The sequence below is a fragment of the Pinus tabuliformis genome, chromosome 8 (assembly GCF_031772625.1).
Source record: "Pinus tabuliformis cultivar Carrire ecotype Pingquan chromosome 8, CPIR1, whole genome shotgun sequence".
NCBI lineage: Eukaryota > Viridiplantae > Streptophyta > Pinopsida > Pinales > Pinaceae > Pinus > Pinus tabuliformis.
Genome location: NC_142294.1, coordinates 1,996,638,667 through 1,996,782,845, shown reverse-complemented (window position 1 = coordinate 1,996,782,845; position 144,179 = coordinate 1,996,638,667).

The following is a 144,179-nucleotide window of genomic DNA, read 5'->3' as shown; positions in this document are numbered from 1 at the left end:
GGTGGCCGGCCCGAGGGAGGGGCAGTAACAATCAGGGGGAGGGTTAGGGTACGAGGAGGAAGGTTTTTCGATGCTGCCAGTAACAGGGGGGGACCAAAGAGTGGAGGGACAGTGGTTAAGCTTCCTGACGGAGGACTGTGTGACTTGGTGAAACCGGCCGAGACAATGGGCAATGAAGGGAGTAAAAACGCCGGGAAATGGTACCAGGCGCCGAGGAATCTAGTCCAGGGTTAGGGTTCAAGCATCCGGAAACGAAACCGAGGGTTGTCGGAGAGTGAGGGGGGGTTGAAAAAACACAGGCCAGGTAGGAGGTACATCAGGGAGGACCACAGGATATGACCGCAACTGTTCCCCAAGAGAATACAAAGCGTAGTTTTTGGTGAGGCCAGAACTGTACATACCTTCTAATGTGGAGAAAGAGGAGCGCCAGATGGATACCCCCTCCAGCGGGTCTTCAGAGTAATCAACAGTTTCGAGGTCCTCCATGACGCCAGCTGCTTCTCGGAACGGCGGACACCTCAGATAATAGTAAAAACCGGAGAGATTGACAGTTATCAGGTAAAACGGACCGAGCTGGGCGGGTAAGTGAAACCGTCGCGGGTTGTTCACCGGGAGATGCGGCACATATACCCTTCATTCTCTCGAAAGGTCAACCAGCTCGAAAGCGATGGAGAGGCGATAGGCGGTAGAAGGTAAACGGCAGATGTGCTGAGCAGGTGAAACGGAGGTCCAACGCGGTCTCAGAAAACTGCAGAGGGTTTCTGAAACCCTAACCCAAATCCTCGCGAGCCTTCTCCCGTCCGGAATCCGCCATCCTCCTCGAGAAGACTCCGATCATCAGATCTATTATTTAGAAAGTGATTACATTTTATTTCTTCAGGCAGAGTCTGTAATCGGGCCAGGTAGCCTCTGGATTCATCCTTCTTTTGGAAGGTGAGATATCCGGTAAAAGCCCATACAGTCAATCTCTATATGAGAAATACTTTGTTCTCACGAATTTTAGATCAGAAGCGGTTGAGTTTTGAGCTGGTGGAATTCGAATTTGCAGCAGTGTTTTCTTGGTGTCAAAGTTGAAATGTCTTTCAACGGATTGTGATTGGAGTATGCTCTTGAGGGCAGCTCGATTTATATTGCATGGAAAGACAGGATGGAGGTGGTGTTAGATGACAATGGGCTGAAGGAGTTCATAGAGGCTGAGGTCCCAAAGCCTACTGATGTTGCTCACGTTGAGGCTTGGCAAAAGAAGACAGTAAAGTGTCGAAGGATTCTGTTGGAGGGCGTGAAGGATCACATTGTATCCAGCCTGCATGGAAAGGCTTCTCCATACTTGATGTGGAAAGCGTTGACAGATCTATTCCAAAGCAAGAGCGACCAGAGGAAGTTGGCGCTCAAGGATAAACTCAGAAACATTAAGTGTGAGAAAGGAGACAGTATGCCCAGGTATCTCACGAAATTCACCCAATGCTGGGATGAGCTGGGAAGTGTGGGGGTAACTGTTGATGATGAGGATTTGGTGAGCTTGGCTCTCCTTGGTCTTCCGAAGAGTTGGCATTCCTATCAGAACTCTGTCAATGGTCGGGAGAAATTGCTAGGATGGGAGAAACTTTGGTTGGATCTTGTGCAAGAGGAGATCAGGCAGAATACCAGGGACAAATCTTCATCAAAGGCATCTGATGAAGAAAGTTGCGCTTTGGCTGCCAAAGAAAAGAAGGGGAAGGAGAAGGTTTCTCTTTCCGAATCTAGTTCTTCCAATGATGGGAAGAAGGTTGACAAATCAAAAGTGCGATGCTTTCGTTGTCATGAGGTGGGCCATTATGCTGCAAATTGTCCACGGAGGAAATCCAAGAAGGGATCCGGGGAAGGATCTGAAGGTGAGGCACTTGCTTCACAGTTTGAGTTGGATTTCACACTATTCGAATGCATGGTTTCATCCATGGTGGGAAGTGGTTGGTTTCTTGACAGTGGAGCTTCTTTCCACATGACTGGTGACAAGAGTTTGTTCAGTACTTTGGAGGAGAATGATCTCCAGATACTCATAGAGATGGGTAATGATGAGAAGTATAGTGTCTCAGGTGTAGGCACAGTTTTTTTCAGAGGGAGCATGGAGCTCGCCTTACCTTGAACGATGTCAAGTATGTACCAGGACTGAAGAGAAACTTGGTGTCGATTGCAATGCTGGAAGACAGAGGCTGTGATGTAATCTTCAGTAAGGGAAATGTTTTCCTTAGACACATCATCACTAGACAGGTGAAGCAGATTGTTCACGGGTCAAGAACCTGTATGCTCTTGAGGTTCAAGATGCATGCAAAGCCTTGAGCAGTGAGGCAGCTGATGGAGACTTGGTGGTTGAGAGAGAGCGTATATTACCTCTCAACATGCAGAGCCAGAAGAAGTCTCAGATGACTGTGGAGGAGCCACGATTGGTGCAGCAGCTTCAGGAGGTTGTGGAGCAGCCACAACAAGGGAAGGTGAGAGGAGATCGAGTAGAGACATCTACTCATGCAAAGACCTCTAGTAGGGGGAAACTTCGATCCAGGTGGGCTGAGGGATCACATGCAGCCATACCTCCAGGTAGGAGGTGGGGCGATATAGAGTGATCATCCCAAGGAGGAGGGGCAGGATCTTTGAGGTACCCAACCTCTTGAATGAGACCTTGCTACGAGAGCCCCGATGTGGAGTAGCAGGAACTGACTGATTGGGTAGAGACAGATGTGGATGGAGCAGCAGAGAGAGTGAGAGTGTAGGGAATCCCAGGACAGCGCATAGCTAGCAGGCTGCAGCAATGCGAGAGGCACAAGTGTTTTGCATAGTGTTAGGTGGCACAGAGAAGTGTGCAATGGTGAGAGATGCATGCAGTAGCGCAAATGTCAAAGAGGGAGCACTTGTCAGCAACAGGTAGAGCTTCAACATCAGAGTATGTTCCTAGCCCAACAGAGTGGTCAGTTGGGAGTGTTTTTGTTCCAAGTGTTGTTGGAGCAAATGGACCAAGAAAATATGTTGCATGCAGAACATTCCAGAGTTGCAGGATAGGGGTTGCAGATAATCCATATCTTGTTGAGAGGGAGTGTTGAAAATGCAACAAGATGATGGAGCTTAGTGGAAAGGAGTCGCCTTCACTAAGTGGGCCCACAGGCTATTTTTGGCGCAAAGTCTATTTTTAGACATATGGATCATGGTCTATGAGTTGCAGGATGCTATTTGTGGATGATTGGTCATGTTGGTAAAAATAGATGGACTTCTATTTTTAGACATATGGACGGAGTCTATTTTTAGACTGCCAGGCTAAAAAATAGAACAGTCGAATATTATTAGCTCTTAATAATATTTGGACTATAAACATTATCTTATCCTCTTGGAGCACTTCAGTTCGAGCTACGGATGTGGCACATGCAACTGCCAGAAGGAAATACGCTTTTCTTATGGGTCAGTTGAGCTATTGCATGATGGACTTCAGTTACAACTCAAGTGATTGAGTTTGGTGGAGTTGATTGAGGAGTTGATGGAGTTGTGTTCAGTTTGACTTAGTTGAACTAGTTGTATTTAGTCTAACTGCAGAAATACTTTAGTGATGAGTGATGTGAATTAATTGTTAATTAGTTCACTAATTATTAACTCATAAATCAACTAAATAATACATCAGTTAACTCAGTGCATGGACAGTTCAGTGGAGACAAGTGTTAGAGGTGAGTGAAAGGGCAAGACAGTTGTTAGTTGTGACTATAGTTGTGCATGAGATTTGCACAATCAATGGATTGAGTATTGCCAATGAGGATTGCGTGGTTCAGCCAAGAAAAATACGAGTTTGGATCAGCCATTCTCATCCATTCTCATGCAGGATTATGCAGTGGAGGCAGGCAAGCAGCGGAGGAGATTTGAACCTATGATTGCTTCAGATCTGAGCTAGTTTGTGTGTAATAGATGGATATAGTACTGACTGCTTGCGAGGAGTATTGTACTATGTATTGTTACATGTTCTCAATCAATATAATATACAGATAGTTGCGGGTTTTCAGCTGTATGCTTTCCCCATGATATACTGTGTTGATATGTGTGATTGATGCTTCAATGTGTGCATGCGATTGTTTCTGAACACTGCAAATTGATGATCAATAATAGAGGAGGTTATGTATTATGCATGCATTCGACAAATAGTGTATAATCAGGATAATCTCTCTGAATAAGTGTTATATTATTCAAAATTTCTACATCAAGATCCTTGATGATGGTGCTTCTCACCATTTTTGGGCAAGTTTGGAAGAATTTTTGTCATTTGCAAAATTTGAAATTTTACACACAGAAAATTTGCCTCAACGCGCAGTGCCACTGGCACTGCGCTTTTCCTAGGGGCACCCAATGCACAAATGGTTTGCATTTTTGGATTCAGAGCGATGCGTACATACACCTTATGGATTTGCTAAGTTTTTGGGGCAGAACTGGTCCACCAAAAGGTCTAAAAACACCCTAAAAATGACATTTCTGCCAATTTTTTGACACACGGAAGCAAACTTGGGAGAATCACGTTTTGAGGGGTCAAATGAGCTTCAAATTCTGATATTCCAGGTGTTTTGGAAAGTAGACTTGAATACCTTTCCAATGAGTTATCATGAGCTCAATTTGGATGCCAGGAAGGCCTCCAAAAGGGTCCTGAAAGTGGCGCTGCGCGTTGGGCCAGTGGTGCTACACGTTGGGCAAATTTTGCACAGGATGCCTATTTTTCCATTTTTTTACTGTGTTCGTGGATTTTCTCCCATGGAGGATGTTTTACTGATGTAAATGATGATTTGGCTTGTAAATATGATACATAATTAGTAGTAGAGGGTAGATTCATTGCATTAAAAGTCAATTTGAGCTCAAATGAATCAGTTTTTCACTTTTAGAGGCAAGTTGTTAAGATGCCTATATTCCTGCTTCTTGTTCAGTGTTGGTTAGATTAGCTCCTCATCTTAGGGATTCAAACCGTAAGAATGGGAGGAGGTTGAAATAATGCCTATATCTTCTTCTTCTTTCTCATTGTAAAGGGTTGGACTGAGCTAGATGCTCAAACCTTGATTGTACATCATTTTGTAGCAGTTTAGCAGGAGATTAATAAGAATTGCAGCTATTTTTATGGGATCCATATGGTACGGAGTTTTAGTACAGTTTCTTCTCTTGTGATCATATCTTAGTATGTTTGTATTTCTTTAATCATTTCATTGCTTCTAAGTGAATGCTTTCAAGTTGATAGGCAGAATTCATTACATCACTGCTCTGCTTTGGGAAAATATTCACCATTTCATGTTTTCTACAGTTTGGGAAGGATCCATGGTAAATCACATGCTCTTCCTAGCCTCTCACCAGTCTTAAACACCTCACCCATCAAGCCCTAGAGTGTTAAAACTTATGCCTACCTTGCCCCATTAAACACCCTGCAATTTTGACCTAATTCCCTAGACCTAAACTGTCCAGCTCCTCCTGATCCAACAAAACCCCTTCAAAATCCAATCAAAACTTCGTGCTACTATACCTAGCCTAAAATCCTTTTCTTGATCCAATCATCTTGGCTGAGATCCTTATGGAGAGAGCCCTCTCCCAGCCTAGTAGGGCTAGCTACTTGGCTAAGCGTGGTTTGTGGTTACCCTGGCATTGCCTTCCTTCAGCCTGAGGTTCAATCCAGGTGATAACAGTGAGTACATTTATTGTTTTCTTTGTTGAATTACTTGTTTAAGCACAAATCTATTTTGTCTGTTATTTGTCCTAGTAATCCATGTTACCCAACTCTCGCCTTGAAAATCACTCTTCTTTTGGCCATTGGCTACTATAACCAGTAAAAATTTATGCAATTGTCACTGATTTACTCCACTCTTGAACTAACTTTGAGAACTAAATTAAATAAACACTTGCATTTTTTAAGTAGTGACCACTCGAACATGATTAATCTTGCCACATGGGCCCCCTCTTACATGCAAGGCATGTGTTATTCAATACATGTTTTCCCTCACAATAGGGATCTCATGCACATTTTATCTTTCCTCATCTTGTCATTTGCCTTTGAATTGGCCCAAGACAAGAAGATGAATGACTTATGTTATTACATGTATTCTCTACTTTCCTTCTCATGCGATGGTCCACATGAAGAACGATAAGCTCTAAAATTGTCATGACAATCATGGCTACTCGACTAAAAGTTGTAACAAATATAGGCCCTTAGAGGTGATATTAATGATTGTAGCAGTTGAGAATAATGGGGAATATTGTATTATTAGAGATAGTTTGTTTTTTGGTTGTACGTATGTCCTAAATTAGGATTAGTTCGTATTTTCTAGGAGTCAGTTCTAATCTCCCTAAAATGATGTAAACTTATATATTTCTTATTTTTATGATTAATTGAATAGAGCGTTATCTGCTTGGGCAGTCTCCAGGTGCAACTTTCTCACCTATGATCTACTAGATTCAAATTATAAGTTTCAGCTCCAAGTTTTAAACATGGCATCAGAGCCTTGGTGGCTGGAGTGCCTTAGTGACCGAATTGAGCACCTTAGTGGAAAAATTAAGAGCCTTAGTGGCAGCTATGGAGCCTTAGTGGCAGCAGTGGAGCCTTACTGGCACAGTGGATCCTTGGTGGCTGGAGAGCCTTAGTGGCAGTAGTGGAGCCTTAGTGGCTGATTAATTTTGAGAGCCCTGGTGGTTGGGTGTGTCGTGAGCCTTGGTGGTTGAAGTGTGGAGCCTTACTGGCTGATTAATTCAAGAGCCCTAGTGGTTGGGCATGTCATGAGCCTTGGTGACTGAAGCGTGGAGCCTTGGTGGTTGGAGAGAGGCGTTTTTTCCTCTCGTGCTGAATTGGAGCAGTGCATAATTTTGCCTATTTTCTGCACTAGCTAAAGAAGGGAGCAACATGGAATTTGAGGTCTAAAATCACGCTGATCGAACATAACTCAAAGGGACTTCCATCAGCACAGGCAGAAAGTGCAAATACGACACCCTAAACCCATGTTGGTGTAGTTGTGGGCTGATTGCATGGATCGTGTGGATCGATCATTGTGGATGAGCTCAGATCTGGGTCTCTGTAGATCGTAGATGTCGACATCGTGCAGATTGTTTGGGAGATCATTGTTGATATCCTGTTGAGGATGTATCAGAAGCTGAGTCTTGGAGATCACCTCAGATATTTCCCCCTTTGAAGCGTACCTGAATGAGAGAAATAAGCTCGATAGTTTGAACTACACAAATTGGAAATTCAAATTGCAAACACTACTTGAGGGGAATGGTGCATGGGCAATTGTAAATGGGGATGAAGCAAAGTTGACTATAGTTGGAGGTGGAACATCTGCACCAATTCAAGATTGGGAGAAGAGGGAGAACAAAGAAAATGTGTTGTTGAAATTGTCAGTGAAATACTGCATCATCCCTCACATCAGAGAGTGCAAATCTGCAAATGATATTTGGGTGACTCTCAGGGATCTGTATGAGATAAAGAATACAAATCATTTATTGTTCCTGAAGAGTAAGATTCTCTCCATCAGAATGGAGGAGAATGAATCAGTTGCTGCATTCATCTCTCAGATCAAAGAGCTGAGAGATAAGTTGGGCGATATAGGAGAGAAAGTGTCCAACATGGATCTTGTCACGATTACCTTAAATGGTATGACTGATGATTATCAGATGTTCATTACAGGGCTGATAGCGAGGGAGAAAGCCCCCACTTTCGAAGAATTGATAGGCATATTGATGCAGGAAGAAGAGAGGTGGATGAATCTGAAGCCTCAAAATGAAGATCTTTCATTAATGGTAAATAAAAAGCATTTTTTAGAGGGAAATCGGGAGCATGACAGAAAGGCAGTGGCACACCCCAGAGAAAGCCATTTCAAGTTATGTCTTCGACCATAATTGACTCAGGAATCAAGTGTTTTTACTGTGGTATATTTGGTCACATTGCTAAACATTGTTATAAAAATAAGTTTGATGAATCTAGAAAAATACATATGAGGCATACAGGGCACTTTGCTGACGCAGATCAAAATCATGACCTCAAATTGTTCATGTCTAATTTTGCTCTTTCGACTGAGATTGATGAGGTGGAAACTTGGTTTGTGGATCCTGGAGAATTCACTCACATGACAGCTAATAAGCATTGGTTTGAAAGTTTTAAAGATACCAACAGTGGTGCTAATATCTACCTTGGTGATCACAGAGCCTACTAGATTAAAGGGTATGGAGGCATTCATGTGATATTTCCTGATGGCAATATCAGGCGCATCCAGAATGTGATGTATGTACCATGCATTAAAAATAATTTGATCTCTATCTCAATGATTGCAAATTAGAACCTAAAGGTAGAGTTTTTTAAAACCTATTGTGTCATAAAGGATTTGCTCGATAAACATAAACTAATTGCATCTAGAATACGAGTTGGGGCCCTGTACAAGTTGAATGTTACAAGCGTGCCACACCAAGCTTTGACTTCAACAATGATGATAGAAGAGAACCTTTGGCATCAAATATTTAGACACATCAATCTTCATGACTTATTGCTGCTACAAAAACAAACTATGGTTAATGGACTCCCTGTTTTAAAAAACGCACATGTTGAATGTCAAGGATGCACAGGGATGAATTTCCCTCAAGTTTAATTAGAAGAAAGAGAGATATCCTCGAACTTGTGCACACTGATATATGTGTACCGATGCAAACATGATCATTAGGAGCAACATATTATTTTCTATTATTTGTTGATGATTGCACAAGATATACCTAGGTATATTTTATCAAAAATAAAAGTCATACTTTTGAATATTTTAAAGAATTTATAAGTATCGTTGAAAAACACATAGAGAAGGTCATCAAAATTCTCCGCTTAGATCAAGGATGAGAATACAATCTTGGTAACTTCATTAAATATTGCAGGGACCATGGAATAATTTAGCAGTTTGCAGTACCCCACACTCCACAATAGAACGGGGTTGTAGAGAGAAAGAAAAAAACTTTGGTGGAGTGCGCACATAGCATGTTGAAAGGTAAGAACCTATCTAATGGTTTTTGGGTAGAATTTATTAATACTGTAGTTTATTTAAAGAATAGGAGTCCAACGAAGAGCCTTGATCTTAGGACTCCATTTGGGCCTTTATATGGTTTTAAGCCTGCAACTAATCATTTAAGGGGATTTGGTTCGAAAGATTTTGCACATATTCCTAAGGAGGATAGGAAGAAATTGGATGCTAAGGCCATAAAATGCATATATGTAGGGTATTGTTCTAAGTTTAAAGAATACAAACTGTTTAATCCATCTACTCGCAAGGTGTTTGTGAGTAGAGATGTTATATTCCATAAACAAGTTGATAAAGGGAACAGAGACAAAGGCTATGAGGAGTGGCACATGCCTTTGCTGATTGAAGACAACAATAAGGAAATTAAAGACAGCCATGTGTAGCAACAGCAGACAAAAGAAGAATCAAGTGATGTAGGTATGGTCAGCAATCTGAGTCCACTAAGGAGTGAGAAAGAGAGATTTGATGCAAGTTCGCTACCAAGGAGATCAAGTAGGCATACTCAATTACCAGCAAGGTACAGAGACTATGCTCTTATGACCAGTATTTTAAATGTTGTTGAGCTCTTAAATTATAATGAATCAATTTAGTATGATGTACGGAGGGTAGCCATGAAAGAAGAATATGATTCAATAATTAAAAATAAAAATATGAGATTTAGTTGAACTGTCGAAAGGGAAAGAGACTATAGGCTGTAAATGGTTATATAAACCTAAGTTCAAAGCAGATGGTAGTGTAGACAAATATAAAGCTAGGTTGGTAGCTAAAGGTTACTCACAAAAAGAAGGGATTGATTATGAGGAGACCTTTGCTCCTGTAGCTAAGTTAAACACTATTAGAATGTTAATAGCTTTAGCTACAAAGCATCATTGGAGTCTACACCAGCTAGATGTGAAATCTTCTTTTCTAAATGGAGAATTGAAAGAAGAGGTATATTTAAAACAACCTGAAGGGTTTATCAAACAAGGGCAGGAACATTTAGTCTGCAAATTAAAGAAGGCATTATATGGATTGAAACAGGCACTCAGGTCATTGTATAAAAAAATTGACTTCTCTTTCCTGCAACATAGTTATAAGAAGAGCAAAAACAACCCAAATTTGTATCTCGTGTTTGATGTAAAGGGGAAGATTGTCTTGATTTCTTTATATGTAGATGATCTAATTATCATTGGAAATGCTGATGAATTAATTAAAGAAATCAAAGTGCAGATGTCGTAAGTTTTTTAAATGAAAGACCTCAGAGAATTACATTATTGTTTGGGTTTGGAAGTTTGGAGGGACTCTGTGGAGACATTTCTAACTCAAGGAAAGTATGTCAAAGGATTATTGAAAAAATCAGAGTGGAACAATGCAAAGTTGCCTTAGTGCCTTTACAACAGAATCTTAAACTTCAAAATTATGATGATTCTAAAGAGGTGGATGCCACATTGTATAGACAGCTAGTTGGGAGTCTGATTATCTTAATACAACTAGACCTAACTTAGCATTCTCAGTTAGTGTGTTAAGTCAATTCATGTCAAAACCTCTTGACAACCACTAGGTGGCAGCAAAAGGTATTAAGTACACTGATTCTTTTGATGTTAATTTGGCATCCTTTTTAGATTCAGGCTGGGCAGGAATTATTAGGAAACCAGCTCACAAAAAGATAGAAAAGATAGATCAACGCCTTAGAATTCAGCCTCTTCAAGGGGAAACCTCCTTTACATTACACAAATGAACAATTCTTGGATGATACAAATGACTAAACCTCCCTTCTATATATAGGAGTCTAAGGGGTCACAATGTAATCACGCTGACAAAACAGTAATAACATAAGGGCACAAAAATAACAATAGTGGGTTTCTATGGGGCATACTAATAATAATATGGGGACAATAGGGGCACAATAATAACAATAAGGGATACAATGGCAATAGTAATGGGGGGATCACTAGTATTATAGGGGCCTAACATGCCCCTATCCTTCCAAAAAGCGTTGTCCTCAACGCTTGAGTAGTTCTGGATGCTTCTGTATAAAATTATCATCCTCCCATGTGGAATCTTCAGTGGATAAGTTCTTCCACTTGATGAGATACTCTGAAATTGATCAATTTCGTAGCCGTTGAGTTCTTGTTTCTATGACTGCTTCGGTTCCAATATGATTTTTCCTTCCTCGTCAAGTTTTGGCAATATTGTTTGAACTGGGAGCTTGTCACCTATAACCTTCTTTAAACATGAAACATGGAAAACTGGGTGCACTCGGGAAGCTGCAGGAAGCTCCAATTTGTATGCCATAGTACCAATATTTTGCAACACCTTGTACGGACCATAATACTTTGGTGATAATTTATTATCCTTCTTAGTTTGCTTGAGGGACATTTGTTTATATGGTCGTAGTCGTAGGAATACCTAGTCAACTACATCAAAACTTCTTTCACTGTGATGTTGATCTGCCTGTTGTTTCATTCTATTCTGCACCAACATGAGGTTATCCTTTAAGAGTTGCAGAACTTGTTGTTGATGCTTGATGTGATGTTCCACTGCTTGAACCTTAGAATTTTCTCTTAAATATGATGTGATGGATGGTGGATGATATCCATAAAGTTCCATAAATGGGGTCATTTTTGCTGCAGTATGGAAGGAAGTGTTATACCACCATTCAGCCAGAGGCAACCATTTGACCCATTGTGTCTGTTTATCAGACACAAAGCAACGAAGATATCATTCCAAACATTTGTTTACTATCTCAGTTTGCCCATCAAATTAAGGAGGATAAGATGAGCTATGAGCTAACTAAGTACTGAGACAAGAAAATAATTCTGTCCAAAAATTTCCAGTGAAAATGGGATGTCTGTCACTTACAATAATATTTGGGTTTCCATGTAGCTTTTGAATTGTTTCCATAAATGCAGTGGAAATGGTATTGGTTTTAAATGGATGTGATAATGCACAAAAGTGTGCATACTTGGTAAGTCTGCCAACTACCACCATGATGACACTCTTTCCTTCGGACTTGGGTAAACCTATGATAAAATCCGTTGAAACCTCCTCCCAACATTGGCTTGGAATGGATAAAGGTTGTAATAGACCTGGGGTCTTAATTGTTTCGACTTTATTTTGTTGGCAAACCAAACATTCTGCCACAAACGTTTAAATATCCGATTTAAGTCCATCCCAAAAAAATCCTTCTTAATCCTGTGGTAAGTTTTTAAAAATCCTGAGTGCCCTCCTAAGGGAGAAGTGTGCAATTCCATAAGAATCTTTTGTTTGAGTTGGGAATTCTTACATAGGTATAAGTGATCTTTGTACCTCATGTAAGAATTCCTCTAGCGAACATAATTGTGCAATTATGCCTCATTTTTCTTTCTTTAAAAGCTTTGTCATTCCATTAGAGCTGATTATCTTTCCCGGTTTCCCTGTGATACCCCTTAATTCAACTTCCTTTCCTTCTGAAGAGAATTTCATGAAAAGTTCTTGAAAATTAAAAGCTATTGTACCCAAGGATTGTAGCCATTGGACTTCTAGTACAACATCAGCACCACCCATTGGAATGGAAATCATTAGGCTATTCAATACATATTCTCCCATGGATAGCTTGATATTATGGCACTTTCCTGAGCAATTTATGGTTCCTCCACTTGCAACCATCACTTGACACTCTGGTGCTAGATATAGGAAGCAATTCAATTCCTTGGCTATCTTACAATGAATAAAATTATGGGTACTTCCTGAATCAATCAACACTATTACATTTTTCTTCTTAATATGCCCTTCTATATTGATAGTTTGAGGAGTGGTAATTCCAGCTTACAAGATATGGTCGGATTCATTTCTTATTTTTCTAAGGTTTATTCCTAGTGTATATCCTCTTCTTTTGATGTTTCTTGTTCCCTTTCTTCCTCCTCTTCACAATCTATGTAAAATAATTTATTCTCGGCACACTTATGACCTTTAGTGTATTTGCTATCACAACTGTAACAAAGCCCTTTTGCTCTTTTTTCTTCCAATTGTTGTGGTGTCAACCTTGTGGGTTGTGGATGGCTAGGGGCAGCAACACTTCCATCTTTGTGATTGTGAATGTAGGCTTCTTTGTTGCCATAAGTTTGCTTTCCATTTTTTTAGCCAACTTGAATGCCTTTTCCAATGAATTTGGTTCCCAAAGGTGAACCTCGTGTTGGATGTTATCTTTTAAAGTTCCTATGAACACATCAATCCTATGCTCCTCTGGAATATCTTTTACTCTTATATTCAATTTTTGGAAGTACTCAATGTGCTCCATCATTGAACCCTTTTGTTTCAGATTTATCAATTGGCTAAAAAAAGTGTTGCTTTTTGTATCTTCATAATGTGCTATCATTTCATCCATAAAAGTAGCCCAAGTGACAATTTGTTTACAAGAGCAAAGCCATCGATACCATACAAACTGCTTTGATTCTAAATATAAAGTTTGAATGTGTACCTTTTGTGTGTTTTGCACATTATGGAGATCAAAATATTGTTCCATCTGTAGTATCCATGTTCCGGGATCCTTGCCATCAAACTTCCTCATATCGATCTTTGGAACATTGTGGTTCTTCGATCCAACATTAGAGTCTATGAAATCATGATTAACATTTATTTTGTTCTCATTATGAGTTTCCTTTACTACCCTTTCGCCATTAGTAAGCATTTCTTGTAGAAACTTTGTCAAATATGTCTTTAAATCTTCCATGCCTTTCTTTAAATCATCCATCTTAGCTTCCACATCGTCCATCTTAGCTTCCATGCCATCCATCTTAGCATCCACATCATTCATCTTAGCTTCTACGCTTTTCTTTAAACCATCCATCTTAGCTTCCACTCCATACATATTAGCTTCTATGTCTTTCTTTAAACCATCCATCTTAGCTTGTGTTACTTTTTGTGCGAGTGAAATTTGTTGCACTTGGTCTCGTAATTTTGATATATCATGTTGCATTTCTTCCTCTTCTTCATGAGTTATGCTAGAGATTTCAGGTTGCTTACTAGGTGTTTCCATTTTCTTTCTTCGGGGCATCAATTACCGATAATAATGCTTCACTATGCCCTTTGAATTCCTTCAAACTAATCTTTCAAACCAAGCTTATGCAAAAATTTAAAAAAAAAACTACACACATTTTTTCACTTTGTAGGAGCTCGATATTAAATCTGATGTATCTCTGTAATTTTGGATCTCCAAGCTTTGAAATTTATTCATGTAGTAACTGTTATGAAACCAGCTCAAGAAAAGATAGAAAAGATAGATCAACGCCTTAGAATTCAGCCTCTTCGAGGGGGCAACCTCCTTTACATTACTTAAATGAACAATTCTTGGATGATTCAAATGACAAAACCTCCTTTCTATATATAGGAGTCTAAGGAGTCACAATATAATCTAGCCAACCTAACAATAATAATATAAAGCCACAAAAATAACAATAGAGGGATTCTATGGGGCACAATAATAACAATATGGGGGCAATAGGGCACAACAATATTAATAAGGGGTATAACTGCAATAGTAATGGAGTAATCACTAGTATTATAGGGACCCAACAGTAACCCTCTCAGTAATATTGCTAACCCGCAAGTCTTATCAAGATTGGATTCTCCAAAGAAGAGTTATGCCACATCTCCCACGATGACCTGAGTATAGACTAGTTCAGTAGAGCGAACTTGTACGACGTGTCGCGGGTCACTGTTTCAACCTTAGGTTCTGAAAATGATACCCAACAAACAACAGTCCGTCCTTTTTCTTTAACTTCTAATGAAAATTCAATTTGATGCTCAGAGCAAATGTTATGATGATTTTCCCAAGGTCACATGTTTGGAATGTAATTCGTGGGTCTGCAAAAACCCTAACTTCCTCAAATTATATCTCCTCAAATATAGAGAGAGAAGATCTGAAATTCAACTCCAAGGTTCAGCAAGACTTCACCTCAAATGGGTTTTTTTTAAGCTTCTAAAACGTTGCAGAAAAAAAGTTATTGTGAAAATTCCATGATGACCTGTTTGGAGCAGCGAATCTCTAGAATCCAAAGCTCTGATACTAAATGTTATGAAACCAGCTCACAAAAAGATAGAAAAGATAGATCAACGCCTTAGAAATGAGCCTCTTCGAGGGGGCAACCTCCTTTACATTACACAAATGAACAATTCGTAGATGATTCAAATGACAAAACCTCATTTCTATATATAGGAGTCTAAGGGGTCACAATATAACCAAAGCCGACCTAACAATAATAATGTAAAGGCACAAAAATAATAATAGTGGGATTCTATGAGGCACAATAATAACAATATGGGGACAATAGGGGCACAACAATAACAACAAGGGATACAGCGACAATAATAATGGGGAAATCACTAGTATTATAGGAACCTAACAACATATTAAGACATAGAGGAAATAATTGAATTAGTTTTCAGGTCTTCTTACTCCAATAACTATGTTGAAATATGGCAACAAGAATATTCCAATTTAATTTGCCCTTGAATTAAATTGTGAATTAAAATCGAATTTAGTCTTAACGGCTACTTGGAAATAATTAATTAATTTATTTTTAAATTAATTAGTTGGATAAATTCAAGTTAGAATTCTTTCTAAAGTCATGCAAGAGTTATCCCTTAAATTAAGGAGATAAGATTGAGTTATATTTGAGTTGTAATTAGTTAACTCAGTTTACTGAGTTAAGTCCAGTTAAATTAGTTCCAAACTATTTGAGGAACTAATAGTGAGTTAATAGTTAGTTGATGCATTAATGAACTCAACTAGTGCTACTCCAGTTAATTGAAGATTCCCTCATCAAAAACTCATGCATGTCTATTCTGAAAAAGACCCAGTTGAGATTAATGTTCAAGGACAGTGTACTATTAGTTGCATGTGTTTTCTCATGGAGAAAACTCATGCATGCAGTCAAGTATTCATCCTTGAGGATTGCCCAATTTTGAAGGCTGGTTTTTCCACTTGGTAATAGAAAATTCATCCACAATGAACAGCGCAAGGAAATAGGAGCTTAGAGGGCAGAGAGTAAGGCTGGAGAGAAGCCAAAATTCCCTGTGAGCATTTGTGAGGATTGTACTGAGAGTTGGCTAGCTGTGAGAGCTAAGGCTTTGTATAATTCCTATGTATTTGCACCATGTATGATAATAGAATAGTGTGGAGTTTTATCTGAGAATTTCCCCAAATCATTTTCATGTGTATTATGTCATTGATTCTTCTTCTTCTGGTTATATTGTTCAGCTCGATCTTTAAGCTTCCGCAAATTGATAGTAGAAGTAGGTTATAGTATTCTGCTTTGATTTATATTGCATTATCGGGTTAACCTATCACAGATTTTCTACATGGTATCAGAGCAGTGAACAGTATACTAAGAAAAGAATTCGAAGTTTTAAGTTCGAGGTTGCAGGTGCAAATCGAATTCATATCATACTTCAAGGTTGGCCAATGGCGTTCTATGGCTTGAGACTCGAGTATGCCTTGGAAGGTAGCTTGAATTACATAACATGGAAAGATAGAATGGACATTGTATTAGAAGACAATGGCTTGAAGGAATTCATTGATCAAGAAATCCCAAAGCTAGCTTCAACTAATGCACAAAAGTTGGCTGAGTGGAAGAAGTGTGTGGCGAAGGCGAGACGGGTCATCCTTGAGGGAGTTTGAGACCATATTGTCTCGAGTCTCCATGGGAAGGATACCCCATTTTCAGTGTGGAATACATTGAAGGACCTCTACCAGAACAATAGCGACTAGAGGAAATTGGTGCTCATGGATAAGCTTCGAAGAATTAAGATGGAGAAGGGCCATACTATTTCCACATATCTGAACAAGCTCACCACCTACAGAGATGAGCTTGGCAGTGTGGGAATAACCACTGCCAATGATGATATGGTGAGCCTCGCTCTCCTTGGCCTTCCAAAGAGTTGGAATAGCTACCAGGACACTGTGAATGGAAGGGAGAAACTACCGGATTGGGAATGACTGTGGTCAAATCTTATGCAGGAGGAGCACATGAGATGGTTCTTCATCCAAGAATGATGATGAAGAAAATATGGTCATAGTAAGTAAGGCAAGGAAAGGGAAGGGGAAGGCTTCCCATTTCAAATCGAATTCTTCTCATGGAGGGAAGAAGGGTGACATGTCTAAAGTAAGATGCTTTAATTGTCACAAGATGGGACATTATGCGACTAATTACCCATCGAAGAAGTCCAAAAAGAGATCCTCGGAAGGATCGGAAGGTAAGGAATTAGCCTCTCAATTCGAAATGGATTTTACCCTCATTGCATGCATGGTGTCATCGATGATGGGTTGTGTCTCGTATCTTGACAGTGGAGCCTCATTCCACATGACCGATGATAAAAATTTATTCAATGCCTTGGAGGAGAAAGACCTCAAGATGCGCATAAAGATGGGTGACGACAGAAAGTATAGTGTTTCAGGAATGTGCATGGTTACTTCTTAGAGGGAGCATGGAGCTCCTCTCACCTTGACAGATGTGATGTATGTGCCTGGACTAAAGAAGAACTTGGTATCGGTCACGATGTTGAAGGACAAAGGCTACGATGTTGTCTTCAGTAAAGGAAAGGCATTCCTAAGACATATAGCCACGGGTCAGACCAAGAGGATAGGGATTCGGGTGAAGAATCTATATAAACTAGAGGTAGATGATTGTGCAACATAGAGTACAAAAGAAGAATTGGTGCAAAACTAAGACATTGGCGAGTTGTGGCACAGGTGGTTGGGCCATTTGCACCATTGGGCTTTGAAGATAATGCAGCAGATATCTACAGGACTTCCCAAAGGTAAACTTGAGCAAGTTGACACATACAAAAGTTGTACCTTGGGAAAGTACACCAAGTCTTCCTTTCATGATTGAGACAGTCGAGCAGAGGCTATCTTAGAGCAAGTTCATACTGATTTGTGTGGACCATTCTCGATGGCATCCACAGCGAAGCAAAGCCATTATGTGATTTTCATTGATGACTATTCTCGTAAATGCTGGATTTATTTCATGCAAAAGAAGGACCAAACTTTCACAAAGTTTTGTGATTTCAAAGCTTTGGTTGAGAAAGAGTCAGGGAAGAAGATCAAGGCCTTGAGAAGCAACAACGGTGGAGAATATGTCTCTCAAGAGTTTAAGGACTTTAAGTATGGGGGTTTACGTGGTGCATTATATTAGATATCATTTTGAGATTCAACTGCATTAAGTAAGTCATTGACGTATGACCATTTCCATGAGAGGTAGTCGTAACTGACTAATTTCTCATGATTTTTGAATAGTCCACTTAGCATTCATTGCATCGAGTGATGCTCATAGGGGTGAAGAAGTGGGATTGAAACTAGCGAAATGAATCACATAGCGTCAATCATCACTTCCGGGACTTGCACCTGGTAACCAGGACTTCCCGGGAGGTCACCCATCCCAGATCGCCTCTGGCTCAAGCGTGCTTAACTGTGGAGTTTTCCCCACAATCAAGCCCACTTAGCTTGCTACCCCATTTGCAAAACCTTAGCAAGTATTGTGCCTCATGAACCATTCAAGTAAAGATCCCTTCACTCTTTTTGAATCTAAGTATGGGGGGTTATGCAATGCATTATATTATATATCATTTTCGGATTCAATTGCGTTAAGTAAGTCATTCACGTATCACCATTTCCATGAGAGGTAGTCGTAACTGACTAATTTCTTATGATTTTTGAATAGTTCACTTAGCACTCATTGCATCAGGTGATGCTCACAGGGGTGTAGAAGTGGGATTGAAACTAGTGAAATGAATCACATAGCATCAATCATCACTTTCGGGGCTTGCACCCGGTAACCAAGACTTCCAGGGAGGTCACCCATCCAAGATTGCCTCTGGCTCAAGCGCGCTTAACTGTGGAGTTTTCCCCACAATCAAGCCCACTTAGCTTGCAACCCCATTTGCAAAACCTTAGCAAGTATTGTGCCTCGTGAACCATTCAAATAGAGATCCCTTCACTCTTTTTGAGTTTAAGTATGGGGGTTTAAGGACTTCTATGCAGCAGAAGGAATTAAACAAGAGTTGATGACACCTCGTAATCCACAGCAGAATGGGGTGGCCGAGAGGAAGAATAGAACTATTGTAGGGGCAGCACGGACAATGCTGCATGACCAAGGCCTACCACTTCACTTGTGGGGTGAGGCATGCAACACAACGGTCTATTTGTAGAATAGAAGCCTGCATCGCATACTTGGGATGAAGACACCAGAGGAAGCTTTCTTCGGTAAGAGACCAAATGTGGGTCACTTCAGGATTTTTGGCTCATCGATATATTGCTATGTGACAAAGGATGCACGGAAGAAGCTTGAGCCGACAACAGAGTTGGGGATATTTGTGAGGTACGCTGATACACCTCAAAACTATCGGGTGTACTTGCCTACCAGCCAAAGGACAGTGGTTCGTAGAGATCTCAAGTTTGATGAGCAGAAGGCCATGCGAGTTTCCCTTGAGAGGGAGCTCCAACAACAGGCTGTGGAGGAATTGTTGGTTCCTAAGGTGGAGGAGACTCAGACTAATGTGGAGCACCCGCATGTAGAGGTTCCAAGAGTGGAGACATCCACTCAAGCAGATTCTTCCAGAGATGAATGGAAGCACACAGGGGAAGCTGACAGATTGTTGGAGGATGCGAGAGAGAATGTGGGAGCACCATCTTCTCAGCACAAACAGAGGAGGTCACCTGAGAGGTACACTAGATACATGGCCCTTGCTTGGGAATGTGTTGGGACCGAGCCATCTTCCTTTGAGGAAGCAGTGCAGTAGCCGATTTGGGTTGATGTTATGGTGGAGGAGTATAACTCCATAGTTTGTAACAGTGTTTGGGACGTGGTTCCGAGACCAGAGAACAAGTCAGTTGTGAGTTCCCGTTAGCTTTACAAGGTAAAGCAAGCTATTGATGGTAGTGTGGAGAAGCATAAGGTAGGATGTGTTGCCCGTGGCTTTTCACAGGTCGATGGGGAGTTGTTTGTGTCTCAGGGCAACTATGCCAACAAAATACTCAAGAAATTCCACATGGAGAAATGCAAGCCCATGCAAACTCCTCTAGCAGGTAATTGGAGGAAGGAGGTTTCTACTTCAAGAGAAGTGGTAGAGGCTACTGTGTACGGGCATCTTGTGGGTTCACTAATGTACTTAATGAACACACGACCAGATTTGTGCTATGCAGTGAACTAGCTGAGTCAAGCGATGGTTCAGCCTACCAAGATGTTTTGGAAGGCAGCAAAGCATGTATTGAGATACCTCAGAGGCACATCTTAGTATGGATTATGGTACAGATGGACAAAGGGAGTGAAGCTACAGGGCTTCACTGATGCAGATTGGGCAAGGAGTCCATCAGATCGGAAGAGCACATCGGGAGGGATTTTCAACCTTGGGTCAGCGGCAGTTTCTTGGTACAGCAGGAAACAGAGGTCGGTTGCACTCAGCTCCGCAGAGGTAGAATACTTGGCTGCAAGTCAAGCAGCATGTGAAGCCATTTGGATGCGGAAAATTCTAGTTGGTTTGTTTGATCAGAGGATGGATCCAACTGTGATCTATTGTGATAATCAGAGTTGTATCAAACTCTCTGAGAATCCAGTATTTCATGATAGGTCCATGCACATCGACATCTGGTATCATCATCTCAGAGACTATGTAGCAAGAAGGATCATGTTGCTACAATATACTTCGACAGAGGAGAAAGATGTTGACATTCTGACAAAGGCATTGTCAAAGTGTAAATTCGAGTTCCATACAAACATGATCAGGGTGGCAGATAATCCCTTTCTTGTTGAGAGGTAGTGTTGAAATATGGCAACAAGAATATTCCAATTTAATTTGTCCTTGAATTAAATTGTTAATTAAAATCGAATTTAGTCTTAACAGCTACTTGGAAATAATTTATTTATTTATTTTTAAATTAATTAGTTGGAGAAATTCAAGTTAGAAGTCTTTCTGAAGTCATGTAAGAGTTATCCCTTAAATTAAGGAGATAAGATTGAGTTATATTTGAGTTGTAATTATTTAACTTAGTTTACTGAGTTAAGTCCAATTAAATTAGTTCCAAACTATTTGAGGAACTAATAATGAGTTAACAGTCAGTTGATGCATTAATGCACTCAACTAGTGCTACTCCAGTTAACTAAAGATTCCGTCATCAGAAACTCATGCATGTCTATTCTGAGAAAGACGCAGTTGAGATTAATGTTCAAGCACGGTGTACTATGAGTTGCATGTGTTTTCTCATGGATAAACTCATGCATGCAATCAAGGATTCATCCTTGAGGATTGCGCAATTTTGAAGGCTGGTTTTTCCACTTGGTAATAGAAAAATCATTCACAAGGAACAACGCAAGGAAATAGGAGCTTAGAGGGTAGAGAGTAAGTCTGGAGAGAAGCCAAGATTGTCTGTGAACATCTGTGAGGATTGTACTGAGAGCTGGCTAGCTATGAGAGCTAAGGCTTTATATAATTCCTATGTATTTCCACCATGTATGATAATACAATAGTGTGGGGTTTATCTGAGACTTTCCCCAAAGTATTTTTATGTGTATTGTGCCATTGATTCTTCTTCTTCTGGTTATATTGTTCAGCTCAATCTTTAAGCTTCCGCAAATTGATAGTAGAAGTAGGTTATAGTATTCTGCTTTGATTTATATTGCATTATCAGGTTAACCTATCGCGAATTTTCAACAAACTACTCAAACTAACCCAATCTTTAACCCCAAGCATTTTGTGTCTAACAGATTCTAGATTTTGTTACAATATCATGGCTTCTCAATACTACATGGCCAAAAAATCATAACTCACTTCATATAGAACTGGTTCATATGATTTTTTTTTAATTGACCAATTTAGTTAAAAAGACAAGGAAATTTAACTATTTTGGATATAAATATTCAAAAACATTATGTGGAGGTTAAATCCCTACCATCCACTTAATAATTATTGATAATTAATTGAAAAAAAATTGTTATGGAGATTCTAGGTTTTGTTACAATACCATGGTTTATCAATACCACATGCCCAAAAAATCATAACTCAAAAAACATGTTCATGTGTGTGTTTTTTAGTTAATCAATTTAGTTAAAAAGCCAAAAATGATAGAACTACCAGGAGATAAATCTAAATCTTTGATTTGAGTCAAATACACAAATCAAAATTTAGATTTATCTCCAAAATAGTTATTCTTTTTAACACTTTTAATTAAATTGAATTAAAAAAACACTCTCATAAAAACAATGTCATATGAAATGAGCTATAATTTTTTAGATATATAATATTCATAATATTCTAATAATATTATTATAAAAGTATTTACAAATTAAAAAATTCTTGTTTACCAACCATTTAATTTATACACCTATACTAGATAAAACAAAAAAACCAACAAAATCAAATCATTTTAATCTATAAAACACATTATTTCCAAAAACAACATTAAAACCCATCAAACAAAGTATTTCCGAAGAAATCCATAAGCTTCGATATATGATCAGTGGTATATGATTCAAAATTCAAAATATTTCCAAAAACAACATTAAAACCTATAAATAGCAACCAAAATACAAAAAAACCAACCTTCAATATATGATCAGTAGTATATGATTCAAAATTCAAATAGCAATCACAAACCTTATGCCATGGTCGGTTCTAAACTTCTAGGTGAGGACGCCACTCTAGGTCTTCCATCAGTGCTTTACTTTTCCCTGCTGTGTAAACTGCTGTTAGCAACTTCCTTTCCTGTAAATCTAAATCTTGTGCCCATTTCATGCAGTTGTACACCAATGCGCCCCCCACTTTCTGTATGCAGGCACCAATAACGTCTGCTAATGCCCTCTGTAACTCATCTATTAATTCAATAAAATCACCGGATCTAAAATCTATGCTCTTGCATAATTTGTATAAGGCATTCCCTGCAGCTGCCTTCTTCCAATCCAGAGAGTCTTGTCCATGCCTGATCACCTGAGCCTTTTTTTCACTTTCTTTGGCGAGATTATTGATTGCTGCAGCTGCCTGTTCCATAGTTATGTTAGCCAGAAACCTTTTGTCAGGAGCATTGATCTTTTCACTTCGTTCCAGCAATGTTTTGAATAGACTATCTGCTGCTTTACTCAGCAAGTTATCTGTTTCAGGATCAGCCTCCTCAACCAAATCCATCAGGTCACATGCCTCACTGTACGCTTTCATAGAATCTTTCCCACATTGAGGAGACAGCCGAACTATTATATTAATTAATGACACCGCAGTTAGCTTCCAAGACCGTTTGCTGGCGTATGTAAAATGCTTTTCCAGATCCAAGGCAGGGCCCGGATCTCGTTTACACAAGAAGTTCAAACCTGTTTGATGTTGCTGTGTCCCGAGATCCAAACAACTTAGACCCACACATCCTGGCGACATATATTCTCTCAGAAACTTGACGAGGGTATTACAGTTTTTGCCATCCATGTGTCCTTCATGCCTAAGTTCCTCCGCTTGCTTGATTGACTTTCTATTCGTTGCAAACACGCTCACAGGAGTCTCCCAGAGAATATGCACATTCTCCAAAATTGTTTCCATCGCTGAATCATTTTCCTCCATTTCTTTTTCACGCTTTAATGACAGCTTTGACCATAACGTGCGTGTAAGCTTATTGTAAAACATAATCTCGGACAAGAACCAACATACTTTACAGAGGAACACCACAAGAAACTGCAGCCAAAACACACATTGCAGCAATATTCCTGGTAAACATATTTCCATTCCCTCAGTGACAATCATTTGACTTACTCTCTCATCAACATTCCGCTTCTCTGATTTTTCGCGGGCAGTTTCTTGCAGCTCAAGAATATGCCTCGTCCAAAAGTCTTCTACAAAGAAAAAGCTGCACCAGGTCTCCTCTTTCTGCCTTCGCCATCTTCCATAGTAAGCTACAGAGGTAAGCGATCTACAACTGATGATTGCCCATCCTATTATGCAGAAAACTACTTCCAAGATTGTTGTGGGGAACTTGAAAAAACTGGTAGCACCAGATACTCTTATGATTGGGCCTTGGACAAGCCATCCAATGATTGAGCTTGAAATGCAAATTGTGATTATCGTTGCAGCCGATGTCGCTAAAACTGATCTGGCTATGATATATTCAGGATAACATGCGCGGGCGACGATCCACGATTTCAGTACTTGATCTTCTACTGTCTCCCATGAGTAGTCTGTCCCATTTGATTGCCATGAAAGAAATTTGGGAATTTTTTGACGGATGATATCCCTGATGCTTTTATTGGCAATAACAGCAGAACTGAGAAGAACAAACAGCCATACTAGCGATACCGATATTATCACACTAGATACAATGAACGAACCCTCGGTGACCTCATTAGCATGTAGCCAGAAATTGTGTATTGAGTGCAATTGTAACCCATGACCAGCTAAGCGTCGATGTACGCTGAACATCTCAGACGAAATGTGGAGGAAGATACTCAATATCAAGGCGGCTAAATTACCCCATGAATTCTCCGATCCAGGACGAGCCATTCCGGGCAGCAGATAGGCTACTAAGACGCACAACATTACTCTACTAGTATGTATCGTGAACAAGTAATTCTTAACAACCTCACCTTTCAAATGCTCTTGATTATCCAGCATTTGTTTGAGTAAAACACTCTGTCCATTGAGCAAATTCAAAACTTGTATGGTGAGCGCTGTGAGGACAAGAGCATCTGCAGGAATCCAATATAAACCCTTCTTTAGTGCTTTAAGAGTGTCCAGACCAATAAGAGTAATGAATACAATCGTTCCCACTAGAAGCCACACTAACACTGCATATTCGTTTAGCTTGTCGTATCCATTTGTAGTGGCTACCGTGGCGTTCTCCGCGCACGGAACCGCCATGGTTTAGAACAAAACACAAGAATCGCTGAGACAACGATGAAAAAGCTGAGATCAATAACTTTAATACATCATATTCATGACTTCCTCTCATGAATTCATTCCTGCCCTTTACAGAGTATTCTGATACATCTCAGGTTTTGTTCACATGAGAGAAGCGCTAAACACTACCACATTTTCTGATGCTTGAAAACGGTTGGAGGAAACAAAATGACAAGTGGCCAGGTAGGTGGGGTATTAAGTGGTAGAATTTTCTTAACTTTAAGTAGGAAGTTAAAAAATGGGTGCTTGAAAAATTTAGGATTACTATATGGGAAAAGCAGATTGGTGGAAAAAAAAATTCTATATGTAAGATTTGATTTCAATCCAACATGGTCTCATGATGAGAAGATATATGTGGGTGCCAAAATTATGATTTCATGATAACAAGATATATGTGGGTGCCAAAATCAAGGGAAACTCAATATCATAGTTGAGGACCAGGTCTCATCATCTCAGATGTGAAACAGGGAGATGGACAACTCCAAAAAAGAATAGGAAGAAAGAATCTGCATCTTTTGTAGGAAAGGAGAGGTTGAAACAGAATGGCACTACATCATAGATTGTCCCGCTTATAAAGATATTCATAATCAATTTAATAGCATTCTGAAAATGGATTATTTGAACCAGTAGTTCTAGAAAGAGGAACTTATCAAAACTGAAAACTTTTTGATCAAGATTCATGACAATAGAATAAACTTAAAAAAAAATTGAAGTTATAATGTGTTGGAATCCTAGTTCAGTTACACCTCTTGGTCTCATCCATCTGAAATCCTGCCACGTAACCAGATATTCCTCCACATACTTTCTATATTTCTTATATTTCTCCCCCATTCTTGCTCCCTCCCTTTATCTGTTGTCTGACACCTGCTAACACGCAGTCATATTGTACTTGAACGTGGTCCAAGGGTGAAACTCGTTTCACATTTGTTTTTTTTTTAATTTAAAAAAACAACAACTCTCTCACGCTGTTACATGTCATCTTACCTATCTAATTTAAGTTAAACAGATAAAATTAAAAAAATAATAACTGTCTAAGGCTCTTACATGTCATCTTACCTATCTAATTTAAGTTGAAAAGATAACATTCAAAGGCTAGACTGCATTCATGAGAGCAACTCCCGTAGATTCGTATTTTTTTCTCCTCCTCTGGTTGTTGAATGAGATAAACCTCCGCTATAAACAATAATAATGATAAGGAATGTAGGCCAAAGCTTCGCGAGAAACAATAGTTTGGATGGTCAATGTGAAGTAGCTAGCAGCTACAAAATGTGTTCACTGTTCTTAATTATACAAAGAGCTGGGTAAACAAAATAATGATAAGAAATGTTACTACGTTATTTGATATGCCAAACTTGCCAAACCTTCACAACAAACAATCGTTTGGGTTTGTTTGGGCTGTCAATGTGAAGTAGCTAAGTAGCTGCTACAAAATGTGTTCAGGCTGGATTCTTTATTTGATATTTTCGACGAAATAAGAAGAAGCCCTTTTCAACTGCAATAATGGATTTTGGTAATAGGTCATGCTAAGTGTCCAGAAGCTAAAATCAAAATGGCAGAGCCTTGACCATCCAAAAAACACCTGGTTTACCAGAATGAAGGTCAGTAACAGCAATCCGAGTCCTAAGCCTTTCACCCTTTGGATAGATCCAAATGTATCTAGGGGATTGCTTTGATATGGAAGAATCACACGCTAGAAGAGTGGGAGAGCACTGTTCTGGATTGCAAACTTTTCAGCAATTTTCCCATATTGAGATCCAATTACTAACAACTACTATAATTTATGAAGGAGAGTTTAGAAACTTCCACGCAAATTTGAAAACAGATCGAACAACTACTATAATTTATGAAGGAGAGTTTATATACTTCCACGTAAATTTGAAAAAAATTCTAAATATGGTTAGGTGGAACATCAAATTCCAGGCCTGGTCACCAATAATTTCCTTTGGGTGTGCCAACCTCTGCCTGAAAAACAAAACCAAAAAAAATAAAAAGACCATTCATTTGATATGCTCAAGCAATCTTGGAATTTGATGTGTTTTAGATTTATTTCAAATTTAAGGTTTAAAGTTAACCTACATACATTTAAGTTAAGAGTGATAAATTTTAATGGTTGGGTCAATAGCGTTGATTTGGATAAACCAATCCCCTCTTCAACCAACTAAAGTATTGTTTTTTTTTCAAACGAATTTTTTTTGGGTCTATATTATGTGCTAGTGTATATATTCAATGAGTCATAAGTACATCTTGTCATAAGTACATAAGTACATTTTGTGATAAGTACATCTTGTTTTTTTCATAGGAAATTTTTTTTGGCTTATATTATGTGCTAGTGCATATATTCAACAAGTGATAAGTATATCTACTTTTCATATTCCATATATTTTATGAGGTGACCAAGAAAAATGATATATACATATTTTTCCATATTCAAAAAGAGTGCTATCTACATTGTCAAACTCTCATAATTGAGATAGTGGCATTCTCTTTAAATAAGATATGTCAAAAGAGCAAATACATAACCATATACACTTAGCATAGATCAAATATGAAAAGTCCATAACAGGAACTATGGGAGGAGAAAAGAGCCCTCAACTAATATTTTCTCTCCCTCCAAATATATATAATGTATGATATCATAATAATCAACAATCCCAAGTTTTGACAACGTCTGTAACCTGATTCTTCTCACGGAATATGTGCCGGAAGGTGATCGTTGTGAAGGTATCTCGGAGAAATTTGATCTCAGTGATCCAAGCAGAAAGATGTGGGGAGGAGAAATCCAGGTTTGATGATAGACCATTGATGAGGACTTGTGAGTCCCCATATACAAATAAGTATCGATACGCAACTCCTTGGAGATCCACAAAAGGCCCTAGAAAGCCAATGTTCTCGCCCTCATGTTGGTACCCCATCCAGCATTCCAATGAAACCTGTAATGGAAAGCTTTATCCATCAGAAGCCACACACCACAACCACATTTGGAATTCTAGGTAGCACCATCAAAGAAACCCGTCGAAAAATGTATTGCATTTGGAGCAAATCTGTGAAATTGATCCTTTATTGTGAGAATGGGAAACTTTTACATCATGCAAACTAAGAAGAAATTTGTGGATAATGAAACATGTGTTAGCCAGAATCCCTTCAAAGATAAGTCGGTTTCTAACATGCCATATTTCCCAGGTGGTGAGAAAAGGAACAACCTTTACCTTTGTCTTGCACTGCAACCACTATATATAACAATCGACAATGTTTCCAAAGTACCTATAATTTTCCGCCACCTCGGGCCAGATTTGAACATAGCTTTCTCGCCCAGGTGAGAGTGTTCCCAACATCGAATATGCAAATTCTCCTGAGCCTTAGATTTAGGATATATTCCTCCCACTCAACAGCATATATGCGAGTCAGTCCCAATATCTCCACACATTTCCAAATTGTAGAGCATTTGTTCCATCCGGCTATGATCCGGGTCTTGGGGGGAGGCCCCCAAGATCTAAAAGATTGAAATGGATCTTGTGGGGGAGGCCCCCAAGATCTGAATAATTGCAATGCTAGAAAGAAAATGACAGAAAACACAGTAAATAAAACAACAAAGAAACTTTTTATTAAAATCTATAATAACTATAAATGCTACATTGGGGCGGACAATCTGTCTTTTTACAAAATGCGACTTGTTACTTATAGTCTTTTTCAGTTACAATACCAGCGTCAATTCCATGGGTGAATGAATACCATGGGTGGATGTCACAATACCACGGGTCAATTCCATGGGTGAAGGAATACCGTGGGTGGATGGGCGAATACCATGGGTGAATGAATACCATGGGTGGATGTCACTTACAATACCATGGGTAAATTCCATGGGTGGATGAATACCATGGGTTGATGCCATTTTCTATTCGGATCATTCCTCCCTCCTTAAGGAGCAATGGTCCCCATTGTGTGAAGTTCCCTCCTGCGAAGCCTTTGTTGAATATGAAGAGCCACTGAAGATAAGGGTTTTATGTGGTTAACCCATAACCATGATGAATGAAGATCCGAGGATAGAGATACCATGTAATGCTTCTGACCAACTGTGATACTGAGAGTGTGCGGCCTAGCAAATGGACTTCGATGAAGTGTGGGTTTGTGGACGACCCATAACCATAATGAATGAAGATCCGAGGATAGAGATACCCTATAATTCTTGTGACCAACTGTGATATTAACAATGTGAGGCCTAGCAAATGGACTTCGATGAAATGTGGGTTTGTAGATGACCCATAACCATTACAAACGAAGATCTAAGGATAGAGATATCCTATAATGCTTGTGACCAACTGTGATACTAACAGTGTGTGGCCTAGAAAATGGACTTTGATGACAAGGATTTTGTGCTGTTGACCCATAACCATGATGTTGGTTGTTAATGAAGTAGCAGGTGCCTACTAAAGTGGGGTGGGAGGGCACGTCTCCAATGGGAACCCACTCTAAATGCTGCTCTAGAATTAAAATGGACATAACTCGGTCAATATAACTCAGAATATTTATTATAACCTGTTTTTGGAAGCAGAAGGACCATTTTGCATATTCCCATGTGTTGGAAATCCTTATCTTGACACTCTAGAATCTCAAATTCACGCTGCAATTTTTCCGTCGTCACAAAAGTTCTGAAAAAAAATAGTTGATTTTACATCAACGATATCTCCCACATCCGAACTCCAATTCAACCAATATTTTTTTTAGAAATTGGGTGATTTTTCAAGAGGAGCTCAGATTTACAATCCTTTTTCTGAAATTCTGCACAAAAACTTCAAAAAATGATAGGAGAGTCATCGTCCACTAGTTTTCATCAGAAAAAATTTCTACAACATTTCTTATTTAAATCAATGATCTCTGCCTCATCCAGACTCCGATTCGGCTGATTTTTTTTTTTTTGAATTTTTGTATTTTTCGCAAGGAATCTAGATCTGTTATTTTTTTTGTAAATATTGCACCAAATGTTCCAGATCTGATCTGCAAACTCGCCACCCAAAAAAAAATTCCTACAAAAAAATGAAAGAAGAAAAATTCTTCCTGCTTGGCCCAAGAAAGTGCTTTGTGGAGGTCGTAGCACATTCTTGAAGTTTGTTGAATATTGCTGCAAAAATTTGAAACTCAAATATGCATGAAACCCTCATTCCCGTGGAATCGTAAGCTTCTCTAATACCATTGATCCAGATCTTGGGGGGAGGCCCTCAAGATCTAAAAGATTGAAATGGATCTTGTGGGGGAGGCCCCTAAGATCTGAAAAATTGAAATTGCCAAAAGAAAAAGAGTAGAATGCCCAATAAAAAAAACCACAAAGAATTTTTTTATTAAAACAGATAATAACTATAAGGACTACATTGTGGCGGAAAATCTGTCCTTTTAAAAAATGCGACTTGTTACTTATAGTATTTTTCAATTACAATACCACGGGTCAATTCCATGGGTGAATAAATACCATGGGTGGATGTCACAATACCACGGGTCAATTCCATGGGTGAATGAATACCATGGGTGGATGTCACAATACCATGGGTGAATACCATGGGTGGATGTCACTTACAATACCATGGGTAAATTCCATGGGTGGATGAATACCATGGATTGATGCCATTTTCTATTCAGATCAGGCTATGACCTGTTCTAACAAGAAGATGTCTCTTTGGTGAAGGCATTGAATCAAACCCCTTGTGATATTCTGAATAGCCTCCACTTCCTTGTTGTTATCCATCTCGATCAAAATTCGGTTCCCGCTTACAAAAGTCCAGCAAATTCTTTGCAAAACATATGTCTCACCTTTTGGAAATGTCTCCATATATAGGAACCCGTGTTGCTTCCAATTAGTGCCAATCTAATCCAATCTTCTATCCTCCTAAGTACTTTGTAGCAACAATATCTCTCCATATACCTTCTTTAAAGAACCCATGCCACATTGATTTAATGATGAGAGCCTACATGAATAACTTGATGTCTAAGATGCCCCAGCCACCATGATCCTTAGGAATATTTATATTATCCCATTTGTTGAGGTGATATTTGTGGATATCTTCCCTTCCAGACCACATAAACTGTGCCATAATTTGTTTGATCTTGTTGATGAAAGTCGCAGAAGAATGTACAAGTGTGCCTAGTATACCACCAATTGTTGTAGTATAGCTTGAACCAAAATGTATCTGCCCCCAAGAGACAAACTCCTATGTGCCCAGCCACTAATCTGCCTCCTATATTTGTTTATTAGCCACAACCAATCGATTACTTTATAAATGTTTGGCTTAATCTGAAACCCTAAGTATGTGAGGCCTTCACATAATGGTTGTGTTTGGAAGTTAAACATGCTCCCAATCTCATTAATCTCCTTCGGGTCTCCTGCTAAATATAATATAAACGATTTTCCTTAATTTTCCTTGATACCAAAGGCATCCCCAAATCGTTGCAAAATGTTATGGAACGACCTCCAGCGTGGGCGGGAAATCATTCCAAAAACTATTATGTCGTCCACAAAGAAATTATGAGAGATCATGATATGTGTCAACGGTCTTATGCCATTAAAAATACCTCTCAAAACTGCCCTCTTTAACTTAAGGCTAAGGCATTCCATCATCAATATGAATAATAAAGGTGAAAGCAAACAACCCTACCGAAGTCCCCTGTCAGCAGTGAAGAAATTAGAGGGGTAGCCATTAATCAGTACCGCGAAATGTTTTGATGAGACACAAACCATGATCCATTCTACTATAGTAGAAGATATGCCAATCTTAGTAAGAACAAGGCGAAGGAAGGTCTAGTCAACACATTCATATGCTTTCGAGAGATCCACTTTCATCACAATTGCCTTCATCTTCCTGGTATGAATCGAATGGATTACCTCCTGTGTAGTGGCAAAAACATCATGTATCAGTCTGTTGAGGAGGAAACTTGATTGTTCCCTTGAAATGTGGATTGAGAGGGTTCCTTTGATGTGTTCTGAAATTATTTTGGAGATGAGATTGTAAGTAATGTTGCATAGTGAGATGGGCATGTATTCAAGAAACCATGTTTAACAAGTGCTCCCCAACCAAATCAAAGAAATGAAGGAAGAATTCGACGATCCACCCATCTGAACCCAGACTCTTATCCTTCACAAATGTTTTCAGTACCTATAGAATTTCATCTGATGTGACTGGTCTATATATTTCCTCATTCAGCTGCTCATTGAACATATGTGGGTAATCATTCGAACCCCAAATCTGATCCTCAGTATAATTTCCAAGTTGCTTCTGAAAGAAAGTCTGGAAGTGGTGTACAACTTCACATTGAAGCTCCTTAGTTGTATATGCTACAAACCCATCCAGTCTCTGAATTTTCAAAAGGGTATTCTGATTTTTTCTCATATTTGCATATTGATGAAAATACTTAGCATTTTTGTCGCCTTCCCGCAACCAAAGAGCTCTGCGCTTTAGCCGTCAAGTTGCTTCTTGAATGTGTATGATCTATCGCTTCCTGCACTCCAGTTTTTTGAGTGTGTCCCAAATGTTTCCAAATGAATTTCCCCTCTCCACCAAATTGTAAAGTTTCTCAATTTCCATTGCTATATCCTTCAGTTCTCGAGACATTGCTTTTTTCTTCTCTCTTTCCCATATCCTAACACAACTTTTTAATGCTTGTAGCAAACCAGATAGGTACAACATCGGGTATTTCCAAACCCCCCGGGTGTGTGCCCTCCAAAAATTGAAGACCAATGAAGTGAACTCCATGTCCTCCAACCAAATTCTATTAAATTTGAATGGAATGCCCAAACGAGGGTGCTCCAGTCTCCACTGTAAAACAATAGGCATGTGGTGAGAGATCAGAGATTTTTCTACCCATGATCACATACATCCCAAACCCTCTAGCAGGTTTTCATGTACTAAGAACATATCCATTCTTTTACCAATGTGATCGACGCCCGCACGACCATTGTGCCAAGTAGGAGTTATAGTGAGGGGTCTAATATCTTGTTGGCTTGATGGGGCCTGACCCAGATTTGGAGTTAATTAGCCAAACAAATCCCTACACTACTGTCCCTTTCGGCATCAGCCCGCGGAGCGCAGATTGAAGTCTGACCCGAAGCAGTATGGGGGGATGCTGGAACTAAGTTTCTACACGCTTAAGATGTCTGAGGTGTCAATTTAGTCCAACTATGCCTACCTTCGTGCAGGTCACTTCGCGCACTGTTCTGAGATGTGATACCTTCGCGATATGCTATAATTGTCCTTCGCGCAGCCCTAACCAGGGGCTGAGCTAATTTCGCGCTGCTATGGTAGCGATCTGCACTGTTTCCCACGTAAATAGATACTTTAACTCGCATTCACTTAATCTACACAGTTATATATGTTCGTGCACCATATAAACAACAGAAATGCAATTTATACCCAATATATTTGATGCAGAAAATAGGAAATAAATACACATAATTGATGTAAAACTTCTCTTTACTAATGCTTCAACAGTTACAGACTCAAATCACCCTACGCACTCAGCTGTAGGGGTCCGCGCACACAGCTGTAGACTACTACGCCTCCGCGGACTCATCTGCAGAGCCTTCTCCTACTCTACGACCCAAAGACTCGACCTTACACTTCAGATCTTCCTATATGCTTCTATTCCATGATCATCAATTGCCTGATTTACAACTTAGAGCCTCGCTCTATTTATACAAACCCATGGTCCGCAGACCATGGGTTGATCTCTATAACCAACATTACATTATAAAATTGAGGGCAGACAACCTTATGACTCTTTTACAACTTCGCACTCCGCACCCACAAAATGTGGAGTCTTTACATCAGATTTACAACTTTTAACCAAAATTTGGGCTCTAAGCCCCAAAACTTTCCTTGGGGGATCCCGCACCCAATAGGCCCCCAACACAAACATCATGACTCACCCTCGAGTCACTATGTCAATGCGAAGATCTTTTCGCGAAGACCTCCCAACTCTATCTGGATTGCTGCAAGATCGGTAGCGCACTGAGCGGCTGCCTGCTGCACTTCCTGGACGCGTTGTTCAAAGACTGCGGTAGCTGAACTGCTTCCCTGAATCTGTTCCTGTGTCCCTTGCATTTGCGCGAGATTTGCTTCAATAGACGCTATAATGATGAATGCCTCATCAATCCATGGTTGTACGTGTGCCTTCAAAACGGCTTCCTTGTGTCGAGCAACATCCACCTGCTCCTTAAGCGCTTTCACCTGCTACATCTGCGCAAGCCTCTATGTAAGGGCCACCGTCTGCGCAGTCCTTTTTACTTCGTCATATTTCTAATGCAGTTTGCGCACCTATGTTTCTAAGCACTGTATGTTCGGGTCCTCCTACAGAGTAGTGAGAACCTCGAATGACTCTTCAAATAATTTGGTGTAGTCTTTCACTGCGATGTTGACCTCTGCTATGGCTACAGTGATCACGCTGGCGCGTTGTTCCTTAACCTCTAGAGGGGTTGAAGGTTTCACCTTCAACTGTATTCAACTATCTAAAGGTTCAGCTCCAGTTGAACTTTGGCCATCTCTTCCTTAGCCTCGTGCACCCCTTCTGCTAGTTTCCGGATGTGCGCCTTCGCTAGTTCCTTTGCTTAGATGGCCAACTCCAAGACCACCTGGAAGGCTTCATCGACCACCTACACAATTTGTTGGTTCTTTGCCACGACCTCATCATGCTGCATGCTCAACAATTCGATGTTGATGCACTGCTCACTCATGACCTGGAGCGCGCAACCCTCCTTGGCTCGCAGTTTTGCAGTCACTCTGTCCTACAAAACATAGAGCGTCTCCCGAGGGAGCACAACCATGTTTATCCCAACTCCCTTCAATGCACTAACTATAGGCCTATTGGCTGTCATGCGAGTGTGCAACATTTCCTCAGTCGCGGTCGTACCTAATGCGAGGCTGGTTGACAGAGTACCAGCCTGTGGAGTGCGCACCTGCAACTCCTGTATCTACGCCCGGAGGGCCCCCAACACCATTTGGTTTTCCTCCATGAACTACTGGAGGGCCTCCATGGTGACATCACGCACCGTCTCCCCAATGTCATGGAGATCCCCCTTAGTGAGGGTGATCGGGTCGAAAGAAGTCTTTGAGGCCTTCAACTTCTTCCGCGGCCCCACCTGCTCTTTCGGGTGCTATCACTTTAGCTGTGTGGACAATATCAGTGGGTCCGTGCCAACTTCCTCTATTGTTATTTCTTGTTCGAGCGACAGCAACTTTTCTCCCTCGCGCTCCTTCTCAACTGCCCTCTGATGCTCTTCTGTTGCCTTCGCAGCATCCTGCACCTCTTGCACCTTGGATGTTGTTGCTTCATTCCTTCTCTTCTCTGCCAATTGTGTCATCCGTAGTTTTTCCTCCTCCTTCTTCCTTTGTGTAGCGGACTTCTCTGCTTCCACCGCGGAGATGGCAAGAGCACGTCACTCCGGCGGCCACGACTCAAGGACAACGAATATGACATCATTCGTCGCCAGATAAGGTAGCTCCTTCCATGCCTTCACGGGGTCCTTCCTCGCCCTGATGTACACGTGATGAAAGTCCGCCTTGAACTCTGCGAAGCTCTGCAAACTGTTATAAACCGTGGGTGATAACCATGGCTTGCAGTTAATCCCCATTCTGATGTTCATCTCCATGAACACCCAAAATATTTTATTGTCTCTGATCCTCTGTGCATCTTTAGTTTCCCACAGTGAAGCGTACTTTGCTGCCTCCAGAAGATCCTACACAATCGTTGGGAACTAGCTGTCCTCAGGCAATTCCCAAGCCACCAGCACTATGGATAGCAGAAGCCATGCATAGTGGAAAGTCTTCCCCTATTCCTGTGCCTCGTGGAAGTTTTCTAGGAACTCTCTGCACAAGTAATCCACCCAGTTAAAGTGGACCCCCTCCGCGCATTGTGTGGCAAGTGCAACCACCATCGCAGGCACCTCATCCACATGGCACTTCTGCATAACTTTCCAAGCCAATATCTGTGTCGCGACTTTGACCGTAACGTTGTTGATACTTGAGATCACATACCCTCTCTTTTTCTTCTCTAGCTTGAACTTCTTCTTCATGGCCTCCGTGATGGCCAAATCATTACTTTTACCCTCAGATATGTTCATTAAATCCTCCCTTTTGCAAAGGAGTTAGGTAATTCTGTGAATCAGATGATCCGTGATGGGGATGGGCTCCTCCAACCACAAACACCCATCATGCACCAAGTAGAGTAGCTGCCTGATGAGGAAAATAATGACTAGGGCACGATGGTAATGCGGCACCCAGAGTAGGTTTAATAATCATGCTTTCTATACTCCTCGCAACCACTTGTGCGGCTCCAACTCTATTACTCCCGTCGGTGTGTTTTTCTTCTGGCGCATTAGTTGCGCGATTACCAAATGTGGGAATTTCTCATGGTCTGCAAGATCCTAGTCTTCAAATTTTAGAACTGGCACTCGCCCCAAGTGCGCTCTGTCAAAAATGATGTCGTCAGGGAGCAGTGAGGTCTGCAGAGAGCTTTTTCTCTCATCTAGGTCCTTGGGCACCCTTGCTTTCCCCTTCCGCGGAGGAACATATGCAGGTAGCCTGGTTAGAGGATTCGTACCCTAGGTTTCTATCTCCATTTCTTCATCCTCCTCCTCTACCAGGATTTCTTCAAAGTCTTCCTCCTCCTCATCGGCTTCCAAATTGATCACCTTCCCCTTTTCTTCCATGGCAAGTTTAGTTCTTAGCGGGTTTCTAGGGGACACGCGCACTAGTACTATATGTTGCTTGTCTTTCATGGGTATCGGCGTGCGCGGCGATTTAAGGATTTATGCAACTATCCCGGCACTTTCTCGGGATTCGCCTACTGTTATGGCCTATGCGGCCTCCTCAGCGGTCATTTCTCCGGTATCCATGGCTTCCTCAGGCTCTGCCATACTACTATTCCACAATTCTCTCAATGGCTCGGTTAAGTGCTCAAACAATGCCTTCGACTTCAAAAGATCAAACAAATCCGAGTTCATGAATCTATGGGCGTGCAACAGCTCAATTCTCAAATGGCCAAGTTTTGTTTTCTGGGTAGCCCTTTGCAATTTATAGCACCTTTTGAATTTGAATTCGACTATTCTCCCCATTTTCAGTCCATTAATTCTCCCTTAGTGGCATATTTTCCCAAATCTAACCCATAAAGTTCGATTTAAATGCCTATCGCCCGCTCCATTTGGTCTCAAACCAAGCATCACATCGTGAATAGTGATTGTAACAGTCACTTTCGAGCCAACCAGCGCGGCAGCACAGCTACCCTCGCGTTGTCGCAGACCCTGTGACACTTCGCTACTGCGCGCAGTCCTGACATCGTGCAACTCTCGGGCAGAGTAGTTTATAGTCCCGCGCCTCCTTTTAGCTACCTAAAGCACTAAGATTGTACTTCCTGCGGCTAGTCAGATGGTCGGGCCACCTGTATATGGCTTCAACCGACTACCATTTACTTTTCCTGGGAAGAGTTCACCATTTAACTTTACCAGCAGCACCGCGACACCATATGTGATCTCCTTAATAACATACGGTCCCATCCAATGCATTTGGAGCTTCCCCGGGAATTTATCAAACTTACTATTGTATAACAACACCAAACCATTTACCTTAAAGGTGCGCAACTTGATATGTCGATCGTGCCAGGACTTTTTGCGCTGTTTTTGTACCTACTGGTGGAATCCAGCCAAAAATCGTTCTTCTTCGAGCTCTTCCAACTGTGCAAGCCTCTTCGCCAGGCCTCAGTGGTTTGTCATACTTGTGAGCACTGCTATGCACAGACTAGGCACGATATACTCCATAGGCATTATGGCCTCTACTCCATAGACAAGCCTAAAAGGTGTTTGCCCTCTTAGTTTCTTGCATGTCGTCCTATAAGCACATAATAATGTGGGTACGTGAAGGTCCCAATCACTTCGCTGCACGTTGCATACCTTATTGAATGCTTCCGCATGGATAACCTTTGACGTGATTGTTCTTCCTACATACTTTCTTTCCAACATGAAGAGCTATTTGCACATTCGCTCCCCTAACACATGCTTATTGACCATACCTCTCAGCGCGGAGTTAATTTGCATCCGCGTAGGTTGTTTTCCATATGCCTGCACCCACCTAGCCAGACGCACACGCGGATCGCCCCATCCATTGTACTTGGCTGTCACTCGCCCCCTAGGCTTCTCAAATCGTGTGCACATCATTCTTCTACATTCGTGCCAGTCGTCAAAGCTTCCTCTGTGCATACCCCACCACCTCGCGGGTGTAGCACACAGTACCCAATCCATGGCCTGGAAACGTTGCTTCTCCGTCACTTCTCTATCAAATCTATCCAAGAAGGTATCTACCTCACTTAACCCATCATAAGTAGGCAGATCTCTTACTTCTATTGATACGCAGCATAGTGACCTTGTCATCATATTACAATTAAGTGTGGTTACCTCGTGTAACCGGTTCTGCCATCGCTCTATCTCCTCATCAGAATCCGAAGTACAGGAGCTTTCACGCTCCCATGAAATCCGCCCATCCGCGGTGGGATTTACCCAGTCTTTCTCTCACGCTGTTATCTTGTAGATGCAGTCCAAGTCATCATCGCTTTCATAGTCGTGCACCGGCTCTGTATAGCGTGATCCTTCAACAGGGTCCAGGGGTATAACTACACGTAGAGACTTCTTCTGAAAAATCATATTGCACTTCTTCAAATTAATCACCCCATTCATGTCAATGGCCCAATCAATTCCTAAGAGCGTGGGGTAGGGATTGTTGTCATCAACAATCTCTATCACTTGAAAGTCTGCTAGTGCACTCGCTCCCTCAATATCCACAGTGATTCCCTGCAATCGCCCCATGGGTATTATGTTATGTTGGTTTACCATTCACAGCTAAATAGGAAACCACTGCAATGTAGGTCTCCCCATTCGTTCCCATGTCTGCTTCGGCAGAACATTCGCATCCAATCCTAAATCCAGAATTACTTGGTCCATTTCATATTCCCCAATCTACGTTGTTAACCTCATTTCTCTTCCCATCCTCATCTTATGCTTTCCAATTTTCCAGACTACGCATGGTTCTCCTAGCGCAGTCCCAGCGTATCTGTTAATGAGTTCCTATAATCCTTTTACAGCCTTACTGTCACGCAGTAACTTCATGCATGTTTCCAGGAACATCGTAAGCATAGATGGGTCCATCTCCAACTCCAGTCTATCTTTGCTCCCTGAAGTGGAGGCCTCAGCAAAGCTCTTCTTAGTTTCCATGAAGGTTTCCCAAGCGCGCTCCAAATCAAACTCTGCTTCTTTCGCCGGAGCTTTGCAAACCTAAGTACTATCTTCTTGCTGTTTGCCTTTGTCATCTCCCATCGCGATTCCACTTCGAAGCACAATGTTCACATTTGGATCTTCCTCGCATGGCTCAGACCTCATCATCTGCAGGTTCTGAGTCAGGGGAGGTGGTAGCGCTCCTTTGTCGCGAATCCTAGCTATTAGCGTAGGACAATCTTCCATCTCATGATCAAACAAGGTACAATACAGACACGATGGATGCGTTGGGTTCGTACAACTGTGGGCATAATGTCTTGGCCCTCTGCAATTGTAGCATATCAACTGTCCGCGACCTCTTCTAGGTCCTCCTCCACCTCGGCCTCGTCCGCGCTCCTGAAATCCAGTTCGCGCCATCCCTGCATTCTGGTCTAGGGGCTGCGTTTTGGCCTGAACTCTGTAGGTGGGAGTTCTATCCATCATCAGCTCATAGCTTCTACAAGTGCGCTTATCGTGTCCTACCGACCTACAAAAATTAGAGAACAACTATTGTGAATTCTGCGTGTACTTATGTAACAAATGGCAGTTGTCCGTAGCATGTTTTCCACCTATTTGACAAATCGCGCACCACAAAGCAGGCGCTGCGCTAGGTCTTGCTTGCGCTTCCGGCCTTAACGGCATCGGTCCTCCTCCCGCAAGGTAATTTATGAACACCAAGCAGTGGTCCTTATCATGACCCTGACCCTTGCATTTTACGCACCATACCTCTTCGCACACTTCTGGTCGAGTTGTCCTGTCCTGTTTCAAACTCTGCATCTCAAAGCATAAGTTCTTCAACTGCGCATGGATCCGTTGAACTCTTAAGGTAGGATCTTGCATTAGGGTTTCATGCAGCCTCATTGCGATCTATAAGGCCTCTGCCTGAGTCGTTAGCTTCTACTGTGATAGCGCACTCCTCAAATGTGGCGTTAGCGATGCTACAAACCACTCGCCGTGTTGTCCATCCATCAGATTCATATTAGCTTCATGAATCGTACATTTCAGCCTCTCATCCAACTCCCAAGGAGTCTCACCTGGTAGCATCGTGATCTTTATGAATCCAATGATCGACTGTGCTTCTGACTTCGGCCGACTAAATTCCTTATTTAGCGCAATTTGGATATCCACGATTCCCGCATTCGGATTATCACTGGAGTGCTTAATATACCAGGTCAACGCGCAATCCTACTGGGCGCTAACTAGTGTCACTTTCTTGATATTATCATCTGTAACTCCTTATGCTTCCCATGCGGCTCTTACAACGAACCAAAATTGTTCTGGATCCTCATTTCCCAATCCCTTGAACACAGGGAACTTTATCGTGCTTGCAATATTGAATCGCGGTGGGGGTGGGAGTGGTATGGGTGAAGATGGAAGTGACGGTGGTGAAGCTGGCGGCAGTGTGGGTGGAGCTGGTATTCGCCGAATTCTTTGCCTTATCAAATGGATTGCACTTCGCGATGAGACTTTCACAAGCTCTTCCTCGTCCCCTCGCGGAGGTGAAATCAAGGGGCTATTTTCCAGTCCCTTACTTCCTTCGTTCCTGTAATTTTTTCCACTTCATGTAGCTCTGAACATCAAGGTAATTGCATAACCCTCTTTTCACACAATAACATTTTAATCCAAGTGTTCAGAGACTTTACGTACTTACCTCACGGTCCTTTGAGAAAGCATCGATCTACCTCGCTACAGCTGACTGAGGTGTCAACTGTGAACTCAGTAATGAATCCTCCTATAATCCGATCGAGCCAGTGATCAACGACACGTGCGATCTTATCCTCCGATGCTTCCAACATGCACACTAACTCTGGGGTCCACATAATAGGACCGTCGATCTTCCACCTTCCTTGGCTATCTGCTAGCTTCGCGATCCACTCGTACAGCTCAGTAGGGAAAGACGCAAAGAAGATTTTGTGAATCTCTGTGTACAAGTAGCAGTCTAACCACTCTTCTTTTGACAGTCGGGGATTTCTGTTCTCCTGCGTCGCGAACTCATGAATTCTTCTATCCAACCAGCCTTCAATTTCCTTCTTAGTTGGATTCCAATGATACGACATCAGACATCTCTATGCAGATTCCGGTCTCGGCAACGGAACCATTTGTTGGCTTGATGGGGCCTGACCCAGGTTCGAAGTTAATTAACCAAACAAATCCCTACACTACTGGCCCTTTCGGCATCAGCTCGCGGAGCGCAGACTGAAGTCTCACCTGAAGCAGTATGGGGGGATGCTAGAACCAAGTTTCCGCACCCTTGAGATGTTTGAGGTGTTGATTTAGTCCAACTATGCCTACCTTCGCACACGTCACTTCGTGCACTGTTATGACCTGTGATACCTTCGCGATCTGTTATAATTGTCCTTCGCGCAACCCTAACCAGGGGCTGAGGTGATTTCGCACTACTATGGCAGCAATCTGCGCTATTTCCCCAAGTTACATCACGTATCTTACTTATCCTCTTATAGATGTTAGTCAACTTCGCGTAAACAGATACTTTAACTCACATTCACTTAATCTACACAGTTATATATGTTCGCGCACCATATAAACAACATAAATGCAATTTATACCCAATATATTTGATGCAGAAAACAGGAAATAAATACACATAATTGATGTAAAACTTCTCTTTATTAATGCTTCAACAGTTACAGACTTGACTCGCCCTGCACACTCAGCTGCAGGGGTCCACGCACTCAGCTGCGAACTACTAGGCCTCTACGCACTCAGCTACAGAGCCTTCTCCTACTCTACGACCCAAAGACTCGACCTTACACTTCAGATCTTCCTCTATACTTCTATTCCATGATCATTAATTCCTTGATTTACAATTTAGAGCCTCGCTCTATTTATACAATCCCATGGTCCGCGAACCATGGGTAGATCTCTATAGCCGACATTACATTATAAAAATGAGGGCAGACAACCCTATGACTTTTTTACAACTTCACGCTCTGCACCCACAAAATGCGGAGTATTTACATTGAATTTACAACTTTTAACCAAAATCTGGGCTCTAAGCCCCAAAACTTTCCTTGGGGGATCCCATGCCCAACATATCCAGTAAATGATTGGACTCAAAGAGCTGGCAAAGATGGATAGTGAGGGGATCTGCCCTACTTCTGACACCGCAACATTCATCCCAAGATAAAACTACATTGAAGTCACCTGCCATAGTTAGAGACTCAATTTTAAGTATATCACAGTCATCCATGTGCTTCCAGAATGTATATATGTCATTATATGGGGCATATAAATTGAGGAAGTCTAGTCTAGATGCACGACCTCGAATATATCCAGTGTGAAGAATACCCCTGAAAAATTTATAAGCAGTTATAGTGGCCCATCTGGGATCCCAGAGTGCATCCATACCACTAGATAGACCAAAAGAATTTACAACAACCATATGCCAATCAGGGAAATTTTTGTAGAAATATTTGTAAACTTTATCAGCAACATTCATTGTCTCTTATAAAAGAATCAGAAATGGGAGAGTAGTATTGAAAATGTGTTTGAGGGAAAAGAGTTTGGAGTGGTCCGCCAAACCATGCAAGTTCGATGAGAGGCAATTCATTGCACAGACGTGGCATCGGGCGAGGTTGCTCTAAGGGCCCGAGTGAATGCAGAGGCGATAGGAATGTCACGAAGTCCATCGAAATCCTGAAGATTGGGGATCCGAGGTCCGTGTTTCCCCTTTTTTCAGACAAGGAGCCATCTTAGGATGTCCTATCAATTGTCACCAAAAATCTCTAGCAAATCTCTTAGATATTAATGATAAAACTCTTCTATTTATTGATTTAAATTTCTTGTTTTTTGTTTATTGATCTAAATTTTCCATTTATAGATATTGAACTATATTTAATTGGTTCATTATTCTTCATATTGAGTTTTTTTAATTTTGTTGTAGAGCTAGAACTTCAAAAAATTTAATAATGAATCTTCAAACAAAATGGTCATCTTTCACTTAATTACAATTATGTTAGGTTAAATATACAATATTATTACCTGCAACTTGCATATAACCAAAGGAAAAAAATTAAAACTCATGAATCTTACATAAAACTTAAAATAACAGATATTATAAAAATAGATATTAAAATTCAACAACCTTTATCAAATTTTAACTTGACAAGTCAGATAGATTTCAAATTCCACACCCATGTCGAGGGCTCACTTTCAGCTCACTTATATGTCAAATGCCTTGGCAGACTCCCAAGACATGAATGCAAAATAACATAGACATTGTTAAGTTTTTGGATTTTTAGCGAGAATCTAGTTAAATGTTTTATAGTTTAATTTTGATATTTGTGGTTTAAAATGGATTTTGATTGTAAAAATGGATTCAACGCTTTGAAAAACTTTTTGGACACTGAATTGTGGAGAGTTCACAACTCAAACTTGTGATTCCAACATATCTTGTTGAATAACTAAAAAATGTATAGAAAAAACTTTCCAAAATGTATAGAATAGGAGATAGAAAACGTATATCATAGTAGATAGACTACTGGAATAACATATCAAAATGAAGAAAAAGAGCATTCCGAGTGCTCTTGTAGCAGAGTTTAGGAATGGGACTTGCACCAAAGTTTACTAAGGTAATAAGTATCATGCATTACCCTTCTACATCATTTGGTCTATTTGGCGCAGCAGAAACTCTTATATTTTTTACCAAAAACCCCTAGAGGTTATCATGAACGTTGTTAATTATTTTTCAGAGATCGGTCCCATAAAGAGACAGATAAAGAAGAGAAAGACAACAATAAAGGAACTGAAGGGAAAATATCCAATTGATATTTTCGATGGGGCAAGCCAACAAAGGAACTGTGGCTGTGGAGTCGTCATCATACTGGAACTTGGGAGACTTTATCACTTCTAGTGGAAGGGAGGATAGGGCACTAACTGTAGAGCCGAGATCATAGCACTATGGGGCGATCTTCAGTTTGCAAAAGGGTTAAGATAATAACAAATTTACATTCATGGAGTTGCCAAAAGCATCATAGATAATAGACTGGGTTAGGGATCACTCCTCTTTCAACCCTCCTATCCTCTCCAATTGGATGGGGAGTATTAGGAGACTGGCTAACAACTTTCAGAACATAACATACACCCACATCTACAGAGAGCAGAATCAAGTGGCAGACCTCCTCTCAAAGAGGGGTATTCACTCTAATCCAGGTAAGTTTTTTTTGCAGCTTACGCACATGGCGAGCTCTTGAACTCTGGGTCCTTCTCCTCTTTATAGTGTACATGCTCTATGGACACAACATTCTGGGCTTATTTCAACTATGTTACTCGTAGAATTTATGTAATCACTCATAGATTTTATGTTTGTAATTTTTTATTGTGCTCTATTGTTGCAAAACTACTATTTGTGGACCTTTTTGTAACTCCCTCAAATATATATGATTGTAAAACAGAAGAACAAAGATGGGAAGACATTGAAAAAAAATGAAAGATTGGAGAACATAAGAAAAGCTATGAGAATGTACTCTCTTTTTTGATAATACCAAAAGAAAAAAATGGGGAATGCCAAAGAAGATGCCCAAGACATGAACGCAAAATAACAAGACATTGTTTAATCAAAGTTTGGAATTTTTGTTGGAATTTGGCATAATATTTTATGGTCAAATTTTGATTTTTGTTGTTTAAAATAGATTTTTGATTGCAAAAATGGATTCAGTACGGTGAATTATATTTTGGTTACTAGGATTATGGAGAATTCACAACTCAAACTTGTAATTCCAAGTTATCTTCGCTGATTCTAAATAAATTAAATAAAAATATATAATAAAAAAAACTTCCAAAACGTATAGAATAACTTATAGAAAACTTATATCATAGCAGATAGATAGTCTAAGGAAATAACATATCAAAACTAAGAGAAAGAGCATTCCCAGTGTTCTTGCAGCCGAGTTTAGGAATGGGAAGGGTAAGAGAGAAGCTTGGGATGCATGGCCGGCAAAAGTGGTAGGTGCCTCCGAACTGTGTGTGTGGTGCAGAAGGTTTGCCAGCTGCGGCTTGCTGCTTCTAGACCACACCGATTTGGGCTTTAATGGATGTATTATTACATCTGAAGTTTAATCTACCGTGTCATTCATTGCAACCATGCGTTGTAGGGTAGGGTAGGTACTGCTACCCCGTGTTATTCATTATATTTCCTAAATATAATATATCTTGATTTTCTCTCTGAAAAAAGGTAGGTACTGCTACCCATTACTATCAATCAACAGTCGCCCAGTTTGGCAAGTATTCTTTATTTAGGTTTTACTTTCTCCATGTGATGAAAGGAAATAAAGTACAGAAAGAAGGCTGGTAGATCTACAATTAAAAGTAGGTGTATTTGCAGATCTGACCCGTCGTGCCTCCTTATTAATGCTATTGGTATGCACAGTTCTTGTTTTCAATGCAACATATGCACAGTTAGCGCTTATTGCATAATGGGCTGTCCGCTCTCGTGAATATTAATGCTATTGGTATGCACAGTTCTTGTTTTCAATGCAACACATGCACAGTTAGCGCTTATTGCATAATGGGCTCCCCGCGCTTATTGCATAATGGGCTGTCCGCTCTCGTGAATAGTAGGGTTTTACTACAGGGATCTTCGCAAGCGTCTTGTTGGAGCAATTTGTAGCCACAGGAGTCATGGAGGCGGATAAATTAGGAGGCGTGTATTGGAAATTGGAATTGAATGGTCGGTAAGAAAGTGGGGAGGGAGAGACGAATACGGAGAGCGCGGAATTGAATTGTGGCTAGGCATTGACGAATTTTTTAAAACTGTTTGGAGCGGAGCGTCATTGCTTTTAAGGAAATGTTGGTGAGTGGCCAACTCCCATTGATTGTAGCATTTACAATGTAATTGGGTTAGTAATGAATTATATGAGTACCTTGAAATATCGGTCTCCCACCGTAGCCGGGAAGAAAGATTTTTTAGGGTACTTTCGCGCAGGAATTTAAGGCGTGAGAAAATGAATAACAACAAATAATAGCCATCCCCACTGGTAATTTACCCTCTAAATCATAATGGATTTTCGTACTTCATAAAAGAAATATAAACCATTATCCACTGCTTTATTGATTGCTAATTTACCCTTAACTCTTGATAGCTTCATTTATTGCAGTGCCAAATTTCCATTTTAAGGGAGTTTTTTTAATCTACTTGATTGGCAACGCATCGTTTGTCCACGTCTTTACTTTTGCCAGACTTTTATGGATCGTCCTTTCTCAATATATCGTGGTTTGGCTTGCATACATTCCGTCTCGTGCTTGCAAGATTTTGTAGATATTTGTTTTTTGGGGGCCAAAATGGTTCTTTTTATGTCATGGTAATTGTATATCAGTATGTATTTATTTTAATTCAGCATTTACTAAAAGTTAAAAGGAATCAAATTTTAGTATATGTAAAAATTTGTTTAGAATGTAAATTTTGAAAAAAGATTTATACATTAATAGATTTAATTTATTTTTAGTGTTTTATAAATGATTCACGATTAAGATAGGTTTATAGTGGTTTTTTGTTTCCCTTTATAGATCATGTGTAACTTTTCATTGTTTAAATTGTAATTTTGAATAATTTATAATTATTAATATTTATATTAAAAATTGAATGAGCTACACATTTTCATCTAATTAAAAAATAACTAAAGTATTCTTTTAATTACTTTTTCCTATTGACCATTGAAATATTTTACTAAGATAAACATTATAATGAGCATATACACATTATATATATATGGATATTCAAACAATTTATTTAAGTTCTATATTGAAATATCTAAAAGCAAAATATAAGTTTTGTTATTTATTTATTTTTTAATTACTTTATTTCTATAAAATTATGATGACGATGATGCTTAACATCCACTAAGACCAATGTTGTCTATTGGACCTTAAGAAAAAAAAAATAAAAAAAAATCTTATTTCTATGATAAAAAAGAAGGGAAAGAAGCACTCAAAGATCACTATAGTTGGGTTGACTTAACAAGTCAAGAAGATTGGAAGTATGGGAGATGTTAGGGAAAGTGTTTTTCATTATTTACCATAAACATCAAAATATTTTATTTATTACAATCGTTATTGGACCACCAACCTCCATGCTTTTCACCTTTTGCAATTGAATCCTTTTCTTATTCAAATTGATTATGTTTTTCATTATTTACCATAAACATCAAAATATTTTATTTATTACAATCATTTGGGACCACCAACCTCCCTGCTTTTCACCTTTTGCAATTCAATCTTTTTCTTACTCAAATTGATGATGAGCCAACTGGTGAGCTCCAGTATTGTAGCAATAATGCTACAACTCCTGGGGCTTCCTGTCTCTCATTTTATTAACCCGGTAGTTCGTACAACCTTGGAAGCGACGGTGCTGTATGCACAAGTACTAGCTCTTGTCGCAGCTGTCACTTGGTCAGCTGGCACAAGTCCGCTAGGGCTCAAGCCAACTTCTATAGGCTCACAGAAGAAGCTTTATCAATGATGGACGAAAGCTAGCTCAAAGGAGACTAATCTACTTGACAAAAATGAACTGAAAGCAAATCAAAGCATGTAAACCTAGGAAACCCTAATTTAACTAGTCTAACCTCTATAATGCAAAGAATGTGAAGGAAACTTCTACCAATGCTGTTGTTACCTCTAATAAGTGAAAATGCATGGATCTAAGCTGCTTGCATCATAAAAGACATGTTTTTGTATTTTTCCTTTAAGTGTGTGGAATGATTGTGATTGTGTGCTAATTAGGGTTTGGTTGTGCAGATGGGATGGAGAAGGAAGGAGAACGTGGGACAGGTTGGGAAGGCTAGGAGAGGTCCTTAGGGATCCTTAGCATCCATCCACAGAGGTTCCTCACATTCAGGAGCTCAGCAACCGAGTGAGTGGCCTCCTACAGGATGTCTGCAGGGGATCCTACAGGATACTTAGATGTTTCTACATGATGTCTATAAACTGCTACAGGATGACCTACCGTGAGTGTTTGAAAGGATGGAGGAGTGATGGAATGGTAGGGGGAGATGTGCAAGGTGGGAATGAGGCTGGTGATGGCTCTAGAAGTGGAGGAATGAGATGAGAAATGAGTGTAGGGAGTAGGTTGGAAGATAGAGGGCTAGGTCAACAAAAGGCTAGGAAATGAAGTTACGTGAGGAGTGGAAGACTTTGGGAGATAACAGAGCGGGGTAAAGGTCGAGGAGATGTGTTGCATGCGTGATCAAGATGGAGAATGAAGTAATGGACGAGAGAGGGCAGTGCAAGTGAAACAAATGCTTGTGACTGTTACCAAACCGAAAATGCATTAACCTAAACTACCTGTGCTTGTAAATTCAATGAACAGCAATCCAAAACGCGAAGGAGAATGTGCATGAAGCTATGGTAAAGGAGTGTGGTGCAAGTGTGAATGACAAGGAAGCATCTAACATAACGTGACTGTGTTTGCAGCAATCATGAAATAAAGAAATGCGTGTTTTTGGTGGTTAGTCATGGACTGCACCCCAATCCCAAATGAGATGGCAGTGAGCCTTAACAACCCTTTTTGTTGGAGCTCCAATGGACTATATCTATCCTCTGCTACACTAAACAACTGTGAACAAACTCACCATAAGCAAATCCTATCTAACTCATGAAAAAGACCAACTTAACAACCTGTAATTCGAATTGCATGTGCAAAATGAAAAGCTCAAAGTGTTGAAATGAAATGGAAACAACACTACAGCAGAGGGGATCTATGGCTCTTAGGTTGGGCCCTAACCTGAGAGCTATAGTCTCCTTAAGAAACTCAGAACTAGATCACAAACTGCCTTCTTTATTCATAATCTGATGTCATGCCAAATTGGCTTACAAAAAGGAACGAAAACTGAACTGTGCTCCAAAATTACAATAGCAATACGAGAGTTTCAACAACCTATCCAAGGCTAAGGCCTCTATACTTATACAAAAACGATGATCCAACAAGTATCCTTGATTTTAGGAGCTCGGCTGTCCAACTTCGAGTTTAACTACTGATCCTGTAGGACAGTCATAACTACTGTTCCTGTAGAACAGTTATAACTGTTGTTCCTGTAGGACAGCTGGCTGCTTCTTAAGCTCGGAGGGGAGATGGATTGGAGCTCGGAGTTCTTGGTGGGAATCACGAGGAATGTCCCAAGACCGTGGACATCCTCTCCTAAAAACCAGCAGTGCCACCTCATTGTCTCTTTATCTCCTTTTTCGTTGTCTCTTGCTCCCTTTTAATGCCAAAACCTGGAATCATAATGCATTAGTCACGTAGATAAAGTGCCTACCCTTCTTCCTACAAACAACATGAATAAACTAAGAAATGCATGCATAAGCAATAAAAAATGAATGGTTTGAGCAAGTAGAATAGGCCAAAATGAGCCCAAATTGTACCAAAATTGGGGCTCATCATCACCCCCCAGCTGAACCATTTGCTCATCCTTGAGCAATTTTGCCCCGGCTCCTTGTCCTTGGCCGAGAGCTGGGGCCCAGAACCTGCTCCTTCTTCTCTACTTTTGGGGCCTCTGTTTTCTCTGCCTCAGGTGGAGACGAGGGTGGTGCTTCTTCCCCCTTTTTCATTTCCTTGAGCCGGGCTTCAGAAGGCGACTGGCCTATTTTTTGCGTCCAGGAAGTGACTTTTGGGCTTCCCTTCTCAGGGGTGGCCTATGTTTTAGAGGGAGTTCTTGTACTGGGTGAAGTAGGGATGTCTCCTGAAGTGGGTTGGCTGCTGGGTGGAGGCTGCGACTTGTCTGTTTTCATTCTCTGACTCCTCCTTGCTTCGGAAGGTAGAGGGATCTCCCTCTCTCTCTTTTCTTTGGGTTTTGCCGGTGTGCTGAGGGCAGCCAGTACCGCTGCCGCCTCCTTTTCGAGGATGCTAGCCTTCTCTTTCTTGTGCTTTGCTCTCTCAGAGCTCCTTGTAGAGGGTCCCTCCTCCTTTGGTTTCGGGCTTCCTGCAGAAGACCCTTCCTTGACCGGTTTTGGGCTCCCTGTAGGAGCATCTTCCTTAGCTCTTGGGCTTCCTGTAGAAGCCTTTTCTTGAATTTTTGGGCTTCCGGTAGAAGCCTTTGTCTTTGTTTCCAGACTTCCTGTAGAAGTCTGTTCCTTAGTGATTTTCGGGCTTCCTGTAGAAGACCCTATTTTGTCCACTTTCGGCCCTCCTGTAGAAGACTCTTTCTTTACGCTCTGTGGGTCTCTTGTAGAAGATCCCTTCTCTGTTTTTGAGCCTCCTGTAGAAGCCTTCATCTACTTTCCTGTAGGCGTTGTTCTGGGGCTTCCTGTAGAAGCCTGCGTTTGTTTCCCTGTAGATGCAACTGTCACCACATTTTCTTGCTTGGCTGCATGGATTTTGCTTTTGGCTTTGACTGCAGGAGCTGACGAGGTGCTTGGGCTGACAGGGACCACCTCCGCTTTGTCCATTCTGCTCTTCATCCTCTGTTCTCTTGCTGTCAAAACAGGTGTGTCACCCTCCTCTTCGTCTTCCTTTTCTTCTTGCTTCCTCTTTTGTTCCTTCCTCTGCACCGTGGCAGGGGTCTTCTGACCTGGTTCCCTCTTTTCTTTGGCCATTGCCTCTTTGTCTTCACTGCTGGAGGAGCCACTATCTTCGACCAGCATTTTGATGTCCCCATCTCGTGTTAGATTTCTAAATGACTCCCAGGAGAGGGGAACTTTATAGGAGTGCAGTGCATCCTCTACAAGCAACTTGATCAGCCCATGGTGTGCCACCTGATCTGGGACGCCACCCTTCAGCTTCGTAGCACATTCCATTAAAGATTGCAACAGGAAATAAGGAATGCTTAATTTCTTTTCTACAGGAAGCTCACTTCGGTGCCTTAACTCGTTCAGCAATCGGAAATGGTACCCGTAGACGATGCTATAGCGCCCCTCACATGTAATATATTTCATAATCTGCAAGCTGACCTCGTTCCAAGGTGGTGTCAAACTATTCCTTCGTACTCCATTCTTATCTTCAGAGAATTCTTCCTCAGGTGGAAAGAATTCCTTCTTCGCTTGCTGGCTCTGTTTTCGTTCTTCTTTATCCCACGGGAGACCCATAGGAAGCTCAGTGATTCTATTGATGGACTGTGGGGTTATCTTGAGGCTTAGGCCTCTGAAATTGACTGTGGCCAGCACCTTGGATTTTGGCCTCAGGGCCTGCAAGAATTCCTAGGCCACTTCCTCATCGTACCCCTGCAACTTATCACAAAAAGACATCCACTGTGCTTGTGTAAAGAGCTCAACCACTGCCGGATTTCTTCTTAGTGTATTTGAATCAGTGGGCTCTCGCCTGATAAACCCACCAGGCATGATGAACACAGTGGTTTTGACCAAAGGCGGTAGATACAAAGGGAATTCGGTCTTATAGACAGAGCATGCAATGAATTCACAAAACCACAGTCTAATTATACCTCTATCCTGTAGAAGCGATAGTATGGGCACGGCAATCCAATATCTTTTATGATCAGACTGTGAATAATGACCTTTTCACCTTTGAAAACCAATTGCGGAAGGAGTTTCAGGGTTACCTCTTTTCCGCCACCTTTTTTACGTGAAGACTTCACCTTCCTGTAGAGACTGCTTTCCTGTAGATACTGCTTCCTGTAGGATTGTGTTCCTGTAGAAACTGTTCCTGTAGGAGCAGTGCGCAGACTTCGGGGGGAGCTATAGTTGGACATCGGTCGAGAGGTGCCTTACCAGCGTTCAGGTAGCCGAGAGCTTGGCGTATCAACATGCAGAGGTAATCAGAGGAGCTACTCGAGTTTTGAAGTGAGGTTGATGGATATACACGCTTAATCGAGCCGATTAGATTTTGAATCGGCGCAGCTCGTGGCGCGGGGGGTGAGCTGTCCCCGCCGGACCGTTGGGTGACGTCACCCATCGTCCGCCTGCACATTCGCTTGCTGCCGCATTCATTCCCACAGATCTGCCACCGCCCTTTTCGGTTAAACTCGTTTCACGGTTGACGGGACTAATATTCACGTGCGTGCTACATGTGTCTTTTGTCGTGGCTGCCACCTCATCATCTGACTATCCTTTCACTAGCCGATGTGGCCAGTCAACTGGCCTTACGGCCGCTCAACCATTCACCTTTATGCCATGCAAAACAAATCAAAGTAATATCCATGCGATTTGATGGAGAGAAGGATTAGAACACTTACTTGCGCGCGGCTGCACATGATTTCCAGTTTGTGGACGATGGATTTACCTGCTGCACGCGGCTTTCACAGACCCGGAGGCACATGGCTACCGGTTGCTGACGCTGGAGTGGATGGTCTCGCGTTCATGCGCCCGTGTTTTATCTCGGATGGCGGTGCTGTGGACGGTATTCGCTCGAGCAGGTTGAACTGTTACAGGATCCCCGCGAGGGGTCTTGTCACAGTCCTTTCTCCTTGGGTACATGCTGCATGCTGGCGATTCTGGCTTCTCGATCACGATCCCAGCGCTTCTGATGCATAACGTTGATGTGGTATGGCTCTCGGTGCTTGGTTTTTCTTTGACAGATGTTTTTTTCACGAGAACTCATTGCTTTGTTGTGCTGCTGCAGGGATCTTGGTTGCATGGCGACGAGGATGGTGGAGCAAGATAATAGCAATGTTCAGGGGTGCCATCAGTGGCATGCATGCGTTCAATCCACTCCTCAGTCGCTAGATCTTCACTTGAAACACATTTCGGCCGTCGCAACCTTCTACAGGAAGTTTCCTGTAGAACACAGAGCTTCCTGTAGAAATTTTGCACTTTCCTGTAGAAGATCCGCGTCTTCCTGTAGGAAGACTGTCTGTTCCTGTAGAAAACTGTATCTTCCTGTAGAAGATCCAAATCATGATAAAAATTGCACATACCTTGAAAAACATTGTTATTCTTGGAGGAGGTGTTGATGACATCCTTTGATAGCATGATGAAGGCCCCTGGCTTGGAGTGGAGAGGCTTCTTCTCCTCCATAGAACATCTGCATGCAAAACTTTTATTGTGCTTATTGTTTTTTTCTCTCTTTTTTTTGAAAAGATAGCAGGGGCGCCCCAAAGAGGTTTTCACCCTTGCTACCTGCCCTGAGCGCCTCAAAGAGGTTTTCACTCAAGGATCTTTTTTTTTTTTAACTTTCTTTTTTTTTTTTTTTTGAAAGACAATAGGAGCGCCTCAATGAGGTTTTCACCCCTACTGCCTGCCTTGGGCGCCTCAGAGAGGTTTTCACCCAAGGATCTTTATTTTTTCTCTCTTTTTCTCCTTTTTTTTTTCTCTTCAGGGTATGCCTAAAGTGGAGGCAAAACCCTTCTCTATGACCAAAACAGATTTCTCCATAGTGCTGATAAACTCTTGTCTTGAGAGAGGTCTTCTGTAGATCTTCAATCGGTGCCCATTGACAAGCATGGGAATGGCTTCCTCATCAATGGTTCGAATGAGGACAGATCCATTGTCATGGCACTGTTCCACTACATATGGTCCTAGCCATCTGGTTCTCAACTTCCCCTTGAAATCTTTGAATCTGGAGTCATACAACAAAGCCCAATCTCCCAGCTGGAACTGCTTGTCATGGAGATGTTGATCATGCCACACCTTTCTCTGAAGTTGAACCACTTCTGAGTGAAGGAGGGCCTGCATGCGGTGCTCATCCAGTCCATTCAGCTGCAATAACCTTTCTTGCTGTGCATGGCTGAGATCTAGGTCCAGCTGAGCTGCCATCCTCAAAGTGTTATACTCAAACTCAATGGACAGCAAAGCTTTCTTCCCATAGACCAGCTCGTAAGGTGTGAAGCCGATGGTGGTCTTCCAGGTGGTGTTGTAAGCCCATGTGGCCTCAACCAGGCGATCTGCCCAGTCCTTTCTGTTGCTGCTCACCACTTTGGTCAAGATCCCTTCTAATGCTCTATTGGTGACTTCCACCTGCCCATTTGCTTGAGGGTGATAGGGGGTGGAAGTCCTGTGCTTGATCTTGTGATGAACTAGAAGATCTTCAATCAAGTTGGATGTGAACTGGCTCCCCTGATCGGTCACCAGCTCTCTTGGGTAGCCAAACTTGTAGAAGATGTTCTCTCTTAAGAACTCGACCACCTTCTCTTCTGTTGCTGCTTTGATTGCTTTAGTCTCTGCCCACTTTGTCAAGTAGTCAGTACACACAATGATGTAGGACCTCTGCCTCGAAGAGGGATTGATTGGACCCACAAAGTCCATGCCCCACTTCTCAAATGGCTCAAGAGTCACTTGAGGTTGGAGAGGAATCTCATCCCTTTGGGTTGGTTTCCCCATCCTTTGGCATTGGTCACACTGGCTGACATATCTTCTGACATCTTGATGAAGTGTGGGCCAATAGTAGCCTGCCTGCAGGATCTTGAAGGCAGTTCTCTTTGCTGCAAAATGTCCTCCACAAGGCCCATCATGACAGGTGAGGAGGATGTCAAAGACTTCCTCTTCCCTTACACAACGCCTTAAGATCTGATCAGGGCCAAGCTTGAACAGGTTGCCCCCGATCCAAGTGAATGAGGCACTTTTTCTGATGATTTTGCTCTTCTCTTTTGAAGAGAGGTGCGGAGGGAACTGAGCTGAAACAAGGTAGTTCGCTATATTAGCAAACCATGGAGAGAGTACTGAGATAGCAAACAGATGCTCATCAGGCATCTGGTCATCCACCGTCCCATCTTCACCTACAGACAAATCCAATCTAGATAAAAAGTCAGCAACAACATTCTCTCTACCTGGTTTATCAACAATGGTTAGATCAAACTGCTGCAATAAAAGTAACCATCTAATAATACGAGCATTCACATCGGGTTTATTCATCAAATATCTAATAGCAGCATGGTCAGTATGTACAAAAGTCTGGTAACCAGTAATATAATGTCGGAACTTGTTCAGTGCATGGACCACAGCTAAGAACTCCTTCTCGGTTACAGTGTAATTCAGCTCTGCTTTGGACAAGTTTTTGCTAACGAAGTAAATGGCATATGGAAGTTTTTGCTCAACTTGTCCTAAGGCTGCACCTATGGCTTTGTTCGAGGCATCAGTGTGGATGTGGAAAGGTAGGGCCCAGTTTGGACCTCTCAAGATTGGTGCTGACACCAACTTGTCCTTTAACTCATTCAAACTCTTCTGACAATCGTCAGTCCACTTAAACTCCACATCTTTTGCCAACAGGCCAAACAATGGCGAGGCGAGCTTGCTGAAGTCCTTAATGAATCTCCTGTAGTATCCCGCTAATCCCAAAAAACTCCTAACATCCCTTACCTTTTGCGGAGGTGGAACCTTCTTGATTAGAGCAATTTTGTTAGGATCCACCTGTAATCCTTGGCTAGAGATGGTATGGCCTAGCACGGTCCCTTCAGTCATCAGGAATTCACATTTTTCGGGACTGAGGGACAGGTTCATCTCAATGCATTTGGTTAGGACTTTCCCCAGATTGGACAATGCTTCCTGGAAGTTGGCCCCATAAGGAGTAAAGTCATCCATATAGATTTCCACTGCATCATGGACCAGCTCCGAGAAGATGCTTAGGACAGCTCTCTGGAAAGTAGCAGGAGCATTGCATAGCCCAAAGGGAAGGACTCGGTAGGCAAAGGTACCCCAAGGGCAAGTGAAGGTGGTCTTATCTTGGTCTTCCGGGCTGATTTGGATTTGATTGTACCCGCTAAACCCATCCAGGAAAGAGAAGAACTTCTTTCCTGCCAGTCCATCCAACACTTGATCTATGAAAGGTAGAGGGAAATGGTCTTTCTTGGTAGCTTTGTTCAGCTTACGGTAATCTACACAGATCCTCCACTTCCCATTCTTCTTGGGAACCAACACTAGAGGGGACACCCATTCACTATCTGAGATGGGGTAGATGAATCCGGCATTCAACAGTTTTTGCAATTCTTCCTTGACAATGTCTTTAAGGGCTGGATTCATTCTCCTCTGAGGTTGCCTAACCGGTTTACAGTCCTCTTTGATGTATATATGATGAGTACAGACCGAGGGATGGACTCCTTTCATCTCCTTATAGCTCCAAGCAAAAGCATCTAGGTGGCTGGCCAACAGGTTGCACAGCTCCTTTTCCTGAGAAGGAGATAGGGAGGAGCTGATTTTCAGTGCTCTCTCAGGGCCGAACTCCACACTCTTAACTCTGGGAGTGACAGGGTTGGTTGTACAAAGATCCACTAAGGTGCTAGCTTGGGCATCCTCCACCAATTTTTCTAAAGGTAGTGCACTGGTAGGTGGGTTTTGGATCAAGTTCTCGATCAAATCATCCTCGGTTGGGGGATTTCTTCTATTGGTTTCTATGGTACACAAAGGTGCTGAATACACCTCGTCTTCTTCTCCTTCTTCCAACCAGAGTGGTAAGTCATGCTCCAAAGAGGGTTGGGCAGGAGGGTATAGGACAAGTTGCTTGGACATAGGACCATTTTTGATGGTCATATTTCCGGCACGACAACTGATATAGGCATCTGCAGTGGCTAACCAAGGCCTTCCCAAAATGAGGGGATATCCAGTAAGCTTTGCCTTTGGTTACAGAACCAGGAAGTCTGCAGGATACTCCCAAGAGTCAATAGAGACCAAGACATCCTCCACAATCCCTTCGGGAGTCACAGTGGAGCGATCTGCTAATTGCAGTACTGTCGAGGTCTTCCTCAAGGAACCTTGAAGATTGAGCTTGAGCATGGTATCCCTGGTCATTACATTAATGGCAGCCCCCAGATTAATCAGGGTGTGGGGTATGATGGTGCCATTGATATGGACATCTACTACAGGACTTCCAGGATCTAAGTACTTTGGGCAGATGACTTGTCCTAGCATAAGGTCAGACAGTTGTCCTATGACATTGATAGTTGAAGCATCTTTCTTCCGTCTGCCTGGATGTTTGAAACACTTCTCCTTAACCAGCTTGTTATAGATTGGCACATCCTTGATGGCCTGGAGAAGGGGTATCTTCACACACAACTGCTTGAGCTCTCCCAGAAGCTCATCTTCTTCCGGGTTGGGTTGTGTGGTGGCTGTAAGTCTCTCAGGAAAGGGTGGAATAGGCTTTGGTTCACTTTCCTGATGGTCTTCCTCATCCTCTGGGGGAGGAGGTTGGCGATCTGGAAGAGTCTTTCCAGATCTAAGATTGATCTCCTGGATCTCCACAGCATAGGTAGGGCATGAGGTCTCCCCAGTATATACCTGCTGAGCCTGTCTATTGTTGGGGTTGGGGTTCGGTTGAGCAGGCATTTGAGGTTGCCTTGGAGGAGCAGGAGGTAATGGTTGTGGCTGAGCTGGAGGTGGAGGCAGAATGGCGGGAGGAGTGTTGTACTGGGGCCTCCACCCCGACTGAGGTGCACTCCACTGAGGCTGTGACTGGGCATGTGAGTGATATGAGTGAGTAGTGGGTTGAGTAGGATACTGAGGTGGATAAGACCATGGAGGAGGCATGGACCAAGAAGGATGAGCAGGGGGACCCCAAGAAGGCATAGGAGTCGATTGGTTGGGGTTGTAATAGGCTTGTGGTGCCCCTTGCATTCCCTGCTGATAGGGTCTAGATCCTTGTGGTCTCCTTTGGTTGATGAAGTAGAGAGGTTCAGTGGGGGCTTCAGTCCCTTGGTACATGGCTTTAAACCCAGGTAAGGTGGGACACTGATTGGTAGGATGGTCCTCCTCACAAACAAAACACACTTCAACCGAATGCAATGGGCATTCGTTCTTAGGATGTCTTCTTGTGCACCTAGGGCAGAAGACAGCCAGGGCTCTCTCAGCTTCTTCTTTCTTCTGCTGGATCCTGAATGTGTCCAGCTGCATGGCAATGGTCTGTCTTACCTCACTCTTAAGATCTTCTAATTGGTTTGTAAACTCATGTTTGGAGAAAGGGACACTAGTGGAGAGGAGATTTCCTCTACCTCGTTTCCTAGTTGCCCTAGAATGATTTCTAAACACAATTTTGATGTCCTCATAAGGCAGTTGGTAAATGTCCCCCCCAGCTAACATGTGAAGGGTATCTAAGAGATCTTCAGGTACTCCTCGGAGCAGAACCAACTTAAGGGATTCAGGGTCAAGTGTGCACCTGGCCCACTTGTAACTAAGTTGGAACCTTTCCTCATAATCCTCTAAAGACTCATCGTTTCCCATGGTCATCCGAAAGATTTCCCCCTTTGTTTCCTTGGACCTACAATAATCCCGGTACTTGGTGTTGAAGGCTTGCTGCATCTGAGCCCATGTGGTGATACTATTCCCAGGCAAACCCATGAACCAGCGTAATGCTGCATCCTTGAGAGTGGAAGGGAAAAGTTTTAGCTTTTGTTCATCTTCAGTATAGTCATAGGTTCTACAGAGGACAACAAACTCAAATAGGAAGGTATCAGGATCCTCAGTGGTCAGTCCATGGAAGTGAGGCAAAGCAGAGGGGCTAATGTTTTTCATTTTCATCTCTCCATTGGTCTCTCGGATGGGGAAAGCTCCTTCTATTCTCTCATCTTCTCTATTGTCAGCCATAGTTTCGGATGGAGTGGTCTCTAACTCTTCTTCTTCTATAGGGTCTTGGTATATCTCAGGATGTTCACCTATAGGTTCCTCTGGGTCACTGTCACCAAAGAAGAGAGAAGGGTGACTAAGTGATGTGGTGGGGGTGTTAGGTAGGAATTTGCCTGATCTATCTCGGTTCCTACGAGGCATGAAATGGAAAGGAATTTTCTTTTTTGAGTGCTTTTTCTTTTTCTTTGGTACCTGCAAAACTGAAACAAAGTGATCTACAACTAACTATATTGCTCAAATGAAATTGCAGAATTAGAAAGCTAATCTAGGAAAGCGAGAAATACTAGTCTATGAAAGCAGGAAATGCTAATCTATGAAAGCAGGAAATACTAAGCTATGAAAGCAGGAAATACTAAGCTATGAAAGCAGGAAATGCTAATCTAGGAAAGCGAGAAATACTAGTCTATGAAAGCAGGAAATGCAAATCTATGAAAGCAGGAAATACTAAGCTACTTTTGCAGAATGGAAATGAAATAAACTACTGAGCAGAAGTAAGAGTACGAAAGTAGAAGAAAAGCAACAATTACTAATACTCTGACGCTTCCCCGGCAACGGCGCCAAAAAGATGGTGAGCTCCAGTATTGTAGCAATAATGCTACAACTCCTGGGGCTTCCTGTCTCTCATTTTATCAACCCGGTAGTTCGTACAACCTTGGAAGCGACGGTGCTGTATGCACAAGTACTAGCTCTTGTTGCAGCTGTCACTTGGTCAGCTGGCACAAGTCCGCTAGGGCTCAAGCCAACTTCTATAGGCTCACAGAAGAAGCTTTATCAATGATGGACGAAAGCTAGCTCAAAGGAGACTAATCTACTTGACAAAAATGAACTGAAAGCAAATCAAAGCATGTAAACCTAGGAAACCCTAATTTAACTAGTCTAACCTCTATAATGCAAAGAATGTGAAGGAAACTTCTACCAATGCTGCTGTTACCTCTAATAAGTGAAAATGCATGGATCTAAGCTGCTTGCATCATAAAAGACATGTTTTTGTATTTTTCCTTTAAGTGTGTGGAATGATTGTGATTGTGTGCTAATTAGGGTTTGGTTGTGCAGATGGGATGGAGAAGGAAGGAGAACGTGGGACAGGTTGGGAAGGCTAGGAGAGGTCCTTAGGGATCCTTAGCATCCATCCACAGAGGTTCCTCACATTCAGGAGCTCAGCAACCGAGTGAGTGGCCTCCTACAGGATGTCTGCAGGGGATCCTACAGGATACTTAGAGGTTTCTACAGGATGTCTATAAACTGCTACAGGATGACCTACCGTGAGTGTTTGAAAGGATGGAGGAGTGATGGAATGGTAGGGGGAGATGTGCAAGGTGGGAATGAGGCTGGTGATGGCTCTAGAAGTGGAGGAATGAGATGAGAAATGAGTGTAGGGAGTAGGTTGGAAGATAGAGGGCTAGGTCAACAAAAGGCTAGGAAATGAAGTTACGTGAGGAGTGGAAGACTTTGGGAGATAACAGAGCGGGGTAAAGGTCGAGGAGATGTGTTGCATGCGTGATCAAGATGGAGAATGAAGTAATGGACGAGAGAGGGCAGTGCAAGTGAAACAAATGCTTGTGACTGTTACCAAACCGAAAATGCATTAACCTAAACTACCTGTGCTTGTAAATTCAATGAACAACAATCCAAAACGCGAAGGAGAATGTGCATGAAGCTGTGGTAAAGGAGTGTGGTGCAGGTGTGAATGACAAGGAAGCATCTAACATAACGTGACTGTGTTTGCAGCAATCATGAAATAAAGAAATGCGTGTTTTTGGTGGTTAGTCATGGACTGCACCCCAATCCCAAATGTGATGGCAGTGAGCCTTAACAACCCTTTTTGTTGGAGCTCCAATGGACTATATCTATCCTCTGCTACACTAAACAACTGTGAACAAACTCACCATAAGCAAATCCTATCTAACTCATGAAAAAGACCAACTTAACAACCTATAATTCGAATTGCATGTGCAAAATGAAAAGCTCAAAGTGCTGAAATGAAATGGAAACAACACTACAGCAGAGGGGATCTATGGCTCTCAGGTTGGGCCCTAACCTGAGAGCTATAGTCTCCTTAAGAAACTCAGAACTAGATCACAAACTGCCTTCTTTATTCATAATCTGATGTCATGCCAAATTGGCTTACAAAAAGGAACGAAAACTGAACTGTGCTCCAAAATTACAATAGCAATACGAGAGTTTCAACAACCTATCCAAGGCTAAGGCCTCTATACTTATACAAAAACGATGATCCAACAAGTATCCTTGATTTTAGGAGCTCGGCTGTCCAACTTCGAGTTTAACTGCTAATCCTGTAGGACAGTCATAACTACTATTCCTGTAGAACAGTTATAACTACTGTTCCTGTAGGACAGCTGGCTGCTTCTTAAGCTCGGAGGGGAGATGGATTGGAGCTCGGAGTTCTTGGTGGGAATCACGAGGAATGTCCCAAGACCGTGGACATCCTCTCCTAAAAACCAGCAGTGCCACCTCATTGTCTCTTTATCTCCTTTTTCGTTGTCTCTTGCTCCCTTTTAATGCCAAAACCTGGAATCATAATGCATTAGTCACGTAGATAAAGTTCCTACCCTTCTTCCTACAAACAACATGAATAAACTAAGAAATGCATGCATAAGCAATAAAAAATGAATGGTTTGAGCAAGTAGAATAGGCCAAAATGAGCCCAAATTGTACCAAAATTGGGGCTCATCACCAACCTCCAAGTTTTTCAACTTTTGCAATTCAATCATTTTCTTATTCAAATTGATGATGAGCCAGCCTCCATGTTTTTCACCTTTTGCAATTTAATCTTTTTCATATTCAAATTGATGATAAGCTGGCCCACCCTTATAAGAGTCCCCTAGTTGAAAAGACAATGCCAAGAAATCATTATTAACATATTGCCATAATTTTCCTTAATATCCCTGAAAGCATCACATTCCAATATGAAATGTTTTTTGGATTTTACAATCTAAATATAAAAAATACACACATATTTTTCTCAACTATTATTTATAAAATAATATTTTTCAATTATTATGAGTTTTTTTTTTTTTTAATAGAGTATATTATAATCACTTACCTACAACCTATCATTAATATGACATAACATAGATAGCTCACAAAAAAAAGCACTATCATTGATATGACATAACATAGATAGCTCAAACACAAAAGCATTTGAGGGATAACACCTCATCCAACGCTTTTTGTTCAAGAGACAAGAATGTCTTTTGCTTGAAACCATTATTGCAGCGGAATTGATTTTCCAACAATGAAAATCAGCAAATAAAGGATGATGGACAACCACACATATATCAGAAATCCACAATTACGTAGTTTTATTTCTAATGGGTTTTTTAAATAGAATTATTTTTTTGGTAAATTAAATATTTATTAATTTTAAAAAACATATATTTTATTATTTTAATTATATAAAAAATGATTTCATTAATTTTATTTAGTTTGAAATTTATTTCTTAATAATCAAAAAATATTAAAAAAAATCATCTTATTAATTAGTAATTTAATAACTTAAGTAGTATGCTCTAAAATTAATTTTGTTTGGCTACGAACTCGTCTTTTTTGAATGTAAAGAATGACCCGTTAAAGCCTGAAAATTGTTGCTACAATATGGGAGAAAGCCACTCGGTCTAGACCTTGGTTAACAACTCATTTTCTGTTTGGTGTAGTGGTTCCGACTCGAGATAATGAGATTAGTTTCCCAAAAGAGATTTTAATAGTGTTGATAGGATGATATATGATGTAACGGGGGAATGATTGAGCTCAGTGTAATCTAATCTAAACTACTAAACACATGCATATATCCTAGTTTGAACACTATTTAACAATAAATATGCCCGAGAATAAAATAAAATATGTGATCTACAATAATGTCCTATAACAATTGATAATAAATATCATTCAACTGCAATCAGAAGTGAAATCGTTTAACAGTAATCGTTTTGGATAAATAGCTAGTCAAAACGATTGTGAAAGATATATCGCATATAGAATTGTTCATGTATTCAGCATAAAGTTAAAGCCAACACCATACAAAAGTGTAATAATGCTAACCGTAATTCAAACTTTCACACATAAAACAATTTAAAGAAGAATTATTGCCTGATACATAAATAAAACAGAATCATAAGATAAAAGTACCATATATGATAAGTTTTGCTCGTGTGTTTCAGCGATAGTGACCTAATTCCAATCAATGGACAATATCATCTAAGAGTACAAAAGTGTAATTTCAGTAGAGCATGCTAGATATTCAAGAGAAAATAGATCATGTTCCACTTATTTCATCAGAACCTCCTCAAAAGTACAGAAGTGCATGTTTTGAAGAATGTTTCAGATAAAATTTCTGAGCCCCTCTCTAAATGCATGATATGGGTTTAAATACTAAACTATAGGTCCTAAAATATATTATTACAAAAATAGTTGAGGAGGTTTAAACAAACTTCCTCAGATTATGCGAAATAAAACTAAAATAGAAATAAAACTAAGTGACTAACTCCTTTGCATTTGATCTTTGAGATCATAGATATCTGTCATTGGCTTGAGCTACATCGATTGGCCGATCGCAGATTTCAACTGTCCAACAAATATAACATCCGTTAGTGCTGGCACCATTTTTTGTGTGGAGGTAGTTAAGCATTGCAAGGTCATCCACTGGCTGTATGGTTTGACTAAGAATTTCCAGTATGCTTCCCAGTTTAGCTTGCTCATTTGTCTGATCACCTCCTCCTTTTCCTTTGCTGCATGTCTCCACTGCTGCTATAATTGTTTGGAATTTGGAAGAAATCCTGGTACAAACTCTGTAACCAAGTTGGCGCCATGTAGATTTTCGTTGATGGCTTCAATGATGCTGTTTGCTGTGACCGTAGTTTCGCTTTCTGCTTGCTTGAGACGAGAATGCCAGTCTGTGAACAAGATGTCTTTGTGCGATTCCTCCAGTTTTGGCAAATCAACCTTCCTCCCATCTTCTGATTCTTGCCAAGTGATAAAGTCAGAAATAATTTTATGGATTTCATCATACTCAAGCCTTATTAGACATGGAATCCCCCCAAGGCATGTTTTGGGGCTTAAAGCCGAAGTTTTGACCTGATATTGTTGTAAAGACTCTGCGAATTGCGGGCACAGAGCGCAAAATGTATGATAGAGTCACAGGGTTGTCCACCCTAGTTTTGTAATGTAATGTCAGTGTACCCATGGTCCATGAACCATGTGATTGTATAAATAGAGCGAGGCTCTAAGTGTAAAAGATATAATGGAGCAAAGCAAAGTAGAAGCGAAGAGTGAGAATCTAAGGGTGTCTTGGGTTGTAGGGTAGGAGAAGGCTCTGTAGCTGAGTGCGCAGAAACCTAGTAGTCTATAGCTGAGTGTGCAGACCCCTGCAGCTGAGTGCGCAGGGCGGAGTCGAGTTTGTAACCAAGGAAGGAAATAATAAAGAGAAGTTTTATCTTAATTCTGTGTATCTGTTCTTGGGTTATTGCATGTTTGATATAAATTGCAAGTATACTGTTTATTTACTGCGGGCTCCTGTATGAATGGTTTATATTGTTAAGTATAACTTAAAGCATGCAAGTAGACTAAGATAATCAAATAACATTGGAATATCAGTAAGGACTTGGGTAATAACAGTGTTCGGTCTCCGAGTAGGGTTGCGCAAAGGCAGCACCTCAGGCTGCGAGGTACGGGAAAGTGCGCATAGAAACGTATGCCCAGGGTCGAACCACAGACCACTTGAACTCATTGGAAATCTCCAGGGTATGGAAACCTGGTTCTAGCACCCTCCCATACTACTTCGGGTGAGACCTTAGTCCGCGCTCCGCGGACTGTTACCGAAAGGGCTAGTAGTACTGGGATTTGTTTAGCTAAATCACCTCTGAACCTAGGTTTCACCCAAACCGGGATCTGCATAAGAGATGTCTAATGTCGTGTCACTGGAATCCGACAAAGAAAGAAATTGAAGAGTGGCTGGATAGAAAGATTCACGAGTGCGTGGTGTAGGAAAACAGGAATCCGCGAGTATCGAAAGAAGAGTGGTTAGAGCGCTACTTATATACGGAAATCCATGAATTTTTCTTTGCGTCCTTCCCCTTTGAGTTGTACGAGTGGATCGTGAAGTTAGCAGACAGTCAAGGAAGGTGTAGGCTTGACAAACCTATTGTGTGGACTCCAAAGTTGGTGCGTAGACTAGAAGCATTAGAAGATAAGATCGCGCGCATTGTGGACGATTGGCTTGATCGAATTATAGGAGGTTTTATCATCAAGTTCGCGGTAGACACTTCAGTCAGCTACAGCGAGGCGGAATGATGCTTCCTTAAAGGAACACGAGGTAAGTACGTTAAATATTTGAACACTTGGATTAAGATACCACTGTGTGAAAAGTGGGTTATGCGAATCAATTGATGATTGGGGCTACGCGAAGTGGGAGGATCTATAGAAACGAAGGTAACGCAGAGATAAAAATGAGCTCCTTGATTTCACCTCGACGAGAAAGTGAGGAAGAGCCGGCGAAAGTTTTACCAAGAAGTGCGATCAGTCTGATAAGTGATGAGCGCCAGTATTGCAGCAAGAACGCTGCAACTCCTGGGCTACTAACTTTACTTTTATCAATCCGATAGTTTGTAACAAACTTAGACGTGTCAGTACTATATGCACAAGTACTAGTTCTCACTGCAGGTTGTCACTTGGTCAGCCGGTGTGAGATCACTAGGAGCTCAAGCCAACTTCTATAGATTTCAGAAGAAGCTCTATGTTTGATGAAAGGAAAGAAAGATTACTTTACATATGCTATTCTAACTGCAGAAGGGAGAAAGACTGGAATGTAAAGCAAAACCTAGTAAACCTACTTAACAAGCTAATTCTACTTTTGCCAAAACACTATGGAAACTGTGAAAGAAATGCCATTACCTACTCAAAGAAGTAAACAACATCTAACCATGCTATTTCTGGAAGTAAATAAGAAAAAAACATATTTTTGGATTTTTATGTGTTTTTATGTGAATTTAACATGCATCTAATTTATTGTGTGTGAGTGTGGCAGCGAACAGGTGGTGTTAGAGGGCGGTTTTGGAGCTTGGGAGAATGTAGGATGGTGTTGATGGGTCCTAGGAGGTCTTAGGTGGCCTTTTGGAGGCTTTTCCCACACTCGTCTTTCGAAAGAAAGCCTACAGGAAAAACTACAGGAGGACACAGGAAAACTACAAGAGGAAAACAAGGAAACTACAAGAGGCCTACAGGAGGAGGCCGAGAGAAATTTTCGCTGTTTTGAGGGTGTGAGAGTGGGTAGAAAAGGTGGATGAAAGTTGGAATGAGGTGTTAGGGTGCCTAAGGTCTACCATGAATCACCAAGAGAGAGAAAGATGATTGGGTTTGCTCAAGGAGAGAGGAAGAAGTTCTATGAAAAATGAAGGAAACTAGGGCAGAATTGAGGTGAGGTTTGGGAGACCTATAGGATATGGATCATATGGAGGGTGTGATTGCTAGTAAGCTGGCCTAATTCTGGAAGAGATCTGCTACATAGAAACTGACAGCCAACCAAGAAAATCAAGAAACCAATGAAATGAGTGCATCCTAGGAAAAACAGAGTTTTGCATTAGAATGGTCTAAACTATGATGTATAGAAGGAAATGCTGGGAAATGGTGTAAGAAGGGAAAGCATGAAAAAGGACAATTGAAAATCAGGAAGTGAACATGATAAAGAAGATCTAAAGCAAAGCAAAACTGGACTATCAACCTACTAGAGAGTTGCAAACACTAGAAGTCCTAGGAATGAGGAAAATCTGTGTTTTTGGGGCAGCAAGAGAGTATTTGCCTCAAATCATGGTCCCAGAGGGAGGAAGAGAGGCCAAGGCACTGTTGCTAAGCTTTCGAATCTTCTCTGATCACTGCTTAAATTGCTACAGAAAGCACAAATGGAAGCAAGCTACTAAATCATCAGAAGCAACCTATTCTTAATCATAAGAGAAATATATCTAATAGCAAACTAATCTACAACTGAAGTAAAGCATACAAATACAAGGAAAAAGAAGCTTGGCTGCTTGGATTGGGCCCTAACCCAAGGGCTTCAGCCCTTTGAGGTAACGCAGTGCTAGCTCAAAAAGGATTCCATCTTTATTATCAAAAAATAGCAAGATTACATAAAACTGTCATAAAATAGAGAGATCGAAATTTGAGCAGAGTTTACACAAGCAAAAAGTCGACCCTAGTGAGTCCCTAGGCCTCTCTACTTATACATCTGAAGCTACCAACAACTTCCTTAAAATCAGGGAGGCTTGGCTCCCAAAACTCGAGATAACTATTAATCCTCTTCTACTTGCTCAGCTGCCTTCTAGTGCATGACTTGCCTGCTTGTACTCTGAGTTGAATGAAGGGGAGTTCAAAGTGAGGAGCAATAAATGAGGGGGATTCCTTCCTATAAGTCTTCTCCTATGTCTACTTCGAGTTATTGCTGCAATTTGACCACTAGATCCTTGACTTTGACCTCGAAATCCATCAATAATCTGCATTAAATACATGTTAGACCACATGGCATAATAACTAACTCAACTCACCCTATAAGCATAAATATAATCAGAAAATCATATAATAAGCTAAGAGAATGGTTGATTTGACTAGGTTAGGAGGTAAAATGAGCCCATATAGCTACCCATTTATGAGGCTCATCATCACCCCCTACTGAAGGTGTTGCTCATCCTCTGAGCAACCTAGTCAATCTCTTCATCTTTCATGGCCCTGGTGGCCTCCCTAGCATTCCAGGCTTCTGATATGGTCTGCTCATGTTCTCCATAGAATCCTGCCTTTCTGTCTATGTCCTTCCACTGCTCCTTCTCTTCTTCTTCTCTTCTGCCTTCCAGCATGTCTAATATGAGTGGAGGACTCAGTTTGAGTCCAATCCAGTTGACTTTTAGCCTTTGCACGGAGTGCTTGTACATTGGCACTCTTCTCAATGCCTCCTTCAGCCTCATGGGGGAATGGTATTCTCTGATCTGCAAGCTGTGGGGTAGGGTGTTCCATCTTCTCATGCATGCATGCACATAGTCATCCCCAAGTAGCCTATGCATATCTTCAAAGTGTGCAATGGCTTGTTCCTGATTGGCTAGATATTTAGGGGCAATCTGAGGGTCATTGGCAAGCAAGTTGTGTGTGTTGATGAGTGCCATAGGATCTGATGGCTCAGCTCTTATCATTAATGGTTCATTCTGCTCTTTTATTAACAATCTTTTCATTTCTGCTGCCCTCAATTCTTCATGGTTCATCCATGACGCCATGGCCATTAATTGCAGATCCCTTAGCTTGGCATTGGGGTCCCACACATTCAGGTCTGTGAGGGCCATGTTGTGTAGATATAACTCTGTCATCTTTGCTTTGTCCTCGGAGGTGCTTTGGTCACACAAATCCATGAATTTCCTGTAGTCTTGGAAAGGCATTGTGCCTCTTTGTGCCAAAGTTTTTATTTGGAATTGAAGCCATTGATCCTTCAGATATAGGCCATAAGATTTGGCTAGTGTTCTGCATTGTAATTCTTTTATCGATAAGCTGGCCATGTATGCCAAATGAGTCTCTTTCTCCTGCAGTTGCCTCCTTAGTAATTCTTTTTCATTCTCAAGGTGGCTTCTTGTAATGGCTTCTCTATCTCTGAGAGCACTCAATTCCTTGCCCATTTCCCTAAGTTTGTTTTCCATGTGCCCAATATCCTCAACTCCTTTGGACTTGGCTATCTGCTTTTGCCTATGCGTTCTCACTCTCTCTTTTTCCAATTCGAAAAATAGTGGAATTGCAAATTTCTATGGGATTATCTTGCCTCCCTCAAGTAGTCTGTAATAGGAGTCAAGATTAGGCTGGGGGTCAGGTTCTTGTAGCTCTTGTGCTTCCTATTTCACCTCTGGTTGTCCTCCTATCTTTTCCTCAAGTTTTTGTGTCTCCTGTAGTTTGGACAGTGTCTCTTGTAGGATTGTTTTAGCCTCCTGTAGGTCTGGTTTGGGGTCCTGTAGAATTTCCTTTCCCTTCCATGTAGAAGATCTTGTAGTCCTCCTTTCATAGGTTATGGGTGTCTTGGAAGGAGATTCTTTCACCTTGGCAGATGGTGAATCTTCAATGTTAATGGGAGTCTTTGATGAGGGCTGAGGTTTGCCTATTTTAATTCTGGTACTCTTCCTTGCCCTGAAATACATGGAGGTTTTATTTTCTTCTTCTACTTCTGCTTGACTTGTGTACTGAGGGCAGCTGCTTCTTCTCTTTCCAAAATTTTAGGGGACTCTTCTCTTTGCTCTGCCCTCTCTGCCTCCTTTTCTCCCTCTTCTATCTCTTTTTCCTCTTGTTCTGTTATGTCACCACTGGCTTCATATTCTCCTCCTTGCTGTTCTCCCTCCTCGCTGACAGCAAGACTGACATCATAGGTTAATGCCTTGATGTCATCCTCAACTGTCATATTTCTGAAAACTTCCCAAGCTATAGGGAGTGTAAGGGTATGGAGGGCTTCTTCTACTAGTATCTTGATTAGGCCATGGTGAGCTAGCTGCTGTGAATTTCCATCTTGTACTTTGGTGTTGGAGTCAATGAGGGACTGAAGGAGAAAGTAAGGGATACTGAGCTTTGGATGTGTTGTGGTATCCATGCCATATCTCAATTCTTGGAGGATTCTGAAATGATATCCATAAACAATGTTGTACCTCCCCTCACAAGAAATGTATTTGATCACTTGGTAGCTAACCTCATCCTAGGAATATGGTATACTAGCCCTCCTAATTCCATTTTTGTCTTCAACAGGGGTTTCATTATCTTGGAAAAATTTCTTCTTGGCAGCCTGGCCAATTGGTTTCTCATCTTTACTCCAAGGCAGCCCAAGAGGAAGGGTAGTGACCCTACTGATGAATTCAGGGGTTATTTCAATGGAGAGGCCTCTAATGGTTACAACAACATGAGTTCTTGTGTGAGGGACCAGAGAGAGAGCAAATTCATGGGCAATTTCATCATCAAACCCTCTAAACTTCTCAAAGAAATTCATCCAATTTGCCCTTGTAAATATTTCCACCACTTGAGGATGTGCATGGAGTCTAGTGGAGTTAGTGGGCTCTTTTCTCATAAACCACCCTGTCATACTACCTGTACTCTTTTTGACAAGCCAGATATGGAGGTGGAGACAAAGAATTTTGAGTGAAATAGAAAAACAGAGGGGACTGTGTTTTTTTTTTTTTTTTTAACAAAACAATTTTTTTTTAATGTATTTCTACCCTCTTAAAGACTCATTTTATCTTCAATTTAAGACCATCTCTTTCACATTTTGATATTCAAAAGAAGGCATTCATGAACCCTACCTCTTCAGACTGAAATTCATGCCCAAAATCACGTTTCATCCCTTCAAAATGACTCACTGCCCCTCCTGGAGAAGCCCGCTGTCCCTCTTGTAGATTTCCTGTAGAAAATGTCGAGAGAAAAAATATGGAGGAAATCAATGGAGGTGGTGGATACGAGGCTATCGGGGCATAAGAAAACTGCTGTGTGGCTGAGTTACGAGGAGAAACTGAAGAAAAGGTGGTGAGAATGCACGGGGAGGAGTGTTCATTACCTTTTATGGTTGTTTTCGGTTATGAGTGCTGAGCTGGCAAGGTGTACGTTGCCCAGATTAGGACCGTTGGTCCCCACCTGCTTGGTCATCATGACCCCCCCTCATAATCATCCCCTCATTACTGCATCAGAGTTAACTCTTCCTCCCACTACCTATCCTTCGCATCTTTTGCTTGAGTTGACTGTGCGCATGTGTGGGTGATATCTCGGTTAAGTGGAGTCAACTAAATGAAGGTGGCCAAGTTAACTAGCCACCTTTCCCTCTTTCGATTTCAACCATCTCGTTGCCTTCATATGATTTCTAATTACACAAATGCAGATAGAGGAGTGACTTAGCTACTTACCTGTGATCCAAGTGTACTTGCTGCCATTGACTGTGAGGTGCTGTGGTTTTCTTTGCTACATGCCTTCATTTTCCTTCCTGCATGCTGTTTCTGCTTGTTGATGTGTTGTTGTGTGTTGTTGCAGGTTCTTCTTTTGTTGGAGCTGAGCTGCATGTGCCTTGTCTTGCTGCTGGTGCTGGACTTCTATAAGATTAGCTGCTACAGGAATTCCTACAGGAGGTCCTGTAGCTGCTTCTCCCATTGAAACTTCTACTATATCCCTGTGCTTGGAGCTCGAGAATGATGCCAGAGGTGGAGATGAAGGATGGAGGGATATTAGGTAAGCTTCAGGTAAATTTAATGGTGCCTTTTCCTCCTTTTTTTTTTTTTTTTTTTTTCAAAACTGAAAAACTGTTCTTTTGTGTTTTTTTCTTGGAAAGGAAAGAAAAATAATAATGATGATTGGAGTGTGATGCAGGCTTGGAAATGATGGCAAGGAGTTTTGAAGTTGGTAAGGGGGATTATAGGTTCCTCATGAAGCTTTTCTTGTCCCTCAAACTGCATCCTGTAGACGCTTTTGGTTCTTTGTAATTCCTACAGGAGCCTCCTGTAGAAAACACAGAGCCTCCTGTAGAAAACACAGTTTTGGAAGAAGAGGTACAGTGGGGTGAAAGAGATGCCAAAAATGATGGAGGAAGGTGTGGAGAAGATGAGATGGATGCTGGTATGAATGTCAAGGTCCCCTTGGCACCTTCTTCTGCTCCCTGTAGTCCTCTTGCAAACCTGCAATGCAATAAAAATTCATTTTTTTCTTTCTCTCTTTTTTTTTTAAAACAACTAGGGCGCCTCAGAGAGGTTTTCACCTTAATTGCCTGCCCTGGGCACCTCCAAGGGAGGTTTTCACCCAGGGATCTTATTCTTTTCCCATTTTTCTTTTTTGACATCACTGGGCCGCCTCAGAAGAGGTTTTCAACCCAATGATGGGACTCAAGTGCCTCATGGAGGTTTTCACTTGAGTCTTTTTTTTTTTTTTTTTTAGTGAGTGGGTGAAGTGGAAGCTAAGACATGCTCCATTACCATAACTGTTTTATTCAAATCTTTAATAAACTCTTGCTTGGAGAGGGGTTTCTTGTAGACTTTCAACCGATGTCCATTGACAAGCATGGGGACGACTTCATCATCAATGGTTCTGATCAGAACTGAACCATTGTCATTGAATTTCTCCACAGTGTAGGGTCCCAGCCATCTTGCCCTCATGTTTCCTTTGAAATCCTTGTATCTTGAATCATAGAGTAGTGCCTAATCTCCCTCTTGGAATTTCTTCTCCCTGATATTCTTGTCATGCCATATCTTTCTCTAAAGCTAAACTACCTCTGTATGGAGCAGGGCTTGCAATCTGTATTCATCCAATCCATTGAGCTGAAGTAATCTCTCCTTCTGTGCATGGCTGAGGTCTAGGTCCAGCTGAGCTTCCATCCTTAGGGTATTGAATTCAAACTCTATTGACAGCAAAGCCTTCTTCCCATAGACCAGTTCATAGGGTGTGAACCTGTTGGTGATCTTCCATGTTGTATTGTAGGCCCAAGTGGCCTCAACTAATCTGTCTGCCTAGTCTTTTCTGCTGCTGCTCACTACCTTGGTTAAGATCCCTTCCAATGCTCTGTTAGTGACCTCTACTTGCCCATTGGCTTATGGATGGTAAGGGGTGGAAGTCTTGTACTTGATCTTATGATGTGTGAGCAGGTCTTCAATTAGGTTGGAAGTGAACCGACTGCCTTGGTCTATGACCAACTCTCTCAGATGCCCGAACTTGTAGACTATGTTTTCCCTCAAAAACTCAGCTACATTTTCCTTTGTTGCTGCTTTGATTTCTTTTGTCTCCACCCACTTTGTTAGGTAGTCGATGCACACAATGATGTACTGCTTCTGCTTTGAAGGGGGGTTGATAGGCCCCACAAAGTCCATGCCCCACTTCTCAAATGGCTCAAATGTCACTTGAGGTTGCATGGGCATTTCATCCTTTGGAGTGGGTTTCCCCATCCTCTGATACCGATCACACTGGCTCATGTATCTCCTCACATCCTGATGAAGAGTGGGCTAGTAGTAGCCTGCTTGTAATATCTTGAAGGCGGTTCTTTTTTCTGCAAAATGACCTCCACAAGGCCCATCATGACAGGTTAGGAGGATGTCAAAGACTTCCTCCTCCTTGACACATCTTCTCAAGATTTGATCTGGGCAAAGTTTGAAGAGATTGCCTCCAATCGAGGTGAAAGACGCGCTTTTCCTTACTATCTTGCTCTTCTCTTTTGAGGATAGGTGTGGTGGGAACTGTGTTGAAGCCAAGTAGTTTTCTATATCAGCAAACCATGGAGAGAGTACTAATATAGAAAATAGGTGTTCATCTGGAATTTGGTCATCCACCATTCCTTCTTTACCTGCATGCAAATTTACTCTAGACAAAAAGTCAGCAACAACATTCTCTTTACCAGGATTATCAATAATGGTCAGATCAAACTGCTGTAGTAAAAGCAACCATCTAATAATGTGAGCATTTACATCTGGTTTGTTTGTTCATTAAATATCTAATTGTAGCATGATCATTGTGCACAAAGGTTTGATAGCCTGTGATATAATGTCTAAATTTGTTTAAGGAATGCACGATAGCTAGGAGTTCCTTCTTGGTCACTGTATAGTTTAACTCTGCCTTTGACAAGTTTTTATTTATAAAGTATATGGCATAAGGTAATTTTTCATCAATTTGTCCTAAGGCTACTCCTATTGATTTTTTCAAGGCATTTGTGTGAATGTGAAAGGGTAGGGCTCAGTTTGGGCCTCTGAGAATTGGGGCAGTCACTAGCTTGCTCTTCAAAGTATCTAGGGCTTTTTGACAGTTTTCCGACCATATGAACTCAACATCTTTGCCTAGGAGGCCAAACAAATGAGAGGCTAACTTGCAGAAGTCTTTAATGAATCTCCTGTAATATCCAGCTAAGCCTAGGAAGCTTCTGACATCTCTCACCTTTTGAGGAGGTGGGACCCTTTGGATGATGGCAATTTTGTTGGGGTCCACCTGCAGTCCTTGTTGAGATATTACATGACCTAGCATGGTCCCTTCAGTCATAAAAAAAATCACATTTTTCCGAACTGAGGGACAAGTTCATCTCAATACACTTATCTAGAACTTTTCCTAGGTTAGATAAAGCTTCCTAAAAGTCAGAGCCATAAGGAGTAAAATCATCCATGTATATTTCTACAGGATCATGAACCAATTCAAAAAATATACTCAATACCACTCTTTGGAAAGTGGCTGGAGCATTGCACAAACCAAAAGGAAGGACCCGGTATGCAAAGGTACCCCGAGGACAAGTGAAAGTGGTCTTATCTTGGTCTTCAGAGCTGATTTGAATCTGGTTGTACCCACTAAACCCATCTAGGAAGGAGAAAAACTTTTTCCCTGCTAGATCGTCTAACACTTGATCTATGAAAGGTAAAGGAAAATGGTCCTTTTTAGTGGCTTTGTTCAATTCCTGATAGTCGACATAGATTCTCCACTTACCATTTTTCTTTGGCACTAGCACCAAAGAGAGACTCATTCACTGTTAGAGATGGGATAGATGAATCCTGCATCAAGTAGTTTCTGTAGTTCTTCCTTGACAATATCTTTAAGTGTTGGGTTCATCCTCCTTTGAGGCTGCCTGACTAGCTTGCAATCTTCCTTGATGTATATATGATGAGTACATACTAAAGGGTGCACTCCCTTCATCTCCTTATAACTCCAGGTGAAGGAACCTAGATGTTTTCTCAGTATGCTGCATAGCTCTTTCTCCTGGGAAGTAGATAGGGATGGATTGATTTTCAATGTTCTTTTTGGGCTGAACTCTATATTTTTAACGCAGAGAGAAGTGGGGTCGGCCACACAGAGATCAGTTGAGGGGTTGTTTTGGGTTTCTCTTACTATGTCTTCTAATGGTGATACACTGGGAGGTGGATTCTGAATCAAATTTTCAATCATATCATCCTCATCTTGCGGTTTCCCCCCATGGCGATTTCTAATGTACAAAGTGGTGCAGAATAAACTTCATCCTCATCCTCCTCCTCTAACTAGAGAGGTAGATCATGTTCTAGCAAGGGTTGGGCAGGAGGATATAGGGTTAACTGCTTGGACATGTGCCCATTCTTTATGGTCATGTTCCCAGCTCGGCAGCTGATGTAGGCATCGACTGTAGCCAACCAGGGTCTTCCCAGAATGAGAGGATACCCAATGAGCTTTGCCTTTGGCTGGAGAACTAAGAAATCAGCAGGGTACTCCCAAGAATCAATGGAGACCATCACATCTTCCACAATCCCCTCAGGGGTCACTGTGGAGCGGTCTGCTAGCTGCAGCACTGTCGTGGTCTTCCTTAAGGAGCCTTGGAGGTTAAGTTTGAGCATTGTGTCCTTTGTCATCACATTAATGGCAGCTCCTAGATCAATCAAGGTATGTGGGACCATTGTGCCATTGATGTGGACATCAACTACTGGGCTTCCAGGGTCTAGATATTTTAGACAGATTATTTGCCCCAACATCAGGTCGGACAGTTGTCCTATAACATTGATAGTTGGGGAATCTCTCTTACGTCTTCCTGGATGCCTAAATCACTTCTCTTTGATCAATCTATTGTAGATAGACACATTTTTTATGTTTTGGAGAAGTGGTATCTTCACACATAAATGTTTCAATTCTCCCAGGAGTTCAGTCTCTTCTGGAGTAGGCTGGATTACCATGGATAATCTCTCAAGAAAGGGTGGATTTGCTTTATGTTCACTTTCCTCTTTATCTTCCTCAACCTCCTTGGGTGGAGGCTGGCTATCTGGGAAAACTTTCCCAGATCGCAAGTTAATTTCTTGAATCTCCACAGCATAAGTTGGGTGTGATGTTTCCCCACTATACACTTGCTGAGCATGTCTATCGTTCGGGTTCAGATTTGGCTGGGCAGGCATTTGGGGTTGCCTTGGTGGAGCAGAAGGTAACGGTTGTGGTTGGGTAGGTGGTGGAGGCAAAAGAGCGGGAAGAGAGTTGTATTGGGGCCTCCACCCCTGATGAGATGCATTCCACTAAGGTTGCAACTGAGCATAGGATTGAAATGAATGGGTGGCTGGTTGGGCATGATATTGAGATGTGAAGGACCAAGGAAGCGGTGTGGACCAGGAAGGATGAGCAGGGCCCCCCCAAGAAGGTATGGAGGTGACTTGGTTGGGGTTGTAGTATGCCTGAGATGTCCCTTGCATCCCCTGCTGGTATGGTCTAGGTCCATGCGGCCTCCTTTGGTTTATGTAATAGATCTGTTCAGTGACTCCTTCGGCCCCTTGGTATACAGCTTTAAGTCTGGGCAAGGAAGGGCACTTATCTATAGAATGATCTTCTTCACAGACTGAACAAACCTCTATAGAGTTCAATGGGAATTCATTCCTAGGATGCCTCCTGGTGCATTTAGGGCAAAAAATGGCCAAAGCCCTCTCTGCTTCCTCTTGTCTTCTTTTGATATGTAAGGTATCCATTTGCATGGCAAGATTCTGCAGCATCTCACTCTTGAAGTCTTATAGCATGTTTCCAATTTCACTTTTAATGGATGAATTGGAAGAAGAGGTACTGGCTATGGGTTGACTCCCCCCACCTTTCTTTCTCACTGCTCTAGAATGGTTTCTAAAAATAGTCTTTATGTTCTCGTAGGATAGTTGGTAGATGTCTCCCCCGACCAGTAGATGGAGGGTGTCTAAAAGGTCTTCCCGAATTCCCCTGAGCAGGACCAACTTCAAAGACTCAGGGTCAAGTGTACACCTGGCCCTTTTGTAACTGAATTGGAACCTCTCTTCATAGTCTTCTAGAGACTCATCACTTCCTATGGTCATTCAGAAGATTTCTTCTTTAGTATCTTTTGACCTACAATAGTCTCGATACTTGTCATTAAAGACCTGTTGCATCTAAGCCCAAGTTGTGATACTATTTCCAAGTAATCCCATGAACCAGCGCAGTGCTGCGTCCTTGAGAGTAGAAGGGAACAATTTCAACTTTTTCTCATCTTCTGCATAGTCATAAGTTCGAAAAATGACATCAAACGCGAACAAGAAGGTGTCAAGATCTTCTGTAGTCAGAACATGGAAGTTAGGTAGGGCTGAAGGGCTTATATTCTTCATTTTGGTGTCCCCATTGGTCTCCCGAATGGGGAAGGTACCCTCTATTCTCTCTCCATTTCCCCTAGCATTTCTGTTTTTAGCCATTGGCTCCAGAGGAATGTTTTCTTCTTCTTCTTCCCCTATAGGTTCTTCAAATATGTCTGGATGTTCCTCTAAGGGTTCTTCTTGATTGCAACCATTGAAGAAGAGAGAAGGTTGGCTGTGTGAAGTAGTGGGGGTGTTGGGCAAAAATTTTCCTAAATTATCTCTACTCCTACGAGGCATGAAAGGAAATATTTTTGGTTGGTTTTTTTGTTTTTTTCCCCACACTGAAAGTACCTACAGAAACTGAAATTGTGATTGAACAAAACAAATTGCAACTAGCTGAAATGAACTTGCTGAATGGAAATTTGCAGAATTTAAAAGGAAAGCAAGGAAATGCAGAATTGACAAAAAGGAAATGACTTGTCTACTTTTGCCGAAATAAACTATTAGCAGAATGTTGCAATAGGAAATAGAAGAAAGCAGTGATCACAAAATACTCTAACGCAACTCTTGGCAATGGCGCCAAAAAGTGATAAGTGCCAGTATTGCAGCAAGAATGCTGCAACCCCTGGGCTACCAGCTTTACTTTTATCAACCCGGTAGTTCGTAACAAACTTGGAAGGCCAAGTACTAGTTCTCACTGCAGGTTGTCACTTGGTTAGCCGGCGCGAGATCACTAGGAGCTCAAGCCAACTTCTATAGATTTCATAAGAATCTCTATGTGTGATGAAAGGAAAGAAAGATTACTCTACAAATGCTATTCTAACTACAGAAGGGAGAAAGACTGAAATGTAAAGCAAAACCTAGTAAACCCTAATTAACAAGCTAATTCTACTTTTGCCAAAACACTATGGAAACTATGAAAGAAATGCCATTACCTACTCAAGGAAGTAAACTCCATCTAACCATGATATTTCTAGAAGTAAATAATAAAAAAACATATTTTTGGATTTTTATGTGTCTTTATGTGAATTTAACATGCATTTAATTTATTATGTGCGAATGTGGCAGCGAACAGGTGGTGTTAGAGGGTGGTTTTGGAGCTTGGGAGGATGTAGGATGGTGTGGATGGGTCCTAGGAGGTCTTAGGTGGCCTTCTAGAGGCTTTTCCCACACTTAGCCTTCGAAAGAAAGCCTACAGGAAAAACTATAGGAGGACACAAGAAAAATACAGGAGGAAAACAAGGAAACTACAGGAGGCCTACAAGAGGAGGACGAGAGAAATTTTCGTTGTTTTGAGGGTGTGAGAGTGGGTGGAAAAGGTGGATGAAGGTTTGAATGAGGTGTTAGGGCACCTAAGGTCTACCATGAATCACCAGAAGAGAGAAAGATGATTGGGTTTTCTCAAGGAGAGAGGAAGAAGTTCTATGAAAAATGAAGGAAACTAGGGCATAATTGAGGTGAGGTTTGGGAGACCTATAGGGAATGTATCAGATGGAGGGTGTGATTTCTGGTAAGCTGGCCCACTGTTGGAAGAGATCTGCTGCATAGAAACTGACAGTCAACCAAGAAAATCAAGCAACTAATGAAATGAGTGCATCCTAGGAAAAACAGAGTTTTGCATTAGAATGGCCTAAACTATGATGTATAGAAGGAAATGCTGGGAAATGCTGTCAGAAAGGAAAGCATGTAAAAGGACTATTTCAAATTAGGAAGTGAACATGATAAAGAAGATCTAAAGTAAAGCAAAACTAGACTATCAACCTACTAGAGAGCTGCAAACATTAGAAGTCCTAGGAATGAGGAAAATCTATGTTTTTGGGGCAGCAAGAGAGTCTTTGCCTCAAATCATGGTCCCTGAGGGAGGAAGAGAGGCCAAGGCATTGTTGCTAGCCTTCTGAATCTTCTCTAATCACTACTTAACCTGCTACAGAAAGCACAAATGGAAGCAAGCTACTAAATCATCAAAAGCAACCTATTCTTAATCATAAGAGAAGTATATCTAACAACAAACTAATCTACAACTGAAGTAAAGCATACAAATACAAGGAAAGAGAAGCTTGGCTGCTTGGATTGGGCTCTAACCCAAGAGCTTCATCCCTTTGAGGTAATGCAGTGCTAGCTCAAAAAGGATTCCATATTTATTATAAAAAATAGCAAAATTACATAAAACTGTCATAAAATAGAGAGCTCGAAATTTGAGCAGTGTTTACACAAGCAAAAAGTCAACCCTAGTGAGGCCCTAGGCCTCTCTACTTATACATCTGAAGCTACCAATAGCTTCCTTAAAATCAGGAAGGTTTGGCTTCCAAAACTCGAGATAACTATCAATCCTCTTCCACTTGCTCGCTGCCTTCTAATGCATGATTCGACTGCTTGTACTCCGAGCTGAATGAAGGGGAGTTCAAAGTGAGGAGCAATAAATGAGGGGGATTCCCTCCTATAAGTCTTCTCCTCTGTCTACTTCGAGTTATTGCTGCAATTTGACCACTAGATCCTTGACTTTGACATCGAAATCCATCAATAATCTGCGTTAAATACATGTTAGACCACATGGTATAATAACTAACTCAACTCACCCTCTAAGCATAAATATAATCACAAAATCATACAATAAGCTAAGAGAATGGTTGATTTGACTAGGCTAGGAGGTAAAATGAGCCCATATAATTACCCATTTATGAGGCTCATCAATAAGGCAGCGAATCCTGCGCATACCACCCCCACCTACACCACCACTAGTTTCACCATCTTCACCCCCATCTCCGCCCACACCACCTCCGCCACCACCACAGTTCAATATGGTGAGCGCAATAAAGTTGCCAGTGTTCAAAGGAGTAGGGAATGAAGATCCAGACCAATTTTGGTTCGTGGTAAAGGTTGTATGGGAAGCGCAAGGGGTCACAGATGACAACATAAAGAAAGAAACGTTGGTCAGTGCCTTGCAGGATTGCACACTGACATGGTACATTAAGCATTCCAACGACAATCCAAATGCAGGAATCACAGATATCCAGGATGTGCTAAACAAGGAATTTAGCAGGCCAAAATCGGAGACAAAATTGATTATCGGGTTTGAGGAAATCGCGATGCTTCCAGGCAAGACCCCCTGGTAGTTGGATTAGAAACTGAAGGGTATGATTCGTGAAGCCAATATGACCTTAATGGATGGGCAACACCACGCATGGTTCGTAGTGTCATTAACGCCGCATCTAAGGACCGCACTGTCACAGTAGAAGCTATCCACTCAGGCCGAAGCGTTGGAGATCGCAATGAGACTGAATGAGACCCCAATACAAGATCCTAACATGGGAGTCCAATAGATCCACGTGCAGTTGAAGAAATTGTGTCTGGAGATGCAAAGCTTGAAACAAGACAGGACAGCCCGCCTAGAAGCGTGCGAGGAGGTATGGTGCATAAAGTGCAAAGGCCAGGGACATGACAAGGACCATTGTCTAGTCTTCACGAACTACCTGGCAGGAGGAGGGCCAATGCCATTGAGACCAGAGGCACAAGCAAGACCGAGTGCGGCACTTGCATTATGGTGCACGATTTGTCAAATAGGAGGGAAGCATGCTACAGATAACTGCCACCTATTATAGAAGTATACGCAGACGTCCCAACAGTTGTTCTGTAATTTCTGCAGGTCAGTAGGCCATGATGAGCGCACTTGTAGAAGTTATGAACTGATGATGGATCAGACTCCTACCTACAAAGTTCAGATCGAAACATGAGCCCTCGATCAAAATGTAAGGATGGCGCGCACTGGATTTCAAGGGCGTGAATGAGGTCGAGATGGAATGGGACCAGGAAGGGGTCGCAGATAGCTGATTTGTTATAATTGCAGAGGACCAGGGCATTACGCCCGTGATTGTACAAATCCTATGGGAGCATCATGTTTATATTGTACCCAGTTTGATCATGAGATGAAGGACTGCCCCACACTGATAACCAGGTTGCATGATAAAGGAACAATCCAGCCTCCCCCGAATCAAAACCTGCAAATGATGAGGTCTGAGCCGTGCGACGAGGACCCAAATGTAAACATCGTGCTCCAAAGCAGTATCACGACAGGAGATGACAAGTGAAAGTGTTGGACACCTAATCCTTAATGGGTTAGTGTGGAAGCCAAATGGACAAAAGGAGTCCAAGAGACCTTGGGATGTGAAACCCAACGGTCACCACATGTACTATAAATGTAAATCATTTGTTAATAAAATTGTATTGTCATGTTTTATCATTCATATTTCTGTTGCTGTCCATGTGTGTTTAACATGGTATCAGAGCAGGTATATTCCTGCCCTGCATAATTAATTTGAGCCATTTGTTTTATGGCCTTTCTGTGCAGTTTATTTCTGCCATGAACTTCATGAATATTGTCTCAGCTAAATTTTAGCTGCAATCTGTTATTTCTCCAGCGCTATTTTTATTCACCTGCCTTCTAAAAATGCTCCTTGCTCAGACCTGCCATCTCTGCCCTAGCAAGAACGTATCTTTGACTGCAATGTATTCCTCACTATGGCCTCTGCGCATTCCTCAATTTGTAACACTGGCCCTTTGATTTAAACATTGAAGTGTTATCTACCATTGCCTGCCAGAAATCTGTTGCCTCTCCTAACTGACATCTCTGACCTCTCTGCTATAATCATTGTCTGCACCCTAACAGTTGGCACGGTTTTTCTGTATGGTCATAATGTCTTCTTTACCCACTTCCATGTAACACCTTTCTATTGTCATTATTCTCTGCTATACTTTCCCCATGGTCATTTTTGTCCTCCATCCTTGTGTGCTTGAGTTGAGCGTTAATTCCAAACCTGTTTATTGATCGTGGTATGCTTTAATTCTTTGCACGATCGAGGAGCGAAGGTCGTTTTATTTCAACGAATTAATGGTGTGCGTTCCTTTGTATTCTGAATGCCAGCTGACTGAGAACTGAGACTTGGATGCTCAGTGTGGTAGTGCTTCTCAAGTGGTGTTGCTGCGGAAACGTGGGATAGAATACAAGCTTAGGTGGTGGTCTGTTATGTATTTGCATGGATTGTATGAACGCTTGTCTGACCTTAAACCTGTCACTTGAACCAAGAGGAACCCATGCGTTGATGTATCTCCTGGTGCATGGTGCATTGATCAATGGTATCCTGGTCATATATATATATATATATATATATATATATATATATATATATATATATATATATATATAGATATAGATATAGATATATATATATACGAGGTACGCTGGTGATTGAAGTGTTGCCGCTGAGGACTGTTGTGGGTGCTGAGAAGTGTTGCCGCTGAGGACTGTTGAGAGTGCCGCTGTGAGTGTGCTGTTGTGAGTGAGTGTTGCTGCTGCGGGAGTGGAAACATATCAGAACGCTGATGATATATATCTCTGTTCACCGGTTCGTTCGCTATGAGATTCGAATGAGTGACTAATCCTCTGGTTCGCATTTCCATTTTGCCCGTCTAGATTTTATTTCTTTTCAATATGAGCTAAGCACACTTGCTTACGGTGTTTGGTCATACCTAACTCCTATTTTGAGGGGTTTATGTTGAAAAGGCCAAGGCAGCGAATAAAAATCAGAGCGTGGAATGAAGGTTTCGCTAGTAGTATCTATAGTAACGCGTGCTTGCTTTAACAAGCATCTAGGCAGATCAATGAAATAAGCATTTGTGGTTAGTTTAAAAAAAAAAAATACAGGTCTGTCTTCATAATTGTACCATATATTTGTATCATTGAAACTTGAAATAGCCACTGCTGCCGAATTCATAAGATATCTCAAGTCAAGGTTCTGGTCAAGATGTTTATGTTTGGGATGAGGGAACCTATGTGTTGTTTTCATAGCTGATATATGCGCTGTTTTTAATACTAGTTTTTGGCATCACACTCTTGCATCCGCTTTCTGCTTTTATTGTGGATTCCTGAAAGTTTACATGCTGGGGTTGATTGTTGAGGATTCAATGAAACAATGAATTAAAACAATAGTGACAGAAGCGGTATTGCATGTAGCCAAAAAAAAAACAAAAGGTAATGATTCAAGTCAGGGCTCGGACCATTTCCTGTATGTAATTACTTGGTAGGTATTCATACTGTTCACATATTAAGTCTGGCTTTTCAATGAATGAGATGGATTTTACACGTCTCGGTTAATGCATCTTGTGGCTACGCGTTGGTCGTTTTGACAACCCCGCTCTCGGATTCCCTGTTTTTTGTCACCCGCTGCTCAATCATAAATCGCCCTTTTTGCAGCAATGAAGATTGCGGGGTAACGCAGGATTCTAGCGCTGGAAACATCGCCCGTAAATTGGAATTTTTTTGATTGTATTCTTGACCGTGGATAAATGCCTTGCATTGAATAATTTTTGCCTTTACATTGTATTGGTTGTTGAACTATTGTTAAGGGTTGTTCGATTTATCTATGCTGTGAACCTTTGATGAGAGGTACGTTTCATTGAGAACCGGTCTTTCCACATACAATGGCTCCACGTCAAAAATAAATCATTCAGCTGCTCCAGAAATTGATACACATAATTTTGGTTGATGATCCTTCATTGCGAGACAGGCTTCAGAGCATCAGGTTTGCAGATCCCAGTTTAGCTTGCGCATCCTTAAAATCGCTGTTATTCTGGGAAGAGAATTGGTTCTCCAGCATCTCCTGGAACCTCAGCGCCATCAGAAATTCTCCCTTCATACTCTTACCGGTGAAATTGTTCATTCGCTAGGTGGAAGAGAAAAGGCCCTAGCAAATCTGTGCCTTTCATCTCAGGGATTCAAAATTTAAAGGTTGAAACCAGATTAAATGGAGAACTCAGACGAAGAATATGCATGAACAGAACAAATTTAGTGTGTGGTGAAACATTGAGTTATTCATGGTATATGAATTGAATTTTTAATTGGTTCCCTAGTTTACCCACAAGCAAAGCCGAATTATAAAGTGTTTGTGTGTGGTACTTGGAGGAGCTCAAACATAGTTATCGAGTTACTTAATATATTGCTGCTGGTTGGTCTGTTGGTATTTTGGGTCAGTTTCTACCATACCAGAATGAGTTTGTCACAATTTGGATGCCATTTAGAGGCTGTTTGTGTGGTTGTATATTCTTCTCACTAGCTGATACTGAAGTGTTGATATACGTTGAAAAGTGAACGAGTATTTGAAGGATCCAAGCAAGTTTGCAGTTGCTGCTGCTCCAGTGTAGCATTGTATTTAAAACTCATTATAGTGCATTGATTCCTTGATTCCACTGCTGCATAAAGAGTTTGGTGGGCTGATTGTAATCTTTTATGTTGCACACTGATCATTTGCTGACATTTATAAAGGATATTGCAGTGACATTGAATTGTGAGTGATTGTTGCTTCTTCTTCACTGGTTGATAGTTGTGATTAGTCTCTTTAACGTATCAGATAATGAAGAAAATGACCAGACTTGATAATGCATTAGATTTGTTAAATACTCTGATACATTCCACTATTGATGAGATGGTTAAGATCAACAAAACCTCTCTATTCAATATTAAAATATGTCTACAAAATGCACAGGAGAATATTGAGTTTTTGCAGCTTGAGACAAAGCTACAGCAAGAAGAATTAAAATAGAGGAGTCATCATTCTGAACCTGTTTCTGTTCAGAACAATGAAACAGACTCCCATAAACAACAAGACAATATTGTTGAAGTTCATTCAGATCCAGTGCCCAATAAAGCAGCAGTTGTACATGTAGATGCAGAAACTCAGTCTGCACTTCCCAAGCCCATCATCAGACCTTGGGAACAGCTTGTCCACAACAAGCACAGAACTGGTCTTGGATATGACAAGGACTTGTCCTTTCATATTCCAGACTATGCCAAGCCCATTCAGTTTCAGAGTGCTGGATTCATTCATGACAGTTCACATCCAGCTATTCCAGATTCTGCTCCTCTTCCACAGCAACAAAAACAACAACAGATTGTGAAATGCCAACACTGTGACCGAGTTGGCCATTTGAAAGATCACTGTTTTGATCTTCATCCATGTAAGCATTGTCATAAAACCACCCATTCTTCACACAGATGCTTCAGAAACAAACGTCCTGCAAGAACAAAGATTCATCTTGGATGGATCACTTCTTGGCAATGGGCATCAACAGCCAAGAAGATATTCCAATCACATGTTAGAACTTGTTCCAGAGTATTGAACAGTCTTGCAGTTGAGTTTTCTCCATCATCTCACCTTGTATCTGACAGGGGGGGAAATGATGGTCATCTACAAGCTTCAAAGTCACATCAAATGAGCCTGAGCCACAACCTGCCACACCAGTTTCAGAGTTGTAGCCAGAAACAAAGATGCTCGTGAACATGCCTTCAGTTGGAAATCTGGGACACTTCCTCTAGCAGAAGACTTCAGCTTCTTGCCAGTGTCGGAAGAATTCCAGGAAAAAAATTGAGAAAACTTCCTCTAGCAGAAGACTCTAGCTTCTTGCCAGTTTTGGAAGAGTTCTAGGAATTGCATTAAGCATTCTAGAGTTGTTGGTCATCCTTAAACCATCACACGTTGAGACTTCCCTTTTCAGGTTGAAGTTCTCCCTTTTATGCGGGGTGAGACCTCCCTTTCATGGTTGAAGGTTTCCCTCTTCAAAACAATAGGAGCACTTCCTCTAGCAGAAGACTTTAGTTTCTTGCCAGTTTTGGAAGAGTTCCGGGAACTGCACTAAGCGTTCTAGTGTTGGTGGTCATCCTTAAACCACCGCCCTTTATACCAACATTTCAGAGAGCACATTCAGCCTAGTGCTGCCATGCATTTTTGCACATTTTGTATTACAGCTCTCTTCTTGGACTCATACATAACCCTTCGGATTAAGGGGGGGAATATTGGACACCTAATCCTCAATGGGTTAGTGTGGAAGCCGAATGGACAAAAGGAGTCCAAGAGACCTTGGGATGTGAAACCCAATGGTCACCACATGTACTATAAATGTAAATCATTTGTTAATAAAATTGTATTGTCATGTTTTATCATTCATATTTCTCTTGCTGTCCATGTGTGTTTAACAGAAAGTAGCCTGAAGAGAGTGCATGGGTTTGCAAGGTTCAAACAAAGGAACCAGAGTTCGATTTGGAGCACGTGAAGGAGACATTCATGGAAGCTAAGAAGAGCTTCATGGGGGCCTCCACTTCAGGTAGTAAAGACAAACTAAAACCGAAGATGGACCCATCAATGCTCACTACCTTTCTGGAGACATGCATGAAGCTGTTGCACGACAACAAAGCAGTGAAAGGGTTGCAAGAACTCATAACTAGATGTGATGGATCAGGAGAACCGCGCATTGTTCGGAAGCTCGGGAAACACACAATGTGAACAGGAAAGGAGATGAGATTGACTGCGCAAATCTGAGAATGTGAAACGGATCAAGTGATTTTGGATCTAGGATCGGATGCGGACTTCCTACCAAAGCGGACATGGGAGTGCATGGGCTGGCCCGTGTTGCAATGGTCTCCTATTCAATTGCGAATGGCAAACTAGCAAAAGATCCTACTGATGGGAAGATTGCAGGGAATAATGGTAGATATCAAAGGTGCGAACGCGCTTGCAGAATTCAAAGTGATAGAGATTGTTGATGACAATAATCCCTATCCCACGCTACTGGGAATAGATTGGGCCACTAACATGAATGGAGTAATAAATCTAAAGAAGTGCAAGATGATTTTTGAGAAAAAGTCACTATGCGTAGTGGTACCTTTAGACCCTGTGGAAGGATTGCGCTACACAGAGCTAGTGCACGACGACGAGAGCGATGAAAATCTAGACTGTATCTACAAGATAACCACTCAGGAATAGGATTGGGTGAATCCTACAGTGGATGGCAGGATTTCGTGGGAGCGCGAAAGCTCCTGCACCTCAAATTCGGACGAGGAAATAGAATGATGGCAGAACCGGTTACACGAGGTAACCACGCTCAACTGCAACATGATGATAAGGTCACTGCGCTACATGACAACAGAGGTAAGAGATATGCCTATGTATGACGGGTTGACAACGGTGGATGATTTCCTGAACAAATTTGAAAAAGAAGTGCTGGAACAGCAGCGGTTCGATGCTCTGAAATGGGTACTGCGCGCTATGCCCGTAAAATGGTGGGGTACGCACCAGCATAATTTTGAGGACCGACGGGAATGTATAAGGATGATGCTCATGTGGTTTGGGAAGCCTCAGACGCGGATGAAAGCTGGGTATGATGGAAAAACAAGCCTGCGCACCCACCTCTCCAGATGGGTACAGGCGTATGGTATGCAACCTGCACGAACACACACCATCCTCGTGATAGGAAACGAGATTGACAAGCTGGAGCAGGCAAGACAATGGCGTGAATGACGAAGTATGATAAGACCAAGCGCACCAAATATTATCTGTGTGGAAGCCTTTGACAAAGTGTGCGAAGTACTAAACACGGTCCACCATGTGAGACATGCTGACTGGGACCTGCGCGTACCAACAGTTCTATGGGCTTATAGGACCATGTGCAAAACCCTAATCGCGCGGGCACTTCCGATGCTGAAGTATGAAGCAGATGTTGTAATCCCAATAGAGCATGCAACGCCTGGTCCGTGCATGGAAACACCCATAGATACGACGATTCGTGAAGCCCAGAAAGAAGGAGTCACACAGCCGCGAGAGACAAAACACATGGGACTGGAGGAAGAAATCCAACAGGGAAACCTTAGGCTTCGCAAACTTGTAAAAGAAATGGTATAGTTAAGAGAGAAAAGCAGTTTGATGGACACAGAGGTCAAGAAACTGGAAGATGAGATAAAGGAAGAGTTTCTCGTCGAAAAAACTAGGATGGTAAGGCAAGGTGCGTATGATCATACAACCAAGTTTGAGAACTATCGACGTGAATTGGTTAGTTTGATGCCTTGGCTTGGACCACATATTGCTAAGCGTAGGGACCAGGGTAGCATGTTGCAAATGAGGAAGTGCACAACCATAGAGGGTGGGGATTCTCCAAGAACCGTGATGGAGGACAGGATGGAGCCCCACACGGGTGGTGCGACCACCTGACTAGCCAGGGGAAGGACAGTCTTAGTGCTTCAAGCAGTTGGAAGGGAGCACGAGACTATAAACTATCCTACCGGGGAGCTGCACGCAGAAGCATAGAATCACAAGGTTCGCGACCGCGCATGAGGGACTGCGTTGCCGCACGAATTGGCCAGAAAGTGACCGTTGAAGTCACTGTTCACGATGGGATGTTCAATTTGAGGCCAAATGGAGTGGGCAACGGACATTTAAGACATGATTTATGGGCAAGATTTGGGAAAATCTGTCGCCAAGAAAGCATTAATGAATCAGAATTGGGGGGAACGGTCGAATTCGAATTCAAAAGGCGCTATAAAACATAAAGGGTTGCCCAACAAACAACACTTAGTCATTTGAGAATTGAGTGATTGAATAGAGCCCTGAGCATTGTGAGCCGAGCATTAATTGAGCCCCTGAATTCGTGAGTGATAGATTACAGCCCAGGTATGATGACAGTGACTAAGGATGGTTTGGGAATAGAAGAGGTAACCGCTGGCAAGGCCATGCAAACCCCAACTGTGGAGGTTCCAGAAGGTGCCGAGGTTGTGGCAGAGATCCCCAAATCACCGTGTACGCCAAGACCCAAGAAGGATAAGCAAGCAATGGTTGTCGTACATGTGTCCCTGAGGAACCCGCTACACAACAAACTATTAATGGAAGAGAAGGGGAAGTTGTCATGATAGACACATATGAGGAAGAAGAAGATTTGCAGGCCCTTACCATCGAAGAGGAAGAAGACGAAGGCATGGAGGAAGATATTCAACCTAGACACTCTACGACAAAACTGCTCACATATATCCCCCCGTGAAAAGGGAAGGCCAAAGTGCCCAAGGACTTGGATGAAACCAAGAGTTCACTCTAGACCTCGCTCCTCCCAGACGACCTTGTGTTTGAAGGCCTGCACCTAGGCCGCGTGCCAACCATGATGTTTGAAGATTGGGACCTCGCTAACGGTGAGAAGTTCTCTCACCTGGAAACCGGGAACCTAATGAAGCAGAGCACCGCAGGGGTGGTGACAATGTTAGAGCCACAGAAATGGCTGCACAGAGTGAAAACGGTTAGGCTACTGAACCTGCTATGGGTGCCGCATTTCCACCGTGCCCCAATAGCCATTTTCGTCATCAAGCAACTACTCTCCCTGGTGCATGATGGGTATCTATGGCTAGAGGAGCCTATCCCCATCACAACAGACCTAATTCATTGCATTTCCTGGCTACCATACAAAGGAAAGGACCCCGCGACCATATTAGAAGGTAAGGGTAGTGATTTGGCCCTCGCGGAGGTCATGAAGATGAAGTACAAGCTGAAGAAGAAGAAGCAGGGCTAAACCATCTCCAGGATCAAGGATAAAGCAGTACATGTAGCAACCCAAATCCTGGTAGGCAAAGTTATGCGAAAGTTCCGCGCAGACGAGGTACCAGCACCGGTAATCGCACTAGCCGAGCAGTGCACTGATGGGGTCCAGTTTAATTGGGCTGAATTCCTCTACACGAAATTCTTGAAGAATTGTCGTGAAGCCTAGGAGTAGGGTAAAACCTTCCACTATGCGTGGCTGTTGCTATCCATAGTGCTCGTAGCGAGGGAACTGCTGGAGGACAATCAATTCCCCACAATTGACAAAGATTTACCAGAGGCCGCGAAGTATGCTTCGCTTTGGGCCACGAAGGATGCGAAAAGGAGATGCAATAGCAAGATCTTCTGGGTGTTCATGGAGATGAAAATCTGAATGTGGATCAACTGGAAGCCGCGCTTGTTGCCCACAGAGTACAACAGTCTGTAGAGTTTTGCAGAATTTAAGGTAGACATGCACAACATCTTTATCAGAGCGTGAAAGGACCTAATGAAGCAGTGGACAAAGCTACCTTTTATAGCCACTGACGATGCCATTTTCACTGTATTTGAGACATGGCCTTTGGAATGGTGCACCCCAGATCTTGAAGAACTTGAGAGGGCGGTAACATAGAAAGCTGCGGAGCAGAAACATGCCATAGAAGCAGCTGTTGCAGCACAGGAAGCCATCGCGAAGGTGGACGAGGGCCAAGCAATGCCCTCACTGGAGCAGGAGACAGAGGAAGTAGAAACAACAGAAGGGAGCGTTGACATAGGGATCGCATCCACAGACAACAGAGTGAGAAGGACCGAGGAAGAAGGTCAAGGCCTCGAAATTGGCCTTTGACCTGATCACCCTAACCGAGGTTGACCTGCATGACATCAACAGGACAGTGTGCGATGTCACCAATGAGGCTCTTCAGGATTTTATGCATGAGCACTAGACTATGTTGGGGGCCCTCAGAGTGCAGTTGTAGGAGTTACAGGTGCAGCCCCCTTAGGTGGGTACCCTTTCAACCCACCTCGTAGCAGGATCCTCGACAGCAGAGCAAATGTTGCGCGCATGGATGGAAAACACAATAGTGTTGCCGGAAGGGGCCCTAGTGACATCGAATGAGGCCGATCGATTTTTGATTAGCATGATGAAAGGCCTTGGCCTTAATCTGGCTGCCCTTCCGTGTGAGACACTATATTTGTTACAGGATGGGATAACTACAGAGCTGCGCACTAGGGAGAGCCATGCGATTGAAGTCCTTAACGAACAAAAGATAAACATGGAACAAATCAGCTTGTAGTGTGACAAATTGGTGTCACAAAATTAGCAGTTGGAACGGGTGGTAGGCGACGCTTGCCGCAATGTCCCAGAGCTGGCAATCCCAGCAGATCTACCAATGGAGGTGCGGATCCACAGGTTAGTAGGAGGAGTCCACGAGGCCCGGGAAGAAATGACAAAGGTTCAGCTAGGGCTGAACCTTCAGATTGCTGAGCTACGGTTAAAGGTGCAACCATCCACTCCCCCGAAAGTCAGAGAATAGCGCGGTAACGCTATCACAGTGGGACTGGAGGAAATCAGAGGTGTAGTGCGAAACTATACCAGCATGTTGGAACAAGCACTTGAGGTCCTCACGACTCTGTAGGAGGACCCCAACATCCAATGCTTTGAAACAAAAGTGCAAGAATTCCAACATCAATACTGTTAGGGCCTAAATCTACCTCGGGCTAAGAAAGGCAGGTCTAGGGTAACATCAAACCATGTTTAACTTGGTAGCTAGTCCTACCAGGTCAGGAGAGGGCTCTCTCCTTGTAAATCTTAGGAAAATATGGCAAATGAGGCTTGAGATGACTGATGTAAAGACTAATTTTAGGCTAGGTATATGCTCAGAGGAGTTTGATTGAATTTTATGTTGGTTTGCTGGATCAAATGTGAAAGACAGTTTTGGGTTCGGGGAATGGACTCAGTCTTGTGGAGGTTTTTGTGGGGGAGGTAGGCAAATGCTTTAGTACTTTGAAATAAGTGAAATTGAAAGTATTAAGACTGGTGAGGAGTTGGAGAGGGCATGAAAGTATCAGGAATCCTCTTCAAACAGTTGAAAACATGTAAAACCAAATAAACCCTAAGGTAGAGCACTTCAACATCAATGAATTCCACCTTTATACTTGATTCATTTAGTTAAGCTGAAAAAAGAGAGATGATGGCACACATAAAAACATGATAACTTGAATCACAGAAGGAAAAACAATAGTAAATCACCTTGCCACAAGAATCCCGCAAACCCTGGTCTATTTCCTTACCAAACTGCAGAGATGAATATACAATAATGCTTAAAGCATTGACAAGAGTCCAACCTTGACAAATGACTCAAAAAACACATCATATAGACCTCCAAACCACCTGTGCTATCCATCAGGGGTCGAATCCATGAGAATAGGGGTGGTTTCAACCATATCTAAACTAGGAACATAAAAGTAGGCAGTGGAACAACTTGCCTCTAAAACCTAGGAAACTGATTCATTCAACTCCAAACCACCTACAACTGATGTATCTACCTTATCAAGTCAATTTTTATCATTTTTACATCATAGTACATCAATTTACATCATGTCACATCATGAATTTGACCATAAGAGAGAAAAAGTCAAACTGGAAGAAAACTAGGCAAAAAACAGAGTTTTTGAGCAAAATTGGCACTTTTTCCTCCTGTGCGTAGCACCACTTTTTCTATGCATAGTGCTTTTTCCCAGCTGAATTTGGAGGCCTTCTCTTCACCAAATTTGCTCCAAGTTGGCTTTTTGGAAATTTATGTCTATCTACTTTCTAGGACAAGTGGAATTTTTGAATTTGGTGCCCATTTGGCCCTCCAAAAATCAGTTCTCCCAACACTGCTTCCTGTGTGGCCAAAAAGTTGTAGAGAGGGCATTTTTGAGGTTTTTTTGACCCTTTTGGAGGTCCAAAACTTGTCAAAATTTCCTAGTAATTTTTGGGCATGCATAATTTTTCATGAGGAATCCAAAAATGAAAATTTTTCCCTTATCAAAAGCGAGTGCCAGGTGGTGCTACGCCCCTGCCAGAAAAACCTATTTTTTGCTTGAAAAATTCAAAAATGCCAAAAAGTTTGCCAAATTTCTTTAAATTTGGCATGAGTGATCTACATCAAGTACTATGTTGGGCCAATGAAGCTTCAGCCAAGATCTTGATCTTATCTTGCTCTTTCTTTCTCCTCAAAGTCTTCTTCAACTTGGCTTTTAGGCACCTTATCCTAGTTTTGCAAATTTTGTTTCGTGCCAAATAGTGATAAGCCATGTGCTACAACATATTTTTCTCCTTATTGGCTTTCTCAAGTAGCTTCTCCAAGTGCATATTCACCCTCTCTAGCCACAATTCCTAGTCAGCATCAATCTCTTGCTCAAGGGGTGTCAATTTGACTTTCTTTCTTTTTGCTGCTTGCTTGTTTTCTCTTATGGTTTGTAGCTCCATGATTGTCTGTTTATCCTCCAACTACTTGTTCCATTGCTCAAGGTAATTAATGATCCACTTAGCCCTTTCAAGGTTAAGAGATAAGTCATGGATGTCAGCTTCTTGTTCTTTGATGATCTCCTTGAGTTTTGAGCTTTGGGAGCCCAAATCAGTATCCTCCTCCTGAATCAAAATGAAATCTCTCTCCTGACCTTCAGAAGGCCCTTCCTCATGCAATGGTTGCTTCCCTTTATCCTGTACCTGCTCTGTTGAAGAAGAAGGCAAAGCCCCTTTCACCCCAGGTGAAGATAGCATTTGCCTGTTGTCTGGTGAAGGAAACGAGACCCCTTCCACCCCTGGTGGAGATAGTACTCATTTTGCAGCTGCAAATAGCCTCCTTGTGCCTTTTTCATAAGTGAAAAATACTAGCACACCTGTAGCTTGAGTCTCATGAACCTCTGGTTGATTTGAAGGCCCTCCTTCCTCTTGAAACACTGATGGGGTCACTTGAGGGCTTTTGAAAACCTCATGTGAAATGAAAGTATCCCATGAAACATTCAACAAACTCAACTGATGCAAAACAACAATCTTGATCAATGAAAAATGATAAATGTTTTTGAATTGTTGATGAAGAGGTTTTTTTTGCACCAATGTAGCCATTTTCTCAATGTTTCTACATATGAAATAGGGTAGGTTCATCATCGTCACTCTAGTGAAATGCATCAATAATCTAACATGATAAGTGTACAAGCAAGAAAATCTCCCTTCACAGCTGAAGTATTTGATAATGAGCTTCATGAGTGGAGCATAAGTGTCCTGTAGGTATCTGAAAGGAAAGACCCTACTGATTTGCTTTTGATAACTAGCCTTGATATAAGGCTCATAATGCTCTTTGCCCACAAGCTGTCCTTTGTTCCACTGTTCACCTACATTTGGAATACCTGTTGCTGCAGCTATAGTTTCAGGTGTCAAAGTGAAGGAAACACCTGCTAAGTTCACCTAGCCATTGTGAAGATGAAGGACAAATAGCCTGGCAAGTTCATGGTGGTATTTCACCCTCTCCACCATCTCATAAAACTGGTAACAAGACTGATGTTTAAAACATGTTACTGCAAGAGGACAAGCTAGTAACTCTGTGAGTGTGGTGGGCTCCTCCCGGATGTGTTTTCCTCCCTTATGTGGTTTTCTTGGTGCATGAATCTCTTGAGAGGAATCACTCACAGTCTCCTCATCCCTTTCATAAGCTGAATCTATTTCCATATTTGCCAATGTATGGTGTAAAATGATGAGTACGAAGAGATTTTCTCAAGAATAGGTGACTGCTGTTTTCTCCTTTGGGATTTGATGAGTGGATTGAAAATATAAGTGGAAAGGAAGGTTTTTGATGCTGGCTGCAGGGTTACTAGGGAGTTTTAGGGTTTTGGGAAATGAAGATTAGGGTTTGGGGAATAGTGGGAATTAGGTGTTAGGGTTTTAGGGTTTGGGAAAAAGGGAGTAAGATGAGTGTAAATGGGAGAGGGAAAGGGAAATAATATTAGGTAAATTTAGTGGAGAGGAATGGGATATGAGAAAATTATGTAGGGGAGTAAAAACAGCAAGTATGACAAAATTACAAAACCCTAGACAGTTTTGCAATGCAACTGTGAAGAAAATTAGGGTTTGATTTTTCACCTATCAAAACACCATCAATGATGATAAAATGTCTTGCTATGGCAAACATCAGGCTTTACTTACTTGGAGGAATGATGTTGCAAAATTTTGGAGCTTTTAGAAGGTCGTTTGAATGAATTTGTGGCTTGGCAAACTGGTGCGCCACGCCAACACCCAGGTGCGCCACGCCAGTTCAAAGTTCTGTGTAAATCCTGCATCCGATGCGCCACGCCTATGCCCAGATGCACCGTGCCAAGAGGAATTTCAAAACTTTGCTACGATTTCCCTCTTTTTGCCTCAAATCGCGATTTTATCCTTGTTCTCTCACTTTAGCACAAAAAATGATGTCTTCAACACAAAGAGCACTTTATATACTTTTGATTTTAATTTTTCATTTAGAAAACCCACTTTCTAAAGTTTTCCTTTTCACTTTGTTCTTTAAAAACTCTGTTTTGCAGTTTGGCTCTCTTTTTGTCATTTGATGGACTAATGCTTGGATTTTCTTGTCTGTTTTTGCAAGAGCTGGAGTGCAGGAGTTTGAAAAGGTGACCCAGGGCTGCATTTCTGAACTTATTACATATAGGAAAATTAAAAATTACATGAAATTTTTATAAATAGGACATAAAAACTATGTTTTGAGGAAAAATCAATTACTGAGTATATCATTATTGAAATTCTGATGTTGAGACCTTATTAGACTTCCTCATGTGCTTTCTAACCATTATTGAGCTTTTACATGACTATGGTGGCAAACCCTAGACCTAATGAGACCTAAAACCCTAAAAATGGTTTTTGCAAATGTAATGACAAATGATGACTGTAAATGATCTGAACTTGTAAAAATAGGCCAGCAGGTAAAGACCATGAGGTAAATTTGATAATGAATCACTACCATTAGATGATCCATGATCCTAATGCAGTGTAACTGATTGGATGAGACACCTAGAATGCATGAAAAAAGAGAATTTTGATCTTTGATGGAGGGAAGAAGATACCGACACTAACAAATATGATAGTGTCCGAGGAACTGCGCAGACATTAGTCCTCACCCAGAGGCTTGCAAGGATGCAGCAAGCCAAAGCACTGAAGGAGCAAGCGGATGCGGCACGACATAAGGAGGTAGTTCTCAAAGCGCGCGTTTAGCCATGGATTGACGAGGCCTTCACTATCATGGCAAACATTGAAGGAAAGTTAACACACATACAGGGGATGTACACATTGATGCAGAGAAGCATCCCAGACATAGAGGTCTCGGAACAACGGATGTAACAGATTCAGCAAGCAGCAGCTCAGTGTGTTGTGGACCTCAGCACAGTTCGAGACTAGTTGGAGGGACTCTGCGCCAAGATCATCATGCCGACCGAGTGACTCGAGGACGAGTCACAATGTTTGTGTTGGGGGCCTGTTGGGCATGTAATTCCCCCAAGGCATGTTTTGGGTCTCAAAGCCCAAGTTTTGACTAGATATTGCTGTAAAGACTCCGCGAATTGCGAGCGCGGAGCATGAAATGTATGATAGAGTCACATGGTTGTCTGCCCTAGTTTTGTAATGTAATGTCAGCCTACCAATGGTCCGTGGACCATAGGATTGTATAAATCAAGAGAGGCTCTAAGTGTAAAAGATATAATGAAGCAAAGCGAAGTAGAAGCGAAGAGCAAGAGTCTAAGGGTGTCTTAGGTCATAGGGTAGGAGAAGGCTCTGCAGCTGAGTGTGCAGAGGCCTAGTAATCCGCAGCTGAGTGAGCAGAGCCCTACAGGTGAGTGTGCAGGGCGGAGTCAAGTCTGTAACCAAGGAAGAAAATAATAAAGAGAAGTTTTATCTTAATTTTGTGTATCTGTTCTTGGGTTATTGCATGTTTGATATAAATTGCAAATATACTATTTATTTATTGCGCGCACCTGTATGAATGGTTTATATTGTTAAGTATAACTTAAAGCATGCAAGTAGACTAAGATAATCAACTAACATTGGAATATCAGTAAGGACTTGGGTAATAACAACGTTCGGCCCCCGAGTAGGGCTGCGCAAAGGTAGCATCTCAGGCTGCGAGGTACAGGAAAGTGTGTGTAGCAACGTGCGCGCAGGGTCAAACTGCGGACCACTTGAACTCATCAGACATCTCCAGGGTGCAGAAACCTGGTTCTAGCACCCTCCCATACTACTTCAAATGAGACCTCAGGTAGCGCTCCGCCCACTGTTTCCGAAAGGGTTAGTAGTACCGGGATTTGTTTGGCTAAATCACCTCTGAACTTGGGTCAGGCCCCACCAAGCCAACAAGCCTCATGTCAACAACTTGGCTTGTTAGCTTATCACTGATCTCGCAATAAGGACTTATTTGCGAGATTTTCTGGCATAAAACTTCCTTTTGTTGCATTAGTTGGGTGTTAAGACTAAGTGATTCTTTTATGAACTCATCGATTTGAGGATTGTCTTTATACTTATCTGGCATAGCTTGTATCTGCACATCTCTTTCCGCTAGGCTAGCCTGATGTTGTATTTGCATCTATTCAAATTCCTATTGGAGCTTGGCTACTTGTAACTCTACTTGTTGGTTAGATTTCTCCTGCGCTAATTGTTGTTCCAACAGCAAAATATTTTGTTCTTTTTCTCTAAGCAGCATTTGGACCTCTATCGCTTTATCAATAGTTGTTGTAGCATAGGCTCCTACAAATTACGATAGTCTCGTAAGGTTTTCAGATGGGTCCATGTGTGAGTCATTCCAAACAATGTCCATTGGTTCATTTTTGGGAGTGGTAATAGCTACAACATCTAACTTTCTTTTCTTCCTCTGCCTTTTGGATGAGCCTCATCATTAGGTAATTATATGGTCCTTAATTCACCTCATAACTTAGTTAAATCAACTCTTCTCACAACTTATTACATGTTTTGATTATATTTTATTTAATGAGATGAGTTAAAGTGAGATATTATGCCTAGTGGACTAATATGCATTTAATGCAGGTTTGGAAGAGAAAATCAAGGAATTTTGGCAAGACTAAGGTTTGAAACTCGAAGGGTACAAGGGAGAGAGATTGTAGGAGGTAAATCCTCCTCATTTACTCCTCCCCCATTCGAATATTCCTCCATTAATCACACCAGCTCGGAGTGAAAGCAGCCAAGTCATGAAGATCAAAAGGCAGCCGAGCAAGTGATAGACAAAGAGTTAGTTCATCTCGAGTTTGGGAGTCGAGCCTCCCTAGATTTAAGGAAGTCGTTGGAGACTTCAGTTATATAAGTAGAGAGGTCTAGAGCCTCATTAGCATTTGATTTTTTGTTGTAAAAACACTAGTTATTTTTGATCTCCACCGTTGTGGAAGACATTGATGTAATATTCTATTTTGATAATGAAAATGAGCTTTCTCTTAATCCAGCACTGAGTTAACTCAGAGGGATGAAGCTCTTGGGTTAGGACCCAACCCTAGCAGCAAAGGATGCTCTTCTTGTATATGTATGCTTAGCTTAGTTTCATAGATTCATGGTTAAATTGTCTCTAGAAGTATTTCATTGCAAGTACTATGGATTTGATTAGTTGTTTATTAGTTTGCTTCCATTTGAGATTTACTTTAGTAGCAGTTAGAAGAGACAAAAGGAGCACCACAAAGCTGTCAGTAGGTGTCTTGGCCTCACCTCCTCCCTCAGGGATCATGATTTGAGGAAAAGACCCTTAAGTAGCCCCAAAAAGACAGATTTCCATTTCCTCATAAGATTTAGAGTTTACTATACTCAAACTAGAATTTGATCATTTTTGAAAGTGTAGGATTTAGTTTCCATCTCTTCCATCTTCATTCTTTCAGTAGATCTCATCCATCATTCCATTTTTTTCATCAATTTTCTTCATGGATGAAGTAGACAGCTAGTTCTTTAAATTTTGCTTTTCTAGCTTGTTAGAATTCTTATTATTTACATGACTTTGTGGAAATTATAAATGTTTGATGCAGAGTAGGTGCTTCAGAAATGTAAAGAGATCTCATATCAGGAAACCACATTCCAAATTCATCCATTCATAATCATCCCTTACTTTCACCATGATCTTCACTAATCTCATCATTTTACATAGAAATTCCTCCAAGCATGTTGAGCGAATCCAACCATCTCCTAACCTTGGTATTAAGTTTTGAGTGATCCTATGCATTTTCTCACACCATTCCACCCATCCACCACCTTCCATAAGCCTTCCATCACCTCCAACAACCATCGTTTTGCTCTCGGCTGTATCCTATAAAAATACAAGGAATCCTGTAGGTTTCTAGTACATCTTGTAGGTTTTCCTGTAGTGCCCTGTTTTGAGGCTGAATTGAGGGAAAACATCTAAGAAGCCACACCAGGTCACCGAAGGGCCTCCCAAACCTTCCAACCATCTCCCAAACCTCCCAACCATCCACCATCATCGTTATCACATCACCAAAAGAGATTAGGGTTTACACTTGACTTTCTAGAAAAAGAATGAAAAGAACAAAACATATTTATTTCAGTCCTTTACATGCACAATAATGATGTTTGATGTCTTGAATTGCCATGCTTTAGATAGTAGCATTTCATACATGTTGGCTTGTCATTTTTGTAAAGCATAGTTTCTCAGTAGTTAGTTAGAGAAGGGTGTGTTTTTAGCATAGGATTTCAGTCATTTTCCCTAATTGTAGTAGATAAGCTTTCTCCTAGAGTATATCTCTATTTCTTTCATCAACAATCAAGCTTCTTCTGGATCCATAGAAGTCTAGCTTGAAAACCCTAGTGGTCTCTCACCAGCTGAATAGTGACAAAAGGTAGAACCATCGCTTGTACTTGTGTATACAGCACTGTCACCTCCAAGTTTGTATGAACCCCGGGTTGATAAAGTAAAGTTGGTAGCTCCAGGAGTTGTAACATTCTTGCTGCAACACTGGTGCTCATCACGTTTTGGCGCCATTGTCGGGGAGCTGTCTGAGTACTATGTGATTACTGCTTTCTTTCTTCTATTTCTTGTTTCTAATATTCTGCTCGTAGTTTCATTTCTGCAAAAGCAATTTAGTTTTTTTGCTTTTCATTCTGCATTCTTTGCTTTCGTTTCCATTCTGCAAGTTAGATTTCAATAAAGTAGTTAATATTTTCATTCAGTCTACAATTTCAATTCTACACTCACTTTCAAAATTTGAAAAAAAATCACAAAACCAAACAAAAAAATTTATTTTCATGCCTCATAAGAATAGGGATAACTTAGGGAAATTTTTTCCAAATACCACCACTGCTTCCAACAACCAACCTTCCCTTTTCTTCGGTGGCTGTGAACTGGAGGAACCCTTAGGTGAGAAACTAGACATATTTGAAGAACCTACAGGGGAAGAAGAAGAAGGAGAACCCATTCCTACTGAACCTATGGTTGAAAACAAAAATGACAGGGGAAATAGAGAAAGAGTTGAGGGTGCCTTCCCCATTAGGGAAACTAATGGGGATACTAAGATGAAAAATATAAGCCCTTCTGCCCTTCCTCATTTCCATGGCCTGACCACAGAAGACCTAGACACTTTCTTATTTGAGTTTGATGTCATATGCCGAACCTATGACTATACAAATGATGAGCAGAAGTTGAAACTATTTCCATCCATTCTCAAGGATGCAACTTTGTGTTGGTTCATGGGTTTACCTAGAGATAGCATTACAACACGAGCTCAGATGCGGCAAGCCTTCAACAACAAGTATAGGGACTATTGTAGGTCTAAATACATTAAAGAGGAAATTTTTAGGATGACCATAGGGAATGATGAATTGGTAGAGGATCATGAAGAAAGATTCCAGCTTAGCTACAAAAGGGCTAGGTGCACACTTGACCCTGAGTCACTGAAGTTGGTCCTTCATAGAGGAGTAAGGGAAGACCTTTTGGGTACCCTACACTTGTTAGCAAGAGGGGATATCTACCAGTTACCCTATGAGGATATCAAGACTGTCTTTAGAAACCATTCTAGGGCAGCCAGGAAAAAGGGTAGGGGTAGTCAACCTATGGTCAATCCATCATCTTCCAATTCATCCACCAAGGGTGAAATTGAAAATATGCTGGAGGATTTGAAAAGTGAGATGTTGGAAACCATTTCCTTGTAGATGGACACTATGCACATTAAGATAAAGCAGGAGGAAGCAGAGAGAGCCTTGGCCATTTTTTGTCCTAGATGCACCAGGAGGCATCCTAGGAATGAATTTCCATTGAATTCTCTTGAAAATTTATTAGTCTATGAATAAAACCACTCCACAAACAAGTGCCCCTCTTTACCTGGACTCAAAGTTGAATATCAAGGAGCTGAAAGGGTCACTGAGTAGCTCTTCTACATAAACCAAACGAGACCTCATGGGCCTAGGCTATACCAGCAGGGCATGCAAGGGTCATCCCATGCATATTACAACCCCAACTAGACCACATCCATACCTTCTTGGGGACCCCCTGCTCATCCTTCCTGGTCTACACCTCCTCCTTGGTCCTTTGCACCTCAGTATCATTCCCAGCCAGCCAGCTAGTCATTTCAACATTATACTCTGCCACAACCTCAGTGGAATGCACCACCCCAGGGTTTGAGGCCCCAATACAAAAATGTTCCAGCTTCATTACCTTTGCCACCTGCCCAACCAAAAATTTTACACTCTGCTCCACCTAAACAACCCCAGATGCCTGCCCAGCCAAATCCGAACCCAAACAATAGATAGGCACAAGAAGTATACAGTGGAGAGACATCATATCCAGCTTATGTTGTGGAGATTCAAGAAATCAACCTGAGATCTGGGAGAGTACTCCCGGACAACCAACCTCTACCTCCACCTAGGGAGGTTGAGGAAGAAAGAGAGGAAAGTGTGCTTAAAGTAAATCCACCACCCTTTCCTGAGAGATTAACCCAACCACCCCAGACTACCCTAGAAGAGACTAAACTTCTGGGAGAATTGAAAAACCTATGTGTAAAAATTCCACTTCTCCAAGATATCAAGGATGTACCTATTTACAACAAGTTGATTAAGGAGAAGTGCTTCAAGCATCCAAGGAGGCAGAAAAGAGATGCCCCTACCATTAATGTCATTGGGCAACTATCCGACTTAATGCTGGGGCAGGTAATCTATCCAAAGTATTTAGACCTTGGAAGCCATGTAGTAGATGTGCACATCAATGGCACCATTGTCCCACACACTTTGATTGATCTTGGGGCTGCCATTAATGTGATGACCAAGGACACCATGCTCAACCTCAACCTCCAAGGTGCATTGAGGAAGACCACAACATTTATGCAACTTGCAGACCGCTCGACAGTGACCCCTGAGGGGATTGTGGAGGATGTCATGGTCTCCATTGATTCTTGGGAATACCCTACAGATTTCCTAGTTCTCCAACCTAAGGCGAAGCTTATTGGTTACCCTCTCATCCTTGGGAGGCCCTGGTTAGCCATTGTCGATGCTTACATTAGCTGCAGAGCAGGAAATATGATCATCAAGAATGGGCATATGTCCAAGCAGTTAGTCCTATACCCTCCTGCTCAGCTATCTCTAGAACATGACTTACCTTTGTGGCTGGAAGAGGAGGAATATGAATTTTATTCTGCCCAACTCTATACCTTAGAAACAACCATGGGAGGGGGACAGCAGGATGAAGAAGATTTAATCGAACAAATACTCCAAAGTCCAACCCCAAGTACATTGTCCTTATAGGAAGTAGTAAAGTAAACCCAAAACAACCATCAATTGGATCTATTCTTAGCCGATTCCAAACCTATCCATGTCAAAACCATAGAAATCGGTCCCGATAGAACTTTGAAAATCAATCCATCTCTTTTTGTTCTCCAAGAAGAAAAGTTGTGCAACATGCTAAAGGAACACATGGATGCCTTTGCTTGGAGATACTGATAAATTAAGGGAGTGCACCCCTCAGTGTGTACTCACCATATTTATATCAAGGAAGGTTGCAATCCAGTCTGACAACCCCAAAGGAGGATGAATCCATCTCTTAAAGATATAATCAAAGAAGAACTGCAAAAACTGTTAGATGCAGGATTCATTTACCCTATCTTAGCTAGTGAGTGGGTCTCTCCTGTGGTGTTGGTTCCAAAGAAAAATGGTAAGTGGAGGATTTGTGTTGATTACAGGGAGCTAAACAAATCCACAAAGAAGGACCATTTCCCTCTATCTTTCATCGACCAAGTGCTAGATGGCCTGGCAGGGAAAAGGTTTTTCTCTTTCCTAGATGGATTTAGTGGGTACAATCAAATCCAGATCAACCCAGAAGACCAGGATAAAACCACCTTCACTTGTCCTTGGGGTACTTTCACCTATAGGGTCCTTCCTTTTGGCCTATGCAATGCTCCTGCCACTTTTCAGAGAGCAGTCCTGAGTATCTTTGTCAAGTTAGTCCATGATGTGGTAGAAATCTATATGGATGATTTCACACCTTATGGAGGTGATTTCGAGGAGGCTTTGTCCAACTTAGGTAAGGTTCTACACAAATGCATTGAAATGAACCTATCTCTCAGTCCCGAGAAATGTGAATTCTTGATGACTGCAGGGACTGTGCTAGGTCATTCAATATCTCAACAAGGATTGCAGGTGGACCCAAACAAAATAGCTATCATCCAAAGGGTCCCACCTCCACAAAAGCAGAGAGATGTCAGAAGTTTCCTAGGGTTAGCTGGATACTACCGAAGGTTTATAAAAGACTTCAGCAAGTTGGCTTCTCCTTTATTTGGGTTATTGGCCAAAGACTCTGAGTTTGTATGGTCAAAAAGTTGTCAAGAGGCCCTGGACACCCTGAAGGACAAGTTAACCACTGCACCGATTCTCTGAGGCCCAAATTGGGCCCTTCCTTTTCATATTCATGTTGATGCCTCACACAAAGCCATAGGAGTAGCCCTAGGCCAGATAGATGAGAAATTTCCTTATGCCATTTACTTTATCAGTAAGAATTTGTTAAAGGCCAAACTGAACTAAACAGTGGCCGAAAAGAAGCTCCTGGATGTTGTGCATTCATTGAACAAATTTAGGCATTATATTACAGGCTATCAAACATTTGTACATACTGACCATGCTACAATCAAATATTTAATGAATAAACCTAATGTGAATTCCCAGATTATTAGATGGTTACTTTTATTACAACAATTTGATCTAACTATTATTGATAAGCCTGGCAAGGAAAATGTTGTTGCAGAATTTTTTTCCAGATTAACTTTTCCTGCAGGTGAAGAGGGAATGGTTGATGATCAGTTACCAGATGAGAACTTATTCTCCATTTCAGTTCTCTCTCCATGGTTTGCTGACATAGCAAACTATTTGGTATCTACACAGTTCCCACCGAATCTGTCCTCCAAAGAGAAAAGCAATATTGTGAGGAAGAGCACCCCCTTCACCTGGATTGGGGGAAACCTCTTCAAACTTGGCCCAGATCAAATTTTGAGAAGATGTGTTAGGGAGGAGGAAGTCTTTGACATCCTTCTGACCTATCATGATGGGCCTTGTGGAGGTCACTTTGCAACAAAGAGGACATCATTTAAAGTGTTACAAGTTGGGTATTATTGGCCCACTCTTCATCAGGATGTGAAAATATATACTAGTCAGTGTGATCGGTGCCAAAGGATGGGAAAGCCCACTCCAAGAGATGAAATGCCTCTGCAACCTCAAGTGACTTTTGAGCCATTTGACAAGGAGGCATGGACTTCATTGGACCTATTGACCCTCCTTCCAAGCAAAAGCAGTATATCATTGTGTGCACTGACTATCTGACTAAGTGGGATGAAACCAAGGCAATTAAGGCAACAACAGAGGAGAAGGTGGTTGAGTTCTTAAGGGAGAATGTATTTTACAAATTTGGGTACCGTAGAGCACTGGTCACTTATCAAGGCAACCAGTTTATCTCCAACATGATTGAAGACTTGCTCATCCATCACAAGATCAAGCATAGGACCTCCACTCCCTATCACCCACAAGCTAATGGGCAAGTGGAGGTGACCAACAGAGCGCTAGAGGGCATCTTGACCAAAGTGGTTAGCAGCAACAGGAAAGATTAGGTAGATAGACTAGTTGAGGCCACCTGGGCCTATAATACCACTTGGAATACCACCACTAGATTCACACCCTATGAGTTGGTCTATGGGAAAAAGGCCCTGCTGTCCATTGAGTTTGAGTATAACACATTGAGGATGGCAGCCCAACTAGATCTAGATCTCAGCAGTGCACAACAAGAGAGATTGCTCCAGTTGAATGGTTTAGATGAATTCGGAATGAAGATCCTCCTACACACAAAGGTAACTCAACTTCAGAGGAAGATCTGGCACGATAAGAACATCAAGGATAAGCAATTTCAAGAAGTTGATTGGGCCTTGTTATATGATTCCAGATATAAAGACTTTAAGGGAAAGTTAAGGACAAGATGGTTGGGGCCTTATGTTATAGAGAGATGTCATGATAATGGTTCAGTGCATATCAGAACCATAGATGCAGAGGCCATTCCTTTACTTGTTAATGGGCACACACTGAAAGTTGACAAGAGACCATTGTCAAAGTAAGAGTTCATTGATGGTATCAATAAAACAGTGATGGTAGTGGAGCAAGTTTCAACTCCTGCCTCATCAAATCATTGAGAGAAAAAGAGAAAAGAAAAATAAGGACTCAGGTGAAAACCTCCATGAGGCACCTCAGTCCCACTATTGGGCTGAAAACCTCTTGGGGCGGCCCAATGGCGTCAAAAAAGAAAAAAGAAAAAAGAAAAATCATGAAAATTTTTTGTTTGCAAGTCAGCAGGAGGACGATCAGAGAACAAAGGAGAATAAAAAAGGGACCTATTTCACTCACATTTTTATTTTTCCACCCATCATCATTCATCACTCCACCATTTCTTTCATTTTTTCCACTCATTTTCTTTAGTTTACAAGGGGACTATGTTTTCTATAGGATTTCTTGTAAACCTACAGGATTCCCTGAAAACCTACAGGATGATCCTGTAGGAATTACAGTGGCTCAGGGATCCTATAGGAAGTGACCCTAGGGCGAGAAAATGACCTACCATGTCAAAAAAATAACATCCCTACATCTCGAATTCATTACCATACCTCTCTCCACCTTGATCGCCCCTGCATTAATGATAAAAAAATCAATTTTCAAAAAATTTCACAGTCCTCAAGAGAAAACACAGAGAAAAAAAAGAAATAGAGGGCAGAAGGGAACAACACCTGAGTGTATTCCTCATTATTCACACTCCTAGACCTCCTCTCTATCCATGTCATCATCTTCAAAATCCTAGCAGAGGAAATGATTAAAAATTCTGAGGGAGAAGCAGCTACAGGACATCTTGTAGGAAATCCTGTAGTAGCCTATCCCACAGAATAAAAATCATGAGTAGCAAAAAGCTTCCAACATGAAGATCCAAGGGTAGAAGCAGCTCCAGAGCAGCAACAACACCATCATCTTCAACACCAGGTACCTACACATCAAGGGAATCATCAGAGAGCAATAAAGAAGGAAGGAAAAATAACATGCAACCAACACATAGCAAGCACCTTATGTCTTCAACAAACTGCAACAAGGTATTAGCACCACAGGTAAGTATCTCGCTTCACTCTCTCATTTGCATTATGTAGTAAAAAAAATGTAAAGGTTGTGAGAGAGTTGGTTTATAAGCGAAAGGTGGCCAGTTAACTTGGCCACCTTCGTTCAGTCGACGAAGACAAAACAGTTGGTCCTCCCACACGTGGCAGCAGTCAAGTCAAAAAACGAGAGGAGAAGGACAAGAGAAGTTAAGTCTACGGATGCATGAAGTGGGAGTTGATTACGAGGAGAGGGGAATGATGAGGTGGTAGTGGGAACCAATGGTCCAAAAATAGAAAACGTACCTCAGCTGCCAACACACCACCTCACTGAACTCAACCATAAGAGGAAATAATCATTGATCCCAATGCACTCATGAATTCATTTCCTCAAGGCTCACTCTAGCAAAGTTGCTCTCGTACCCAAGCAACCTATTGTCGAGCAGTAAAAAGGGTCTTTTTCACCTCTATTTACCCTACATTAATTATCAATCCAGGAACGATTTGTTATTTCAAAGAGTGTACTCAATTTGAGGCGGTCATTTTTCAGAGTAATGCTAGTAGTATAGTGCTTTAAATACAAGAGTAAACGGATGATTGGAATAAAATCTACTTTCAGAAATAAACTTAAAGCTCAAATCATGCACTCAAAAGCTACAACAATTTATCAGTCAAGGGTACAGTAGTGGTAACTCTTCCCTTTGTAAACTGATGCAATTAAAAAGGAATCAAGGAAAAGATCATCAATCTGGGAATTGGATAACATATGTCAATGTTCACTACATTTTCAGATCGTTATACACACCAAAGCAATGATAATTGAAATGACAAGAAATGGAACAACGACTAATCTATTTAATAAGATTGAACAGAAAAACCTTAACCTACAGAAATGAATGAAGCAATAACTATATCCTACAGGAATTGAGTAACAATCTTTACTTTAGAAATGATTTGAATAGCAAATGGAAATAGGAAAGCAAACTAATGGAAATGAAATATGGAACAACAACTTAAATCAAATGTAAATGTACAGCAAACCAGATCAAATATTACACACAACACTCCTATATTAAAAGGAACAGAAATCTGAGTTCTGATATAACAAGTATGAATCACGTTGTAAAGGAACAACAATTGTGATCACGATGGAACAACAATCCCACATGAACAACAATCACGTTTAAGAGTAAACCATAGATAAATACAGTAATACTGATTTATGAATATACAACATTGTTACTCTGTAATTGAACAACAATGGCAATCTGTAATGAACAACAATGTTATATGATAATATCAGTTGTTTAAAGGAACAATGATACGATATCAAGTTAGAGTGAATAGCATAACATTCCTGTTGCAGAAAATAACATTACTTATTCAAGCATAAATGAAATATAATAGAATTGATATGTAAAATACTAAGGAACATCAGATTACTGAACAGAGAAAATAGAAGAAATCAAACCACACACGAATCGGAAATAATGGTATAGGAGCAAGTGTTCCACCAGGGCGGGCCCTTAGCCTCCAGGGACACACTGCTTAAGATTACTCCAGAATCAAAGATAGAACAACAACCAAAGTTTATATATTACGCATCAAAACAGAGTTACAATAATCGCTCTTAGAGAGAGTCGATGATCAAAGTTCCAATTACAACAGTAAGTTTCATAAAAACCACAATAGTTCTATCCCTTGGGCTAGCAATGCTGCCTCTTCTTATAGCAGTCGAGTGGAGATATCAATGATACAGAGAATCGTTAAGGTAGCGATCCCTCAAGATCAAAGGATCCTGAGGGATTCACCAAATTGTTAGCTCTCAGTTATCTTCTTGTCCTCTTGTGCCGATTTGGTATCTCCTTTTCCTTTTCTTGGTTAATACGCTCCAATCTGGATTGCCTTTTTTGAATGCAGTTCCCTGTCAAAGGGACAACAGTTAACCTTGTCTTGTCTTTTCCTTTAGAACGGCGATCTTCCGTTTTCTCCTTTTTCTGCATAGGAAAAGGGTAATTATTAGTCATTTTACGTTGCATACAAATCTTCTAGATTCTATCATAATCTTTTGCCATATACTTATTTCATAATGTAAAGAAGTGATGAATTCAAGGAAAAGATGACAAAGTGAGTGGTAATTACATACCTTCTCTAGGGCTCAACACACCCCCCTGCTTACCCTTTTTCATGCCCTCATGAAAACATTATAATTGACATGCAAGGCAGTGAGGGAATAGGCTGGAGAAGGGATCTCATGAGGTGGTCTACAACCATGATTGCTAGCTAGGAATTCAAAGAAATGTCCTGTCTGTCCTTCAGGCATTTCATATAAGGCTTGATATCCTGGTGCAGGGTGCCAAATAATTGGACTTCTAAATCTACAGCCTAACCAAGATGGTCCTTCTCTCAAAATGAGGTCACCATAGAGACTCAGGCGGTTAGCAGCTAGCTTAAAGTTCTCATAATTAAATGGTTCTCAGTTTTGGATGTTCGGATTAGAAGTCTGATATCGAAACTTGGCTGCTGCTATGGCAAGGTCTTTGATGGTAAAGAAATATTCTATCCCTTGCCGTATGACTATTGTGTGGATAGGTCCCAATGCTTCGATCACTCCCTTAGTTCTCATTAGGCTCCTATGTTTATTCCATAATTGCTGTGGGTCTCTAGGTTCTCCTCTCACCCATAAGTCTAATCCATTTTCCTGTCTTTGAAAGACATTATAGGCTTTAAGCCACTTTATTTGATTAACACCAAAAGAAATAAATGCCTGTAGTTGGACATCTCCCACAAAAGGGCCAGGGTTCTGATCTGTTTCTCCATCTAATACAAGATTGTGCAAATAGAATTCACATAACAGGCGCTGAACTTTCTCCCCATAGTGCTTACAACAATTTATGAAGTCATCAATAGTGTTTATTTCTATAGGGACTCCTGCTTTAACAACTTTAATTTTCAATTGTAAATATCTTTCCATTAAAAACAAAGCATAATTCCTAGCAGGTGCCCTGCACGCTAGAACGTCAGTGTACAAAGAGCATAGGGTATCCATTTGTTTGATGACTATATCTAGTCTATGAGTTACCTTTTTGACTCTTTCTTCTTCCTTTCGCCATCCTTCGAAGGCCTGGCTTTTGGATAAGTTAACGTTCCTCAGCTGCTGTTGTAATTTCTCATACTTTTCTCGAGAGATAGTCTGCTCTATAAGTTTCTCTACTGCTTGCTGGGCTTGCACCAAGTCCTTTTGCAGAGTTACTGTCCTCAGGTCACTATCCCACATAGTAGTTGTAAGCGGGAGATTTACTTGAATCTTCTTATTACATCGTCTCATATTTATGGTTTGAATTTCTTTAGAGGACTGTGCCTTTGTCTGAATTTCTTTGTCACAGGGCGATATGTTATCTGTTTGAACTTCAACATGGGCAACAGCCGGGTGTTGTTCCTTTCGGTTTTGAATGGCAGGCTGGACTTGAGTCTTCTTAATATTTTTCTTAAGGGGTTTTTTCTGAACGGTTGTATGCTTTACCACACAGTTCCCTTTTGTCTTCTTCGCCATTTTCAAAACCCTTATTTTCTGCCGAAGTTGCTTAATCACGCTAAGCAATCTTTGCTATTCCTTTTGCAATCTTTTAATTTCCTCTATTTTTTTGGAAGGAACAACCATTCATTTGCTTGAGCCTGGACTTTGTACCTCAAGTGCTGTGCCTTCGTCTTGGCCAATTGCCTTATTTTCTTCTCGAGGTACTTCTTGAGTGCTATGCTGATTAGGTTGTGCAGAGGTAGAAACCCTAGCTTGCTTTGCTGCTTCCTAAGTAACCTCTTCTTCTACAAATTCTTCATCATGAAATTCCTCTAGTGTATTCTGACTAGGAACAGATTTTTCCTCTTCTTTTGCATCGTTCTCTTTCCCAGATACACTTTCATCATGAGCAGAGTGATCCTCTTCTCCTTTATCTCCCTCACACAGTTCTTTGAACACACTTTTGTCATGAACAGAGTGCTCCTGCAATCCTTCTTCGATGTGGGGGTTAAGTGGGCTATGAGCTTGGGCATATTCGCCCATATTGGCCAGAATCTGTGCCAATTCATCTTCTTGGAGTGGGTTTTGCAGTGGACTTCCACTGCATTGCTCTGCTTCTTCTTCCTCCTGACCGGATTGTTCAGTCTCTTCTTCCGGTTCCTTGTCATTCTCCTCCAATTCTTATTCGTTCTCCCTACCTTCCAGTTGTGGGGGGTCTTCGTCTCCAGAATCGTGTATTTCTACAGGTTGACCACTATCTTCCTGGCGATTCCTTTCGTTTCAGAGGTCTGCTTGATGAACTGGTATCATGTTTCCGTTTTGGGGCTAGCAAGGTCAGTCCTCTGTCTATTGCAAAAGTCAATTCCTCCCAACTGCTCTGTTGTTGGGGAAGGCCGTGACTGACTATCAGCCGTATTAAGCCATGGTGACTTACTACCGATTCTAAGTGGTGAGAATTCTTCATGCTTTGGGCGACATCATGCAATAAAGAATTTAAAAACACAGGCAAATTCATAGTGAACTTTTGTTTTAACATAGCTAAAAGTTTAAGATGTCGTGGTCTTACCACGTCCTTCCTGCCATCACAAGTGATGTAGCTCTGGATAATTCTCGCCAATTCCGCCCATGGCTCTCCCAAGGTTGCCAGTAAAACTCCCTTCCCTTTTATAGTCAGGTTCTGCCCTTCATCCTGGAAGATTTTCATGGCGTCCTGCAATCTCACCTTTTTCAGAGTCCACACAGATCCCGTGGCTGACAGTCCTGAAACTTCTGCAATTATGTCGTCAGTGACTGCTATCTGTTTTCCTCTCACCATGGAATAATGTTCATGCAGGTTCTGTAAAAACTCAATTGCCACCATTTTGTTGGATTGTTGTATGCGGTTAAGATAAACTAGCCATCCTGCTCTTGCTAGGATCTCTCGTGCGGCATCGGAAACTATCAATACCTGTGGCTCCCTGTGAATTGATCTTCCTCCCATGGTTAGCACACTATAAAAATGCAGAGACAATAATGGAACAGCAGGCTGTTCAAATTTTAGCTGGCTGTTAGAAAAGCACAGAGAAGATGTCGGAACAACAAGCTGTTCGAATTTCAAACTTACTGCTAATTTTTGCAGAGTGAAACACGGAAATAACTTCAGAGTAACAAGCCATGCACATTGGAAAACAAAATACCATTAAGAATTGCTATTCCCAAGTCATTAATTCTTCCAATTGATGAGCTGACACGTATGTCAGCGAATTATGGGGATTACCTGTGCCCCCCTTGCAATGTGATAGGCCGACCTCAACCATCAAATGAAAGAGCAGCGTGCTGAACTGCCATGGTACAGAGTCATTAAGGAACAACGTATACAAGAATTCCATGTTTATAGTGACGAGCGGATTATCAAAATCTAGGCGTAGAATAGAATCGCTTAATAAATAAGGAAGTGCCATGATATGATGTGAGAATTGGAGGATAGGACAGCTGATGTGCACAAAAGGTTCGATGCGGTCATTATCAACTTTTTCCGTCATAATTGATTTTCATGTTTCAAAGGTTCGGAAGGGTTATATACATAATCTCATTTAAACCATTTATAAAGATATAAGAAGAAGGGTTATATAATTGCTATTGGTGTATAAGAAATATGACTTCAATACCATCAACAGAGCTCTATTGCCCACAGGTGTCCATAACCTTGACAGAGTTGTTTATTTCACCCTTGGAACCATAATCCTTTGTGTATGCCTAGGAAAGTGCTGTGCAATGTCAGAATGGAGGCCATTATGCTGGCTTGGTAACCAGATGAATCATAATGCCATTCACCAGGAAGGAGTGAAAGGTGGGCAGGCCGGCTCGTGATGAGACCTCCTGTTCCAAGGACTCTTTATTTTTTCTGATGTGCCTCTTGGATCATATCCCTGGTGTGGTGGCCATAGTGGGAATGCCACTTCACTTTCTTCCTTATGATCATGGTAGGCTGGCTCTTGATGAGACCCCCTATCCTTCATCTGACAAATCATGTTAGCAATCATATAAACATTTTTCTTTTTCTTCTTTTTTCTTTTATATAGCACTTTTCCTATTTATATACAGAGGGTGGTTCAACACTCCTTAAGAGTAGGGATGGTGGAAGAAGTCTTAACATCTCAATAGAAAAAAATATGCCCTTATTCTTATTCAATAATAATGATCAAAGAGAATTATGGGGATTTAGAAAGAACCATCATGATAAAAATAATCAATCATATTGGTATTAGTAGAATAATGATAGCAAAGTGATCAATAGTTGTGTCCTTTCCTCTTTTCTTTTATCAATTCAAAGCACTTTCTTCTAAAGATAATGATTTTTTATGTAATTTGCTAATTTCGGTATCCTCTAGTTTTTGTATTCATTGCATAGATGTATAGTTGTGCTTTAAATGACCATGACTTTCAAAAATGGTTTAAATGATGAAAAACACAAAGGACAAAATGCACTCTAAAAAGATAGAACAACGGCTGCACACAAAATAGCAAAAAGAAACTCGAAACTGCTGTTCATTAAGAGGAACAACAACTGTCCCTTAATTGGAATAGCAAAGAAAACAGACGCAAACACAAAAAAATGCGAAAATGTTGAAGTGCTAATGAAAGTGTTGTTCCTTCGGAAAGGAATAGCAGAAAACGAAAGTGTTGTTCCTTTGGAAAGGAACAACAGAAAACAAAAGTGTTGTTCCTTCGGAAAGGAACAACAGAAAAATGAAAGTGCTGTTCCTTCGGAAATGAACAACAAAAATGCAGAAGTGTTGTTCCTTCGGAAAGGAACAACAAAACGTAAAAGTGTTGTTCCTTCGGAAAGAAACAACAAAACGTAAAAGTGCTATTCCTTCGGAAAGGAACATCAAAACGTGAAAGTGTTGTTCCTTCGGAAAGGAACAACAAAATGTGAAAGTGCTATTCCTTCGGAAAGGAACAACAAAATGGCGGAAATGTTGTTCCTTCGGAAAAGAACATCAAGATGGTGGAACTGCTGTTCCTTCGAAAAGGAATAGCAAAATGTAGAAACGCTGTGCGTTCAAAAAGGAACAGCAAAATGCAGAAGTGCTGTTCCTTCAAAAAGGAACAGCAAAGTGGTGAAAACATTGTTCCTTCCAAAAGGAACAGCAGAATGCAAAAGTTGCAGAAATGCAAAAATACGTATAGAAAGTACAAAAACAAAATAAAAGAATTATGTACAAAATGTAAAAGCGATCAAACCACTTAATGAACCAAAGGTGAGGAAGATTTCTCTTCCTCAACCATAATCTGCATGTTAGGGTCTTCGCAGAGTTGCTGGTAGAAGGATTCCCGAGTGAGTGGTTTGCGGTATAATTGAACTCAGTGGCCGTTTGCCTTAAAGGTATGTCTCAATCCATCAATAGTGGTTAAAGTAATGGTACCATTATCATGTACTTTTTGGATCTTGTATGGTCCGAGTCAGCGAGTCTGGAGTTTCCTTGGAAATCCTAGAACCTCAAATCTTATAGGAGCGCCCAATCTCCTTCGTAGAAGACTTTCTTTTTGATGAGAGCGTCATGCCATTTGGTTCTTTGTTGGATCAATGCAGTATGCTGGAGAGCAGAGAGCCTGATTTCATCCAGCTCCTTAATCTACTATAGTCTATTAATTTGGGCCTCGTTTAAATCTAGACCGACTTCTTGTGCTGTGCACAAGGCCTGTGTTTCGAATTCTATTGGAAAGATGGGTTCCTTTCCAAATACTAGTTGATATGGTGAATAACCGGTAGTGCTTCTCCATGTTGTTCTGTATGCCCAGAAGGATTTAGGCAATCTTGTAGCCCAATCACGTCTGTGTGACGCAATGGTTTTTTTCAGTATTGCTTCTATTACTTTATTCGTACTCTCTACTTGGCCATTTACCTGCGGGTGATATGGAGAGGTAATTTTGTGCTGAATATGATAGTTTTTCAATGTTGCAGCAATTTTATTACCAACAAACTGTGGTCCTCCATCCGTGATTATGTCTCTTGGGAGGCCATATCACACAAATATGTGGAACAGGAACTGAATGACAGAATCCTTTGTAGCTCTTGGCAATGCCTCTGCTTCAACCCATTTGGTGACATATTCTGTGGCTACCAAAATGTATGTTTTTTGGTTCGATGATGGATTGATTGGACCCACAAAATAAAGCACCCATCGTTCAAATGGTTCAATAACTAACTGTGGGTTTAGGGGCATCTCGTCGGACTGTCCAAGGCGTCCTCTTCTTTGACAACTGTCACAAGCTTAAACAAATTTCTTTGCATCTTTGAAGATTGTGGGCCAATAATACCCTGTTTGTTGAACTTTGTGACTAGTTCTTCAATCTGCGAAATGTCCACCACATGGTCCATCATGATAGGCTTTCAGAATGTCAAAAATTTCATCTTCACGGATGCATCTCCTGATGTGCATATCTGCCCCTGTATGAAATAGGTAACCCCCAATCCAAGAAAATCAGATACTACGCTGAACAATCTATTTTCGTTCATTAGGATTCAGATGTTTTGGTAATTTTCCTAATGCTAGATAATTCGCAAAATCAGCATACCAAGGTGTTTTGACAGTAACAGCGAACAAATGTTCGTCTAGAAACTGATCCTTGACTGCTGCTTCGTCCACTAGTTTTGCCATTCGTGAGAGAAAGTCTGCTACAGGGCTTTCTTTTCCAAGTCGGTCTTTTATTGTGATATTGAATTCCTGCAATAAAATCAGCCATCTTGTTACTCTACCATTTGTGATTGGTTTATTCGCTAAATATTTTATGGCAGAGTGATCTGTATATAGAACAACAGGATATCCAGTGATGTAATGCCTAAATTTATTTACAGCATGTATTACAGCTAAGAATTCTTTTTTAATAACAGTATAGTTCAACTCAACAGGAGATAAGTTCTTGCTAATATAATAAATCGCATATGGGTTTTTGTCTTCTTCCTGCCCAAGGACTGCTCCAATTGCTGTGTCTGAGGCATCTGACGAAATTTGAAATGGCAGGTCCCAATTTGGACCTTTGAGTACTGGTGCTGTTGAGACAAGCTTTTTCAAATCCTCAAAAGCACGGTCACATTTATCTGTCCACACAAAGTCAATATTCCCTGTTAGTGCATATAGAGGTGCAACAATGTGAGAAAAATGTTCTATAAATCTTCTATAATAACCAGAAAATCCAAGGAAATTGTGTACCTCTGTCTGTGTGGTGGGAGTGGGTATTAACAAGATTATTTGAATTTTGGCCGGATCTACCTGTATTCTAGCTGCTAAAATATAATGTCCTAGGATAAGACCTTCGGTCATCATCATATAGCATTTTTCATGGCTTAGGCAGAGTCTGGTAGCAATACATCGTTGGAGCACCTTTTCCAGTGTATCTAGTGCTGGGTCAAAATCATCTTCGTATGGTGTGAAATCATCCATATATACTTCGAGCCCTTCATTTATTAAATCTGAAAAGATACTAAGGATAGCCCTTTGAAATGTGGCAGGGGCATTGCATAGGCCAAAAGGTAGGACTTTGTAGGAAAACGTTCCCCAAGGATAGGTAAAAGTAGTTTTGTCTTGGTCTTCAGGGGCAATCTGAATTTGATTGTATCCACTGAAGCCGTCCAGGAAAGAAAAGAATTTCTTTCCTGCTAATGTATCTAATACCTGGTCAATAAATGGAAGGGGAAAGTGGTATTTTTGGGTTGCTTTATTTAATTCTCTGTAATCTACACAAATCCTCCACTTTCCATTCTTCTTCGGCACCACTACAAGTGGAGAGACCCATTTTCTATCGGAGATAGGATAAATAAAGTTTGCATCTAAAAGTTTTTGTAGTTCAATTTTCACAATGTCTTTTAGATGAGGGTTAAGTCTTCTTTGGGGTTGGTGAATAGGTCTTGCATCTTTTTCTGTATAAATGTGGTGTGTACATAACTGGGGATCGATTCCCTTCATATTCGGATAATCCCATGCAAATGCTTCCTTATATTTTTTTAGTAGTTGGATTAGTTTCTATTCTTGTTCAAGAGTCAAGTTACTATTATTGTTTAAAGTTTTTCCTGGCTCAATCTCTACAGTTTTTCTATTTGAAATAGAGGTAGTAGGTATCGTCTGGTCGTGAGTTTCTTTGAGAGGATCTTCTTCCAATTCATTATCAAATGTTGCCTCTATCATGTGACATTGTATATGAGATCTAGATTCAGCTTGGTTAATAAAATTGTTAATAATATCATCTTCTGTTTGATCTTTGAAATCAAGGGCATCTTCTATAGTTAATGGGGATCTAATATTTTTGGTAAGGTATGATACAGGATGTTTGTTAGTTTTTATTATCATGACACTTGGCTGGGTTGGAGGATATAAGGCTAGATTTTTTATATTAGGCCCTCTAGTTATGGTCATACTGCCTTGTCGGTAGCCAATGTAAGCATCAACGGTTGCAAGCCAAGGTCTGCCTAAAATTAATGGGTGTCCATCAAGTCGGTTTTTGGGGTTTATTATCAGAAAGTCGGCAAGATATTCCCAGGAATCAATGGATATCATGACATCATGTAGTGTGCCTTCTGGCCTAACCACAGATTGGTCATCCAGTTCTAATAAAGTGGAAGTTGGTTCTACTGATGTAATGCCCAGTTTTTGACAAGTGGTAGTTGTTAAGATATTAATTGCAACCCCTAAATTGACTAAGGCATTTGAAAAGGTATGTCCATTGATTTGTATTGTTACTATTGGATTTCCTGGGTCTTCATATTTGACAGGTGTTTCTTTTCCTGATAATAGGTCAGATAAGGTGCCAACTACTTGGACTGTTGGGTTATTTGTTATTCTCCTCCTTGGTTTTTTTATACATAGCTCTTTGATGGTCTTTGCATATATTGGGATGTCTTCGATGGCTTGGAGGAGTGGGATTTTTATGTATAGGTTTTTAAGTTCTCCCAGAATGTCAAAATCAGGATGTTCTATAGGTCGTGGTATAATTAATCATTCTGGGAATGGGGGAAAAGGTGTGGTTATTTGATCATGAGTTTGTTTTGTAGCCACATCTTTGTCTTGTAACGGTTGTTCTACAGGTAACTAATTTTCAATTTGAACCTTTTTATCTCCCTTGGTTTCTATAATGCACCTCGATCTTAATTGAAGGTCATTGCATTCCCTTAGATTGGTTGGTGTTTCAATTATTTGAATAGATTGAACCGGTCTATTATTTGGATTAGGGTTGGGTTGGGTTGGGAGTTGCGGTCTTAAGTTGGATTGGGGATTTTTTTGCAATGCTGGCAGTGTAGGTTGAGGGAGTGGAATGGTTCCTACTGGCTGATTCATCGGTCTTTGCCAGTTTGTCTGCTAGGCTTGACTCTGTGAAGTAGGAGGGGACCATTGTGCTGGATATGCATTGTTTTGCCAATATGGTGGGGCATAGGGAAAATTTGGCCAATTAGATTGGCTTGTTTGATTCGGCCATGGTGATGATGAAGGAAATGGTTGTTGTGGCCAGTTTGTTAAAGGAGCTTGATTTTGCCACCTTGTATTATATTGCTGATCATGATATTGTGGAGGCTGAAAAGAAGAAGCTGGATCGAGGAACATACCTGATTGTTGCGGCTGCCATTGACGACGCTGATTAAGTAGGTACACCGGTTCTGGTTCTTCTTCCGCTTCTTTGTATACTGCTTTCAAACCAGGAAGTGAGGGACAGCTTTCTGTAGAGTGGTCTTTTGTACAAATGGCGCAAACTTGAACCCTATCTAATGTGCACTCTTTGTGGCTATGTTTCCTTCTGCATCTGGGAAAGAAGATTGCCAGATTTTGCTTTGCCTCTGCTTGTTTCTGCTTGGCTTGCATAATATCAAGCTGCGTTTTAAAAGTCCCCAATATGTCAGTTTTGAAATTTTCTAATAAATTTCCAATTTCTACGCGAGTTACTCCTTCTCCAGAGATCTTGTTGTCTGTTGTAAACCTGTCATGTTTTGCTAGTTTTAGCCTTGTGCTTTCTCGTGAGCTCCTGATACATAAATCAATGATGTTAGGAAAACTTTCTTGATAAATGTCTCCTTTTCCCATAATATTCAATGTTTCAATCCATTGTTCCTTCCTACCTTTAATTAATGTTGTTTTTAATAAATTATTAGGTAAGGTTAATGATGCATAAGGAGATCTTTAAAGATTATACTGAAAACGTTCAACATATTCTTCTAGTGTTTCATTAGGTCTAGCTACCATCTAAAATATTTCATCTTTTAACTCTCTAGATCTACAATAATCTTGGTATTTCTTAAGGAAAGCATCTTTCATCTGGTCCCAATTATTTATAACACCTCCACCCAGCCCCATAAACCATCGTAAAGCAGCTCCTTTTAATGTAGAAGGAAATAATTTTAGTTTTTGAGGGTCGGTGGTATAGTCATATCCTCTACATAGCACATCAAATTCAAACAAAAATGCATCTGGATCTTCCGATGTTAGGCCATGAAATGTAGGGATATGCTGGAGAGGAATTGCCTTCATTGGTGCATTGGCTGCAGTATCTACAATGGGATATTGCAGTGTGGAAGTTTGGGTGTTTGGCTGGTTCTGGGCCATTTGGTCAAATATGTGCCAATAACCTTCTGGGATTTCTAGGAGGGTATTCCTAGGTTGGCTAGATTGAGGGGGGATGGCTTTAACAGGAATGGCCTTAACAACACTTCCTTTGTCTGGGATGATGAGAGTTCCTAATGTCTGGGGGGATTTTGATTCTTGAGGTTCTTCAACTTCGTTATGAATGATTTTTACAGCACTCCCCTTATCTGGGCTGCTTAATGGCTGAATTATTCCAAGAGGAGATCTTGGTTCTTCAGTTTCCCTTGTTTCTCCTCTTCCTTCACAGAGGTTACTAAGGTTCCCTTCTTGCAATGATTTTGGGCTAGAATTCTCAATTTCTTGAAAATCTTGCTCCTCGGTTTGACTATGCACCTCAGCAAAGGCTATAGATGGTGATCCTGTGGCCTGAAGGGAACTAGTAGGTTGTCTAGAAGCAACTTTTCTAGGTCCTACTAAAGGCTGAGATTCTGCTTTCTTCAGGATTTCGTCTATAAAGGTTGATCGGCCAAGGGTCACCGACCCTTTAGCTTTATCAGGCTTGGGTAGTGGTTTGGGGTTCTTTTCAGGCTTTTTCTGCTTAGTCATGCACACAAATCAAATGCTGATTTCTACCAAAAAACAACAACAAATCTGCAGGAAAGCGGGTAGGGGAGCAGGGCTGTTACATGCTCCGTACACAGGTTCTTACCTTCCGTTTTTAAAACCCAATTCTCTCCTAGCAGGTACTTACACTACTCTGAAAAAGAAACAAATGGCTACACTCTTCCCCAGCAACGACGCCAAAATGTCGAGCAGTAAAAAGGGTCTTTTTCACCTCTATTTACCCTACATTAATTATCAATCCAGGAACGATTTGTTATTTCAAAGAGTGTACTCAGTTTGAGGCGTTGATTTGTCAAATTAATGCTAGTAGTATAGTGCTTTAAATACAAGAGTAAACGAATGCTTGGAATAAAATCTACTTTCAGAAATAAACTTAAAGCTCAAATCATGCACTCAAAAGCTACAACAATTTATTGGTCAAGGGTACAGTAGTGGTAACTCTTCCCTTTGTAAACTGATGCAATTAAAAAGCAATCAAGGAAAAGATCATCAATCTGGGAACTGGACAACATATGTCAATGTTCACTACAGTTTCAGATCGTTCTACACACCAAAGCAATGATAATTCAAATGACAAGAAATGGAACAACGACTAATCTATTTAATAGGATTGAACAACAAAACCTTAACCTATAGAAATGAATGAAGCAATAACTGTATCCTACAGGAATTGAGTAACAATCTTTACTTTAGAAATGATTTGAATAGCAAACGGAAATAGGACAGCAAACTAATGGAAATGAAATATGGAACAGCAACTTAAATCAAATGTAAATGTACAACAAACCAGATCAAATATTACACACGACACTCCTATATTAAAAGGAACAACAATCTGAGCTCTAATATAACAAGTATGAATCACGGTTGTAAAGGAACAACAATTGTGATCACGATGGAACAACAATCCCACATGAATAACAATCACGTTTAAGAGTAAACCATAGATAAATAGAGTAATACCGATTTATGAATATACAACACTATTACTCTGTAATAGAACAACAATGGCAATCTGTAATGAACAGTAATGTTATATGATAATATCAGTTGTTTAAAGGAACAACGATACGATATCAAGTTAGAGTGAATAGCATAACATTCTTGTTGCAGAGAATAACATTAATTATTCAAGTAGAAATGAAATATAACAAAACTGATATGTAAAATAGTAAGGAACATCAGATTATTGAACAGAGCGAATAGAAGAAATCAAACCACACACGAATCAGAAATAATGGTACAGGAGAAAGTGTTCCTCCAGGGCTGGGCCCTTAGCCTCCAGGGACACACTGCTTAAGGTTACTCTAGAATCAAAGATAGAACAACAACCAAAGTTTATATATTACGCATCAAAACAGAGTTACAATAATCGCTCTTAGAGAGAGTCGATGATCAAAGTTCCAATTACAACAGTAAGTTTCATAAAAACCACAATAGTTTCATCCCTTGGGCTAGCAATGCTGCCTCTTCTTATAGCAGTCGAGTGGATATATCAATGATACAAAGAATTGTTAAGGTAGTGATCTCTCAGGATCAAAGGATCCTGAGGGATTCACCAAACTGTTAGCTCTCAGTTATCTTCTTGTCCTCTTGCACCGATTTGGTATCTCCTTTTCCTTTTCCTGGCTGATACACTCCAATCTGGATTGCCTTGTTTGAATACGGTTCCCTGTCAAAGGGACAACAATTAACCTTGTCTTGTCTTTTCCTTTAGAACAACAATCTTCCGTTTTCTCCTTTTTCTGCATAGGAAAATGGTAATTATTAGTCATTTTACGTTGCATACAAATCTTCTAGATTCTATCATAATCTTTTGCCATATACTTATTTCATAATGTAAAGAAGTGATGAATTCAAGGAAAAGATGACAAAGTGAGTGGTAATTACATACCTTCTCTAGGGCTCAACACCTACAAAAGAGGAAATTCCACATTTCTCCTGCACAAGACTTCCTACAAGATTACACAGGAAATCCTATAGGATCACATAGGAATCCTACAGGGTATAGTCATACAGTCTACAGGATTGGCTGAGAGTAGTTTTAGAAGGGGATACACAGGGGTTGGCTACAACAAACACCACGAGGAGGTAGGCTTTGTATTTACTTCCCCTTTTCCAAGTGAATTACCCAAAAAAAATCTCCTAGTTTGAGTGAATTTGGCAGTTGTCTAAGGGAATTGACTCCACAATTATTTCAGTCCCTATTACTTCTGCATTAAAATTTGTATCAACCATCTTTGCTCCTCAAAATTCACCAGCTAAAATGACAGGGGGGTTTAATAGAAGGGAGCCCATTAACACTATGAGAATCCACCAACACCCTCCTGTGTTACTGTTGGGTCTTGAAATTATCATTCACTTCCATTACACTTTCACTATCATGTCCATTATATCACCTCCATTTCACCTTCATTTCACTACCATGTCACTACATTCATCTCACTTTCATCATTATTGGGTCACATTTATGTTTTTCCAAACTTTATTAATTCTTAGCATTTTTAAGTGAATTTGTGGTTAAAAATTAGAAAATAATGTGCATATGCTTATACCTAACAAATGGGATGAGATTGTTGACATGTGTAGGTCAAAAGGAAGCTTCTAGAAGACCTTTATGTGGCATCCTAAGGCCAAATTCGAATTTGAGTGGAGAGGATCATGGGATCATGAGGATATGTGTCACATTTCCTATTTGTATTGAAACTCTAAGAAGACATGTGTCTTATCATTTCCTATTTTGATTATAACTCTAGAGGTATAGGGAGAGATTCATGGACTCTCATTAATGAGATGACTTCTCATCTTTTTGTATAAATAGGAGATCTCTCTCCTTCATTTGGTAGCTTTGGAAAGCTTTGTAAACTTTGTTAGCTCAACTTGTTGTACTTTGTAATTTTGAAGAATTTGAATAAAGCTTTGAGGTTCCCAACATGGAAGGAGATGTGAAGTAGATGTCATGGAGCATATTAGAATGTAAGGTAGAGTAGATTTTATTTTGTAGTTTTGCTTTGATTTCATTCAAGTATGTCATTTTATTGTTTTCAAGTTTTCAAGTTTAGATTTTCCATTCATGCAAGTTTAATTCATGCAAGTGTGTTCAACCGGTTGATTGTAGATTTATCTAACTATGTAATCTATGCTTAGCAAAATAGTCCAAGGAAGTATTTTCCAATTGGTGCTTGGAGCATTAGAGCACACAGTAGATTAGTTTTCCTTTACATGTTTTGTATTTAATTTTGTTGCAATTTCATTTTCAGTTTTAGAACAATGAAGTATTGGATCCATCCAAATGCTATCACAAGGAGGTATTTCTCCCAAAATTGTATAGTGGAGTGATAAAACACTTCATTTAGCTGTTATAGTAGATTAGTTGCAATTTCACTTTCAGTCTTAGCCTTTCATTTAAATTTCATTTTTAGTTTTAGAACAATGAAGTATGGAGTCCCTCAAAATGCTATCAAGGAGGTAGTTCTCCCAAAATTGTATAGCAGAGTGATAAAACACTTCATTTAGCTATTATAGTAGATTAGTTGCAATTTCACTTTCAGTTTTAGTCTTTCATTTAAGTTTGTTGCAATTTCATTTTCAGTTTTAAAATAATGAAGTATTGGATCCCTCCAAATGCTATCACAAGGAGGTAGTTCTCCCAAAATTGTATAGTGGAGTGATAAAACACTTCATTTAGCTGTTATTATTTGTGCTTTCATTTCATAAACATCTTGCTGGCTTAGATTAATCTAACTGTTCAGAGTTTTGATTTGTTTTTATCTAATGTTCATTTCTTTTTCTCTCTTCTTTAGAAATTAGATTTTATCATTAAAAGTCATTAAATTTAGTTTTCCATTAACATTTAGAGATTTTATTTAGAAGCATAAATTTTCTTTCTTAGATTAATTTCCTTAAGCATGAGAAAAAAAAAAAAAAAAAAACAACATAAATTATAAAACAACGAAGTAAGAGAAATGTTAACTAAGCACATGTAGTGCACCACACTTCATTAGTTTGTGATACCCGGATTGATAATTTATGTACAACAATTTAGGACACTAAATTGACTAGACATTTTGGCGCCGTTGCCGGGAAAGTGTAATTAGGAGACCTTATTTCTTACATCTAAAAAAAATTAATAATTTCTTGAGTATGCTCTCCTCTTGCACTTTGTGTGATCTGGAGGATCAAAAAAAGAATTTTTATGTTAATATATATATATATATATATATATATATATATATATATATATATATATATCTATATCTATATATATCTATATATATATATATATATATATATATATATATATATATATATTCATCATTTCATTTGATTCAATGAAAAAAACAATAATAAAAAAATCCAACTACGTTGATAGGTTCAGCTGTCCAAGATTGACTGGTTATGGTTTGTAGTGACCCTCAAAACATTGTGTCTTGTTTAATAAGATTTTGCAAATTAGCTACGGAACGAAGCCCTGTTCCGCAACTAATTGTGTGTTCCATAGCTATTTCCAAGGTTTAGTTGGTTACAGATGTCAGATGAAGAAACCGACCACATGGGCATCTTTGGAATCGTCCCGATATGGATTCTATCCTAATCACCCAGCCCAGATCAATAAAAAAACCAGCTTAAGACCTCAGTCAAAGTCTTGTTTTCAGTATATTTACGTTGAAGCCTTAGTTGTCTGAAATTGAGAACCATTAATCATTTTTATAAAAATTTCACAATTTCAAAAGAAAGAAAAAGGGGAAACAACTAATGGCTATCTTCAATCCCAGTTTCCACTGTGGCCTCAATAGAAAACCTACGTTCTTGTTTGAGCTTTGGCCTTGAAACAAACTTGCAAGAACATTTAAAAAAAATCAAATGTGTAAATTCAACAGATCGAATTGCATGGACTGTTGTGTTGAAATAAAAACTTTGCGTTTTTGGAATTTGTGAGGGCTCCTTTTCTGGTTCAAAAATGGGAGGTGGATGATGTATTGAAAACCTACAGAAAGCCTCTCACGACATGAGCAAAATGGGTTGAAAAAAAACATCAATCCCAACAAATCCTTAGTTTTCTTTCATGGATACTCGTCTACTCATTTCAGTGGAGGGCAATGAGTCTGAGCCAATATACAAAGTGATCCATGCACCTGGTAATCGGGATCCACCATGTGCTTTCTAGATTCGCTCGTTCACCATTGCCAGACAATGCAAGTGTTCAGATCACCGAAAGCCTTATGGAGGCTATATCACCAAGAATACACCATTGGCTGGTTCATTTGCTAGTGTCATTATCTATGCTATGATTGCATCGGAAAAAAAATTTAAATTGATTTTACAGAAGATGTAATTGAAAAAAAAAAAACGCATAAATGTAAAAAACGTCAAACTTTAAATGCACATTTTGGCCAAACGAAAATGAATTAGAAAAAATAAAAACATGGGTTTTTTCGGGAACAAGGTCAATTAGATAACCTAGAAATGGTTTGGAGAATTTCACAACGATTTGGGATAATGTTTCAGTTCTCTAAATCCCCATTTGGCATGCTGCGTGAGGAAAAACGGATTTTATTAAATGTATAGAACAGTGTTTGAATACGGCACGTTCCAGGAAGGAAAATTCGATTTGGGGACTTATTATGACTGTGGAATTCAATCTAAAGAGTCTAATACGAATCAGATCATGCCTTCCATCTTTAATGCTAACAGTCTCATGATGAATGATGAATATCTATTTTTAACTCATACTTCACTCTACTTCTCCACACATCTATTTAACAGCTAATTACATGACATAACCCAATTGGATAGGGCTCTTCACAACCATATTGTTTCTTTATTACACTGAGTTCCTCGCTTTTACTTCCGCATCATTCTTATGTATACAAGCACTCGGATACATTGAGCACACAATTATCCATTCTGTTTTCGATTCTCTCTATGTATAACAGTACTCTGTTTTCTACACAGTTTACGTGTACAGCCACTCCATTCCATATATCATCTGCACTATTCCACGCAAACAGTTTCCTTGTTTCATATACCCTATATATTTCATCCCCATATCTATCGTTTTCCTTCCACATACTCTGTTATTTCATTCCTGTATCTATAACTATTTTTGCTTCCATATACCACTGACGTTTACACAGTCTTCTACACGCAAACAATGAAGGAAATTTTGAAGAATAGCAGAGAATAGAGGCTCATGAATGATTGGTCCTGTGCACTAGCTACGATCTTGGACTTTCTTCCTACTATGGAATGCAGCCTTGTTCCGTAGCTAATCGACTGTTCCACAACTAATCCACGCTTTTGCAGGTTCCATGTGTCAAGAGAGGAAAAGGACTACATGGGTAGCTTGGAAAACATCAGGGCATGGATCGTATCCTATTCATCTGGCCTAGATCGACGAAGAAGACCCTGGTCAAAGGAAAGTCAAACAAAGAAACCTATGGCAAACAGGACTCTGTTCTGCACACGTTTCTCAGAGATAGGGATCCGAAGCAGTTTCTTGAGGCCATGGACTTCATCTGCCACCTGCACAAACAGAATCCAACAGCCACTACTATAAGATTTATGTTTCCAAGCAACCGAGGACAAGAAAAAAAATAATAATAAAAATAATAAAAATTTGAATCAATGAAATAAGTAGATTATTTGCTCATTTTTCTGAAAGGTATTGATTAATTTTGGACTGATGATGAAAAATGAATAGCTAACTTTCTGTTCAAGATTTTTAGCCACAGAAACTATGCACGTTCTACAGCTAGAAAGCCATTCCGCAGCTAAACATCAATTCTGCAGCTGAAAAACCTCACTGTTCAAATCAGCCTAACTTTCTCATATGAAATCATATTTCAATGATTCAAGTGTCATTGGAAAGATATCGATGAGATCTACACAATGAGAAATCCATCATCAGAGTTTAAAACAATAAATAATGAAATAAATTGCTGAAAAGAAACAACAATTAACTTGAGGCACTAATTCCAAAGCAGGTATAAATTCTTTTGGTTTTCCTTTGTGAACTTGTTTCATTAATACAAATTCTTAGTTTTGTGTGTAAATATCATAACTAGAGAGATTGATCACCTCTCTCTTTTGATAGTCTTACATTCCATTGCAGAAGAAGTATTAGTTTTTTTTGCAAGTTCCAGGAGGAAGGACAAATGACTACAAGTGAATAGTGTCTCTCTTAAGAGACCAATTTGTTTCATAAGAGGATGATCAACAACAAAGAAGAAACATGCTAATGCAAAATCAGATCCAAACACTTGCAAAACTTTCAGATACTATTGTCTCCATTACATCCATACTTCATAATAAACCATTCACCTCATTTCCCTTCATATTTTCCATTTACATTCACATACACTTTCCATTACTTTTTGTCCACTCCTAACCCACAAATAAAAGCAAGAGGCTCAGTTACATGCTTATTGCCCATTGCCATTACTACTTTCCATTGCCATCTTCCATTTTCATTTTCCCTTTCCTATCATTTTCATTTCGCAAATAAGCCCTGCTTCAATGCAAATTATTGAGTCCATAGTCCTTTGAGTCTAAATTCCTTGCAAAAACACCTTGAGGCTTGCATGCCTTAATGGCAAGTCCTCATGCTGATGAATAATGGGAATACATTAATGTCCCTTGTTCATCGAATCTTTTAGGTGACTTGACATCGGCAAATTTATTCGTACCTAGCAAGATGTGTTTGGGCATCTTGACTTTCATTGTCATCAATGGCGAGAGTTCTCGTGCTAACTAGTGGCATTCATTAAAGGCCACTAAGTTAACAATTTCCTGCTATGTTCGACATCAGAACATCTATTCACATAGTAGGAATTGTGCCAATGAGTTTTGAAGACATGAAGACTATTATTTTCAGCATTTTGGAGCAGATATAAAACAGATCAACACTATTCAGCAGTAGATTCAGCAAGTTTTAGTAGAAGCAATAAAAAGTCATCTTGACTCTTTTTATCCATGACTCTTTTTGTCCAGCCACTTGAAGAAGATTATGATCAGAATTTTGTAGCCACCACACATACAACTCATCCATTTCCAAAGGGTAAGTTAAGGTATGTTATTTTCTAACTTTTTACCATAGAATTCCATAAAAAGCTAGAATGATAATTGTTGGAAAAAAATTTCTCTTCCTCATTTCATAAAATTGCCAATACCATCAGTTGGGGGGGAATATCTTCATATTCGTATCTTGCTATGTTCATATTATATTTAGAAGCCCACATACTTCCAAAATATATTAACTATTACATTATTATTATGAGCATACAATGGCTTTTCAAAAGTGCTTAAAGGATGGTTGGATATAAACACAAACATGGTTGTCACACAAGAACCAACCGTGATGCAATCCAATAAATATATACTTTGCAACAATAATTAAATTATCATTATGCAAAGTTCAAAGATCAAAATTGAGTGCAACAACAAAATATGGTTGTAACACAAGAACCAACAATGTTTCAATTCAAGTAAAACACTTTGCAGAAGTATGAAGTCATCAAATGATATCATGCAAAGTTAAGCCAAAGCTCAAGGATCAAAAGAATTAATGTAATATATATTGCATGAGGACATGCAATAGCTTCCGTTGGGGGGTATGTTGGGTCTTGAAATTGTCATTCACTTCCATTACACTTTCACTATCATGTCTATTATATCACCTCCATTTCACCTTCATTTCAATACATGTCACTACATTCATCTCACTTTCATCATTATTGGGTCAAATTTATGTTTTTCCATACTTTATTAATTCTTAGCATTTTTAAGTGAATTTGTGGTTAAAAATTAGAAAATAATGTGAATATGCTTATACCTAACAAATGAGATGAGATTCTTGACATGTGTAGGTAAAAAAAAAGCTTCTAGAAGACCTTTATGTGGCATCCTAAGGCCAAATTCGAATTTGAGTGGAGAGGATCATGGGATCATGAGGATATGTGTCACATTTCCTATTTGTATTGAAACTCTAAGAAGACATGTGTCTTATCATTTCCTATTTTGATTATAACTCTAGAGGTATAGGGAGAGATTCATGGACTCTCATTAATTAGATGACTTCTCATCTTTTTGTATAAATAGGAGATCTCTCTCTTTCATTTGGTAGCTTTGGAAATCTTTGTAAACTTTGTTAGCTCAACTTGTTGTACATTGTAATTTTGAAGAACTTGAATAAAGCTTTGAGGTTCCCAATATGGAAGGAGATGTAGATGTCATGGAGCATATTAGAATGTAAGGTAAAGTAGATTTTATTTTGTAGTTTTTCTTTGATTTCATTCAAGTATGTCATTTTATTGTTTTCAAGTTTAATAGTTTATATTTTCCACTCATTCAAGTTTAATTCATGCAAGTGTGTTCAACCGGTTGATTGTAGATTTATCTAACTGTGTAATCTATGCTTAGCAAAATAGTCCAAGGAAGTATTTTCCAATTGGTGCTTGGAGCATTAGAGCACACAGTAGATTAGTTTTCCTTTATATGTTTTGTATTTAATTTTGTTGCAATTTCATTTTTAGTTTTAGAACAATGAAGTATTGGATCCCTCCAAATGCTATCACAAGGATGTAGTTCTCCCAAAATTGTATAGTGGAGTGATAAAACACTTCATTTAGTTGTTATAGTAGATTAGTTGCAATTCCACTTTCAGTCTTAGCCTTTCATTGAAATTTCATTTTTAATTTTAGAACAATGAAGTATGGAGTCCCTCAAAATGCTGTCAAGGAGGTAGTTCTTCCAAAATTGTATAGCAGAGTGAATAAACACTTCATTTAGCTGTTATAGTAGATTAGTTGCAATTTCACTTTCAGTTTTCGTCTTTCATTTAAGTTTGTTGTAATTTCATTTTCAATTTTAGAACAATGAAGTATTGGATCCCTCCAAATGCTATCACAAGGAAGTAGTTCTCCCAAAATTGTATAGTGGAGTGATAAAACACTTCATTTAGCTGTTATCATTTGTGCTTTCATTTCATCGACATTTTTCTGGCTTAGATTAATCTAACTGTTCAAAGTTTTGATTTATTTTTATCTAATGTTCATTTCCTTTTATCCCTTCTTTAGAAATTAGATTTTAAAATTAAAAGTCATTAGATTTAGTTGTCCATTAACATTTAGAGATTTCATTTAGAAGCATAACTTTTCTTTCTTAGATTAATTTCCTTAAGCATGAGAAACAAAACCAAAAAAAAAAAAACAACATAAAGTATAAAACAACGAAGAGAAAGGTTAACTAAGCACATATAGTGCACCACACTTCATCAGTTTACGATACCCAGATTGATAATTTATGTAGAGAAATTTAGGACACTAAATTGACTAAACAGTTACAAAATCTTCACGAGGCATAATTGAATGGGTTATTTTGAGAAATTAAGGGGGTATGATGATGAAGTGGCCCAAGAGTTTGCTCTCTCCCTCATTCCACTAACCAGAGCCCATGCCACTATTCTGGTGAGAGGCCTCTCCATAGAGCTTACCCCTGAACTCATAAGCAGGATTACCAAAATTCCCCTAGGAGTTATTTGGAGAAAGGAAGACAAGGGAGATAGCCATATTGCTAAGAATAAATTCTTTTTAGAGGGAGAAGAGCCCATTGAGGACAAAAATGGAGTAAGGAGAACAAGCCTACCATACCCCTAGAATGAGGTAAGCTACCACCTTATTAAATACATATCATGTGAAGGTAGGTATAGTGTGGTTTATGGATATCACTTTAGGCTTCTTGAAGATTTGAAGTTTGGAGCAAAAGCACCTCCTCACCACAGGTTCAACATACCATACTTCCTTCTGCAATCACTGATAGATACAAGCATAAAGGTGCAGGAGGCAAACCACCAATAGTTAGCCCACCATGATTAATTAGAATCATCATAGAAGATGCCCTCTACAACCTCAGAATTCCTTTCCAATGGGCAATTTTTAGAGACATGCATACAGAGGAGGATATCAAATCCCTCACATATGACATTAGTCCCACTGTCAGTGAAAAGGATGAGGAAGAAACTGAAACGGATGGAGAAGAAGTAGAGAGAGATGAAGATGAGATAGATGAGGAGGAAGAAGAGGAGAAAGAGAATGAAGGTGATGAAGAAACAGAAGTAGATGTCAAGGAGGAAACTGATAAACAAGATGAGGATCTAGAAAGAGAAGAAGAAGGGAAAAACATAGAGGAAAAGGGCAATGGAAAAGAGGAGGAAAAATACAAGAAGGAGTCATTTAGGGTGTCTCCAGAACCCATTGAGAGAGATGCATCAACTACCCTCACTGCAATTAGCACCCTTATCAAACAAAAAGGCAAAAGACAGAGGCAGACCGCCTTATACTTCAGAACAAGGAAAAGTGCAAGGATAAGGCAGGGAAAACTCCAAACTCCAACAAAGGTTCCCATTGTTATTGAGGACTCACCTAAATAACAGGAGAAGATGGCTCCTCCCATAAAAACTCAAGAAGAAGGATCCTCAGCTCAAACCTTCGCTAAGTCTCCTATCACCTATGTGAGAAGGCCTGTAACCAGGTCTACCTCATCCAAAGGAAAAGGCATCCTACAGGACACACAGCGGGCCCTACAGGAATCAGAGGTAGTCCTACAGGAAGCTCTGCTAAACCTACAGGAAACTCAAAAATTAGATGAGGAAAGAAGTAAGCAACTAGAAATAAAGAGAGAGACCCAAAGCTAGAGGAGCCTAGTCCTCAACCTAACCTTGACTCCTACTACAGATTTATTGATGAGGGCAGGGTCATTCCACAAAAATTCGCCATTCCATTATTCCTTGAGCTTGAGAAAGAGAGAGATAGAACTCATAGATTGATGCAGATTTCCAAGTCCAAGGGAGTGGAGGACATTGGTCACATGGAGGAGAAGCTCAAAGATATGGGCAAAGAGCTAAGTAGCTTGAGGGACAGAGAGGCCATCATGAAAAATCAGTTAGAGGTAGAAAATACATGGTTGAAAGGATAACTGCAAGAAAGAGAGAATCAATTGGCATCCATGGCTAGTCTCTCTTTGGAAGCAATCCAGTGCAGGATGCCAGCTAAGTCCTATGCACTATACCTTAAGGAATAGTGGCTGCAATTCCAAATCAAGACCCTAGCACAAAGAGGCACTATGCCATTCCAGGATTATAGACAGTTCATTGATATTTGTGATCAAAGCACATTGGAAGATAGGGCCAAGATGTCTGAGTTTTATTTGCATAACATGGCCTTGACAGACATGAATGTATGGGACCCTAATGCAAATCTAGGGGATTTACAGTTGATGGCTTTGGCATCATGGATGAACCATGAGGAAGCAAGGGTTGTAGAAATGAAGAAGGTATTGGAAAGAGAACAAACGGAGCATCTTATGATCAGAGTTGAGTAGTTCAATCAATGGCACTCATCATTACACATAATTTAATTGCAAATGATCCTCAACTTGCACCCAGGTATCTTGCTGCCCAAGAGCAAGCAATTACACATTTTGAGGACATGTTTAGATTATTAGGGGATGATAGCATGCAAGCTTGCCTAAGGAGATGGAATACATTTCCATATAGTTTGAAGATCAGAGAGTACCATTCTCCTCAAAGCATGAGAGAAGCAGTGAATAGGACACCCGTGTACAAGCAATCCATCCAAAGTCTCAAAGTTAATTGGATTGGACTCAGACTCAGTCCCCCACTACTCTTGGGGATGTTAGCAGGAAGGAAGGAAGAGGAAGAAAGAAGGCAGTGGGAGGAGGTAGAAAAGAAGGCAGGATTCTATGCACAAGAAGAAGAAACCACAGTAGAGGCATGGGATGTCAGGGAGGCCACTAGAGCTATGAAAGACATGGATATTGATTGAGTGGCTCAGAGGATGAGCAACACTTTCAGTAGGGGGGTGATGATGAGACTCATCATTGGGTAATTATATGGGCCTTAATTCACCTCCTAGCTTAGTCAAATCAACTCTTTTCACAACTTATTACATGTTTTGATTATATTTTGTTTAATGAGATGAGTTAAAGTGAGATATTATGCTTAGTGGACTAATATGCACTGAATGCAGGTTTGGAAGAGAAAATCAAGGAATTTTGGCCAGGCTAAGGTTTGAAACTCGAAGGGGACAAGGGAGAGAGATTGTAGGAAGTAAATTCTCCTCATTTAATCCTCCCCCATTCGAATATTCCTCCATTAATCACACCAACTTGGAGTGCAAGCAGCCAAGTCATGAAGATCAAAAGGCAGTTGAGCAAGTTATAGACAAAGAGTTAGTTCATCTTGATTTTGGGAGCGGAGCCTCCCTAGATTTAAGGAAGTCATTGGAGACTTCAGTTGTATAAGTATAGAGGCCTAGAGCCTTATTAGGATTCGATTTTTTGTTGTAAAAACACTATTAATTTTCAAGCTCTAGACTTATGGAAGACATTGATGTAATTTTTTTGTTTTGATAATGAAAATGAGATTTTTCTTGATCCAACACTGAGTTAACTTAGAGGGATGAAGCTCTTGGGTTAGGGCCCAACCCTAGCAGCAAAGGCTCCTCTTCTTGTATCTGTATGCTTAGCTTAGTTTCATAGATTCATGGTTAAATTGTCTCTAGAAGTATTTCATTGCAAGTACTGTGGATTTGATTAGTTGTTTATTAGTTTGCTTCCATTTGTGATTTACTTTAGTAGCAGGTTAGAAGAGATAAAAGGAGCACCACAAAGCTGTCAGTAGGTGTCTTGGCCTCACCTCTTCCCTCAGGGATCATGATTTGAGGAAAAGACCCTTAAGCAGCCCCAAAAAGACAGATTTCCATTTCCTCATAAGATTTAGAGTTTACTGTACTTAAACTAGAATTTGATCATTTTTGCAAGTGTAGGATTTAGTTGCCATCTCTTCCATATTCAGTCTTTCAGTAGATCTCATCCATGATTCCATTTTTTTCAGCAATTTTCTTCATGCATGAAGTAGACAGCTAGTTCATTAAATTTTGCTTTTCTAGCTTGTTAGAATTCTTCTTATTTACATGACTTTGTGGCAATTATAAATGTTTGATGCAGAGTAGGTGCTTCAGAATTCTAAAGATATCTCATATCAGGCAACCACCTTCCAACTTCATCCATTCATAATCCTCCCTTACTTTCACCAAGATCTTCACTAATCTTGTCATTTTACATAGAAATTCCTCCAAGCATGTTGAGCGAATCCAACCATCTCCTAACCTTGGTATTGAGTTCTAAGTGATCCTAGGCATTTTCTCACTCCATTCCACCCATCCACCACCTTCCCTAATCCTTCCATCACCTCCAACAACCATCGTTTTGCTCTGAGCTGTATCCTATAGAAATACAGGGAATCCTGTAGGTTTCTAGTACATCTGGTAGGTTTTCCTGTAGTGGCCTGTTTTGAGGCCGAATTGAGGGAAAACATCTAGGAAGCCACACCAGGTCACCCAAGGGTCTCCCAAACCTTCCAAACATCTCCCAAACCTCCCAACCATCCACCATCATCGCTAAACCACATGTCACATCACCAAAAGAGATTAGGGTTTACACTTGACTTTCTAGAAAAAGAATAAAAAGAACAAAACATATTTATTTCAGTCCTTTACATGCACAGTAGCGATGTTTGATGTCTTGAATTTCCATGCTTTAGATAGTAGCATTTCATACATGTTAGCTTGGCATTTCTGTAAAGCATAGTTTCTCAGCAGTTAGTTAGAGAAGGGTGTGTTTTTAGCATAGGATTTCAGTCATTTTCCTTATTTGCAGTAGATAAGCTTTCTCCTAGAGTAGATCTCTCTTTCTTTCATCAACAATCAAGATTCTTCTGAATCCATAGAAGTCTGGCTTAAAAACCCTAGTGGTCTCTCACCAATTGAACAGTGACAAAAGGAAGAACCATCACTTGTACTTGTGTATACAACACTATCACCTCCAAGTTTGTACGAACCCCGGGTTGATAAAGTAAAGCTGGTAGCTCCAGGAGTTGTAGCATTCTTGCTACAACACTGGTGCTCATCACTTTTAATGACATATTTGTGGGTAGGGCTATGAAACACATCTAATGGACGAATTTCCTCAATTCTCAAAATAATTTCTGAAGTTGGGGTGGTAGGAATGAGCTCCACATCCTAAGTGTCTACAGTTTTCTCCACTATTATTTTTTGAGTTGATTTGTGCTGTGGAGTTTGTATCTCAAATGTTTGTTCCTCTATGTAGAGCTTCTTGTTAAAATTCTCCCATTCTTTTTCTAAATCAATAACTAGGGGTTTTGCTGACTGAGTGGAAGTAGAGTGAATTTTAGCCTATTTCTTTGCCGAGGTTTTCTCGACTGCTTTCTCTATAGTTCCAGCTGTGTCCCTTTCGAACTCTTTATTTTTATTGCCCCCATTTTGAGGCTGCTGCTCTAAGTGCTTTGACTCATGAGTAGATCTCTCCTGGGTCTCTGCTTCAGAATCTTCTTTGGAGTTTTCTCTGGAGTTGTCCTCCAAGCTTAGACTAGGAGTTGGCTCCCTTATTGGTTCAATATGTAGTAGGTCCTATGGGACGTTTAATAACCTCCTCTCTCTATATTCACAGAAGCTTCAACATCATCTGGGGGAAAAATTAGTGATGCCATATGCGTCACATCTGAAAATGTCTCTTTTTGTTAGAAGAGGTCATCGAAGGAATCTTCCTCATGGGTGAATGGTTTCACTTTCACCATAGTAGTGAAGTCCTTGGCAATGCCATTTGGGTCATATTGCCTTCCTGTGAATGTAGCTAATTTCAGAGATTTCATAATCTCTGCCTCTTTTCATGCATGTCCAAAATCATGTAGTGCAAATGCACCACATTGCAACAGAAATGTAGGCCAAATGGCCTTTTTCTGTTCTTTCAATCCTTTGCTCAACCCACCTTCTCTTGCCGTTTGGTAGGCTATCTCCTTGGCCATAAAATTTTTGGGGACATAGTATGGGAGGACATGCAGTGAAGCAATGCTCCCAAATACTTTGATATATGTAAATGTCTCCTCCTCAAACCATCTAGTTATAGGTAGGATATCCACTTTAGCTTCTTTGTAAAACCTAGGGGTGGTTCTGTTGTAGACTTGTTTATGGATAGACATCATAACTCCTTGACAAATATTGTAAAAATGGGGGTGAAACTGAGACTCCCAAAAACTCTTATGATACACATGGATAGGAAGCAGGCCTTGCATAGTCCACTTCCATCCCATGATAGGAAATTTGGAGTTAAAACAGATTGCGTGCATTACATAGGCACTCATGAGAAATGGGGGGTAAACCCTTAAAGAGGGACTCCTATTTCTCCTATACTCCATAATTTCACCAAATTATCAGACAATATTTGGGCCCAATTCATTATTGTTGCATTTACAGCTGCATCTATTAATCGTAGCCATTCTGGGGAAAATTTGGTACTATCTGGCTTGCCGAACAATCTACATAGCATGGCTACTGCAAAACTATAAGGGGGAGAGATAAATGTTGTAGAATACATACCCATCTTATCCTTTTTGATATTGTTTTCATTCTCTGTCCATGCCCGCGTAACGTCTGCTGGGTCTTCATTCTCCTTAGCAAATTTCTCGAGGAATTGTTTATTGTAGAGCTTCTATGGCTCTGGTAAATTGTACATAAGCCGCAAGCTGTTTGGTGAAAAAGATCCCATAACCTCTTGCCTGCTATTCTTGAATTCTCTATCTGAGACGTCCACCACATCAATTATCCACTTAACCATATCTGTATATGGAATTATCTTCGGTCTTGCGGCTATGCGGTGTAGAAACGAGCATGTTGTCTCGAAGAAGGAGGCGTCAAAGGAAACATGACCATCGGTTGTGGCCTTTGCTACCAGAGGTCTTGGTTTCTCTTCTTCTAATAAATCATACATGGCTTCCCATGTTGAGGTTCCTCCATCTCTACTACACGTAGTATCAGAAAATAGAGGGATCAGTTTTTACTTTTCAGACGCGACTGCCTTTCCTCTCTTTGCCATTGCTCTCAGCGACTCTTGCTGTGGATTTTTCTCGAAAATGGAGCAAAGCAGAAGCTACCGAATAAACATAAGTAAGAATGAAAATAAGAATGAATGTTACAGATAACCTTGAAAAGGTTACAAGAAAGGAGTTTTAATTAAACACAGGTGAGAAGATATCGTATCACGTCGAGTTGCTTTTCAAACGTAAATGCCATTAACCCATACTAAATGCCCACTAATGGTTCCTTATCTCTAGCTTTATTGCTCATTAATGTTTTGCATGTAAGTCGGGAAAGAAACTTTTAGGGTGGCGAGCTTTAGCTACGAGAATACTGATTTTGTGATTGTGATGCAATATCGCAAATCACATTATCGCATTTTGTGTGTTCGCTTTCTTTAAATTTCCTTTGGTTTCTACAGGATGCGAAATGCGGGACGTTCCTTATTGTTTTCAAAGCATAGCTTGTTCGATAGGATTTTCTCTATAAAACCTTTTTTATTACGCAATTAACTTAATTGTTATTTTATAACATAGTTTTCAATCGGGTCCAAGCTTCTATCGCATTTCACAGTATTGCAGGGTTGGTAAGGTTTCAAACCTTTCTTAAGTATTTCCAATGTGATGCGATAAGGCTGACCATGTCATCGCAATATCACATTTCACATGGTTAAAGATACTTTGTGAGGGTGCACCCTTTGTAAGTGGTAATATGCGATGCGGGCTTTATTTTAATAAGAAATTCCTTAGGACTTAGTTTAAATGAAAAAGCCTAATAACATCGAGGTTAAGCGCGTTAATCCCTTTTGATTGTTTTTCACGAGTTTTTCTTGTTAATAAGGCTTTTGACATGCTTGGTTGTGCTGTATGCGAAAAGGCGAGTATTTACTAGCTTTCAAAAGGTTTTGTCTTTATATCTTGCTTTATTCCAAAAATTTAACAAGAAAATGCCTAAATGCTAAATTTATTTTTGGAATGATTTTTTAAGGGGTCCCCATTTATTAATAGAATATTAGCTATTATATTAACAAATGAGGGGGTTGTTTAATAGCACAACAATTGGCGATTTGCTAGAAGAACTAGTTATCTCTGACAGTTTTTTGAAATTTCTAAACACTTCCAAAATAAAGGTAGTTCAAAAAATAAAAATACATGAAATATAAGACAAGTAACATTTCTCTAAATAATAAAAACAAAATCTACCTAAATATCATCCTTTTGATCATCCTCTTCAATATGAAAATTGCTTTGTCTACATCAGTCATTACTTGGTTTTAAAGATAAAAACAAGGGACTCTCACAAATCAGCTTTTAGATGTACTCAGTTGTCATAGGTAGATCCTCTGCTACTAGCAGGCATCCATAGCCTCGACAGGGTTACCTTTTAACCAACAATGATTCAGTATCCCATCTAGATAAGAATGCAATTTTTAAAGATAAGTTCAGCTTCATATACTTATTGTTCTTTTCATTCTTTTCTAAACAATTCTCTTTTCTTTAAAATTTTCATTTTACTCCTTAAAGGCCATTGTCTTGGTTTGGTGACCAAAATTGACAATGCCACTCACTGATTGTAACTTAACTGAACAAGCCAGCTCTTGATGATACCCCTTGTCATTTGATTGATACAATCTCAAGTCATTACCCTGTTTAGATATGCAGTATTGGTAATGTCATCTAGTTATTTCCCTATAATCATGGTAAGTCGGCTCTTGATGAGACCTCTTATCCTTTACGTTTAAGCATATTTTAGAATTACACTCTAAAAAATGAAAGCTTACTATATGGGGAGAATCATTGACTCCTTAAGAGTTTCTGGATGACAATTATAGAGTTAAATATGCTTTTCTGTAGAGAGGCTTTGCTTTGTTACAGATACTTTTCTTGACTGATGGTAAAGCAAAGGTTTCTTTACAAAGTTGAGGTTTAGCAAAGGACAAATAATTTCAGTAGAGGACAAGAAATTTTAGAGGAATAAAACTTAATCCATGTTTCAAATGTAAAAATCATCTTCTTAACAATCTCTACTTATACAAGCAAAAAGTCAAAATATAAAAGAGACTATTATTTGTAAGGCCAAAAGTAAATGCCACTCAACTTTTATTTTTCTAAAAAATAAAAGCAATAGTATACAAGGAATAGAAGAGGTTATCTTCTATGAAAAATATTTCTTCAGGATCTGCCCATTAACAGGTATTTTACCTGATAAATCTTGCAATAAAATGGTTAATGGGCCTATTTGTTCCACAATATGAAATGGGACAAGCCACATTCTTTGGAACTTGGTATGCTTAGCTTTTTCCTCGTGTGCTTTATCCCATTTCAATAGCAGGACTCCGAGTTGAAAGGATTTTGAGCGTATAGAATTTGCATCAAATGAAGATTTGACTAACTATTGATGATGTGCATGTGTAATTTTGGCATTTTCCCTTTCTTCTTCGAGCTTAAGGATTTGTGATTGTCTTGCTTGCATAAAAGAGGAAGAGGTTTCTTCAATAAATTGAACTAGGGCTAGAGAGGGAATAACTACATTTGTAGGGAGGACAAATTCTTTCCCATAGACCAAATTAAAAGGAGAAGTGTCTATCGAGGCCTTCTGTTTTATTCAACCTGCCCATAGAGAAAATATTAAAGATTTATGCCAGTTTTTTTGACCTTGATCAATGGTTCGTTTGATAATTCTTATGAGATTTTTGTTTGTAGATTTGGCCAAGCCATTTCCTTGAGGATAATAGTTAGCTGAGTATTAAAGTTTAAAACCTCTTTTAAGAGCAAATTCTATCATCACATTTGAAAAATTAGATGCATTATAAAAAATAAGGGCAGATTATAGACCAAATCTAGTAGTAATAAATTGATCGATGAATTCAATGATGTCTTCTACATGGTGTACCATTGTTACGAAAGGTATGTATTGCATCTAATTATTTAGAACCAAATCAATTTTTATGGTATAAAGGGATTTGTTCTCGTAAACCATTTGTCACGTGGTCAATTTTCACGAAGGAAATGATAACACATTATGAGGATACCAAGAGCAACACCTTCTTTAGCCAATTGATAAATCTCAAACAAAAGGGTTCAATGGTAGAGCACATTGAGGAGTGATAATTCTTGCCAATGCTTTACAGGATATGGTCGGATTCATTTCTTCTTTCTTTGGGGTTGGTTCCTGATGTATATCCTCTTCTTTTGAGGTTTCTTGATCCTTTTATTCCTCCTCTTCATAATCTATGTAAAATAATTTCTTCTCAACACACTTATGACATTTAGTATATTTTCTATCATAATTGTAACAAAGCCCTTTTTCTCTTTTTTCTTCCAATTGTTGTGGTGTAAACCTTGTAGGTTGTGGAAGGCTAGGAGAAAAAACACTTCCATAATTATAGTCGTGAGTGGTGGGATTCCTTGTTTCCATAATTTCACTTTCAATTTTTCTTGCCCACCTGAATGTTTTCTCCAACGAATCAGGTTCCCAAAGACGAACATCATGTTGAATGTTATCCTTTAAAGTACCTATGAAGACACTGAACCTTTGTTTCTCTCAAATATCATTTACCCTTATATTTAATTTTTGAAAGTCCTCAATGTGCTCTGCCATTGAACACTTTTGTTTGAGATTTATCAATTGGCTAAAGAAGGTGTTTCTCTTTGTATCCTCATAATGTGCTATCATTTCCTCCGTGAAAATTGACCACGTAACAAGTGGTTTACAAGAACAAAGCCCTTTATACCATAAAAATTGATCTGGTTCTAAATATGAAGATGCAATACATACCTTTTGTAACAGTTTCACCTCATGTAGATCAAAATATTGCTCCATCTATAGTATCCAATTTACTGGATCCTTGCCATCAAACTTCCTCATATCATCTTTTCTTGATTTTAGGAGCTCGATCTTGAAACGACTGTAACTCTGTAATTTTAGATCTTCCAGTTCTGAAATTGTGACTTGTAGTATCCCTCTGCGTCCTCTTTCTAATGCCACTAGTCTGATCAAAATTGGATTCTCCAAGAAAGAGTTATGCACAATCTCCCACAATGACTTGATTATATACCTTTTTCGAAGAGCAAACTTGTATGAAGTGCCACGTGTCACTGTTTTGACCTTTGGATTTGAAAAATATACACAAAAAACTACAGTTTGTCTTCTTTTTGTAACTTACAAAATTTCAATATGATGCTTAGAGAGACAGTTATGACGATTTTCCCCAGGTCACTGGTTTGGGATGTAATTCGAGAGCCTGTAGAAACCCTAAATGTCTTGGATTGTATCTCCAAAAATATAGCGAAACAAGAGTTGAAATTCAGGCCCAAGCTTCCCCACGATTTCTGATCAAATGGGTTTTAATTTCATAGTCAGAACCTTCGTAGAAAACAAATTATAGCAAACATTCCACGATGACCTGTTTAAGATGAAATTTTGGAGCTTGCAAAAACCCTAACTTCCTTAGATCATATCTCTGTAAATATAGCGAGACAAGATCTAAAATTTGGACCTGAGGTTTAGACCGATTTTTTCTCAAATTGGTTTTTTCTTTAGCTTCTGAAACTATGTAGTGAAAAAGTTATAGCAACAATTCCATGATGACCTGTTTGGAGCAGCGAAACCCTAGAATCCAAAGCTCTGATACCAAATGTTATGAAACTAGTTCACAAAAAGATAGAAAAGATAGATCAACGCCTTAGAAATAAGCCTCTTCAAGGGGGAACCTCCTTTACATTACACAAATGAATAATTCTTGGATGATACAAATGACAAGACTTCCTTTCTATATATAGGAGTCTAAGGGGTCATAATATAATCAGAGCCGACATAAGAATAATAATGTAAGGGCACAGTAATAACAATAGTGGGCTTCTATGGGGCACACTAATAACAATATGGGGACTAAATGGGTACAACAATATAATAAGGGGGTTGTACTAATAACAATAAGGGGTTACACTAGTATTATAGGGGCCTAACATATTTTATGTGTGGTTGTGTCCCCTCCAAAATGCCCACCAACTAGTCCATCATGGAGTTCCTGCAAAACCTTTTCTGCCTCAGATTTTTCAAGACATCTAAGAAAAACATAATCATAATTTATTCTAAACAACACATTATTAATGATTTGGTATTGTCTAGCTTTTAGTCTGAAAGCCCTTTTTATTTTGTAACTTAGCTGCGTAGGGCCATACCCATTTCTCAAATAAAAGATGATATCAGCATATCTGGATTCAGTGTCATTAAGGCTTACCTCATATACTTGTATATCATCTCCTGAATCTTGTAGTGCTAGTAAGTTGGATGCTCCTGCTAACATTCTACAAAAACCTTGACCTTTTACAATTTTTGCTGGTCTGATTTCAATGTCATATTCTTGGAGTGTTGTTACCCAATTTTCCCTTTTCTACCCTACATCCCTTTGTATCAACAGATTTCTCATTACTGAGAATGGGACTACTACCTTGGTATAGGTTTTGAGGAGAAAGGGTCTGAAATGATTTATTGATTTGAAAACAAAAAAATCTTGTTTTTCAACATCTGAATAGTTCAATTCAACCCCTTGTAAATTGGATCTAAAGAAAGAAATTGGTGTTTCGGCTTTGTCATCATTGACCCGTGTCAATATAGCTACATATGATTTCTCAGAAGCAAAAGTATATAAAATGAAATGATTAGAAAAATTTGGAGTTTCTAAAGAGGGAGAATTTATGATTGCTTGTTTAATTAGATTAAAGGCTTCATGCTCTGTATGTCCCCATTTAAAAAGAGATTTTTTCTTAATCATGGATTGAAGAGGTAAAAAAATTCGTGAAAAGTCAGGGACAAATATTTTGACAAAATTTATCTTACCTAGGAAAGATTGCATAGATTTTTTGTTATGAGGTAAAGGAATTTCAAAAATTTCTCTTATTCTATTAGGGTCAATGTGAATCCCTTCTTTGGATACAATGAATCCAAGGAGTTTTCCTTCACTTAACGCAAAGAAAGATTTCTTGGGATTAAGAGAAATTCCATACCTCTGACAACACTCAAAGATTTGTTTTAAATCTTTCAAATGATTACTACACCTTTTAGAGTATACAGTTATATCATCTAAATAGATTACTACTGATTTGTTTACCAAACCTTTGAAAGCTATGTCCATGGCTCTTTGAAACATTGTGCCAGCATTGATTAATCCAAATGGCATCTTTTGATAGGCATAGGTGCCCAATTTGGTCCTAAATGCAGTCTTTAGCCGATCATTTGGATGTACTAGAATCTAATTATAATTTGAAAATCCATCCAAGAAAGACATTAGTTCTGAGCCTGCAGCGGATTGCAGTATCTGTTCCATAGGAGTCAACGAACAGTTATCCTTCTGACAAGCTTTGTTGAGATTGTGAAAGTCTATACATATTCGAATATCACCATTCTTTTTTCTGACTAGGACAAGGTTGGAGACCCACCTTGAATGTCTGACAAGGAAAATAATCTTGGCTTTAAGCAGTTTATTCAATTCAGATTTGATCTGATTTTCCAAATTCGGATGGACCTTTCTCATCTTCTGCTGCATGGGTTTTTCATCAGATATCATGGAGATGGTATGTTGAACTATAGAAGTGTCATATGTTTTAAGATCTTCATAGTTCCAAGCAAAGACATTCTTCTATTTCTTCAAAAAATGAATGAAGACTAATTTTTCATCTGACATAAGACCAAGTCCTATATTGATATTTTGAGGTTTAAGGTCAGTTCCAAGATAAACTAACTTAGACCTCCAAGTTGAACTTTGAAGTTTTGAGTTTGTGGGTTTCTTGAATATGTCCTTAAGGTCATATAAGTCTTCCAGCTTAACCACAGACTTAGGTATGGCATTCATAGTTGCTTCTTGCTTAAGTTGGCTGTCATGCTGATCTTCATCAATTATCTGGTCATCATAAGAGCCTTCAGATGTCAAAAAGCTTATGATATCCGGATCATTATTAAAGACTCGCCAATTGGTGATATTATTAGGAATGGAAGGCCTAAAAATCAATTCAATAGAAAAGTGATCGGGACTATAATCTCCTGGTGGAATGAGCTTGGATGCCACATTAGCCAAAAGATCGACGCTTGCGTTTTGGAGTCTTGGGATAGGGGAAATATTAAATGTTGTAAAGTGAGAAGTAAGGTCTTGGACTAACGATTGATAATGTTTCAAATGTCCAGACAAATAGTGTATAGTATTTCTTACCTGTTTTATCACAATTTTTGAATCTCCAAACACTTGAAGGTGTTTGATATTAAGGCCGATGGCTTTATATAAGCCTTGAACTAATGCTTCATATTCAACAGTGTTGTTTGGGCAATCAAATTCAATTCTACATGCTAACATAGTTTTTCCCCTTCTGGGCTAACTAATATGCATCATGCTCCTGCTCCATCGTTGGATTTAGATCTGTCAAAAAATAATTTCCAAAATAAAGAGCTAACTACAAGTTTATCTACAAAATTTATACACTTAAAAGTATCTGTTTGAGAAAAAAATTCGACTTGCGATACAACAAAATTTTCCAAGAAAGGTGAAGTATTTGCTTTAAAATTTCCTAGAAGTGATTCAACTCTGTAGTTTCTGACAATATTGTTGCTATATGCGACTGGTTCATTCTCTCCATCTAGTTCTGTAGCAATATACTTTTTATGTTTTTTGCAATCAAACCTTATTTGATTTGGCTTTCCATTATAGGGAAGCCACATGTGGGACCAGTTAGTTGCAAAATATCCATGGATCTTTTTTGACCAATCTTTGCTAAGGATTAAGTCGTAGAACTTGGGAATATCAACCACAAGAATGTCAATGACTTGACACACTTTAGGGTTTGATGAGAGTCTAATAGTGACTTGATTAAGCTCTCCTATAACTTCGACTTGGGATTGGTCTAACTGCACAATGCACACAACAAATTTTTGGGGTTGAACATTCAACTTCGCACAAACTGTTTGGGGTAAAATATTAGATGAGGTTCCAGAGTCAACTAAACAGTTGTGTAGATTTTTATTGAAAATTTCAAAAGTCAAAATAAATGGAGGAGTATGGGATTTAGATCTTCCTCCGATTAGAGAAATATTGGTAGGATCGATTCTGTCTAGTGAGGTATTAGGGGGGCTTCCCATTTCTTGGGCAGCTTGCGAGATTACATCAGCTGGAAGAGGCGAAGTAGGGACTTCTTTGAGTTCTTTGAGCCATAGCTTCTGCTGATGTTTCAACTTGCTAAGCTAATGAAAGGTAATGTTCGCCCTAGTCTTTTTCATATCATCCACAATGTTATATTCCATTTCATCAGAAACTATTAGGGTTTTAGCTGGGAGTGAATAATTTGACTGAGGAGGAGCGGTTTGAGTGGATTTAGATGAAGATTTCTTTCCTGTTGTCTTGTCCT